Raw genomic sequence first — 144,179 nt, forward strand, 5'->3', positions numbered from 1 at the left:
AAATCCATTGAGAGGAATTAAATCGTTTTTAAGGCTCCTTAAACACCGTTCATGATTATTTTTATAAAACAAATCGGCAAATATGTAACGAACTCAATTTTTGTAACAATTGAAATATCTCAGTTTATAGTAGAACAATTAAAAAATATATATTAAACTATAGCTATGAGATAGTCCAAATATATTTTAAAACTAAGGAAAAAAATTGTTGAAATGTGAAAAATTATAAGCGAAAAAGTAGGTACTAAAAATCAGTTCTTAAGCCCCTGTGGTTATGCAGTTTTCGAAAAACTGTTGAAAAATTTACGCCAACGATTTTTTTTTTTCAAAGAACAAAAGTTGTTTTAAAGTTAAAACTGAACTTTTGTGAATTTTTCAGCGAAAAAAATCTGGCTTTTAGAAAGATCGCACAATTCTCGCACATTTTTATCTATGTTTGAATCTGTGTTTTCTACAGAACTGAAGCTAAACCAAATCCACTAAGGTTTTGGACGTCAAAATGCATCGCAGAGTTGATGATGTCAGACTTTCTTAACTTATCATTGGGTCTGAAGGAGATTTACGTTCAAAAAATTGATCCTAAAGATAAGCTAACTGACCAGTAATGAACACTGCAGAAAAAAAATTCGTCAAGATTTCCATGTGCTGTTGGAATTTTCAAAACATTTGAAATGCACTATTCAAGGAGGAGTTTTTCTGTTTTGATTTTGACTCTATTCTTATCGAAAATTACTGTTTTAAAGCTTGTATGAAAAATAACAGATGGTTGTAGTAAGAAATATTCAACAAACAAGTGTACCTATTTAGAGGCTAAGGAAAAGTTGAAGAAAGTCATTCCAGGAATGAATTAAAGTGAACAAACAAAACTTGACTACAAGAATAAGAAAAGTAAGATTAACTGAATTATTTGCATAATTGTTCATCAATTGCTGTCTTATTATAGAAAAATTTCCAAAAAAAAAAAATTGTTTAAGGGTAGTCCGAAATAGGTCCAGAGTGTGGTCCAAAACAGAAAACTGGTAGTCGAAAATACCGACCACAGTAATAATCAAAGAAAAGAGTTTTAGGCTTAAATCTTGTTACATTCCAATAAACGACGATATGTTTCGATAGAAAAAGCCTTGATTTTCGTAATGAACGGAAAATTGTAACATGTACTATTTTATTTCAGAAAATAGGATAGCCATTTTCCAAAGCGGTCCAAAATAGGTCCGTTACCCTATACAAACTAGAAAATTTTCTCAATTTATAGAAGTTCCGGCGTTTTCATGTATTTTGAACCGTTTTTTGCGCTTGGGGCGGTGATCAACACGATCACCGTGCATGTTATATACAAACCGTACAGTATATTGGCTGTTTGTAATCGAGGGAATAAAAATCATGAGTTTCAAAAAGTACCGCCGATGTGGTCTAGCGGAAAGGCTGGCGCGACTCTGGTGTTGGTATGCCAGGCATACTGGGTTCGATTCCCGATATCGGCAAGAAAACTTTTGGGGTCGAATCACATAAGTGGCCGAAAGGTAAGATGTGTTTCCTCTTATAACTGACTGTGATGTTCAATTAGTTGCCAGCTGGCCAGGTATATAAACAGATGCTGGAATATCTGTAAGTAAACTAGTCCACCTGATTGACTCGTTCATCCAAAATACACCTACATCAACACAATACATTCACTCCATAACAGTTCATACGAAGCCATGGGGTCCGGGTATGGTGGCGCGCTGCATTGAAGATTTGTCGAACTTAAAGAACTCTAAAGAATGCATGTGCGCTCATACTTAGGCAGGAACTGCGGTGAATCCTTGCACCCATGGTGGATAACAAACATACATACAATAAAAATCATGAGTTTCAAAAAAAACTGGCTGACAAGTTTAAGCTACTGGGTACGTTATTTGAGACGTTATTATGGTTTCAATGAGTGTTTCGTCTACTTATCTGTGTTACTAAATTTCACTAAGTCTACTAAAATCTAAAAAAATATATATCAACACAAACTCTTTTTTATAGAACCTTAACAGATTAGCTATCCAATTATCCCAAGCAAGAAAGCTTTTCCAACCCGCCTGGACCCAACTAGTTGGAGCCGCGATAAAGCAACGCCACCAAAAAGGAGGAAAGCTTTTCTTGCATCCGCTTTGGGGGGACAGCTTGGATTCGCTCTCTTCGATTCGTCTCCACCGCTGCTGTCGCTGTTTTTCTTTTTTTTCTCGTTTGTTGGCTTGAACGTAGCCCAACTAACTTGCCGCCTGTCGCATTTGCACATCGACTGCTTTTTTTCCTTCTTACATTAGATGAGCCCCCTCGGTATCGATGAAGTTATAAAAATTAACCAGCCTGCTGAGCTTCGCTCAGTTGGTGACGATCGGCTGGATCGTGCGGACGTGTGTTGGCTTTCTCGTGTTGGGTCGTGGTGTGATTCTCGATTTGGTGCCTGGTCTAGAAAGACATTTAAAATAATCTAAACGGGTTTTTTTCTGGACTTATGAGATTGTGGGATTTTTTTGTTTTTGTGCGAGCTGTCTTTCATCTTTTGCGCCATTCTGATAAGCCAAGATTATTCTGTCCCGGAACGCGATGTGTTTAGGTACCTACTAGTGAACAACTAATCGATCGTTAATCTGTTGAGTGAACCTGAAAGCTCATCTAACAGTGGCTTGTAATTGTTGAGATTATACTTTTGTGGAGATGATAAGAAGAGAAACCTGATCAGCAACTACCATAAACAACGACGAGTGGAATCTTGTTGGAGGGAAATCCCCCCGGATCAACAGAAATCAATAAGAAAGTGAGTGGTTGCCTTTTATAAATTGTTGTTAATATTTTCCTGTCGGTCTTTTTTCCGTCGGATTTCCTCCGAGGGTCAATGGAATCTCTCATTATTTGGAGAAACCTACCGTCTCGCCCCTCAGCATCCGTTTGTTGAACTTTTTCGCAAAAATATCGTACCAATTCACGCAAACGGCCGTGCTAATTTGCGTTTCAATCCAACCAAGTTCGAAGACTCCCGCGGACGGACACAAAGATGAGGGTCCCATATACATAAAAATATGACACTCGACAGCCGCCCAGCCGATTATAAACAACAGTTAACAGCCGGTTTACTTTCTACGGAACTGAACGGTTAATTTTTAGTGGAGCACGACATACTAACTGGCGTTCCTGCCGCCAGGTGCTGCTGCTGTTGCTGTTGTTGTTGTCATTGACTTTGTGCTGTTTTTGTTGTTTTGCTGAAGTTGTTGAAGGTGGGTTGTCGATGCAGATACCACCAGCAGACGTTCGATAGTCTTTCACCTTCCCGAAGGCTGGGCACGAACATCGACTGCGCCCGTCGTGCGTCGAGAAAGTGTCCCGCAAGTAGAGCTAAGCCGATCGTGGATCCCGAGTTCCCCGGAGGAATTTCAATTTATGCTTTGCATGTTGCATGCTTAGAAAGAGGTGAAAATTGGTTTCCTTTGCACCAATTGAACATACTGGAGCATACACAATGAGGCGTTCCGAAATTGCAATGATACCGGGATTCTTGGTTCAAAAAACTAAAAGGATAACTTTTCTTTGACGGGATATAGAAATAAATATTGGAAATGACACCTAAAATATAATGTTGAAAAATTTTAAGTACATCTCATTAGTACGATCCCGTTTAATCACAGTAAAGTGCACCAAACATGTGTTCAACAATATAAAAAAATATAGAAACAATAACAGGTGCGTCTATTTTTTACTAACTTCAGAAAACCATGAAAAAAACTGGACAGCAATCTAATTTATTTTTTTGAAATTTTTTTGTTCATTCAAATAAAATTAATCTTGATACTGAAATGTTGAGCTTCGATGTCTGTAGTGTCATTATTCCGGTATAAGGCAAAACTTTCCAGGATCCGCTGGAATACAAAAACTCAAGCCATTCAGCAAGCAACTAAACGCATGAAATTCCTTTTAAATTTTTATTCCGGGAACAAGTTTTTCCAGATCAACTGCTCAATGTTCGATCCAGACGACGATCTGCACTACCATTACTTTGATTGAAATTATTTATGCAAATTTACTCCTTGGTTTCAACAAACTTAATTCGACTTTTTTATCAGTCGTTTTCGTTTGGAATTAACCCTTGAAGTTTTTTTTTGGTTAGAGAAAACAATCACCAGCGTTATCCCTTCTTTTCGAGCGCTAATTGATTGAAACTTGATTGCCGATCTGTGTGCCTCCAGCAATTTACTCTTGAAAAAATGCATCCATTACTCACGATCTATTTACCTTAACAATATCAGAATGGAAAAAGGGCATGAAAAGAAATGGATTTGCTAAAATTTAAATTTAATTTGCTTGTTCAATGACGCAACGATACTACTGTTGCACATGTTCCGTTAAACAACCTAAATAGTACTTTTCCTTTGACATTTCTTTTCTTCTAAGCATTGAGGACCCTAGTCAATCCCAATTTTCTTATAATTACAAGTATAACTAAAGTTTAATTATTTTTTAGTCTCGGTTCTGTGACTACATTTAGCTCAAAATTATATTTTACGATTCCGGTAAAACCTTTCTATAGGTGGAAGACTGAAATTTGTAGCCTATCATATGGGAATGCCAATAGTCATGATTTTTAAGTTTTTGGAATAAACAAAACTATACTATAGCCTATATGGTACAACACTGGCAAAAGTATGCACTGATGACTTGAAAGAGATCTCCAGCGACAAAATAGTTATTTTCGTATCGAGTAGGATGTATTAAATATTAGACTGAGTCGATTCGGGATTTTTTTTTAATTTCTCAAACTCTGGGGCCTTAAAAGCTTCGTTTTGGTTAAAAACTAATCCATGATTTTTTCAGGAATTTGGAAGTTACTTTTACATGAGTAAATTCGAACTTTAATTTTTGTATGGAAAAATTCAATATTTGGTTCTGGAAAATCAACAGCATTTTTGTTTCTTCTGTGACTGAGTCTGCTTATGGTTTTTGTGCCAGTTTATAAATTCTCTAGAGGAAATTTAGCGCTGAACAACTTTGTATGTTTCGACTACAGCTGATAGAAGATAACAAAACTCTAGAAAAACGATCCAACCCCACAACAGTCCAAAAATAGTAAATAATGTTTTGGAAAAAGTATATAATTTCAAGTATTTGGGAATAACACTAGATGACAACCTATCGTGGAAATCGCATATTTATAACTTACACAAAAAGATATCGTCGTTTAGTGGCGTTTTATGGAGAGTGAAGCATTTTGTACCACGCCATGTAATGTTGCGTTTTTATTTTGCGTTTGTTCATTCACACTTGAATTATTTGATTGCGGCGTGTGGTAGAGCTTCCTTATCTCTCCTATCTCGTCTACAAACTTTACAAAATCGTTGTCGGAAAACTATCTTCTACCTTCCCTTTCGTCATCCATCCAATCTGTTGTACTCCAACCGCTCTCACAATGTTTTACCATTGGCTGAACTTTGTAATTTCCAAACTTGCACTTATGTCTTTGATAATTCGCATTCCTCTCATATATCTTGAAATCTCAGGTTTACTTCAGGAATTCGTAGTCATAACACAAGGCAGTCTCATCACCTTTTGAGAAGTAATTCGTCAACAAGCCAAGGTCAACATAGGACTTCTTCTGTCGGACCAACGAAGTCCAATAATCTACCCGAAGAGTTAAAGATAATTAATAACAGGAATATTTTCAAGACCAAACTGATGCAACACTTTAAGAACTTATTAAACTAATAAACAATGAATCACCAAACTAGGTTTTTTTTAAAATTTGTATAGAATATTTGATTTTAACTTGTTTGTCTGTATTTTAGTTTAATTTCACCTAATTTTAACTTAGTTTATTCTAGTTTAATTTATTTTATTTTTTTTAACTTGTTAATACTCTTGAATTTCTTCAATCGAGAAGTTGATCTCTTAAAAGGAAAACTTTTTTCCACTGAGATTCACTGTATTTGTTTACTTTTAATTACATTCTTCCGCGCTTAAAAGTTAGTATATTGTGTTCTCAGCATGCGTATAATTTTGTGTTTTTGCTCGCGTTTTTTAAATTAAATTTAACCTGATTGCTGCCAGACATGCTGAGAACTGAAGTGTCCATTACCAGGAGGCTATTTCGAGCTTTTTTGGTGTGGGGGAGTGTGGCGGGCCATAAAAAGAAACGGAAGTTCAAACGAAATATCAGGAAAATTTAAAAAAAATAATGCGATTTGTCTATGATCAGAAACCATATTGTTGTCTATGAACGGACAAGAAAACATTAGAAATTAAACATGATTTTAACTTAATTTTTCATTTTTTCTTCTCCATAACAACCTCAAGTGGTTAACAGAAGTAAGGATTCAAAAACGAAAATATTTAGGTCCTCTCAGAAACTTTTAATTTTGCTGTCCGGCATAGACAATTTTTTTCTAGTATTTTTCGAAACAAATGTTTATTTCTGGATTGTGAAAAAAAACTTTTATGAAAGGCAGTATTAAAAACCGTACTCACAAGACCTGTACAAGTGATTTGAGTCATTTTGCTACACTTTTGTGCCATTTTTTTTTTTTTACTTTTCTACAAATATGTTTATTTCTACCAGTTTAATATTACAATAAACAAGCAACAAGCATTTAAAGAAGGCACGTGATATAACCTAATACATAATATCAAAGGCAGATTTGAAATTCACAAATTATATTTTAAAAACGAAATTAAAACATTAAGGTCAACGTCAACTGTGTTTGTGGAGAGAATATACTGTAAGTATTGTGTGAAAAGCTGAAACATTAAACTTTTTTCATCGTTCACAAATGTCCGAAAAACGGGGAATTTGAAATCCGAGAACACAATATTTCTTGTTTTACGTGTGTTAACTAACTTGATCTTACTAAGCGTGTACCACCAGCAATTTCGAACTTGGGAACATTCCACCAACCTATGATTAATATCTTCAATTTCTTGAGGACAATATTCACAGTATGGCGAAATTCCTCTTCCATATCGAAATTGATTTTCTGCGCAAGCTATTTTCTCATTGACAAGAAGATACCACGAGGATTGATAATCAGATGAAATTGACTTATGAAATATATTCTTCCAAATATGTTTCCAAGTATGGTCTGGATATTTTTCAACTACATGTGGCTTCGGTAGAATTTGAATAAAATGGTTATAAATACTTGACGCCAAAGGATTTTCAATGCATGTTTGAGGAAGATAAGGTAGATTTAACCAAAGTGTTTTTAGAAATTGTGAATTAATAGGAATCTGTTTAATATTTGGAGGATTTCCAATATTTTGAGTCAAATTAATTAAAAAGGGGGATACTGTTCCTAGTTTCAAAAATCTTGCTATTAAAAGTGATTTACATTTGAACTCCGGTGATATCAAACCCAATCCTCCATCTCTTTTAGGTAAACACAACTGATTAAACGATATTCTTAGACTTTGATTAAACCATAAAAAATTCCCATATAAAGATTTTATTTTTGCTATAATTTTCTTATTTACCGAAACTGTTGAGGCAACAAACCATATTCTGGATGAGGCATATGTATTTAAATAGATTATTTTTTGAATTAAATTAAGTTTTCTATATCTATTGTTATTCAACATAAAATTAAGTTTTTGACAAATATCTACCCAGTTTTTGTTCACCATTTTTAATGTACTATTATTGTACCAAATTCCTAATATTTTTACATCCTCCTTAAACTCTACCCAGTTTGGTACATTATTCAGTTCTCGGTTAATACCTACTTTCATAGAGTACGTTTTGTTATAATTTACTTTCGCTCCAGCTGATTTTTCAAAATTATCAAAGATCAACTTGGCAACTTTTATTTTATTAGGGTCATTTAAAATCAAACTTATATCATCAGCATAACAATTTAATAAATCTTCATTTCCGATCAAATTATCTTTAAGTTTCGATATCAAAGGCTCTATATAAATACAGAACAATAACATCGATAAAGGATCTCCTTGTCTTACTGAACGCTCTATTTTTATTTCGTTAGATAAATTTCCGTTGAACAAAATTTTTGAAAATGAATTTTCTTGGCATGATTTAATGAAAGATATAAAATTGGTATTTAATCCCATTTTTGTTAAAGTATCAATTAAAAATGAATGGTTTACTCGATCAAAAGCTTTTTCTAAATCAAAAGAAATTAATATACCTGTTTTTTTAGTTATATTCAATTCGCAGATTTTGTCCCTTATTGAACAGGTTGCTTCATATATGTTTCTGTTGTGACATGCACATTTTTGTGCATCTGAGATTATTAAATGATTCAAAGTTGATAATCTGTTCTTTAAAATTCTCGCAATAAGCTTATAATCGAAGTTCAGAAGAGTAATTGGTCTGTAGTTTTCAATTTTGTTTTTATTACCTTTCTTTTTGGTTAGAATTACTACTCCTTCAAGAAATTTCTTAGAAATTTGTCCATTCATTACTTCATTCAAAACTAACAAAAACTCATTTTTAATGATATTCCAACAAAAAGTATAAAAAGATTTTGTCAAACCATCACAACCTGGAGATTTACGTGACTGACTTTGCTTAATTCCTATCCAAGCTTCTTCCTCTGTAATTCTATTCATTAAGTTTGTATTTGATGTCAAGTTTTCGGGAAGCACCTTTGATGGATGAAAAGGAGGGCCATCAACCCGATGCTCTTTAAAAAGATCAATGTAATAAGAGACTATTTCTTGTTCAATTTTCGTTGAATCATTTTCAATTGTGCCATTTATTTCTAGAGAGCATATAGAAGAACCTCCACGATTTCGAACATTTTCTGCAACTTGAAAAATAGAAACATCTTCTCCGGCTATATATGTTTTAGAGTTTTGATAGAAACTGTTTGATATCATTCTCTGATTGGCCAACATTTTGCCTTTGATTTTATTTATTTCTCCTAATAATAATGGATTTTCTAAGTAATCTTTATACAAATTATTCAAAGCACAATAGAAAAACTCCTCAGTATCTCTGAATCTTTTCTTAATAACGCTTTGTTTCCATTTAAAAAAAGCCACAATTTTTATCTTCGCGAAATCAGTCCACCACGATAACCACGAATTATAATATCTCCTCTGAGTTATCCAATAGTTCCATTTTTGTCGAAATTCTAGCAAATTTTCTTCATTAAGTACTATATCATTTAATCTCCAAACACCTCTTCCAGAACTTTTGCCCAAATAAGGTAAACTAATTTTAAGTATAACCGCTTTATGGTCAGAAAAAGAACACAAATTTGATTTAATCTGTAATACATGATTTTTAATGCCTTTACTCACATAAATTCTATCTAACCTTGCACCAGAACCATTTCTTACAAACGTGTAATCAATTTTAGTTTTATTCTTTATTTCCCATGAATCAACCAACTGTAAATTTTCAACAAAAAATTTCAACGAAGAACTGTAGTTTGATATATGACTGGCATCTTTTTCATTAATAACACTGTTGAAATCACCTCCTATTATTAAATCGCCAAGCCCATTATTTACATATAAAGGTAAAGTGCTTTTGAAGAAATTTTCTCTATTTATTTTGTGTGCACTCCCTGAAGGCGCATACACACTGCATATTGTTGTATTTTCGTTAATTTTAAGACTTATTACACGACTATCAAGACTTTTTCTAACATTAGATACTTTAACATATGATTTTACAAGAATTGCTGTACCTCTTTTATTATTATCAATATTAAAGAAACTTTCAAAACCATTTATAAAAAATTCTCTTGAAACCTCTTGCAATAACAAAATATCCAGATCCATCAAAAAAATAAAAGTTTTCAAGGCATTTATTTTATTTCCATTTGTTATTCCATTTAGATTAATTGTTCCAACATTGTAACACAAATTATTATTCATATTATTCATATTTTTCTTTCAAATCCTATTTTATTTTCAGTTATTATTTATTTTCAATAATCATTTTTCCCGCTTCATTCCCATTATCAAAATCATCATCAGAAAGAAGTGCCCTGTAAGAATTGCTTTGCAGTACATTCTCAATGTGATCAATACTGTTCGTAGAACCGGTTCGCCCATCGGTTTGTTTCCCCTTCCGCCCAACCGTTTCCCGCAGGTTTCGAACATTTGATCGCGATCGTGAGTTCCGTTGTGTGATTTTTGTGTTCGTGTCTGTGTTAGTATTGGTGTTGTTTCGTGGTGCTTTTGGTGTTCTGTGTGCGTTGCTGAGTTGACCTTCATCGCGAGCAATATTTTTTCGAAGCAAATCATTTAAATTTGTAAATTTCAAACCTACCTCGGATCTAGTATCATTATTGATTTTGCTGCCTTCCGTGTTCGCCTTGCTTGTAGTTGCCCTCTCTTCTTGAACACCAACCCTTTTAACAGCACCGGCATAGTTCACGCCTGTCGCAATAAGACAGTCGCTGATGCTTCCACCTTGCAGTTGCATCTCCATGTAGCTGGCTTCCATACACTTACGCCCCCAATGGACCGGTTTGTGGCAGTGACGACAAGTTTGCTGCTGATGCTTGTAGGTGACCAGTGAGACTTCGCCACAGATGTTGATGTAAGACGGAACTGCGGTGCGAAGTTTCACTCGAACCGCACGTATCCCATTCTTGATACCATTCAGCTGAGCAGGTTCCGTCCAGAATTCATCCTTGATCCACAATATTTCTCCAAACTCTTCCAAAGCTTTTGTGATAAACGTGTTATTGGTTTGTGGGGACACATCGTGGACACGTACTGTTGTAGCTCCATCTTCCATGAATACGCTGACCTTATATTTTATTTGCTCAACGGTTAGAAAATGGATCCCTCCGTTGATTTCTGTTGCCGCTATGGCTGATTCCTCGGAATCAACCTCAACAAATACCAATGCCTTGCCTGTGTTGTGTTGTAGTGATTTTACTTGCGAGTATTCCACCTTCAAACTTTCGTTGACAAATTTTGAGATGATGATCATGTTGACTTTTCTTGACGGAACGTTTCCCATATCGATGACCAAAGTGTTCAAACGTGGACCATTTGATGTTAAATGGTAAGCTGGGGCCGCCATCTTACCACGTGTTTGGTTGTTCTGTTATCTGGGACACTGTCCACAGACTATTGTTTAAAAGCGCTCGATACAATAGCACACCAGAGTTAAACGAAAGCGTCTTAACCACTCAACTGCCGAACACAGACTGTGCCATTGGTGACAACTTTGCTGAATTTGTTCGTAGTGTGCGGCCATAGACAACACTTTTTGAAATGAGTAAAAACTATCATAAAATATTTTTAATTACCACATGAATATGTTGCAATTTTTTTTCTAATGTAGTGTAGGTATTATAACATTAATTCTCTTCAAATCCGCAGAACAACCAATATTTAAAAAAAAAATTGAAGTTATTGCTAAATAACGTTAAATATCCGGTAGTTAACAAGTTCCCCCTACAACATTCTAGGAGCTTCTCTTGGTCTGCTAATGAAGTATGGCCGTAACCAATCTGACCAGTTCCGGAATTCCGAAAAAAAAGTTTAACTCATTAAATATCATTGAAATCCAATAACCATAAGTTAAGCCACAAGTAACAGATGCCAGAACTAAGGTTCTGTAACGAAAATTTTCTCAAACTTAGTATTGTTATTATTCTTTGGAGATTCCTGCAAAACTGTTTATAGGAGGAATAATAAAGTTTGAAGGGTACTTTTGAATGCGTTTCTAGATAACCTTTAAAATTCTTGTGTCCTAATTTTTTTAAAGAAGCCTGTTTTTTCACGAATTATAATACAATAATATGAATTCATATGATAGGCCATATGATGGCCATATGGAAGCGGCATTCGATACGATTGATCACGGAATCTTACTCGCTAAGCTAGCTAAGCTCGGTATTCATGACAACATGATCTCTTGGTTGAAATCATTCCTCACTGAGCGGTGTATTAGGATTAAATTTGGTGATAGCATATCATTTCCATTTACTAACCGATCTGGCGTGCCGCAAGGGAGCAATTTGGGACCTTTACTGTTTGTTCTGTTTTTCAACGACTTGATCCTTAGCTTGGAAATTGGAACCAAAATAGGATATACTGATGATCTGAAACTATTCGTTCCAGTTGAATCCACTGTTGATTGTGCACACCTTCAATCTTTACTAGATCACTTTGGTGAATGGTGTAGACTTAATAAGCTTTCAGTCAGCGTCTCCAAGTGCTCCGTTATAACATTCCATAGAAAGAAAACGCCAATTTTATATGATTATAACATCGATAACCAGCGCCTTGACAGGGTATTTGAAGTTGACGACCTTGGAGTTATCCTCGATGCTCAGCTTACGTTCGATAGTCAACGAACTTCAGTTATAAGAAAGGCGAATCGTCAGCTTGGCTTCATCTCCAAAGTAGCACGAGAGTTCAGAGACCCATTGTGCTTGAAGTCACTCTACTGCGCACTTGTCCGGTCAGTTACAGAACATGCTGCAATTGTTTGGGCTCCCTATCAGTTATGTTGGATTTTGCGAATCGAGCGTGTACAAAAGCGTTTTGTTAGATTCGCTCTACGACATCTACCCTGGCGTAATCCTGAAAACCTTCCCGCATATTCCGACCGGTGCCAGCTTCTGGGATTAGAAACATTGGAACGCCGCCGAAAAACTCAACAGGCATCATTCATCGCAAAAATACTGAATGGAGAAATTCAGTCGCCAAACCTGCTAGGTATGATCAACTTTAATGCTCCTTCGAGGACTTTACGTCATCACTCTTTGCTATCGAATCGAACCCACCGAACATCTTACGGACATAATGAACCAGTGAGTGCAATGATGCGTACGTTCCAGATTGCTGAGCATCTACATCAATTGGGGGAGCCATCTAGCCGATTCATCAACCGAGTACGCCAGTCTTCATTGTTTCGTGTTATCTAATTGTTTTGTATAGATCCTTAGTGTAGATAATTCATTAAAACAAAATGTTCGATGAATAAAACTTAATTATAATAATAATAATAATAATAATAATAATTTATTGTAGAGTATATGATAATGAGAACATACATTGTATGTCATTTGCGAAAAATTGCATCGATCACTTAAACAAAGATATCTACCGATTATTGTATCAGTTATATTTTTAAATGAATAAAATAAATATAATAAAATAAATAAATAAATAAATAAATAAATAAAATGTAGGTATGAATTAAATATGTTGCCTTTTAAAGTTTTAAAATGTTTAAAAACTATGTGTTAGTTTCAGTTTGACACAAGTGGAATGCATCTTTCCATAAACAATAAATCTAAAAAATTTAAGAAAGTGACAACAAAATGGACAAAGGCAGGAGGGGTTTTGGCAAAAAAACTGTTTTATAAGCGCATTGTTTGGATAACCGTATTGACTTATACAAAAATGCCAGAATTTTGTGTTTCACGCTTTAAACTTTGCGATCCTTAATGTGTTGATAGCAAATTGAAACTTGCAGTTTTCTATGGAATTTAAATTCAATAAACTCAATAAAATTCTGAACAGAATCGGAAGAACCTCAACGCTAAAAAGTATCAAATACTCAATAAGATACAGAGTATTACGTAATAATTAATTACTTTTCAATTTCAAAAATCAAGTAATTTTAAACAATTTTTCTATTTCATTCAGCATTTTTATGGTTGTTTATTAAATTGAAGTCATATTTTGATTCCATTCTGACATTTGTCTGACAATAAAGTTGGAATTCTGAACCTGTAAAAAGATCATGAGATTGTAAGCTGAACCCTTAAAAAGATTTTTTTTAATTACACTCTGATATTTTTCATCCTAGATTTATATTTTCAATCCATTTCATAACTAGTATTGTGTAATATACTATTCCATTTTAGAAACTGATTAATTTTTTTTTTCCAAACTATAATTGAATGTAGTTTAAAAGCGATTTTGAAAGGCTGTAAATTTTGGATTCAAAATAAGCGTCAACAACAAGAACAATAAGAAATTCTGAATGCAGAATTTCTAATGTGGATATTGAAATTTCAAGCTAACTCATCAAATTAAATCGAAAATCAGTTGAGACGCCATATTTCGTATAGTTGAATATTATCAGTATAAAAGTTTAGTCTTTAATTGTATCCCTTAAAATTCAAATGATTTACCTGCTTCGCTAAAAAATTTGCAATAAGTGAATTTATTCAAACAGATTTAAATTAAATTTTCTAAAAAAATTTGCCAAAAGGAACAAAACAACAGACCTGGTATCTCAAAAGTTTTTAAAAGTTTCACTTTTCAAACTATTACACTGTGATAGAAAAATCTATCAAAGTGTGACTATAAGATCTTTTTTTATCACATCACCCACACGGAATAATTAGAATAAAAATATTTATTCCAATATTTCAATCCTTAGAGTATAATATGAACTTTTATATATCATATTTTCAAAGTAATAGTTCACTCTCAATTTTTTTAGAAAAAGTTTTCCAAAATGTATGTTATGATGGGTTCGCTTAATCCCTCGAGTAGAAAAAGATATATTTGTGTTCTGAAAGAACGTTTATCATGGCTTAGAACGAAATAATTAATATTTATTTAATGACTTATATTTATTCAATAATTTCCTGATAAAAAGGACTCAAAAAAGTGCTTTTATCGGAAAATTATAAAATTGCGCCTCTAAGTATGCAATGACTTTAGTGTAGTAAACAAATTTTCAGAATTCTTATGGTCTGACACTTATAAACTGGTAAATGAAAACTAATATGGCCAAAAGGCAAAGGAACTTTTATCTTTAGATTTTTCTTGATTTTTGCCAAAGCTTAGGGCTTCCTGATTAAAGGATCAAGTTTCCTTTAATACAGGATCAAATCTCCTAACTTTAAAAATTTTACTTTTTTTCTAGTTCCATGAAAACGCTTCTAGTTTACCTACGGATTCATGAATCGATCGAACTTTTGCATCATAAAGTCTTGAAATTACACTCTGTCAGAAAATGCAAAAGACAACGATCTGCAAATTGTTTTCCAAAAAGATATGATGAAGAAAAGAAAAGTAGTAGTAGTAGTAAGGTAGTACACATCTTCTTCCGGCCTTGGACCCTCATATAGGGGAGTTAACCCCCAAATTATAAAATCGAAGAAAAAGAAACTTGCGTTATTAATCGAATAATAAATCGAAGGAGAAGATATTTGGGTGTGTAGGTAAACAGGTAATAAATAAGCCAAATGAGAAGAAAAACTTAAATTTTCAGCAGTGTAAGATGCTTACACTTTAGAGCAAGTTCACTGGTGTTGGGAAAAAGTGGTAGAAATTTTGTCACTTTAACACATTTTGAAAATTTTGCCATGCAAAAACATTTTTAAGATCTGTGGGCTTCAAGTTTTTTAACAACACCTGTTGTAGTTTCACATGCTGTGATGCAAAAATAGCTATATTTCTATCACATACGGCTGAAATAGAAACAGTGCTGTAAAAAATGCAACGCTCAAAGATCTTGAATACATATTTGCATGGCAAAATTTTCAAAATGTGCTAAAAGTGACAAAATTTCCACCACTTTTTACCAACACCAGTGAACTTACTCTTAGGAAAGCTATATGAACTTTGAAAACTTCGTGAACGGAATGGAACGTTCGGTTACTTGGATCGAGTCTTAAAATTATTTTTTTATACATTTCTATGCACTTCGAAACTTCAAGACTTCATCGTGAGGGACTCGAATGTTGTGGTCGAATCAAAGGTTCATGAGTTGAGAAGTTGAGTCACGCTTTTTGAGCCAATAGCAGTTTTCTGCGTTGAAATTGATCCTGTTATGCGATGATAAGCAAAAAGACCTCGGTATTTCTGTCAAAGAATACTTTTACATTATTTTTCATTCGGTATCGAATTCTGTTGTTGTGAAACATTTTGTATTCATCCAGGTCTCACCAGGATAAATGACTAATCGGACTGGGTTGCATCAAATCACCTTCACTTTCTCTAGCGAAAACAAAAATAAACATTCCGCGTACGCATTCTGTTTCGCTTTTTTTTCGTCTTCTCTCGAACCAACTGAGAGTTGTTTAGTCTACTGGACTGGCTGGAACAACACATGATGAATGGTTTACTCGGCGGAACCGGTAACGGCAGAATGTCCATACACTAACTAGCCCATTGTTGTGGGCCAACTCGTGAAAGGTGAAAGAGAAACTCCGAAATGGGTCATCAGCCGCACACTGAGGTATGGAGGAGCATCTCCCAGAGGAGATCGAAGAACCAGTTGTTGGAGCCAGTGGAGGACGGCCTCGATCCGGTTCTCTCCGGTAGCAAAATTGTGGGTTATCGCTATGACGTCGGGAGGCATTCCTTCATGTTTTTAAATGGAATAATATAAAAAATAAAGACCCACAACCAGAAGCGAAAGCATGCAACTATGCATATATTAATTGTATGTGAGTGAATAGTATAGTATAGTGTGTTACTAGTAGGTACGAACCTATAACAATGCGAGCTGACTGATAGTCGCTGCTGGAGTCAGCTGATGGATGCTGCCAAGAGAGAGTGAGAGAAAAAGTGCTTGGCCGTGACCTTAAATGGGGAGCAAGAGATGAGCTCCAACTCCCCTAACAAACTAACTAACTATGTATATGAGTTACTCGGCTGATAGTTCGTATATATTTATTTTTTTTTCGCTACGTTTTCCATGTATTTCTACTATTTCTGGTTGGTTTTCGTGTTTGGCATAGAAGTAGGTACACAGATTTTCACGGCCATTATCAGTCCAAGGCAAAGCTGAACGAACTGTCTCTTGCAGCTTCCTTTTACTCTGGAACGGTTTTGGAGGCCGTGGGATTTTCCCATTGACGTCATAGTTGGTGTGGCTTCGAGCCAGATTGGCACTCTTTCAACTGGATGGGAATGGCGGCAGGAGTGAAATTCAAGTTCAATGTGCATTCCATTCCCCATTGACAGAGAAGATTGATTTAAATTGAAGTATGTTCAAAATGAGTTCTTAAGGTACTGGTTTGAATATTGATTTTTATTTGGAAAAATGAGAAACAACTTAGGAAGTATCTTACCCCGAACGTTTCAAAATCATCGAATTTTTTTTGTTACGATTATAGTCGTTTTAACATCTTTATGTCATTCGCGACTTATATTAACAATACAAATGGCGGCCAGTCTTTGAAAAACTTATCCTGTACAATTGTGATCGATGTTTACTATTGGGCTCGAACTCACGGACATCGGCTCAGGAAGCAACTGACTTGCCAACTGAGCTATATCACAAGCCCGCATCATCGGATTTGTTTATGCTTCCTATATAGCTATATTCAAATTGTCAGTAGTTGGACTTAGTCCTTTTGCTCTCTATCAAATTTTCCAAGTGACTTGCAACCCACTATCGGCACTAAAGACTCATGGTTTTATTCAACTTCGATACCCTAACCCCACATAAGTTTCATTTTTCCTTCGTATTTTCCAAGATAAATTTTTATTGGTAAGCAAAGGTCTACAGTCCTATATATTTCTGTACAAAAAATAACTCTCTTGAAATACACAGAAATATATTTAAAATCCATCTTTGTGACGAAATCATTATAACTTTCGAGCTCTAGAAAATTAGCTTCTATGATTCATTAACCATATTGATCTCTAATGTGCACACTGCAATATGAAGTAGATATTGTATCTCAAGTATTGCTGTCACTAAAGTATACGGTTTTCTTTTTTTTTAATTTGAAAACGCGCTTTAACTTAAACATGATGATTAAAAATAAAAAACGCACATTAAGATGGGAACATTGGGTACCTTCTGCCGTGTAATCTATCAGCCAGGTTAATTAAGGCTAGTTTAAAGCGTAGTTTAAGTAACCAGTATGTATGATATTGAGTAAACAAAGGCCGTGAACAATAAATAAATTCAACTAAGTCATGTTGTTTTTTTTGTTCATTTCGTCAGTGCGATTTGTCGTGATATTGCTCAGAAGCAAGATTAAATCCGCGAAGCTAAAGTGGTAAAAATCGTTCTTGGTCAACAAGTTGCATCATCCAATGAACAAAGCACAAGAAAAATAATGTATGTGTTTGTAGAACACGTGTATGTGTGAATATAGGCATGTACAGTGTTGTGTATGTATGCGTATCTATATATGTGGGTATACTGTTCTTCTGTACACCTTAGAAGCATACATTCAAAATAATGCTCGCTCCACTGAACAAAATTGGGCTATAAGCTTTATGGTGAATTTCGTTATGAATTATTCAATTACTTATTAAAATGAGTTATGAGTTATTCAAAATCTAACTATTTTTAATTATCCTTAGCATAGAGTTCAGTCCACAACAAAGAAAATGAAAATTAGCGGAACAAAGTAGTGAAAATTATTGAATTTATTTATTGATTTTTATTGAATTTCATACTACTTCAACCTTGAAGATTCTGTTGAGGTTTTCGGTGTTTTTCACTGGTTATAGCATTCAATTTCAATAAATTTTTGAAACCTTTGTAATTTATTTAAAATTTTCTAAAGGCTTTATTGGGTTTATCAATAGCTTTTTATAAATCCTGTACATTAGAAATTATAAGGTCAATCTGATTAATTCAATAGCCCGATTTCGTTAAGTGTCATTTGGGTTTCCAGTTGGCTGTATACAGTACCTGGTTTTTAGCTTTTGACACACGATTTCAAAATGGTAAGGCTACAAAATATTTTTCCAGTTTTCAATAGGTTGCATAAAGATTTTGTTTAGTGTTTGAGCTCAAAACTATTATACCACTCACATATTATAGCTGTTTTGTATGGTTTAATAAGCGTCTTTCTTAACGCATTTCGGACCAAGTACGAGATATCTCATTTTTTCGCTCACCGCGAGTGTGTAACACCTAGAAGCATAAATCAAATGTTCTTTTTTCTATCATTAAAGTTACTCCGTTAAAATTGAACATAAAACTAGCCGATTTTTGCAACTTTTTTCAAAGATTTCTGAAATAGAGGGTGCCGAGTTTTGGTGTTTTTCGATTAAGATTTTTTGCGGTCCGTAAGATGTGAAAATGTTCCCCCACTGCCCCCAGGAAGATTTTTCCAAGTTACATTTTCACCGTAGTATCAGGAAGTAACTTGATCTTAAAAGGTATTAAAAATAAGTGTTAAAAAGCAAGTTAGAAATTTGGGGAATTTTGTCTAAAATCACCCAAGGCTTGAGACATTTCATTTTACGACACAATATGACGTTCACGGATTGAAACTTTTTTAATTGTCAACTTCGAATTGCATTTCAATAAACCTTTTATATTGAAACTCTAAACTTGACTACCAAACTACCAAACTTTACCTCGTCTTTAGAATGAGTTTTTATTAAGAAGTGTAGCTTGACAAGAATAAATTTTGAAACGAACCATTTTAACTTCGAAATTCGTTTATTGAATACTAATTTCATACCATTTATAAACCAACAGGCGTTTTCCTTTTACGATGGACAAAAGAATTAGCAGAAATATGTTAAATATAATACTCTCTATCTTTTCACTAAAAATTTGAATTTAAAACAATCGTTTATGACATCAAAATTGTTATGCTGATTGAACCATTCTTCAAGAAACTAATTTCAGTCTCAGTTTTATTTTGTGTTTCTTGTTCTTCTAAATGCGAAAGGGTTTGGTAAATTATTCAAGGTCACAAAATTTACATTTTCCGAGATTCAGTGAATTTAAAACGTATTATTGACTGATTTGAGTGCCATGAATCTAACTAAATGTGCAATTATTCTATCGGCTTTTGTTATTGAATAACTTTTCAAAACAAGTTGAAATTATTTAAGGAAGTTATGCACTATTTTGAATAAACTTAAAAAAAAATGCGTTATAAAGTTAAAATTTTGTATCAAATATCAACTTTTGTCAAGACTTCTAGTAATTTAGAGTTCTGCGAAAAAAGTTATGGTATTTTTCTATTTGTTAACTTTTCCTTATTTTACGAATTTTAAAAGAAGTTATAAACCAAACTGAATTTACGATACATTTTAAAGCATGAATCTAATCGTTTTGTAGGTTCCAAACATTCCTTGTATTACGCGAGTAGTATTCCTTATTTTAAGAAGAATAATAAACAGAATCAGAATTAGATTTCTTCTAAAATGTTGGTTTAAAAGTTAAATAGTCATCAATGCTGGATTTTACTTAAACCTGACACATTTTAAATCTCCATACAATCAAAACTAAATGAGATTAATACTCCAAATTTGGCAAAATATTCGAATTCAGGACACCAAAATCTTCCCAACTAATCATTAAAACAGCACCAAAATGCTGTTCCCTTAATTTTTTTATAATAGACGTTTTAATTGAAAAAAAATCCTTAGATCTGAAAAAAAAAACTTTTCTTTTTCATTTTAATATTTTGTTTTAATATTAAAATGAATATACCGAATTTTAAAGTACAGTTTTTTATTCCATTTTAGATAAATTTAGAAAATTTCAAGTCAAGCAATTAAGAAATATTTTTCTATGTTTTTCAATTCTGAATTTTTGTTTTCTAAACACATAAACCTTTACATTTTTCCAAATAAAAAAATCACATTTTAGATGGACGGGCCTGCATGAAATTCAAATACAAAATTCCAAAACTAAGAATTGAGACTCACAAATTGAAGGTTGACAACTTTTCAAACTCGAATCAGCATTGAGAATGGATGGAAATTTTTATCCTGAAAATCTATTTGAAAACTTAATCACAGCTAAATACTTGTAATCAATAAAATAATTGTTTTTTACACCTCGAAGTAGTTTTTAAAGATAATTAAATTGTATGTATTTAAAAAAAAAACTTTGAGAACACATTGAAAATTTCAAGTGTGATGCTTACAGCCAATATTTACCAAACGCATACACATTTTGAACGAAGTTTCCGGAACGGACATATTTTTTTATTTTCGATTGAGGATCAATCATCAATGATTTATTTTTATTTATGTTTTTTTTTTAACTTCAAAATTATCCTTGAACTAATATTTCCAGATACAATATCTACAATGTATTGAAAGTAATTCTTTTTTCAATTGGACGCGCAATACTGAAGAATCACATGTGACATAAAATTAGGTTTTAAATTTTCCAGATGTTTAAAATTCTGAAGTCATGAATCTCGAAAATTCTAAATTCGGAGTGACATATGTATGTAACCAGTTTCGGCTTTTCGGCATTTCGGCTACATTAATTTCTGTTGAATTTAACCTCATACTTCTGGATTTTAGAAAGGTTAAGTTAAATCTGGGAAGTAATTAAAAATATTCTGCTCAAAATAATATGTTGAAATCTTCAACATTAACATCACATCACACAAAGTATTTATTTAACTTGATAGGATTTTCAATTTTATTTACCGGATATTTTCCATTTAAAAAATTTAATTTCCGAATTATAATTGATATAGAATCAAATATTTAGAAGAGTTGGCGATCCAGAAGAAAATCCATGTACCTAATGGTAAAGAAATGTCTAAGAGCACAAAAATAACTCCTATGATTTTAAAGTAAAACTTATGTCATTGATCATTCAACTATTTTGTTTTACTATTAAAACAAAACAATAATTTTGATTTGGCTTTTTCGATCTCGGATGTAGATCAAACAACCGTGTTTTTTTTTTAAATACCGGTGAAATATTTCAAAAACCCCTGTTGTTTGATTTACATCCAAGACTGAAAAGCCAAATTTGAATTACTATATATCATTCCCGGTCGAAAACATAAATCTTTTTCAAACTCAGATATTGTGAATCGACTCAAAAGGTTGCCAACCACTGAGCTAGGGCACTACTTAATTTATTAATTGTTTTGTGAGACAAATCCGTATTTAAGTTATCAAGAAGATATTTCAATACAAACTATTTTTTCTACAACTCTATTCAAATTTTAGAAAAACTAAAATTTCAACAATGGATCAGAAGAATCACTTAACCATTTAAATTTCAAGATGAAAATAACCGGACTTTTGGCAAAATTGTTGAAATTGTGGAGCAAATCAATAAATAGATGCCAATTTCATTGGATTCGTTCCAAAAATGTATGAAAATCTGTCAATTTCATGTGAAAATGCTACGTGTTTAAAGGCGTCGAAGTATTCGTCATGATTTCATAATGGTTAACAAGATTTATAAAATAATAACTAGAAATTTTAGGGGGTCAATCAATTATTTTTAACCGGGAAAAACCGAGAAAAATCGGGAAAAAACTTTGAAATTTCAAAATAAAAAATAGCTAGTTACCCTATAGAATGTGATATCACAATAAAAAAAAAAGATTTTCTCATATGGATATCATGTCTTAAACACAACTAACTTAGCAAGGAATAATCTAGGTACCAGTGCCCTATAAACGCAGGGTTAAATTGGCCGATGAAATAATCGATCACATTTCCATTGGGAAAATGGATCACCTTGCGGTCTAGTACCTACCAGGGTGTCTGTCTGTAGTTTCCACGCCATTGCATCGACGACATAACATTCGTGCAATTTTTAATCAGCAGCAGGGCGCTCAAGTCGGATAAACATATGCCACCAATTTCGCGCTCAGCTGATCCGATTACGTTTGATCGAAACATCCGATGACGTGAAAGTGAAAACATGAATCATTTTGCTCATTTCTTCTGGCTCCGATGCCGGTAAACCAAATGAGGTTTACAACCATTTTGCGATTGTTTACCGGTAACCGAAAAATGTGTATGGAATGAAATAACACGCTCACTCTCGTTCGCCAATTGTAGCCGGTGTTTGTGAGTGAGTGTATGATCTAATTATGTGGTTCCAGAGTTGTGTAATCTGCTGGATCAAATGAGTTTTGGACAAAACTGCAGCCGGATTTTCCCGCCATCTATACTGAATGGGCTCCTCAGTGCTTGGAAAATTTGGCAGACAAACTTTACGCGCCGATGCATTTGAACAGTCATACATATTACCATAACCTGCAAATTTATGTGTTCTCTGGGTGTCAAACAGTTTCTACCTCACAATGAAGTTGCGTTAAATAATCGTCGAAGGCAGGCATGCTTCCGTCCTGGATGGAACGAAAGCAACTAGCTCAACTGACTCGACGTTGTATAAACAGTAGAACCCATGTTTACCGGGTGCGTCCATTCGTCATCGCATGAATGTTATTTTTGTGCGCCGCACTTCGTCGTAAACTCATCACATCAAAACTTAAACCATCCGAAGCCCACCGGGGTTTTATGTTTAGTTAGATGTAGGCTTACTAAAGCGTGGATGTTGAGCTTGGTGGAAATGTTTAGGTTCAAAATAGCGCAACTATCATCCAACATGATGGGCGGTTTCGTAATGGCGGACGCATGTGTGCGATGTGAAACGGGCACAGCGCAGCGCTCAGAGAGCTTCTAATGACGAATGCATCAGAACACTTCGTTAATGTCCATGTTCGGCTCAATTATCGGTACCATTTTTTTCTGGTACAACAACCACGCGGTCATGATGGATTAGTGAAGGCTAAAGTCAATTGGAGAAGTTGGCCGAACAATACCATCCAAAAATCATGAATCGAAATTGGAATAATTTTATTATTTTTATGAACTTTCTCGTATTATTTCAGAAAACTTTTTTTTTATTTTTGAGTAATTCAACGATGATTTTTTTGACAAACATCACGTTTCTGGGGATAATTTAGAAAAATAAAACTGCTTGTTTTCGGGCTTTGCTTTATAAAACTACTAAAGTTTTTTTTTTGTTATCTGACAATTTGCGCCAGGGGTCTTCAGATTTTCTCTAAAATTAAAAATTGGATTCATTTTTGTAACATAGAAACTAATGATTTTTTGCAGTTTAAAAAAATCCAGAGATATTTGAGAGGAGTTTTTTTCGCACGAAAACTTATTATTTTTTAACCCTCAACCATCCCTCAATTTGACCCCTTACACTGCACAGTGGTGCAGAACATCAATCTAGCTGTACGAAATTAATAGCGCCCAGGGATGAAGAGTTAGACATTTGATGTCTTCAGCAACATTGTTCAGTTTTACAAGGAGCATATTCTAATATCAAAATTTTTGCCGAGGGGTCCACCGATAGCGAGATAAAAATGCTAACTTTTTTGTTTTTCAAATTAGGGCTTTGATGTCTTCGACAAAGTTGTTTATCTGATCAAAATACATAAGTTTGTCGAATATGTCAAAGTCCTATCACATCACCCTCAGAAGTTACAGTCAAAGTAAAAAAAATCTCTTCAAAAAACAGTTTTTTGAACCTGACACGTTGTAGGTTGGATAAAATGGTTCGCTGTCTTTGAAACAAAGTTGTAAAAAGCCACGATCTACATTTGTCTCATACATTATGATGGGTATAGAAGTTTCTGAAGCTCTATAGAAAGCATTTAGTGTATTTTAATGGCAATTTTGTAAGGTTCGTCCATCGAAAAGTGCACATTTTCGCAACACCCCCTTTTTGTGATTATTTTTGAAGTTAAGCGGAACCATTTCCATTTAAAATTAGCGCGGAAATCGGTGGAACTAGTAGAGATTTGAATGATTGGAAATACACATTTTATGTAAAAATTACCTATTTTACTTATAGAAAAAACGTTATAACATTTAATTGATTAATAAAATGTTGCAGTTTTCTTTTATATATTTTGTTCTATTAAAAGGCATTTAAATTCGATAGAAACTTATGACTCAACGAAAAGACAAAAGCGAATTGCTTGTAAGATTGGTTACTTGGATACAGTTACTTGAAACCAGTTGAAACAGTTATATTGTAATGACAAAATTCTATTATTCAATCAAATGATATCAAATACTAATTTAGTGCACTACCAAATTTAACAGATAAGTTCCATTTGTTTTTTTGAGGTTTAAATGATTTGGAAAATCGAATTTAAATGTCTTTTAATCAAACAAGCTATATAAAAGAACACTGCAACATGTGTTTTGTTTTAACGTTTTTTTTATATAAGAAAAATTGGTAATTGGTAGGGTCTAACACTTTCAAAAAATCGATTTTTTATTTTTTTATTTTATTATTGTAAAACATTTCAAGAATGTTGTGTCAAATGTAGAGAAATGAATCCACCTTAGATGAAATTTCAGGGACTAGATAAGAGAAAATCGATGTTGAAAAACATGCGAAAAAAATTCGCCTTGCCTCCCGGTGAGACTTGAACCCACATCTTGCGCCTCTCCGGGGCCCATGTATTAACATTCTACTACAGGAGACCAACCTGGCGTATGAATATTATACCGGTTGAGTGTCGATGTCTATCGGAATGAAGGGAATAGTTCTCCCATGTGATCATAATCATTTTTCTTGCTCTATTTCTATTCCCATCATTTCAACTTGAAAAAAAAAAGAAAAAAAAAAGTTGTGTCAAATTTTCAAGTCAATTGAAGCAACACTGTAGAAATTATAGGCCTTTCTCTCCTCCTATCTAATACTGCAAGAAAGCAAGAGCAGAAACTTCAAACGCTTTTATCTCGAAAGCACATTTTTAAAGTCCGTGGGAATCGTCATTTGAAAACTACTTATCCGAGTCTTTTCAAATTTGGAACACATTTTCTGCATATAAAATGCCAGACCTCAACGGTTTTCTTTTTGTTTTTTTTTTACTTTGGGGAGATTTTACAGGTGAAAAATGGCGGAATTTTTCGTGAAAAATCGTAGTTTTTACTTCAAACAACCACAAAAATTTCATAAATTTTTTTTAAAGTTAAAAAAAACGTTGGGGCCCAGAAAAACATCTATTAAAAATATTCAACTCTGATTTTTTGACCACAGATGATTCTGTGCTGAGATACAGTGTCCACCGCAAATCTTGTTTTCTAAAAGGCATCCGTCACCGACCCATTGTTCGATATTTTTCTACGAAAAAATTACAAAATGTTCTTTTAACAATGCTTTGTATAATGCAAACAATTTAAATACATTTGTTCGAACAATAGCTCTAGAAAAAAATCGTGAAAATGGTGTTTTTTTAATCCCGTTAGACCCTACCACCCCCCCCCCCCCCCCCCTTAATTAAATTTCGATTTAGCTTCCGATTTCAGTTCGAATAGAAATTGTATAAATATCCAAGTTTGATACGCTCCTATCATAAAAAATGTGCATTCCCGCCATAAAAATTAAAATTGGAACAAAAATTGCATCGCAGTGGACAAGAAAAAAAAATGAACCATGTTTACGAAATATTTAAATAAATGAATCGAGATTTCACAAAATCCATGCGTGAAATAATTGTTGCTTTTTTGCTCATTGCTGTTCTTAAAAGTTATCCGATAACTGTATTGGCATTATCCGATGTAATATGTACATCTAAATAACATGTTATTTTGGAAAACAGTACTGGCTTGATTATGGGATGTTGTTGGGACCAGAGAAAATCCGATTTCCGGAAACTTCCGATTACTGAAGGTGTGTGGAAAACCTTCAAATTTCCGTCAAATATCATGTTTTTTAATCATCAAGTTGATACTTCAATCAAAGTTTAACATAATATAAGAAAATAAAATTGAATATGAATCAGTTATGAAAGGCTAAAAATGTTGAAAAAAAAACTCGTCTGCCTGACCGAATTGCTAATCGCCACAATCTTCGTGTTTAAATTAGAAACAATTAACTCAATGGAAAATACATTCGCTAACGGAAATTTTTTTTGAAAACAATTGATATTTAAGTGGATCATTTTTGAAGAAATTTATCCATTTATAGTGGAGCGAATCAGGCTTGACTTGGTCCAAAAAAACGTCCGATAACCGAGCTTGCTGGATTGAAAAACGTTCGATTTACAAGCGGGTACTGTATATTATAAATAATTTTTCGGTTTACGTTTTCATTGTTCAACAGTTAGTGGGTAGCGATTACCGCTTTAAGCTTAAAGCAATAAGCCAGTGGAGAAAACGAAAACGGCATTAGTAATATCCGTCGGAACTAAAGAGACTGTAAACAAAGATTCGCCATTTGATCCCTTTCAAAATAATGAGATTGCAACATTGTTGTTCTGTTCGATTAAAATGACACTGACAGAAAATGGAAAATTCCAATCGTTACATTTCGTCTCTTTAGTCGGAACTATTATACTTTGCATGTTAAAATCTTGGGGGTCTAATATACGGCTTTCCAACGGTTATTTCATGGAATATTCAATACAGATCTTGAAAAGTCTCTCTCAGAAACCAGAGGAATCTAAGAAAGCATCGATCGTTCAAAGATGCGTTTGACAGTCGTTCCCGAAAATATTTTACATCATCATGAAGATAAGGAAAAAAAATCTAAATAGTTTGAAGGAACGAGAGGTTCAGTGAAAATTGTGAAACATTTACTGAGAAGAACTGGAAAAGGTGAATGGTGGCAAAGATTGGATTACCTGTGGAATATGCTTATGCTTATGCTTATGATACATACACAGCCAGATCTTGTCAGCATCCCGGTGAGTAGTAAAAGTTCATTTACTACTCATCTTAACTAGGCCGGGCCCACTGTGTAGCATTGGACGCAAAGACAACTGGAACACAGGGAGGAAGAAATCAAAGATTGGATTACCTGTGGAATAAGCGTCAAACTGTTAAAATTTCGAGTAAGATCAATACCGTTTTATTTTAAGTTTTTTTTTGGTTTCCAACTTTGCAAATTTAACATTATTACTTCAAATCCGAATTCTATTGAATCAAGCGTTTGGCAAGGAAATCCATGTTTCGTTCCTCCCTCTTATTTCTGTATCTTTTGCGTTGCCTGGGCGTAGTAACCCGATCAGGAGAGCATATCAAAATAATTACTCAAACCTATCTCACCAAGATATTTACATCTGATACAGTTATGATTAAGAACTCAATATTTTCGGTTTTAAGTATCTCCAATCTGAATTATATCTTATTCTGATTGACAGACTTGAATGGGGTTGAGCTCATATTCATTGATCAAGATTTTTTTCGGATTGTGCTAAAATAAAATGATTATATCTTACTTTGATATACGTTCAACTTTTTCTGAAACACGGACATCGAAGTCAACGGCTCAAACCTTAAATTAACGAGTTTCGCTCAACAGATTCATAAAATTGAATCAAATTTTTGGGAAACCAAAAATGGGGCATGGTTTTTATCAAACAATGTGGTTTATTGACCTTCCACTAGAAAATTTTCTCGAAGCACTCATATCTTGATTAGTTATAATTTCGATATAATTTGTTCTGTCCAATATCAAACTATGCTATCTGAACGAGATATAATGTTGATAGGAGCATATCAAAAACTGATATAATTTAGCTATGATCGTATAGATTTTTTGATATAATTTGAGATATTTTAACATCCTACGAGTACTAAATTATAACTCATCCAGATAGGAAAAAATTTAATATCAAAATATCTCATCTTGATATAATTTAGTTTTTCTCTTCTGATCGGGAAATAGTATCTGCAATGCATGTTCTGAATGTGTATCAGATATCTACTGTTTTCATTTTCCAGGATGCCTACAAGTTTTGGCCAAGTTGGTGTTAGAAGAAGAAGATGAACAAAGATAGGAAAAGATATAAACCAATTAGAATCATGTTGAAGCTTACAAATTTGTATTCCCTAGAAAATTTGCATAACATCAAAAAAGCTGAGATTAAAAATGAAATGTTTCGAAAGAAAGGCAGGGAGCGTACCTCCCCCTCTCCTATGTCACAATTCGTAACGCTTGAGCTTACTCCCTCTCCCTTCTCCCTTGGAGCGTCACGTAATAAATGGATGCCCCCTAACAACAGTGCGTTATTCTTACACAATTATGTAGTTCAGATAACACAAGACAACAAAATTTACATTTTTCCGAAGTGCTTAAAACTTAAAAACTGATTTAGATTTTTTTTTAGCAGGTCTTGATTTCGAAATAAGTTTGAAAAATTTGGGAAAAATTCATTTAATCAATGTGTGCACTTCTTTGGCAAAACTGTAAAAGATTACAAACATTTGTTAATTAAAAGTATTAATTTAATGATAAACTTTCCTGAAGATCGCGAGTAGGTTTTATTATTGTTTATTCTTTTCCAATTTTGCTAAAAACGGCAATTTTGACGAAATTTTTAAGAAAATTGAACCCAAGTTGAACCCTAGATATTTCTTCAACAATAAGTCCAATCGTTTTTCAGTCCTCAACAAAGTTCTTAAATGAATTCAAATATTAAATATCAAATTCTCGTATTTAGAATAGTTTTTATCTATTTAAATTTTTAAAAAATGTAGAATTTATTTTTTTTTAAACTATCTCTGCATCTATAATATCTACAAAAATCTGTATCCTTGGTTGAATGGAGGATAATAAATAATTTCAAAATTAATTTTAGTTTTTCTTGTAGGTTTGTTGATTCATTAGTTATCAATTATCGATCACTTTTCAAATTTCCACACGCCATATCACTAATTCAACAGCTGATATACAATATCTGGGAAATGATTCGATTTCAGGACGCGAAAGTCTTCCAAAAACAGTTTTTAAAAAAAAGGCATCAAAAATGCTGTTTCCATGTGTAATAGATAGCAAATTTATTCAAAATCAATTTGAGAAAAGACAGAGTTTTTTTTTTGATAACGTTAAGTTCTTTTTTTGTGTAAGTGAAATTTTATATTCTAGCCATAACAGAAGCATACAGCACCGAATATTAGGTACGTTTAAAATTATCTTCAGTTGACTGAGTTTCAAAATGAGAACTAGTATGGTCAGTTAGATATAATTTAAATAGACATTTTTGATTAAATTAATTTTTTTAAGAGAATTTTCGCGACTTTTTAGTCGTGTTCCAATTTATGTCAATGTGGAAAAAGTTATATTGAAATCGTTTGAGGCCTTTCTCAATAAAACTCAGTTTTAAATTTAATAATTCCAATGAATTTTAAGTCATTTCAAAATGGTTAACGCTTTTATCTTATTTCGAGGTCATTTAGTTGTTCTTTAATTCAGCCGTTGTTACCCGTTTTGTTTGAGATAAAAGTAAAAAAAAATCAATACAAATATTTATATACGGCCATATATTTTTTTCGATTCTCATCCATTTCGAACATTTTAATTTGTTTCTTCTGGTAATGATGATTTTTTTCATGCCATACAGCTCTGAAAAACTAATTTAATGCTCAATTGTTATTCTGTTTAACTTAAATTTTAACTTATTTTTTTTTTGTCTTAAAAGCCATTTTTCGCGAAATATCGCAATCGTTTAGTTTACAACTATGATTAATTGACAGATTGCAGTAGATTTATTTGAAAATCTATCCTACAATTGTGAACTTCTTTAAAATCAAGGTTGTTTCTCTAATCTTAAAAATCGGTATATAGGTTTTTCTTTAGGTTATGATGTTTCTTCGAAATATTAAGGTGTTTTTCGATTTTTATGCCAAGTTAGTCTTTGGTTATGTGTCAATTTTTTTGATTAATATTTTTTATTTCAATTGGACAATTTTCATAATATTTCTTTAATTTTCGATTTATTTATCTATTTGTTTAATATTTTATTTCAAAAGCCAGCCAAATTTTTTTCGTAATGTTTAAGTTTCAATTCTTTACTATCTTCAATTTACTGAATTTATAATCCTTTCACGATTTTTTTCAATTGGCTTTTGTAGGTTCGACGCGTTTTTTTATTAACTCCGTGCTGTTTATTAAGTTTGTGAATCTTTCTAACAGCTGACAATATTTTTCAAATAATTTTACTAATTTTCAGTGAAATAAGTAAATAAACAAATAAACCCTTTTCCATGACTTTTACAGTCTTCGAATGCGAAAAAACGATTAAGAATTTTTTAGTCTCTTTTTTCATTAAACGCATAAAATAAAATTTCAACAACCTTATATTGTTATTTTGAAGCAATCAGAAGTCGATATACGTATTAGACAAATTAGATTTATTTAAATCAAAGCAACCTTAAAAATTTCGATAAAAAATTTCATGAAATTTTAAAATTAGAAAAAAAATTAAATTGTGCAAGGTAATTTCTTTGTTGAATCCTTTCAAATCTTGTATAATTTTCAAAGATTTCATTTTTGTCAATAGTTTTATAGGTATATGGGATATGAAAAAATAAGCAATCAGAAGATATGAATTGAACAAAACGCACTGTTAAAGTTGCAATAAAAAAAATCGAATTCCCACGTCAAGTCATGATTTTCAGTTTGGACTTTCTGTTATAATTATTTGAATCAATTTAACTTTAAAATGATTAAAAAAAATCTTGAAGAGTTTAAGAGGCTAATCAATAAAACTATGAAAAAAAATTGTGTTTCAAATAAATTAGTTGCCTTCGAATGATATCAACATTTGCTAGAATTGTTGGAAATATGTACCTATGTAGATTGAAACTGTTTGTAATTTCCAACTTGTCAAAACATTTTATTGTAATTGTCGTAGGTAAGGAATTTGAGCTCTTTGCATCCCATTTATTTTGACTAGGAACATCACCCTTAACAAAATATTTAAATTCCAAGAATAGATGCGTGCCTCAGCTAAGGTACAGTAAAGCTAATGATCCAGTAAAGATCGATCTTCTTGATTATCGTAAATTTGATATGCAAATTCGTCAGGGTTGCGCGATGTGTGCATGCAAATCGAATCGAATCGACTTGCGGAAGCATTTTTTTTACTCTATTTGCAATCATTAAAGTATTCATTGAGACGTTTTTGTTAGTTCAGTTCTGACAAATATGTAGTAAATTTCGTTTGAAGTTAACTGTGAAGGTTTTAGCATTAACCGGCCCATTTTTCGTTTGTTTTTATTTGCAGATTAACTGCCGGCAGCCATGATGCTGCTCTACAAATCGATGGCCATGATGGCCGTGGCGCTGTGTGCCGGTCTGACGCTGGCAATCACGGTTCCGGCTCCGGATCAGATCAGTATGGCCAGCCAGGATCGGGCGGATGTTGTCCCGGCGTATGCCCAGGCTCCTTCGAATTTCCGGGTGATCAGTGAACCACGGTCCTATAATCCGGATACAGCTTCGCTGGATTTCGTTTATCACAATCATGATGAAATGACCCGGTATTTGCGGGCGACTACGGCCCGTTATCCGAACTTGACGGCCTTGTATTCGATTGGAAAGTCAGTTCAGGGTAGAGATTTGTGGGTGATGGTTGTTTCGGCTTCGCCCTATGAGCATATGCTGGGAAAACCGGATGTTAAGTATATTGGAAACATCCACGGAAACGAAGCTGTTGGACGGGAGCTGCTGCTGCATCTGATCCAGTACTTGATCACTAGTTACACCACTGACCCGTACATCAAGTGGTTGCTGGACAACACCCGGATTCATATTCTGCCCTCGTTGAACCCTGATGGTTATGCGGCGTCGAAGGAAGGAACTTGCGATGGTGGTCAGGGACGGTATAACTCCAGAGGGTTTGATTTGAACCGTAACTTCCCGGATTACTTCAAGCAGAACAACAAGCGATCGCAGCCGGAGACAGAAGCTGTCAAGGAGTGGATCAACAAGATTCAGTTCGTTCTGAGTGGATCGTTGCATGGTGGAGCACTGGTTGTGAGCTACCCCTACGATAACACTCCCAATGCCAGTAAGTATCTGTGTTGTTTGGAGGTTTTGGGTTTTAATATTTGACGATGACTTTTTGACGCATGCTTACACGGAACCAATAGAAATATGTCGATCATCGTCGACCTGTGCCGGTGAGGTTTGATAACTGTTGAAATTGAATTATTGATCATATTCTATGTGGTACTCATACCTTTTATCACTTTTTTCTTCCCCTCCAACATGACCCCTTCTGAGCTCAGTGTTCCATAGTTACGTATCGCAGCCTTCGCTAACTCCGGATGATGACGTGTTCAAGCATCTATCGCTGACCTACGCCAACAACCATGGCAAGATGGCCCGAGGTGTTGCCTGCAAATCGGCTTCACCATCGTTCGAGAATGGTATCACCAATGGCGCTGCATGGTATCCGTTGACCGGAGGTATGCAGGACTTCAACTACGTTTGGCATGGATGTATGGAGGTTACGCTGGAAGTTTCCTGCTGCAAATTCCCTCCGGCGTATGAGCTGCGCAAATACTGGGATGATAATCAACTGTCAATGATCAAGTTCCTTGCCGAGGCTCATCGAGGGGTCCAAGGATTTGTCATGGATCCCAACGGCAGTCCGATTGAGCGTGCCCAGTTGAAGATCAAGGGTCGAGATGTGGGCTTCAGTACCACCAAGTATGGTGAATTCTGGAGAGTTCTCCTGCCGGGAGTCTACAAACTGGAAGTGTTTGCCGACGGGTTCGTTCCACGAGACGTAGATTTTATGGTTGTCGAACAACATCCCACATTACTTAATGTTACAATGCAGCCATCGAAGGTAAGCTTAGCCTCATAGAACACTCCCGATTCTGAACCGTGTAAATACAAATGCAAATTTTACTAGCGAATATAATGGAATAGTTCTCTAACCCAACAAAAAAACAACCCGGATTTGGTCGCCTCACTAACCCCCGCTGTACATCGTGTACAAAACGATTCTTTTTCTCTTCCTCACCAAACCCTCGGACAACCTCAGCCGTATTTATTTGTAAATAATTTAAAACCCTATAACCATCATCATTAACAGCCGGCTTCGTCCGTAACAATCGATCCGAATGCGACGATCACAAATTCTTCAGAGCACCAACCGAACACAACTACCAGCACAACACCCAGCAGCACTTCCACTAGCACCGTCAGCACTACCACTACAAGCTCCCAAACGAATATTGCCGCTCTTGAAACGTCTACGCCGAACGTCGCCGACCTAGTCTCGATCAATCCGGGCTTCGAATCTGTACCAGTAGATGAGCGTTTGGAAGAATCGGCTGATGAAATCACAACTACAGACAGTCCAATTGTTACTACATCAACGAGCACGAAGGCTTCAAGCAATTCGATACCTAGATCTACTACTTGGACGCCACCCCAGGCCAATTCCGGAGAGTTTGGGGATCGATTGATTTTCACTTCCTAAAAGGGGTCGCCGACCTAACGAGTTCGAATGGAATGCTGGATGGGGAGGATCGTTTTTTTGTTTCTGACCGGATGTGCCCGGTAGAGGTGCTTCACTGTAAATATGCAAATAATGATAAGTGTGTGTGAACTCGTAAGGTTTAAGGTTTTGTGGTAGTTGTAGTTTTTGGAGAAGTGGGAACCTAACCTATTGCAAATATTCAACACTCTCACCTTTTAAATGCAGGATACAACAACTAACCAAATGTTCTGTTCATGTCTTTGGTACATTTCGTAAGTACCTGAAACATTTCAAATTTTCACAGGTGATAATAACATTACTAAACAAAATCGCGAGAAATCAAACAAAGACAAGTTCGCAGCTCTTAACCCTAATCCGTTCTTGAGTGTCATTATGACGACACTATTGGAAATGTGCTGCTTATAACTTTATTCATGTGCACCAAAATAAACAAATTTCTTCGGGGACCCTCAATGAACTCTTGAAATCTTTAATTTTGCATAATTACTTTTTTATGAACGCACCCTGAAAGCCCAGGATTAATACCTTCCTAATCAGACCTTGAGTGTCGACTTGACACTCCTCGCTTAAAACTGCTTTATCTCTCTGAGTTTTCAACCGATTTTTACAAAATTTATATTTTTTGGAATCTTCACAATGTAACTCAAATATGTTTTTCAGATAATATTCACCTACAACACTTCAGATTTCCGTAATTTAAAGTCTAAAAAAATATCTTTCGGGATAAACTTAAAAATTAGTTTTCTTCCGGTTCACATTATATTCTTCATTTACAGAGGATCCGAGACACTGATATCTTCAGTTACTATCAACCCCAATTGCCCAAAAAATGTTTTGTTAAAATGTATCGTCATTTTAAACAGTTTTAATGAATTGTCTTCTCTATGCCGCAAATGTATATTCTATTTTTTTTTTTTCAAGAAAATCTCCATATTCCATTTTGGTTTTTGTTATCTCTTATGCATGTTATATTGTTATATGTACTCTGCATTAAAAACTCAAATTTTTTTGATGATGTTTTCCATAACAATTTTATACTATCATATTTATCAAGAAATGATTGCTTGAGTACTGAATAAAGAAAATTCAAAAATTAAATAAATTCATCGATTTTTTACTCACAGTAATTTCAAATCAAAGGGTTATGGTATCTAGTTTTTACATTTTGATTCTGAATTCAAAATTAGAGATGAAATTCAAAAAAATTCTTCGCAAAACTTAGTCATTTCTATTCTTTCTGTTTTGGATCTTGGATCGAGACTAAAATTTTTATTTTCCAAGCTTCTTGTGCTTGAAGATGTTATTGAATCAAATATCTGTTTCTGGCTTCTTATACTGAGTGTTGGATCAAATTATGAGCTTACGTTTTACAAAGTTGACCTTATTTATATTTTTGACTCTGTTTGGTTTCTCAGCATCTAAGCATGAAAGGAAAAAGTGGAGATTATCTAACGTTTCCTAATTTTCCAATTGGTTTTTAACATTGATGAAACCCTCATAAAATCACAAAGTTGATATCATTATATTCTCAAAATAACTAGATACATTCAAAACGTTTTTATAAAACCAAGCAAATCAATTCATGGTTGTCTTATACTAATTACTTAACAATAAGACGTTCTTATTGTTGTACCATAAATATAAACAGAAGATTTTGTAAAAGAAAGCGTTTTTTTGTTATGTCAACACTTTGACAGTCATATCATAGAATATTATTTTCCTTGGGTGATATGACATTCTTTTAAATGGCCGGAAAAATTACAAAACAGAATAACGGGGTTGAAAATTGAGGTTATCAAAATTCCCGTTCCCCGTACGTATCCAGGTCAGGAAAATCCGGGCTGTGTTATCTAAAAACCAAACAATATCCGGACATTTGATATCAAAAGTTTCAATCCAATATCCAGGCAATACCAAGCAAATCTATGCTAAGCTCACTAACTAATCAAAAAAATCAATAAGAAATGCACCCAATCATTCATCGAAACACATCAACAGATTTTAAATAGTTTTTAAGCATCCAAAAACCGTCATGATTACTATGTAAAACTTGCTCAAAATAATTCATAAAATATTCGAAATTTCAATAAAATATTGACTCAATTAGACATTTTTGTTTGATTTCAAATATAATGAAAAATCCGGAAAAATTCGAAACCAGGACAACTGGACTGAACGGCCGGATCGGGCCCTTTAATTTTTTTATCAAATATCTGGGCAATCTGGCAAGTTTTGGGTAAAGCTTTGAAATGCTAAAGTTGCCTTGATTTTGAAGCAAAAATGACTATTTTCGGATATATGTTTCTTAACGGCTTATTGCGTTTTTTTTAACTCCATAAGGAAGCTAAACAATCACATCCAAGTATCCATTTCAGTGGTGCGTGAAGAGTACATTGGCTTTGAAAATGGGTGCCAAAACTTCATACATACAGATTGATGAGCATCAGTAAGCCTTGATTGCTTTTGGCGCCTTTCTACTCTTGGTGGATTGAATGAAAAAAATGTAAAATTTGGTGCCATGACTTTATTTTATACGAATAAAAACTGAAAATCAATTATTAACCCTTCATTTCATGATTTTTTATTTTTTCTTGAAAAAATTCTCAATAGTGCGCAATGATGAGTACATGAAGGGAAAAATAATGAAAAAATAAAATTTTCATACATTTTGAGTATTTAGCCAAAATATTAATTGTTGCAAATTTGCAACAACATGAAATGGTTATACCTTTTTGTTCCTCACACAAGACAGCTCGATATAAATGTTTACTCTTAGTTTATCTTGCATTAACCATAGTTTTAGCTCAAAAACTTCGTAAACCTTGTGTCTGGACACCATTTAGCTGGGGGTAGAATCTATGTATGCTGGTTATCCACCATGGGTGCACGGATTCACCGCAGTTCCTACCTAAGTATGTGCTTACATGCATTATTGAGATTAATTAGATCGACAAATCTCCAGTTCTTTTTCAGTAACTTTATATTTTGTGAAAGATTTTATGTGTTTTTATGACCTTCGTGTTCATGGTTCTTAAGCGCAATATACAACAATCTAAAAAAAAAAGTTCATTCTCGGCTGACAACAACGAATTATAACAGAAAAAGTGATTGTAGTTCATGGTATACTTATTTGCAAAGAACCAAGTAACTTGAAAATCAGGGAATACAAATTGTTGAAGAAACAATTTTCATTGTTTATTGAAACACCAATAATAAAAAAAAATATTTTCAATATTCCCTAATAAAGAAAACCGATGGATAAAATACCTTCAAAATGCACTCATATAACTTTTGTTGATTATTTTTAATCATAGGTTTATTTATTTAGGCAATTTACTTATAAGTTTCATTTTGCCGAGTGGATCACTATTTAATCCATGTTAGTAGAGGAAGGAGCCGTTACAGCTGCGGTGACTCAACTGTTAGCTTTGATTCTAATTTGGAAGAAGGAAGAAGAACGTTTAGGGTTCAATATCGAAAGCGATTTTCCGACGGTACACATTCAGAAGAGTTAACGGAATTATAAGTAGGACAAAAATGAAACTGCTATTTTACCATCATGCACCGTTTCCTTATCACATTCGTTTTGAAAACATTAATACTGTAAACATTAATACTGTTTAAATGATAAAAAGTAATTGAAGCACATTATGGAACTCATGTTACAAACTAGGGTACTACATTGTATAATGTTGAGAACATATAATGCATTTGCATTTAAAAATTCAATATACTAGTATAGAAAAAAGTATGTTAGTAATTAATTTACTAAAAATGTGAAAATATTTATTTCGAACCCAGAAAATCTAAATGTGACCCTTTGGAAATATATTATCGAACTTAATAATCTGAGAATACATTTAAAAACATACTTAGGCAGAAACTGCAGTGAATCCGTGCACCCATGGTGGATAACCAACATACAACATACGTTCATATGTGTCCCTTTGGAAAAACAATTTTTCAACTTTTATGCAGGATTTCTAACGAGATTTCGTAATTAATGCCTTTTTTTTACTTTATGATACGAATGGTTGATGATCTATTCAAAGAGATTTTTTACTGTTTTTTCCCATATTTCTACACTTGGTAGCCATTTTGTTCAGTTAGAGGATAATGGATCTGCATTATTTTTAAAAATGTTTCGATAACATGACAATATAACATTCAAATAATAATACTTTCAACGGAAAACATATTCACTGTTTAAACGATGAAACATTCGAAAACACACTTCGTAGCCCATATACGTAACTAAAGGTGCTACCGTTGCATGATGTTGCAAATTTGCAACAATTAATAAAAGGCCATTATATCAGACAAAAATTTAAAAAAATCTTCAAATTGTATTCAATTGCGTTAATTGCATTACTGAAAATGCGAAAATATTTTTTCCAGTCAATTTTTTTTTCCTCGGTGCGAATTGGACTACGTCAAAATTATGAAAAATAAGCCTTAACATTTCATATTTTTCAGATTGAAGTTGGTCTAGTTTGTACATTTATACTCGGAATGAATGATTTTTTTTTTAATTGATCCGTATTTTGAAGTTAGAAACATGATTGCCATGAAGAAAAAAGTTGACTCATTGAATTTCTGCATAATTTACAACAGCTTTAATTAATTGTTGCAAATTTGTTAATTTATGAAACGAAGGGTTCATCAAAAACACTTTCGAAATTATCTTTCCGTTGTGTTCTGCTCAGCGCAAAAACGAACCCAACAAAAAAAAAATTGCAAGCAAATCGGATGAAGCCTGCAAGAGTAGTTCGTGTACGTACATATTTACACCTCCATTTTTATATATAAGATGAATGAATGTTTGTCTGTCTGTCTGTCTGTTCCCTATAGATAGACTCAGAATCTTCTTAACCGACTCACATGAAATTTGACATCTGATGGTTTTTGGTGCCAGAGTTGGTTTCTATAATAGTTACTAACCCCTTGGACCCTTACGTCGAAGAGGGCTCCCATGTAAAATCTGCACGAAATAATTTGAACGTAACGAGAATATTTATTGAATTGGTGCTCAAGTTTCGATATATTCACATATTTTTTTGTATTGAAAAATAAATGTTCGAAAGTGAAGGGAAGGTTCCATATGAATTCATGTTAAAGAATGACAGAACTCGGACAGTTTCTAAACAATTTAAATCTAATTTTGCTCACATTCAAGGTATGATGCAACAAAATGATTTAATGTTTGGCGACGTTTGGAGTTTTTGTAAAGGAAGGTTTAAAATTCACAAAATTATAATGAAACTTGAAAAAAATAATTTCATTAAATATTTATTCATGGGAGTAATGACATGATTAGATCTTTTATTGTCATTGCAAGAAGTTTTGATATGATCAGTGTTTGTTGTGTGGTAATATCTTCCCGATTTGGGGGAACTCTCAGTATAAATAACTGTAACCATAGAGAACAGACGTACAAGCTCGAACAAAAAATCTTCAAAAAACTGTGTAAAATTTTCAAATGTTGACATCCAAAAAATACGTTAAAAATTGACTTGAAACAGTGCCATTTATTGCGCCGTTCAAAAGTTACAAATCAGATTTTCAAATGCTCGGTTTTCGAAAAGGCGTACTCGTATATAAACTCATTAATAATTAAACTAATGCTGCTCTAAAATAGATGGGTTCAATTAATTGCTAGATAAATGCAAAAAGAGTTACTTTTGACTAGACAAAATTTCACTTCCTTTATTTAATACGGTTTTTACTTATTAACATTTTCGATGAGTGAAACAATTTTTAGTTTTAAATTTTTTTCGGGTTACTTTTCTTCACTCATTATCAGATGTCCCCCAGAGTAACCCGAAACGTTACGTGAATTTAAAAATTAAAAAAAACAAAGTTGTTTCACTCACCGAAAAAAGTCAAAAAGCAATACCGTATAAAAAGTACCGGTGGGCGGTGATAAACTTTTATTCATTCCTAAATTTTTGTACTACTGAGGCAGTTGAAATAACTAACGTTTTACAATAAGTTTTTGAACTTCTCGAACGGTTATCATCAGAGGACGAATCGGCTATATCCAGTCATTCTTGACGATCAGTCTTACCCATCAGAACTGATTCTAGACATCTTAAAGTGGGTTGCTTTCAAGTATAACTTTTGCATCCCATTGTCCACAATTTGGCACTTCTAGCTTGAAGGAAATAGCGATTAACTTTTAAGATGTTTTTCTGTTATGCAACAGGACGAAAGTGTTACGAAACTTTACCAGCAATTTTGTTTTAAACATGCTAAACAGTTCATGCGAACTCCTCTAAACTGACCAAAATTTTGTTTTTTTTTCTTAGTTTGCTTCCGACAGTTCTCTTTGGCGTGTTTGAAGACATCTGGTGGCCCAGCCAAAAAAAATTGGTTCAAAACGATTGTTGGAAATTTTACACAAGTTTCGTGGGCTAGCTTGCACGTCTGTTCTCTGTGCTGTAACTTATAATCGAAAAGAACAATGTCGAAATATTCATCATCAAGATTGGTTTACTGCCTGCCTGATTTGATGTTAAGAGATGATTATTTGAATTGAGAGACTCCTCTCACTTTTGAAGAAAGTTTTTATGTAACGAGACAAATCTTCCCATTTTTTTGCCAAAGGGTCCAAATTTTTGCAGAACGAGATTATTTATTATTTCGAACAATTTTTGAGAATTTTGTAAGAGCTAATATGCGTTAATTTTTTTGAATTTCAAATCATTTTCAAAATTTTAGTATTTTGTAAAATGTGGACCCATTTTATGCCTTTCTTAAAGGGTATACATGTAGCAGAGAACCTCGAAAATCAATTTTAATTCAAAATATAAGTTGAACAAAGGTTTTAGAGAGATAATAAGTATCCCCGTTTTTGGTAAAATTTCGGAAACAATAAACCCTCTTTTTATTAACAACAAAAATTTAAAATGGTTATGTTCGAACAAGTCGAAAGAATGAAATGCACTTAATAAGAAAATAATAAAAATGTTTGAAATTGAATTGTTTGCTAAAACTAATTTCAATGTCTTTTCCAATAATGAAAACCTAAACGATCATTTAAATTTAAATAATTTTAAATTTTGATGAGCCAAAAATTCATGTACTTCTTAAAAAGTTTTACGTTTCAAAAGACGAAGAGTTGTGATCGTCGGATTTAAGATTAAAAATATTATTTCCAAATTTATATTCTCATTGACATTTCAAAATCAAGCAGCAACTTACATTTTTAAGAATAAGCTTCTGAATAATGATATTTAAAAAAAATCAAATCAAAATTATTAAAAAAAAAAAAAATAATCATTTGTAGAAGGTGTTGCAAAGCACACCGGGTAAGTTAGTAATGATATTTTTTTTTTTTAACTTTTTTTAAGATCATGATCACAAAAAATATAAAAAAGTTCTGTGGAAACCGTACTTTTCAATCAATGAATCGCAGCATTTTCAACGAACTTTCAAAGACAGATGTTTGTTTTACTTTTTGGCAATATGCAATTTTCAGAGATTCTTGCACTAAAATTCAACTTTGCACTGAATTTTGAGAATATTTATATTCACCAAAAAGCCAATTTCATACCGATTCCAGTGATATAATTACATAAACGCTGCGATACTTTACAAAATTATGATACAGTTTTTAATTTCCGCGATCATGATCTTAAAAAATTCTTATGTGCAACGATAGCTTTCAACTTAAGCTTTTTTGGACACTAAGTGAAAAATTTTTGGAGCATTCTTAAGGTGACTGCAGTCATTTTTTCCAAAGCACGTTTTTCGGATTTTATTTTCTTAGACTTTGAATAACGGAAAACTGAAGTGTTGTATGTAGGTGATTAATGCTTGAGAAACATATTTGATTGACATTACGAGGTTTCCAAAAATATGAATTTTGTAAAAGTCGGTTGGGAATCAAGAGAGATGTACATACAGGCCCCGTTCGTTTTTGGCAACATGCCCGAACATTTTGTGTTGCCAAAATCGAATGATGCCAAAATCGAACGGTTTTTTCTGACATTTTTTTTCTTATTTTTACAAAACAACTATTTTTATTATCATAAACGTTATTTTAAGCCAATTCCGACCATTTTGAGAATTTTTAGAATTTTTTTTTCCACGTTTTTGATGTATTTTTCTCTGTTTTTGTTTTGTTTATAGTCTTTGTTTTTTTGTCATTTTTGTTGTTTTTGTCATTCTTCATCATTTTCAAGTTGATTTTGTCATTTTTAGTCTTTCGTTTATATTTTTTTAAAATTTTTTTGAAATATTCTCCTTTTTGTAATTTTTGAGTACTTTATGATTTTTTTAAAAAAACTTTTGTTTTTGTTGTTGTATTCTATCATCATTTTTGAACGTAAAATCGGTTTTTTGGTATTTGTCTGAATTATATTGGTCCTGTTATAGAGAAAACTAAAAGATAATGCCGCTTCTAAAAACCGTTCGATTTTGGCACATGTGCCAAAATCGGATGTTGCCAAAATCGAATGTTGCCAAAAACGAACGGGGCCTGTATATGTTTTAGTCAGGAGTGTCAAATTAACACTCCGGGGACTGTAACGGATAAAAATGTCTGGGGCGGACAGGGTTAATACCCATATTGTAGGAGTTTCATGCCCCTTGTGATTTCACCTTTTTCTTCGCCTGTCCTTACATCTCCTATTCTTCTTAATAAATTTTATTTTTATAGTTGTTCATTTGAAGTAATTAATAACAAGTTAATAACGTAATACTTGGCTACTTCAATATCTAATTGTAAAAATAAGTTTTTGAAATATTTCATGCCTGTTTTCAAGTGATTAGCATGTTTATGAAATCCTACTCCGAAATACAAAAAAAAAGTTTAAACGGTTGATGAAGGTATATGTTTTATGTTATGTCTTTTAAGTTATTTTAAAGGTGATGGTAATAAGAATTAGCTAACAAGCTAACATTTTTCGAAATACGTTTCATAACAAAATTTTGAATTATTACTCAATAAAGGTATGTGTGTTTGAAAGTGCGTATGTATATTTAGGCTTTAAAGTTTTTGTATTGTGTATGAGAGTTTATTTATTATCTTTTTATGGACCTTTCTTGAAATTCAGGTTTAGTATGACTATAAGACTGAGTCAATTTTGGTCATTTTTAAACTTATCAAACCCTGGGGTCTTAAAAGCTCCGTTTTGGTTCAAAACAAGTCCATGATTTTTTGCAAAATTTTTAAGTTAGGTTTTCATGAGTAAATTTGAAAGGTACAATTAAGAAGTAAATTTGAAAGTTAAATTTAAGTTAAAGGTTGTATGAAAAAATTGAATATTTTGGTCTGTAAATTGAACAAAATTTTACTTTCTTCTGTGGAACCAAGCCAATTATTGTTTTTTTTTTTGCCAATTTATAAATTCTCAAAAAATAAATCCGCTTAACATATTTGTCTAAAATTTCAAATACATATATAAATAACAAAAAAAAAAAAGTCAGTTACCTTAACTTAGTATCTTAGCAAGCAAAACAGTTATTAGCTTTTGAATAGAGGTATGTCTTTTGGCATCGAAAAACATTCAATTCAACTGACAGCACTGCTGGTGTCTGAAAAGGGATAGCATGTCTTTTTTCCAAGCAACACTTCGTTAGATATTAGAAGTGATGTCAGTTAAATTGATTGTTTTTCAATGCCAAAAGACATGCCCCATGTTCAACAGCCAATAACTTTTTTGTTTGCGATCTTCGACAAAGTTGTTTGGACAAAAATTTCTTTTAGAGAATTTATAAAACACACAAAAACTAATAACAGCCTTGATTCCACAGAAGGAAAAAAATTTTGTTCGTTTTCAGATGAAAATATTCAATTTATCCATACAAATTTGAATTTTCAAACTTACTCATGTAACCGTACTTAAAAATTTTGCAAAAAATCATGGACGAGTTTGAACCAAAACGGAACTTTTAAGATCCCAGAGTTCGAGAAATTCAAAAATCACCCATAATCGACTCCATTTAATGAACATGTGTGTCAATGATACTTAAATGCTAGTTATCTAGGTTTAAAAAATATCACATATTAATAAATCCACACTCCATTGCAGCGTAACGACGGTAGCTACTATCGACCGATTGCCGCTTCGCAGTCCCAGTACCGGCCACAGTTGGCGGCAGCTCCCCAAGGTCCTGGAAATCCTGGCGGACCGGCAGCCGACGAAGGCATTCTCTCGACGATCAGCAACGGCTTCAACAGTTTAGTTAACAACATTTTCGGATAGATTCTTCTACGCAGCCAATAGACTTACAGTATTAGACTGTTTTTGACAAAATTCCTCAAAGTACTATCAACGAAATTGAAAAAAATTATCGTTCAAGCTCCGTGAAAACTGTTCTACTTTTAAATCTCGACCCGTACAAACGAAAGACAGTACCTTAGCTGGTGAAAATTAAAAAAAAAACAAAACAAAACAAACAAATTAAAAGTTATAAATTTAATATGACGCGAAACGATGTGTTCCAGTGATATGACGATATAATAATTGTTATAGATTAGTAACATGTTTTGAGCGATAACTAAGTTCGATTAAAAAATAAAATAAACAAAAAAGTAACTAGAACAAAAACAACTATTCAAACACATTCCCTATGCTATAGAATTGTTTGCTGGAGTAGCAAACTTTTTAAGTTCACATTTTAGTGATTGATAAGGCGCGCGTTGGATCGTTAAAACGAACAAACAAACAAAAATGAACAACCTTCAACAAACTGCAAATTAGTGAAACTCAATCTCTTTATAGTATACCTAAGATCTATGATATATTTAAAACTACACCTACACACCGATAAAGACTTATTTATGAAACACGGTTTGATATCGTAATTGAAATAAACAAAATAATGGAATTCCGTTGTTGTCTGTGTTAAGTAATGTTTGATCCGAAACTTCCTTTACAAAAAAAATTTGAAAAACTTAAGGCATCAATACAATTCTTGAACTCAGCAAGGCATTTTAAAATTTTCAGAATCTCATGATCGAGAATCTAGATGAGGATTATTCTTTTTCATGCTTCGATTGTCATTTTTTGCCATATTTGTAATATTTGCCTTTTTGCCAAGTTTGCCATGTTTGCCGTGTTTGCCATTTTTGTCATTTTTGTCATTTTTGTCATTTTTGTAATTTTTGTCATTTTTGTCATTTTTGTCATTTTTGTCATTTTTGTCATTTTTGTCATTTTTGTCATTTTTGTCATTTTTGTCATTTTTGTCATTTTTGTCATTTTTGTCATTTTTGTCATTTTTGTCATTTTTGTCATTCTTGTCATTTTTGTCATTTTTGTCATTTTTGTCATTTTTGTCATTTTTGTCATTTTTGTCATTTTTGTCATTTTTGTCATTTTTGTCATTTTTGTCATTTTTGTCATTTTTGTCATTTTTGTCATTTTTGTCATTTTTGTCATTTTTGTCATTTTTGTCATTTTTGTCATTTTTGTCATTTTTGTCATTTTTGTCATTTTTGTCATTTTTGTCATTTTTGTCATTTTTGTCATTTTTGTCATTTTTGTCATTTTTGTCATTTTTGTCATTTTTGTCATTTTTGTCATTTTTGTCATTTTTGTCATTTTTGTCATTTTTGTCATTTTTGTCATTTTTGTCATTTTTGTCATTTTTGTCATTTTTGTCATTTTTGTCATTTTTGTCATTTTTGTCATTTTTGTCATTTTTGTCATTTTTGTCATTTTTGTCATTTTTGTCATTTTTGTCATTTTTGTCATTTTTGTCATTTTTGTCATTTTTGTCATTTTTGTCATTTTTGTCATTTTTGTCATTTTTGTCATTTTTGTCATTTTTGTCATTTTTGTCATTTTTGTCATTTTTGTCATTTTTGTCATTTTTGTCATTTTTGTAATTTTTGTCATTTTTGTCATTTTTGTCATTTTTGTCATTTTTGTCATTTTTGTCATTTTTGTCATTTTTGTAATTTTTGTCATTTTTGTCATTTTTGTCATTTTTGTCATTTTTGTCATTTTTGTCATTTTTGTCATTTTTGTCATTTTTGTCATTTTTGTCATTTTTGTCATTTTTGTCATTTTTGTCATTTTTGTCATTTTTGTCATTTTTGTCATTTTTGTCATTTTTGTCATTTTTGTCATTTTTGTCATTTTTGTCATTTTTGTCATTTTTGTCATTTTTGTCATTTTTGTCATTTTTGTCATTTTTGTCATTTTTGTCATTTTTGTCATTTTTGTCATTTTTGTCATTTTTGTCATTTTTGTCATTTTTGTCATTTTTGTCATTTTTGTCATTTTTGTCATTTTTGTCATTTTTGTCATTTTTGTCATTTTTGTCATTTTTGTCATTTTTGTCATTTTTGTCATTTTTGTCATTTTTGTCATTTTTGTCATTTTTGTCATTTTTGTCATTTTTGTCATTTTTGTCATTTTTGTCATTTTTGTCATTTTTGTCATTTTTGTCATTTTTGTCATTTTTGTCATTTTTGTCATTTTTGTCATTTTTGTCATTTTTGTCATTTTTGTCATTTTTGTCATTTTTGTCATTTTTGTCATTTTTGTCATTTTTGTCATTTTTGTCATTTTTGTCATTTTTGTCATTTTTGTCATTTTTGTCATTTTTGTCATTTTTGTCATTTTTGTCATTTTTGTCATTTTTGGCATTTTTGTCATTTTTGTCATTTTTGGCATTTTTGTTATTTTTTGTCATTTTTGTCGTTTTCGTCATTTTTGTTATTTTTGTCTTTTTTTTATATCGCCAATTTTTCTTAGAACCTTCCATGACACACCCTATTATTTCAAACGAACTTGCGCGTCTGGAAGCCTCCGAAACCTGCCATAAATATCATAAAGCTCTCTGGAAGCGAGAGTTTCTTTTCAAATTTTTATAGCATTTCAGGAAACAGAAGAATATCAGAGAAAGGGAGAGAAACCAAACCAAATGGTTGAACCGGTTTTAAAACTCTTGCTAGCATTTTCCATCGCCATAAAGAGCAACGTGTTTGTGCGGCGAGGCGTGAAAATTTCTCCCCCAACCCTAAGCCAGCAGGAATCGGAATCAGGTCGTTTTTGGTGGTTTCTTTTCGACAACTGTCCCAATGATTCCAATTTATCAAGGATCAAAATGTAGGTTGAAATTAGTCGCAATTCCAAATCGCCAATGAAAGACAATGAACCTTTTTCCGGCAATAAATTTCAAATTGTATCTCGTTTTAAAAATCAAAACTTCTCAATAAAATGGCTGAATTGATCAGAACAAATTTTATGATTTTATTCCTTTTCACTCATTACTTACCTCCTTTTGAAAGATATGTCTCTAGTTTTCCCAGGCAACACATTTGCGGGGACCAAAACAAAGCAACCGATGTTGGTGTTTTGGTGGCGTTTTTTGAACTCTTCTTCACTATCAGGAGCTGCGAAGGAAGTCAGTTGTCAGTTGGGCATTGCGATTTCCTGCTGTGCTGAATTTTGGTGCGTTTCGTGGCTCTAATCGGGAATGGATAGCGGCAAGTAAAAAAAGCCTACAAAGTAAACAATCTGCCGTGTGTGCATATTTGAAGTTAGAAGGAACCAGCCATGGATATAAACGTTGAAGAGTTTATGCAAAATTCCACCAAAGGGTACAACTTCCAGGTAAATATAAACAAACCGTAAGCACTCATTAAAATCCAAGGGGTTAATAACCCTGCCAGGAAATTTTGTGCAACTACACAATTTGATTTTGCTTTTTCACTCTAAATTAAGGGTTTTAACTCGAAATGATGATTTAACAGAATTTTTCATTTGATTTTGATCTGTAATAGTTAACCTTATTCATCTCATTTAGAATTTTAATTGTAAATCCTGTTTCTGAGATAAAAATATAAAATCTGATTTTGAATTCTCATCCTAAATCCTGATATCGAGTTTTGAATTTTTTTTTATTCTCAACTCTGAATTCTGCATTCAATTTAAGAATTCTCAATTTTCAATTCTAAATTCAGCGTTCTGAACTTTAAAATCCGAATTCTAGAATTTTAATTCTGATTTCCGATTACTAAATCATGAATTTTGAATTGAGTTTTTTTTAAATCTGGATTTTGAATCTGAACCTGTTTCTTATTGTGGATTTTAAGTTTTGTTTGTGTTCAGAACTCATTAAATTGAATTTAAATTATAAATTCGAAAACCGAACTCAGATTCTTTTTGAGAATTGTAATGAAATGCGTTTATCGAAATTTTAATTTAGGATTTCAGGATCCAAATTTTTGTATATTAAAATTTTGAGTTCAGAATTAACACGTAAAATGACTCTGATTGATTTCCAAATCAGATTTCTAAGCTCATCTTCTTTTATAAAAAAATGGAGGCATTTCTAATTCCTTACATGAGTTTATGTTTTCCCTTTGATTCTGAGTTAAGATTCAAAATGTATTAGGTAGCAATATTTTAAATTTTGTATCCGAAATACAAATAAATTTTGAATGCGTTTCATAAAATGGCGGAGAGCTCAAATTTATGTTATAAGCCGTTTCAAATAAATAAATAATAAACATTTTTTTATTATATGAATTTCGAGTTGCGCTCAAATGACATGATATTATAGTATATCATTTTAATTACGAATTGCAGTACTTTTTGGTTTAGATATATTCAATGCTTCCTGATTCATGTATATCAATTTTGTTAAGCTCAGGTTTGAACTTCAACTATTAAGTTGTATCCGAAATAAGATTTATCCAGATTAAGCTTACATAAAATTTACACGTTGATTTTCAATTGATTACCCAAAATTTGATTGTAACTTGTCTATTGCAAATCGTCTTATTTGTATATTTATTTTTTTAACAGCTTTTCCCAAAGTTCTAATTCTAATTCTAATTTTCTTTATTTATAGAGGATTTTAACCATTGCAGTCATTGCCCAAAGTTTATTTGTAGAGAATCCTCAGTGAAATGTTCGATTATAAAAATTGGATTAGTCTTAATGATTTTTTAAGTTTCATTTTGGCTTTGGAAAAGTTCAATTGATTTTTCATAGTTTTGATTGATAGGAGGCTTTGATAAATTATATTAAAACAAGATAGCTTGCAAAAGACTTCATCCAAATTAATGATCTCAAAAAGGACAAGTCTCCATTGATTTTAGAAAATAAAAATTAAAATCGAGTGTAAAAGCTGGCTTATAAGAGCAAACATTCTGATTCATTTATATTAGTTTTGTACAAAAGATGGCTTGCATGAGGAAATTATTCAATTCACTCTGTTTCTATTTTTAATTAAAAAAAATGGTTTGCTGGAGGATAGTCCTGATTGATTTTCTAAAGTTGTGATCGAAAAATGACTTACTAGAAAACAAACTTCAAGAGATATTTAATAGTTTTTACAATAACATTGCTTGAAAGTATAAGCACCTCATTCCAATTTGATAAAATTTAGTTTATGAAGGCTGGCTACAAGAGAACCAGTCCTAATGTAGAAACGCCACTCGGTTCTTTAGACCTTTAAGAAGTCGAGCCTTGGAAAGAGAAATAAATGTTTAAAAAATAATAATAACTAGTCGCAATTTGTTGGACTATTCTGGATTTAAAAACACGGTTTACTAGCGAGGTCGAACCACCAGGCCAATTTCCTGTGTAGGATTTGCCAAGCGAAGCACCACCGTTGCACGTCCAAGCAGCACCACCGAACGAGTTCTCATCCGAGGGATCACAAGCGAATCCAGGTCCCAGTAGATTGCTCAGACCACCAACAGTAAATCTTCCCGTGCATTCAGATTCAACCGTTCTCTTGGAGACAGTCTCTCTGTTAGTAGTCGACCGATACGGTAGAAAGATTCCTGCTAGAGCTTTGCTAGATTCTGCAGCGATGTCCAACTTCATCACCAAGAAGCTGGCGAACGAACTCGCCACCCGTCAAAGCCCCGTGGACATCGCAGTTGCCGGAATTGGAGAGTCAGTGAAGCGCATCAAGCACAAGTTAGCTTCCAAGATCGTATCCAGTAACAGCGACTTCTCCACCAAACTCGATTTCTTCGTAATGAAGAAACTCACATCATATCTCCCCACATCCCCGATCGATTCAACTGCCTGGAGAATGCCGAAGGTTCCATTGGCGGATCCTCAGTTCAACGTTCCAGCAACAATCGACATGCTCATCGGTGGAGAATGTTTCCATGAGTTTCACACAGGCGTATGCTACTGCCTTGGTAACGGTTTCCCGTTTTTGGTGGACCCCCTCTTTGGCTGGACATTTTCCTGCAAAGTGGATTCCAGCTCCACCACCGCACCGCAAGCGTGCTACTTCTCCACCGTTGATCAAACCCGAGAAACGATCCCTGGGGAGTTCCGGCCAATGGAAACCGCCGATAGGAGCCTGAGAATGGAAGCTGAACCCTCCACTACTTAAATCTACAAAGAAGGATGCGTCGCCCACTATTCCCGGTGAAATGATCCACAAACCACCCTTGGAGATTACGAAACAAATGCCACACATCGAAACTCCACCAGAGATACACACCACAAGATTCCTGGAAGTAACGATCAACTCGGAATGGCGCACCAGAACGATCCTGTTGAAGACTACAAACCACACTGCTATCTGCCAAATCACCCGGTGCTCAAGGAAGCCAGCAAAACCACCAATGAACGCATGGTATTCAACTCATCCTGTGGACCCAACTCAGGGTACGCGCTCAAAGATACGCTGCTCGTTGGTTCCGTCGTTCAACAAAATTTCAACCTCATTCCAATCAACGCGCTAATGGAGCGCTAACAGGTGATTAGCGTTCCTATCATTTCATCCATATCGTTCGATCTACCGGGTCTTTGTTGCTTCCAGATCCTTAGACGTCATGTCATTCCTCACCATCATCGAGATCCTTCTACAAAGACCGGCAGAGCACGCCGAATGTGACTCACTGCGCATATCGAGCGCTAATAGATCCTATCTTACAATATCACTATATCGTCACTACGTATTCATAGCCATTTACCAAGCCACAACGCAGAATCTTCTAAGACCGGTAGAGCACACTGAACGTACCTCAACGCTCTAATGGAGCACTAACAGGTGATTAGCGTTCCTATTACTTTCTCCATATCGTTTGGTCTACCGGGTCCTTTTCGATTCCAGATCTCCCGTTGTCGTACATCGTCGCAGAATCTCATCGTCCACCTCCTATAACGACCAAAACCATCTATAGCGACAGCAGAGTCTCCAAAGATATCGGTAGAGCACGCCGAACGTTGCTCAACGCGCCAAAGGGACGCTAATAGGTGATTAGCGTTCCTATAATCTTACCCTACGCCGTTCGTTCTACCGGGTGTCTTTTGTCGTCCACAGACTCTGAACCAGTTCCGACGCTGAGAAGAAGACGGTTCCTCGATATGCGACAAACCATCTGTGTCCTTGAATCCAGTCGAAGAAACATGCAGAAATTCTTCGGGAGTAGGGAGTGTTGAAACTGTAGTTTGAAGGTGGCCGGAATGATCGGTACTACACCGGTCATGAATAATGTTCTTGTTGTTTAAATATGTATGTGTCTCAATCTATGTTCACTTGACACTTTAATCCATTTGCTCGTAAACACCATTATTTGTGATCGTACCTTAGCATAAGATCAACTCTCTCTCTCTCTCGCAACAAAGCAAACATCGCGGAGAGAGTTCACAAAATAGTTTAGGTGAGCCATTTTAGAAGTTAGAAAAAAAAGTAAAGTTGAACGAATCGAACGGATTTTCACTTCATCGCAATAAATTAATCTAAAGTCCAACCAAGCGACTTACTTCTTAAATAGTTCCGAAAATTGAGAAAAGTATTTGGTGGCAACAACTATCGAGTGAATACTGTGTGGTGCTATCTCGCAAACAGACCCGAACAGTGCAAACAAAATCTCCCCCCGAACGGGTGATCAGCTGTTAGTGTGAATTGACGACGACTCACCATATATTCCTGCTGCTGGTGGATGCCGTCGATTGGAGATGGAAAGAAATTCCCCGAAATTCGAACCCCACCCCCCCCCCCCCCTTCGGTCGAGCCCGAACAGAATAGTATCTATTCTAGTCAACGATGCAGCCATCCTAAAAGCGACAGCTGAACTAAAAAAATCATCTTCTACGGCCCGGACGGTATACCAGCTACTTTTTTTAAGTGCCACCTCTGCTGACACCCATCAGACACATCTTACAACCATCGCTAGACTGCGCAATCTTTCTCTCATTGGTCCACAAAAAGGGAGATAAGAGAGATGTGAGCAACTACCGCGGAATCTCCGATCTATGCGCGATCGCCAAACTATTTGAACTGGTTGTTTTGGATCCAATTTTCTCATTTTCCAAGCATCATGCCTAAACGATCCACGCACGACTATAAACCCCTACTGATCGTTCTTGCAGGACAGCTTTGCCAAAAAACTCAAACTGATGCCATGTGCACAGATATTCAGTGGCGTTCGATAAGGTGAACCACGATATTGCAATCGCAAAGCTCGAACGATTAGGCTTCTGTGGTTCCATATTGGATAGGTTCCGGAGCTACTTAATGGGACGGAAGTTATCCTTTCGCACTGGAGAATCCTTTTCTAGGCAGTTTGTTGTCTTTTCATGAGTGCCCCAAGGAAGTCTTTTGGGACCAATCATTTTCGTGATCTATTTTAATGATGTATGTACTCTCCCCCTTAGCGGAACAAAGCTCTCATATACCGATGACCTGAAACTTTTTCACACCATAAACGGCCAAGACGATATCAACCTCCTACGACAGAAATTCACCGCTTTTGCTCACTGGTGCGACATTAATTGCTTGCCCTTGAACCGCAGTAAATGCTCGGTAATATCGTTTTCTCGTAAGCGGCACTCTCTTCACGCATATTACATCCTCGGAGACGGAACCATCATCCGGGTGGAGCACATCAACGATCTGGGCGTTATTCTCGATTGATGGCTGGAGTTCAAGACTCATACGAACTGTGTTGTCGACAAAGTTTCTGGGAGCCTTGACCAGTAAATATTCTTGTAGGTATATTTCTCATCATCTTCATATACATTATAGAATGATCGTATGAAACACGAAAAAACAGCATTTACCTACCAAAGTGGAGGCAATATACATACATATTTTCTATTTCTGGCTAAAGCGTTAAGAGTAAACGATTCGGGCGATATCAGACACCTTATAGATACATACTGAAAGAATGCAAGAGAGCACAAGTTTTTTCTCTCAATGCATGCGAACCGTTGCCAGCGACAATATTTGCTGCCTCTGACATTGGGCAATTCTTGCAAATACACCATCTGATTTTTTGCAATCTGGATGCACTGATGGTCGCAGAGAGATCAACAAAGCTGTTCTCTCATTTGACCCACGCGATAGAAAAAAATGGAACGAAATTGTCTTCAAAATCTGCAAACATGGCGGACTTTTGATCACGATTTAAACCATTTAATCCGACTTCGAGTAACGATTTTAACGACCTTTTATTTGCGGAAGTTGGAGTTACGATTCACAGTAACATTTTTAATGACTTGAGTTATTATTTTCAATACGATTTTATGTTTGCTGGGTTGGATTCTTGTTTCGTATGGCCAAAGACTTCAAAGACGTTTATTGCCTGAAAAGTCTTTATTGTTGCATAGTTCGTTCTATTACTGAGTACGCTTCAGCTGTTTGGTGCCCTTTCTACCAGAACGGAGCTGAAAGAATCGAGGCTATCCTGGCTATCAGTAACTTTTCAAATCTATGCTTTTCCAGCCACTTAAGGCAGAAACACAATACAGCGTCGGTCGTCGCGTCACGTCAGCGGTCAACGCTGTCGATAAGTACTAAAACGCGGACGCGACGCACCAGACGATTTTTGCATCACAATTCAGCATCAAGAGACATCTCTGCAACCTGAAACAATTTGGCCTTAAGTTGTCAAATCTAAATAACCTTAATGAACAAGCTAACATGACTGAATCGGACATTTCAAATTACAACGATGAACAGAACTTTATGATTCCAAACTGGTTCAAAAATCGACAAAATTTTGAATACTGTGATATGATAATAAATACACATGTTCTGAATATCGAATTGGGAAATTATTTCTTACCAAATAATGAAGTATATTTTTCACGTTTAACATTGATTTTTTTATAGACCTTTTCCGATAAAAATAAAACTATAAAAAGCCTTTTTTTCATTTCTCCAGTACCTTAACGTGAAGGACCTGAACCGAATAATTCGCAACGTGCAGCGAACCGTAGATGTTCAAAGTAGTAAACCGATAGCCAAACAACCCATTTCGGAACCGACTCCCAAATCAATAACGGAAAACTTTCTAACACGCACCGAAGTTGACTGCATCCTGAAGCAGGCCGAGGAAGATTTACTGGAACCGTCCGGGCAGCCCGATGTTTTGGAAATCGATCTTCAGCCAGCTACTACGGCTCCTGAACCGGCAAACGATAATCACAGCAGTAGCAGTTCCTCAACGTTGTCCGCAACTACCTCGACTTCGTCAATTATCTTCTCTCCCTCCCGGGAAGGAACCACCGACGATGTGGCTGACGTCGAAGATAACTTGTTCGTCGATGATGACTTTGATTTCGAAGATCAATTGATCACGACTTCTAGGGAAGAAAATCGTGCCACCAAACAAGAAATCGAGGATCTTCAATCGTTGGATACGTATTACGAGTTTTTGGATTCGGAATCGATCGCGGAGGAAGTGCTGCTCGCGCCGGAAGATCAGGACGGAGATTCCGAGGGATCATTGAATGTGGCTCCCGTAGTAATACGGGTGCGAACTCCAGTGCGACCACGATCGAATGTGCCTTTGACGGAGTCTTGCGATCACGATTTTTACGACGCGATGGATGTTGTTAAACCAGTTATTGATTTTGAGAAGATTGAACGAGAGAGTCGGCGAAGCAGAGGAAAGAGTAGCGTTTCGGTAGCGAGATCAGCTTCCCAATGCCGAAGTCGTCCAGCGTCCGAGAAATCTCTGATAGAAGAGTTCGATACATTTATTAAAATAACCGAGCTACAGAAGAAAATTTGTATGCTGATCGATGATGTGCGACTTGGAGTTGGTAAAATTGAGGAGATTGAGGACGTTTTAGAGGAAAAGAAGCGGGAGAAGCGAACGGCAGAGTTTTTAGTGCGCTTTCAACGGAATTATCTGTACCAAATCAATAGAATTGAAGAAGATGTTTGTGTGATTTCGAAGAGTTCCCCGGAACTTTCCCAGAAAGTGTATCAGTTGTACAAGTTCGTTTACGATGGGTTGAAGTTTTATTTAAAAAACATGAAGTACTTTGTGATAAATGTAAGCCCGGAGAAGTTGTGGTCCCTGGTTAAACAGATCATGAGTTCAACGAAGGTGTGCATCCAGAAGGGGATTTTTGACGAAGATGATCTGATTGTTGGGGAGATAAACGAAAAGTGTCACGCTTTAAGGCATCGCCTCAAAGAGGAAGCTAGTAGGTTGAAAACTAAAATGAAAGCATCAAGGGATTCCAAGAGATCCGGAAGTGTGCTGCGTAATTCCACTCAGCATACAACTAAACTCTCGATGTATGGAGCCGTAAGTGCTCCACCAAAACGACGGCCACCAGTTCGGAAGGTTCCAAAACCAGTTAAAAAGCCCACCGAGAAACCCAAAAACGATCTTCCTAAGGAACCTTCCAAAGATCTTTCCAAAAGACCAGGTCGAGGTAAAATAATTGCTGTTCCAATGAACAAATCTAGCTCATCTTCATTGGGTCAAAGCAAAAGTTCAACCCGACTTCGGTCGGCCAAATCGCCTCGAACCAAACCATTGGATGAGGACGTTGTTACACAGATCCAAACGCAGGCCGATCCTTTAATAAACTCCCGGCTCCTGAAGGAAGTCTCCAGTGCTTTGACGAAACTGTCTAGCAATCGAGATGCTGCCATCAGTCCCGAAGTGAACCAACAACTACACCAACTGATCATGGAAACCATCCAGAATATCACCAGACAGCAGCTCAAAGAATTTTTGGAGGTAAGTGTCTTCAAAACTCTCTTATCTTTGGTTGTAGTTCCTTAAATACTTTATTCAATACACTTAAAGCTTGGCTTATAAACACTCATTACAAAAAGGGGCTAACAATTCGTATAAAGCTAGATGAGTAACATACCGTGCTTGCTTCTGAAGCATCCGTCAAAAGAAGTAAAGAGAGAGGACAAATTCTTTCTAAATTATTCTACAACTTCACTCTGGTATTCTGCTCTGGTTGGTGAGAGACGTGAGTTGTTGACCATTTTGTACACCTGTGATGATAAAAGGTTTGCCAATTTAAACTTGGATAGAGAGAGATGGAAACAGTGTTCGTATCGTGTCGGGCAACCGCCTAGATGCCGCACTTCTCGCAGATCGGTTGCTTGTCCTTGTCGGAGCGGAACTTGGAGTCCACTCCGATGGGTTCTTTGCAGAGCTGAAAATATGAAAACCAAAGTTTTAAAACACACTCTCAATCGAAAGACACTACATTTAATCAATCACCTTGCACTTAAAGCACTCCTTGTGCCACTTAGCCTCGACAGCCGAGATCGCTTTCTCGACTATGGGTTTCTTGCAGCCGCCGCATTTCGGTGCGTACAGCCGCTCGTAGTCGGCGGTGCAGTACGGCTTTCCGTTGCGCTCGAAGAACGTTTGGCCCGAAAGCTGCTGCTTGCAGGGACCGCCGCAGATGAAGTGCTCCAGGTGCCAGGCTTTGCCCATCGCTTTGACCACTTTCTGTAAACAAGTAAGAAAACAGGTTTTGGGTTAGTCAATTTTCGTGCAAAATTTTCGGGAACAACTTGCTAATCTATATATATAAAAACTAGCAGACCCGGTGAACTTCGTCTTACCATGTTCAATTTGGCGTCTTTTTTCTATTTTTCCTAGTTTTCTTTACATTTCCCTTTTTTCCCTTTACTCGAATCGTCCCGCTCAATTCTATCAAAATTAAACCAAAGAATTTAAACTCAACGGGTCTTTTAAAATCAAAGTTTTGTAACTTGTTCAATAAGTAACTGTATGTTGATAATATGTGCGTTTCATTTGCTGTTTTCCATTCAGTTAATTCATTTCGTTTTGTTATACTGTTTTTAATATCGGGACAATTTTTGGAGTATTTTCCGAATATTTTTCCTAACGCAATACTTTCAGCTTCCAATTAGCTTTGGATGGTGTATTTTTTAGAGCTGAAGAAATAAAAAAACAAAATCATTTTCAAAAAGATTCGCCTGATACTTAAGTTATAGACTTTACACATTTCAACTTAAAGTGTTCCCAAACAGTGCTTGTCATGGCATTAAATCTGGCGATTTTGCGTATTGAAAATTCCCTTTTTTTATTCAAGCAAAAAATGCAAATAAATTCCTTTGAACTTTGAACAAAGAAACGATTAGTTTTGAAAAGAGGAAAACATATGTTTAGATATATTCACCCATTATTTTAAAGATTTTAGTTGAAGCAGTTCTGATTTCAAAATTTCCTGAACATTGTTGGTGGTGTTCTACGATTTCATTTAGGATTACGTTATATTTTTAAGATTTAATAACATTCAATTGAAAAGCAGATTTTTTTTAATTTAATAGATCGAAAAGAAATAATCTGTTCAGGCTTCGATGGTTTCATGAGTTCATTTTGATTCCTGGAAATTATCATATAAACAAAACCTTAATAAAAATTTTGTGTCTTTTTTACCGGTTCAATCCTAAAGAATATCACCACAGTTCAACTTTCATATTCTCTGAAAAAAGTAATATTTCCAAAAGAAAAAAAATAGTTATGTTGACAAAAAGAATATCGAAGTATACATTTGTCCCATTTATTGGGGCTAGTGAAAACACATAGGTTTTTTTCAGATGCGTAAGTGAAAAGACTTTAAAAATAATTTAATACTTGTTCTTGTTTGTCTGTTTTATCAACTTTCATTGCTATATCCCTAATAAGTTTTTTTCCGGAATAAATTAATGCTTGGTACTTCAATTTCACTGAATGCTGTTCAACCAAAAGATCTTGATTTACAAAGACCTTCATAATAATTTTGAATATCCGCTTAAGATTCAACATTCGGGATATCCTTTCTTGCCATTCTGGAGATAAAATTCTTAAATTGTAGATGTTTCATAGCTGAATGGCGCGTATTCACTTATTCCACCTAAGAAATAAAAGGATAATTATTATTATTAACACTTTTAGGTCATATTAAAAGTTCATCATAAAAATCTGCTGCCCCTGGAATATCAATCACAAAAAAACTTTTCAATAAAAATGTGAATCAAAAGTCTCTTCTATATAGCCAAAATATGTAAAACAAAAACACACTTTTCATACTAAGTTTGTGCTTGAATTGTGTGTAAACAAACAGTAAATGTGTAAACAGTTTTTTGGTGAATGATTTTAAAAAAAGAGTTCAGTGTTTTTAATTAAATTTTTTTTGGGCCCAACAATTTTTAGATGAAGAAATAATGTATACATTTTTTGTAAAAGTTGATAGTTTGCACTTACTCTAGTCTACTTTCTTATTTGAAAATTCTTCCAGAAAATGCATATCCTCACTATTTTTCATTAAAAAGTAGATTATTTTATTGATAATTTCAATTTACGTTTGCAAAAAATCAAATAGTTCATTCGGCCTTTTAATACTTCAATCCTATCTAATCTATTTCAAAGAACAGACTCTTGTTGAGAGGAAGAATGACCAAGTTGGTTAAAATCCTCTATAAATAAACAAAATAGAATAGAATAGACTGTTGTTCAGTTAATGTGTCTAGCGTTCTAGGCGTATTGGATTACACGAAATTGAATGTTAAGATTTCCAATTTCTTATTTTCAAACGTCCGCAAAGTGTCATCACATTATTTCATATTTATCTTAACCAAATTCATAATTTTTTGCAACAATTTACTACTTAAATTAACACGAATTAAAAATGGTTTTAATATTTAATATCGTTTATATGGTTTTGAATCGATCGATAAAATATCAATCTGTGTCACATCTAGGCGTCATTTATTACCATGTGCTGTGTACAAATAAGCAAGAAAAAAACACATCTAGGTTGCATATCGCCCCCACGTGCATAAGAAATATAGGTACTTGGTTGAGAAATAGGCGCCTAATTTTTAAATTTTTCCAGCGATCAATGAACTGTATGCTTTGGTTACTATTATCTTGCAACGACGTTTGCTAGTGACGCCTCGCCCATGGAGACAAAAAACAAACCCCTCGAAGAAATGAAAATCTCTAAAAATGGTTGCCTGACTTTTCAATTTCAGATTTTGGCAAAACAAATATTATATGTTTTATTCGATCAGCAAAATGTCAACCTGAGTCACATCTAGGCGTCATTCATAACCATGTGCTGTAGAAATGAGGTAGGAATCAAGAACAAAAAAATTACATCAAGGCTTCATATCGCCACCACTTGCATTGAAAATATGCTTGGTTGAGAAATACGCGCCAAAATATTCTCACTGATCAGTATGCTATGCATTGGTTACTATCTTCTAACGACGTCTGCTCGCGACGCCTCGACCTTGGAGACGAAAAACAAACCCCCCAAAGAAAAAACAATCTCGAAAAAATGGAAGCCATGACTTTTATTTCATTCAAAAAACTACAAATTTAATTATTACGGACAATTGGTGTGACTTTGTGTTATTTTTATTCAATATAAACCAATTCGCATGGCTACAGAATATTCTAAAAATAATTTCATTCGAATCGTTTGGGTAATTTCGGAGGAGTAGTACTACAAACACCGTTACAAGAGAATTTTATATAATAGATGAATGTTTGTCTGTCTGTCTGTTCCCTATAGACTCGGAAACTACTGAACCGATCATCGTCAAAATTGGAATCTGAGGGTTTTTGAGGCCGGGGATGGTTTCTGTAATAGTCAAAACTCCATCCGACTTGAGGAAGGGAGGGCTTCCATACAAAGTTTGTAGTTTTTCGGAACAAATTAAAGTCATGACATCCATTTTCTCGAGATTTTTTCTTCCTTTGGGCGGTTTGTTTTTCGTCTCCAAGGTCGAGGCGTCGAGCCAACGTCGCAAAAGGATAGTAACCCAGGCATAGCATACTGATCAGTGGGAATATTTTGGCGCGTATTTCTCAACCAAGCATATTTTCTTTGAGGGGTTAGTTTTTCGTCTCCATGGGCGAGCAAACGACGTTGCAAGAGGATAGTAACCAAAGCACACTGTTCATTGATTGCTGGAAAATTTAACAATAAGGCGCCTGTTTCTCAAACACGTGGGGGCGATATGCAACCTAGATGTGTATTTTTTTCTTGCTATATACAGCAAGTGGTAATAAATGACGGATTGGTTTTTTATCAATCGAATCAAAACCAATTGAAAGATTTACAAAAATACTTCCATATTTAGTTCGTGTTAATGTAGGTAACATTCGACTTTTCATTCAAGGAACATTAGAACATGTTCAAACGTTCAACTTTTCCTGTTAAAATTAAAAATTATGTTTTCTTCTAGATATTGTTACTTCGGCCCAAATACACAACTGAAACGAATTTAGAAATGAAAATGGGAGCTTTTTATTTTAAATAATTCTGAAAAAACCATCGTACTTTTTGCTTACATACCAATTTAAGTACGTACTTAACATGGAAAGTGTTTTTGTGTTACATGGCTGCATAAAAGAGACTTTTCTTCCGCTTCATTTTTGAAAAGCGAAACTTTAGAACTGATATTCAAATGGACGCAAAATTTTTAAGAGAAATTTTTAGTATACCCTTAAAGTGTTAAAAACAATATTCTTTTCTGTCAACTTACACGGTGGGGCAAGGGCAAACGTCGAACTTTTAAGAAATTCATCTTCAAAATGATTCAATATTTTGGAAAGACCAGGAGGGGTATTCCGAATGTTGAAACTGAAGCGGATATTGAAAATTCTTAAATGTTTTTGTAAATGAAGGTCATTCCCTTTGAACAGCATTCTTAAAAAGTGAAGTAAAAACATAAATTTTAGACTGCAGGAATACTGCAGATATATTAGTGAAACTTGATAGAACAAAAAACAGGAATACGTATATAATCCATTTTAAAGCCATTACTCTGACGCATCTGTAAATAAGCTTTGCATTGCCCCAATATACGGGACAAATGTAAACTTTGAAATTTGTTTTTGCCAACATTAATGAATATTTGACTTTCAAAGAGAAAATAAAAAAAATACGCTGAGAACTTATTTAGTGATGCAACTGAATTTTTTTTAAATATTTATATTTTTACCGTAGTAAATTTAAAAAAAAACAAAGAAATTTGCACTGTATTTAATACATAACTAATTTAATATATTTTTCATTACCTTTATAAGTGCTGTTTGGGTATCGAGCCGGTTAAATTTGCCTACCTTCTTCAAGCAGTGGGGGACAAAATTGAAAAAAGATGGGAGAGCTCCCATGTAAATTTAAGATAAAGAGCTTTTCAAAGAAGGGACCATATTAAAAAGGTTTTTTTGGGTACAGAATACAAATTTCATATCTTGAAAAACCAGTTTAGAGATCAAGTTTCAGTAAATAATATTTACCATCTTTGAATTGCAATTCAGAACTGCAGCTGCAGCTTCCACTTCAAAGATATTGGTTCTGAAGTATGATGAGGTTTGATTTAAAAAAATGCTCTCTAAAATCTAAATTTGAATAAATTTTTACAAATTACAATCATTTCCAGAAGGTGTAGCAAAGCACACCGGGTCAGCTAGTAGATTTCATATATGTAACATTAAAATCACTTCGAGCATTTCCAAGACGTGATTCTAAAGTAGACCGAGGCTGGCCGCGAACAGGCAGATTGATCGCCGGTCAGACGTGTGGAGACGAAAAAGTGGAAGGAGGAGAAGAACATTTTCTGACAACTTTGGCATTATTCCGTGAAGCAATAATTTTTGCCCTGACGGGACAGTCTATGGAATTGGAGGAATGATTACCTGCGCAATTCGCACACTTACCTTGGCACAATGGACGGTGCTACGAGGGAACCCCACTTTTTAGACACATCCCGAACTGAGGCAGTCTTCTTACTGGCGTAAGCTCACATGACTTTCCGGTTCAAAGTTTTGTCCATCGGACCCGGTTTTTTTGCCCAAATTTTCTTTAGTCCCCGGAACTGCTTTCCTCTCCATTTTGGGGTGGCTCAACTGCGTTCTCCACCAAATAGTTTCACAGGATGTTTCAGTCATATCCGAAGCAAAATATCTTCGAAAACAACGACATATCCGATGTTCAAAATACAATTTTGCATCTATTATGATCAATGTGCTTTGAAACTTTTTTCCTTAAAAATGACACATTTATAAAAATTACTTTTCTCCGACCACATTTCGCTAATCAAAAAAACATAAACAAATCTTCATCATATAGTAACATTCTAACAGGTGTTTCGCTACCATGAATAATGGCTCAGATTATTTCGGTGCAAAAACAAGCGGCGGCGTGGGACACGCTAGATCGCACCTCCCGGTCTTTTTTGATTTATTTTTACTAATTACGAAAGACACGAGTCATTGGAAATGATATGTGCCAAACAACAATCCAGCGTTTGAATGGTTTCTTTTATAATGTTGGTCGTTCCCTTCATTTTTCCATTTAACAATTTGACATTGAATGCTACGGTAAGAATTTCCTTGGAACGATAGAAATGCTGGATATTTGATTCGCTCTCTGGCGGCCCATGATTTCCTCTAGATACTCTGAGGGTTGACCATCTAGTCATTTCTATTTCTGGAATCCGGCGGAGGATGATGGCGATCGGCGTTGAGTTGGCAGCCAAAATAATTGGGGCAGGTTTTATATCTTCTCAATGATTCGCCGTCGTACCTTGCTTTAGCAGGAGCAACTGACCGGCTAGCAGCACGCGTCGGATGTTTCAATGGTTTTTTTTTTTGCTGAATTCAGAAGCAAAACCAGAACGGCACACGACGACGATGCTGCTTTGCGGGGTAAGATGCACACGGGTCTCCTTCGAAAAGAGCGACATAATGCAACTATCGCACCCTATCAGATTGGATCGCCTCCACCAAAAAACGTCAAACTTGCTTGGAGTGGCTGTCAGATGTGCGGTTTATTTAGATGTTCTTCTCCGTGGTAATGTGAAACCATATTTATTGGCAGCGTTAATTGCTCGCGACAGTGTTTTGCTTTTGCGGAGAACTAGGAAAACAAATTTTGCGAAAGCGATTTTTCTGCTTTCATCTTGTGCCAGAAGTCCCCTTTGATTTTTTATGATCAATTTTGAAATTACACATTTGAATATTTTTATCTTGTAAATTCAACTCACCTCAGTGATCATCTTCCGGCAGGCGGCGCAGATCGCCTGGAATTTGACCTCGTAGCACTTGGGGCAAACCGGACGTCCATCCGCTTCGTGGAATTTGTTCTCGATGATGCGCTTCTTGCACTCCTTGCAGGCGAAGTGTTCCGGATGCCAGTTTTTGTTCAGCGCCTCCAGCACCTTGTCCTTGATTTCCTCCTTGCAGCCGTAGCAGGTGGCCTGGTGGCAAAGTAGAGAGAAAAGTTGAATTTTTGTAAGTTATATTTTAAAATAGGTTGCATAATGGTCACTAGAATGCCCCAAATTTATATGGAAAATTCAAAACCTATGAAATGTAGTGCGCTGCAGGCCTACAGGGTGACAAAAAAGTCCGGTCACACAGGAAAACCTCAATATCTCAAAGAATAAGAAGAAAATCTTAATCTGGCTTTCATAGTTTTATTCAGTAACTCATAAAGATACTTCACAGACGATATTTCGGAATTACACCACCTTTACCTGATCGAACCAGCTTCAGACGTCTCGGAAAGTCGTCGCAAGCGGCGCGCACCTGCTCCATCGGCATCTCGTCCCAGATTTTCGTGATTACTCGTTTGAATTGCTCCAAATTTGCTGTTTTATAGTCGTTCAGCTAAGACATCATGTATCCCCACACGACATAATCCATTGGATTCAGATCCGGAGACGACGGAGGCCATTCATTCTTCGAAATGAAATCGGTCTAGTTTTCCTCACACCACGCCTGAACAACCTTCGCGGTGTGGGATGCTGCGCCATCTGTCAGGAAGCAAGACTGACGTCTTATTTTGGAACCGGGAAACGTCCAGCTTGTCCGCAGGAGCTTGCTGGAGGCTTACACTCCAAACTCGATCATTTTGGCGATTGACTGTTTGCTCCAAAACGAAGAACTTCTCGTCCGAAAAAATAAGCTCGTCATCTGCGCGCCAAACCGAGCAGCGATAACAGCTGCCCTAAACTCTGCCATGGCTCACAACTCAATGTAAACAAACTGCACAGGAACGAAACTCTGCCACTTTGGGCAGCAGAGTTAGCCCTTTCATTTGACATATAGAAGGCACCAGAGAGATGTAACGTGTAGGCTACAGGCGACCCCAAAAAAGTGTGACCGGACTTTTTTGTCACCCTGTAAATTGATTCTAGACCTAGTTCAAGATCTCATGCCAAATTTCGGCCATATTGGACCACGGGAAAGGGTCGCTCAACGAGCCTGAAGATTGTATGGGATTTTGAGACATTTTGTTTGGGAGAAACATGCAAAACCAGTTTTTCATCAATAACTTTGGTCCCCTTAGGTCGACTCTTTTGAATACAGGTTTTCTTAAAGCTCAAAATATGACCAATATTTTATACGAAGACTGTATTTCGATAAGAGTTGAGATAATAATGTTATTAGGCTTCAAAAATGGGCAAACTTTTTTAATTATATGTACATCATGCTGCAGTGTGTTATTGATCAAGATGATGCATCTATCCTATCAGTTTATTTCGAAAATTACCTTTAATATTTTCATCACATTAAAAAAGTTTTTTTTTAATTTATTTCGGTGTATTTGAATAGGTTATAATATATAATAAATATACCTAGAGATAGATACTCTATGATCTACAGATTATGTGTTACGCATTTTAAAATTGCCTACTTTCGTAAAGAAGAGTTGCTGATTTTCCTCGGGTGCTCGTTATGCTCTTATCTCCCCTACAATAAAATTAACTGTACAGTTCAATAAACTGTGCAGTACAGTAAGTGGCACATTTTTTTCACAAATAGAATAATCTGATAAAAAATAGAGTTAAGAAGCATCACACACGCTACTTTGCACAAAAAAAATAAATTAAAAAAATACAACCCAACGCAGCTGCAGAGAAATTTACGAATATCGTTAATTACACCATCGATCGCCATGTGCCAAAACGTAGCGTAGGTGCTAATCTACGGACTCCGTGGGTCACTAAAGAACTGCGGGAACTGAAGACAGCTAAAAAACGTGCCCTTCGTAACTATAACAAGCAAAAGTCGCTCTACGCTCAGAATGAATACCGCAAACTGAACTCGACTTATAAAAAGACCAGTAAGCGCTGCTACCAGAATTATCTTAATCGGCTCCAGCGAAACTTCAAGACCAGTCCGAAAAAATTTTGGAAGCACGTAAAAAATCAGCGGAAAGAAACAAAGCTTCCGTCCCACATGTTTCTGGACAACAACACAGCCGCTTCCGACCCCGAAATTTGTGAGCTCTTCGCCGGGAAATTCTCAAGCGTTTTTACCACCGAGGGCATTTCTTCAGAGCAACTAGCCAGGGCTGTCCGGAATATTTTACCTCCGGGTTCATCTTTGAATGGATTCCTAATTGAAGATGCAGCCATCTTGAAAGCAACAGCAAAGTTGAAAAATTCTACCTCAACGGGCCCGGACGGTATACCAGCAACTTTTTTGAAGCGTTTTATGCCACTTTTGCTGACTCCCATCAAATATATTTTTCAATCATCGCTGGATAACGCAATTTTTCCCTCACTGTGGAAGGAAGCTCATATGTTTCCTGTCCATAAAAAAGGGGACAAGAGAGATGTTAGCAACTACCGTGGGATATCAGCTCTATGCGCTATATCCAAACTCTTTGAACTGGTCGTTATGGATCCTGTTTTCTCGTTTTGCAAACCTTACATTTCCAACGACCAGCATGGATTCATGCCTAAACGATCCACAACTACCAACTTACTGAGCTTCACATCTTTCGTTCAAAACTGCTTTGCCAGGAAGACTCAAACTGACGCCATTTACACTGATCTCTCAGCTGCGTTTGACAAGGTGAACCATGATATTGCTATCGCAAAGCTCGGACGCTTAGGATTCTGTGGATCTCTACTGGATTGGTTCCGGAGTTATCTAACGGGACGGAAATTATCGGTTCGAACTGGTGGATCCTTTTCCAGGCAATTCCCTGCCCCCTCAGGAGTACCCCAAGGAAGCCATTTAGGACCGATAATTTTCGTAATCTACTTCAATGACGCACTCTCGCTCCTTGAAGGCACAAAACTTGCTTATGCTGATGACCTGAAACTTTTTCACGCCATAAACAACCAAGACGATATCGACTTTTTACAGCAGCAATTTTCCGTATTTGCTCACTGGTGCGACATTAACTGCCTGCCGTTGAACCGCAGCAAATGCTCGGTTATATCATTTTCCCGTAAGCGGCACACTCTTCGTGCGGAGTACATCCTTGGAAGCGAAACCATCACCCGAGTAGAACACATCAACGATCTAGGAGTCATCCTCGATCAACGGCTGGAGTTCAAGACTCACACTAACTATGTTGTTGACAAAGCTTCTAGAAACCTTGGATTACTGTTTCGCGTGGCCAAAGACTTCAAAGACGTGTACTGCCTTAAAAGTCTTTATTGCTGCATAGTTCGTTCCATTCTCGAGTACGCATCTGCTGTTTGGTGCCCCGTCTATCAGAACGGAGCTGAACGAATCGAGGCTATCCAGCGGCGCTTCCTGCGGTTTGCCCTACGTCACTTGAATTGGTACGATCCGTTTCGTCTGCCAAGCTACGAAAATCGTTGCCGCCTTATAGACTTGGACACGCTTCAAGTTCGTAGGAACGCTACTCGAGCTCTGGTTGTGGCTGACCTGCTGACATCGAGAATAGACTCACCCACGCTGCTGGAAGCTGTCCCTCTCAGTGTACGACCCCGAGGATTAAGAAACCAGCATTTGCAGCTCTACGTCCCCATTCGTCTGAACAACTATGGGGCCAACAGCGCTTTTGTCGGAATCTTAAAAACTTTAATCGTTTTTCTGCGCATTTCGACTTTGACGTTTCGAGAAATGTGTTCCGAAGGAAAATATTAGACGTGTTCAGAACTGTGTCGAGTGGATTTTAATTTTGATAAGTTATTTAGGATTAAGTTATCATTTGGATCAACATATGATCCGTTGATTTTTTATACAAATAAATAAACAAATAAACAACCAACCCCAATCTTTTTCGTCCGTAAACAATATGCAACTATCGAAGAGTTTCGGAAAAAATCTATTTTTTTTCAAATTGCATAACTCTTAAGAAATTGTAATCTTTTTCCGGGAAAAAGAATCTTTAATCTGCATCGAAGTGGTTAAATAATTTAAAATCACTAGTATTATAAATTTAGGGAAGTCCTCTAGAGATGGGTGATGTATTATTGTATTTTCATCAAACTGTGGCATTATATTTCTTCGAAGATTCAAATCTCTATACCAAAATTATTTCATTGAAATCTGAAATCCGATCTTAATTATCTCTCTACTGCATAAGAAAATATATAAGGCCCTTGGAGCCAAACAGATTTAGTGCACAAAATCTCATTTCGAGAAAACATGCTTTTAAGTTGTTGTGTTTGGCAATTCTTCATACATTTAAAAAAAATGTACCTTTGTTTTAAACGTAAAAGTAAATTAAATTAATAAAATCTGAACAAATCACGAAATATAGTTTGAAATATTAAAATTGTTTGGAATTTTTAATTCAAAATCGATTATTATTGCACTTACCAAATTTAATACAGTGTTGTGTAAAATCAAAATCAAAATTTAAAATTAAAGAATTTTTACTCTGTTAATACAATAAAAATATTGGAATGATTTGTTTTATTTTTGATGACCCAATCATGCAATTGGTACCATGTGAAGGTATTCGGATACAATAAATGATTCTATGATTATTTGAGACCCCTCTCTTCTTCCAGTGGGGAGATAGGAAGGGGAAGGAGGGCTCCCTTATAATTTTTCAGATAATTTCAAACTATTCAAGCAAATGGTACCAAATTTGGCATGTGTAGATATTCGGGTACGATAAATGATTCTATGATTATTTGAGACCCCTCTCTTCTTCCAGTGGGGAGAAAGGAATGGGGGTGGGGGGCTCCGTTACAATTTCAAATAATTCAAAAACTTATCATGCAAATGTAATCAAATTTGGCCTTGAAGGGTATCACAATACGAGAAATGCTTCTATGATTATTTGAAATCACTCACTTCTTCCAGTGCACAGTGGTCCGGAAATGAAATTTTGCGGGAAACAATTATTAGTATCTTTCCCTTAAGTTGGTGCATTTGATGTCTAAGACAAACTTTCACAACAACTAAAGGCGGTCATTTTGAATGAAATAGTTTTAAGGTGGTTCATAAAGCTTCTAAGATAGGAAAATTATTTTCCAACAAACATTGTTCTACAGTATTGTAGAACCTAATGATTTATGAAACTTTTTCGAAGACATTAACAATCTATCTATTGAAATAAAAGTTTTATGACAGTTTATTTCCAAAAAGCTAGGGTGGTCCTACAAGAAACAGTTTTTCCGTTATAACTTTTTAAGGGCGATATTTTATAAAAAAAATTTTTTCGCAAGATTTTAGATAATCATCATGCGCATCTTTTGTGGAAACGGATGACCAAAATTTAGCAGCCGCAGAACGTGGCCTAGAGGATAGCGTTTCAGTCTTCTAAGCCAGAGGTCATGAGAACGAATCTCAGCCACGGCATATTTACATAGTACTCTTTGTTGTGGGCTGGTGGTGTTAGCATTAGTAAGATGCTAGCCATCCTATTCTTAAAAGATGTACGCTTTAGTCTTAAGTAAAATTTAGATCTTTTCAAAGAAACGAAAAGTTTCACTGAGATCATGAATGCTTGTGTTTTAGTTTTTTTTAAATATGTTTCTGTTTCGATGTTAGTAAACAAATTCTGTTGAAAAATGACTCTTTTTGGGCTACCATAACTCCAAATGGAGCAGGTCGAAATTTTTATCGTTGAGTGCGTTTAAAACTTCATATTGCAGTCTTCACCATATCAAAAAAATTGAGATATTTTTTTATTGTTTAAAGCATTTAATCGTTGTTTGAAGTTTAGTTAAAATTGCAAAAAAATTGGAAAAAAATAAAATTTGTAGCTGTGTTCATCAAGAACTCAGAAACTTCTTGACCAATTGATGTGAAATTTTGCATGAAGTAGTTTTTCGAGTGAACAATTTTTCTAGTGAATTTTTGAGTCCCTCCCATCTAAGGAAGGCAGGGCTCACATACATAATAATCGGAAAATGCGACAAAGTTTATTCTAATTCAATGAATTGACAAGTGGATCTCATGAAGTTTTGTAAAAATGTATACATTTGTATTTAAGGATAACTTTTAGAACACAAAAGCCCCTTCCATCAAAGAAAAGGGGTACCTTTTCAATTTAAAGAAAACATGTAAGAAAATTTGCCAGAAATTTCCAAACCCCCTCCCCACCCCCTAAACGCGTTGCGTAATATTTGAATGGCCCCTTTAAAGAACTTGAGTTCCTGACATTTATCAGCAATCAATATATTAAGTAAGTTATATAAAAAATTATAGAGTGAAGAACCCCTCCCCTCAATAGTAAAGAGGGAAGGTTCATTATCTATATATATATAAAAACGAATGTTTGTCTATCTGTCTGTTCCCTATAGACTCGGAAACTACTGAACCGATCATCGTGAAACTTGGCATCTGAGATTTTTTGGGACCGGAGATGCTTTCTATAACAGTTACAAACCACTTCGGCTTAAGGGAGGGGGGCTCCCATACAATAAAAATAATAAAAATTTGACATAATTTTATCAATTTCCGGAATTTCCTGAACCGATCAACATGAAATTTGGTGTGAAGCCGTTTTCAAGACCGAGAATGGTTTCTATGATACCTTCAAATCCCTCCGAATTCAGAAGGGGGAGGCTTACATACAAAAGTCATAAAAATTCGAAGAATTTTAGTTAAAAGTTGAAAAACGCAAGCGTTTTGACGCAATGAGATGATTTACTGAATTAAATAATTTTAACAAAATAAGAGGATATGTTGTATCGATAGCTTCCCATTTTAATGAATAAAGACTCTCATACTCAATAAGTGTTACACTTATTCATTAGACATATTTTTACACAAAACTTATGATTTTATTAAATTTGGCACTCTTTTTGATTTTGATTTGTCTCTTTTTAAATACTACTCTGGCTTCAAAAAGGGGCGATTTTTTTTAATTAACGGGTTTATTTATTGAATCGAAGATCCCTCCTATTTTTTTAAAAGGGTGGCATCTTCAACCTTCAAACCTTAAAGTTACGTTGAGACTCAAGACAATTAGAAGCTCAGATGCCATGGAAAATAGATCGCTTCTGAATAATGTTGAAATTAAATTAAAAATAAAGTTTATTTTGATAAGATTTTTTATATAACGAACTTAATTTTTTCCAAGGAAAAGAAGAAAACCACCCGCCAGTTATTATGTCTGAGAGCACTCCCTTCCTTAGATAGGAGGGACTCAAAACTTCAATAGAACAATTGTTTACTCGAAAAACTACTTCGTGCAATATTTCACATCAATCGTTCAAGAAATTTCTAAGTTCTTGAAGAACACAGTTACAATTTTTTTAATATTTTTCAAAACTTTTTTACGATTTTTAATAATTTTCACACAACGACTAAATGCTTTAAACAAAAAATATACCCCTTTTTTATATGGTGAAGACTGTAATATGAAGTTTTAAACTCAACCAACGATAACATTTTCGACTTGCTCTATTTGGAGTTATGGTAGCTCAAGTATTCACGAAAGAGGCGCATGGTGATTATCCAAGATCTTTTGAAACAAATGTTTTTTTATAAAATATCACCCTGGACAGATATAACGAAAAAACTGTTTTTTGTAGGACCATTCTAACCTTTTGAAAACCAACTGCCATAATACTTTTATTTCAAGAGAAAGAGTTTGGATGTCTTGGGCAAAGTTTTATTAATTATTAGGTTCTACAATATCGTAGAACAACGTAGGCCTCTATTTTATCACAGTTAGAAACTAATTTTCATATCTTAGAAACTTTATGAACCACCCTAAAATTATTTCATCAAAAATGACCGGCTTCATTTGTTGTAAAAGCTTGTCCAAGACATCCAATGCACCAAACTTAAGGGAAAGACGCAAATAATTGTTCATTCCTGGACCACTGTGCAGTGAAGCGATTTTTATTGCATAACTTGAAAACTTATCATGTAAATGGAACCAAATTTGGCATAGCATGGTATTGGAATATGACAATTATTTTTATGATTATTTGACACCTCTGCTTTTTCCAGTGGTTTGAAAGGAAGAAGGGATTGAGGCAACAATTTTTTTTAAATAATTCGATAACTTATCGAGTAAACGAAACCTTATTTGACGTAGAAGGGCATTTTGGTACGATAAATTGTTTTTTGAGACTCATATACGGTGAGAGGAGTGTGTCTCCATTTTGCATAATCCGAGTACTTATCCAACAAATGAAACCAAATTTGACACAAAGAAGTATTTGGACCAGAGGAATGGTTCTATGAATGGTTGAAACTTCAATTTTCTTTTAGTTTATATATGCATATGAAGGAAAGAAGGAGAGAAGGAAGGAATTTCATATCAATTTTGTTGTATAGCTAAAGAACTTATCAACCAATGGAAAGAAATTTGATATGAGAGAGTTTATGAATACTAAAATGGTATGATGATTAGAGTCCCCTAACTTGTTCCAGCAGGAAGAGGAAAGCGGGGCTCTCATTTTTTCAGGACGGAGTTGGGATGAAGGAAGATGGTTTTTATTCATATTTAATTTGGAATGTGACGTTACTTAGATACATATTTAGGTCCTAAAATATTTCTATGAAAGTTCCCGCATTTTAATAGGGAGATGGTGGGGAACCAGTAAAACATACATTCAAGCATAATTAAAGAAGCCAGCAGATCATGGCCTAGAGGATAGCATCCTTGTCTTCAAGACCAACGGTCATGAGATCAAATCCCGGTCGGGAAATAACCTGGCACACATAGTATGATGAAGGTTTGGCGGTTGTAGCATTAGTCAAATGCTAGCCGGGTATTGTACGCCTTAATAATGCAGCACATGCATGTGGATGGATCTTTTCAAGGGAACTTAGATTGCATTTGGAGATCCTACATAGATATGTGTGAGCTCGCAGTGCTACCGGTAAACAACTGCAGCTGGAACCAATAGTGCAGGGGTGTCAAGTAGCATACCAAATTAAAAATAGTAACGCGGAGTTATACCACAAAAGATCAACTAAATGGTTGCAGTGGACTCTCTCCCCAACAAGAAAAAAAAATCATTGATGAACTCATGAAACTTATAAAAACGGAGGAAAAAATTCATATAGCTTAGCTTAGCTTGATTGACTACTCACATTCACCTGAATCATTGAACCCGAAATGCACCATTAAAATTTTTAACAAAATTATTTTCACAAAAGAAAAACTACATGGTTCTTTTACTACTCAGTTAGTGAAAAAAACGGAGGAAAAAATTCATATGTTGAAAAACAAATTTTAAGATTAAGTTTCAAAAAGTTCTATCAAAAACAGAAATAATTTTTACAAATTTCAACTTCAATTTTTTTTTTTTTTTGAATCTCTAGGATATTTTTTAGATAACTATTGGGGAGATAAGGGCATAACGAGCATCCGGGGAGTTGTATGCACCCTTTTTTTTCAAAAATCGACTTTAAAATATAAAAAATCACCAAACGGGGGACCAGATTAAGTTCAGAAATACGAAATTTTAATTTTGATGCCAAAAGACCCAGAACTGCCTGAAACGTTGAGATCTGGTGTTATCGCGGAAAAAAATTTGGCCGAAAATTGACTCTCTGGATTTTTTTCGACCGTTTTTCGGAAAACCGGTCGTTTTGAACCCCAACTCGTTTTAGGAGGGAAGATGTAAAACAAAATCAATATAAATTACAACCAAACTTAAACAATTATCAATTTTATAAAATTTGATAAAAAGGGAGCATTTTTAAATAAAAATATGGGCTATTAATTAAGAAGAACCACTCAACCTCAAAATGGGGGGTCGCACTAAAATTGTAATTGGACTAAAAGTTCTGTAACGCATAACGCAGTTTCAACATAACAAGATAAATCATTGCATTGAAACGACTAAGCTCACACATTTTCAAGTATTTTCATAAAAAAATGAAAGGTTTGGTTTTAAGAGGCGATTTATTTGTATTAAAAAATACCTCCCTATTTCAAAACGGTAGGGGTCCCATATAAAATCATAGTAAAATAAAAAGTCAAATGGTTGACAGAACGATATTATCTAAATTCATTTGATCAATAGAATTTATGGTAGAATTTAGTCTACCGGGTCATCAGTTACAATACAAAATAATCGCTACCAAATTTCTCGAAGAGGAAATTGTTAAAATAAATGAGAATCCCGATTGGTTTTGATCAACATCCTACTAATTTCATCCAACGTGAGTTCAACACACCCAACAGGTGTATGATCGTTGAAAGAAATATGGCACCAATCAACGAAGCGCCACCCCATAATTCGTCCACTATGACGTACAACCATTCAGGAAAATAAAATACATACCTACTAGCTAGCTCATAATTTGCCGATCCCACCTGTTCACGATGAAAATTTGTATGAATGAATGGTCATCGTTTGCCAAAATGCGTATTTCGTCCCATAATTTTGAACCAATCGGAGAGCATTAGCACGTCATAGTGTTCAACCTGATCGCGAGCCGGAGTCCCAGGCGATTATCATAAAATCCCTGACGTATTGCGACATTTCCTCAATGATCAATGGTGTCAACATAGATTTCCAAAACTTTAATGGTGCGTTAAAGTTCGTTAGTTTATTTATACTTTTTTGCATTCCAATCTTGGGAATGGCTTTGGAGATTCCAAACTTTGATCATTAGCAGGTTCGATTAATGTCTCAGATAATCTCCTGAATGTGTATCTCCGACTTGGAATCCCACTCTTAAACTAATCCAACTGCGCAACCTCTGACCCTCCGGCTGCTGAATTGATGGCCGACAAACCACGCGCTCTCTCATTGCTGGACATTTTTATTGCGAACCAAACTCGAAGTGGCAGTTTGTTTTGATTAATGGAAACACCCGCGCCCTCAAACGTCCATCCGGACGATTTTTGGTGGAAATTTTCACACGACCCTCTCGAAAAATCCGCGAAAACCAAATGCGCGCACACCGGCATCGGATGGCCGTTCGGGATGACTCGAATTTTGACTAAGTACTACGGTGGAAGATTATTTTCGTGCTCCGATTATCGGGCATATTTATTGGATACCTCAGATTGTGTGTGGCCATTGGATGTTTGTTGGTATATTGGGAAAAAATTTATTTCCACAAAACGCAAAAGGTTCAAAAGGAAATGTAACCCACGATGTCATAGTCGTCCGGTTTGTGTTTTTTTATCTGAAGCTGAAGTGTCCAAATTTGAAAACTTTCCAGATATTTTACACGCCAGAATGGCCCTTTTTCCGCGAGGAAATTGTTGTGTTTGTTTTCAAGTGGATGGCGTGCGCTTAACGGGCGTGTCAGATGATACACAATAACGATTCACTGGTAAGCACACTATTTACGAACTGATTTGCAAATTGTTTCAAGTGCTAGCGATTTCGAATGGGATGAATTATTGCTGTTTGCCATCTTGTTGTACATTGAGAGATTTGTTCCGGAGAAGTGGGTGTACAAATGCAACGAATTGGCATATGAGTTTGGTTATTGCATAGAAGATCCTCTTATTAGTCCTACCTACCTATATATATTGTATTTCCAATTTTCTGACGTTTCAAACCCGCAAAATGAAAAGTAAATAAAGCTGAAAATGTTATTAAGTATGACTGAATTCTTTTTCAATTTTTCATATTAACATGGACTTGGACAAGCTTAAACAAAATCATATCATAAATATTTTCAATAAAAAATACTCATTTAGCTTGGTGATGCTGATCGGAATTTAACGCTTTGGTTTGACAGTTGATGCTTTGAGGTTTCCAGCTAACGTGCCGTTGAACTGAAACAGAGATTGCGGATTCGAGTCCTGTCGGTTGGCCGTTGTAGGGGTAAAGTTCATATAACGCCCCATGTGGCTAATACGCGCCACTCGTGTTTTGAAGAATCTGTACCATTTTAAGCCTGCAAAATATTACCAATTTGTTTTCAATGCTGACAAATATAAATTTTCCTTAAAATACCCCTGAATCGTGAAAACTTCATAATTAGGTTTTTTACTTCATTTACCAAGATGTAAATTTCAAAACACTTTCAATAAGGTGTTACCAAGCAAAGAAAAATAATTATGACAATATTTTCTGACAAATCGATAGAGGAGAATCTAAAGTATGATTTTAAGCTAAAATATCATAGTGAACTAGCTAAAATCTGCATTTAATGGATAGGTATGTTTTATCACGGCCTTTGCGCTCGCTATAACGCGCCAATTGTAATATGCTGAGAATAGTATTAATTTTTCAAAACGGTCAATTTTCATTGAAAGTGAACAAAATGTCTAAAACCATATTTCGAGCTGTAATTCAGCCCAAAATATCTACTTTTCGTTTTATTTTTTAAATTTTTGATTAATCCATTATGATTTTCTTTTCAGTCAAAGTTTCTGTAAGTATTGGTGTGTTTTCGGTCTTCGGCTGTTTTCGGGTGTGTTCGGTTGCTAGGCGCGTATTGAATACACAGCGGCGCTTATTTGCAACGCAGTTTTGTTCTATGGCTTTGAATATGGTTTTAAAAAATCTAGTTTTTGAAGCAATCAAAGGAATTTGAGTAATAAAAAATCATAGGCATTCGTAGAAAACACTTTTCTTCTTCGATTACACTCGTTTTTTACACAAATTGTATGTGGAACACATAGCAAATCAGCGATTCGCTTAGGTGGCGCATAATAGAGCATGTTCCCCTATCTTTTTCGAGAAATTCATTATATTTACGGCTCAGCCACGCATGCGATTATGGTATTCGAAATATATAAATAATAATGATATTTATCAAGATATATTCGTAAATCACATTCGATTTAAAAAGTCAGCACCATGTACAAACCCAGGATTTAAAAAAATTTCAAATCTAATGATGAGGCATTTCGGATTCAATGATTAAAGATGGATGTGAGTAGTCAATCAAGCTAAGCTGAGCTTAATCCATGATATTTACGGCTCATGTCCTTCCTTTTGTTTGACACTCATGTTTCTACAAAATTTTTCATCACCTCGAAAACTTGAGAGATTACAACTTGCAACTTTCAATTTTTCATCTCTATAGAACACCTAAGTGATTCACAGAAGATAAGAATTAAAAAACGAAAATATTTTGGTCCTCTGAGAAACTTTAAATTTTGCTGTCCGGTCCTATACAAATTTTCTGTAGTTTTTTCGAAACAAATGTTTTATTCCTGTATACGCGGACGACCTGAAAATATTTTTAGTCATAAACAACCAAGCTGATTGATATGAATTGCAACGATTCTTGGACACAGTTGTGTACTGGTGCGCTAATAATTTACTTGTTTTGAGCGTAGCGAAGTGCTGTATTATCACATTTGGGCGTATGAAAAATCCATTCATGCATCACTACAATATTCTGGGCGAGCAGTTGCATCGTGTTGACGAGATTAAGGATCTTGGCGTTTTATTGGACAGCCGTATGACTTTTAAGCGTCACTATTCTGTGGTACTCGAGAAGGCAAATCGTATGCTGGGATTCATTATGCGTTTGAGCAAAGAATTCACTGATCCGATTTGCTTGCGAGCCTTGTATTGCTGTCTGGTGCGTTCAATATTGGAATCTGCGAACCTGATATGGTGGCCGTTTGAAGCTGCATGGACAGCGCGTTTTGAAGCAATTCAACGTCGGTTCGTTCGTTATGCTCTTCGTGAGCTACCTTGGGAGAATCCATTAAATTTACCTCCATACGCACATCGATGTGCCCTGCTTGGACTTCATACGCTGTCGGATCGTCGCTCCATCGGTCAATCGATGTTCGTGGCAAAGATTCTTCGGAACGAAATTGACTGCTCCTGGATACTCTCTCGCTGTAATATTTATGCTCCAGAAAGAACCCTGCGCAATAGGAATTGGCTCTCTCTGGAACCAAGAAGCACGCGATATGGCAGCAATGACCCTCTCCGTTCCGCGAAATTATGCTTTTTACGTTATTTTAATGTCTTCGACTTCAATGTATCCATTTCAACTTTTAGACGCCACATTGAATCTGACTTGAGTGACCAACTAAGAACTTAGGGATAGCATCATGTTATGTACAAATAATATTAAGTAGATCATTAAGACACCTACATGTGTCAGATGATTTTATATTAAATAAACAATAAACAATAAACAATAAACAATAAACAATATCGAAAAAACTTTTATGAAAAGCTTCATAGATTATTCAGTATTTATGAAGCCGTAATAACAAGAACTTTGCAAGTGATTTAAGTCATTTTGCTACGTTTGTGCGCCATTGATGACAACTTTGGTAAAGTTATTCGTAGTGTCCGGCCATAGACAACACTTTTAGAAATGAGAGGAAACTAACATGAAATGATTTCTCTTACCACATGAATATGTTTTTTTCTAATATAAGTAGTTTAATTATCAATAAATTGATATTCTTCAAATCAGTTTACACAGAAAAAAAATGACTATTGCGTGTCACTGAAAACTGCAATCTTTAAAATAAATCACCTGTAATTAACAAAACCTGTAATTTTAAATTTTTTTCCATGAAAGTTAACGAAGATTCATTTATTATTACAGCAAATGTTCTGTAAAAAAGTTGTACATTAAAAAAAAGGTGTCACGTAATCATGTTTTTGACCTGTAAAATTACGGTAAATGTCTTGCTCCTTTTTATTACAGGACATTTGCGTAAATTTACAGGAAATAATTTTTGCTGTGTAGGAACCAATATTTACAAAAAAAAAGTTATTGCTAAAATTCCTTGGGCGTAGGGGTTCCCCCTACTATTTAAAAAAAATCAAAGAATTCTGAATAACATCTTTCTTTGATTTACAAATTCTAGATACTGATATACCACATCGGAGTACTTCCCAGCAATAATTTTTGTTGATAAACTTTTCAACAAATATGTTATACGTTTCATATACACTATAGAATGATTGTATGACTCTCGAAAAAACAATATTTACCTACCAAAGTGGAGGCAATATACAAACATATTGAAGGGTTTAGCTTAGCTTAAAATAAGATCAAGTTAGCTCAAGGTTGCCAAATTGACCGGTTTTATCCGGGTTCGCCCGGATATTTAACACAAAATTTGATAAAAGTCTGGCCCGGCTCGGTTGCCCGGATTTCAGTAAAAAATGCCAGGATTTTGCCCGGATTTATTCACTTTATTTGCCAAAACAATAAAAAAACAAATTGTCTTGCAAAACTTTTTTTTTAACTTTTTTTTTTATTCAGGAGGCTACGGTTCATCTTTGTTATCGTGTGAGATAAGATTGAGACGTCAATAAGGAAGCTTATCTTAACAAGAAAACCTCTTTCATTAATTCCCACGCCATTCTGCAATCTGGCTAAAGCCATAAGAATAAAACGAATTGGACGATATTCGACTCCTTATTCATACAAACTTAAAGAATGATAGAGAGCACAAGTTTTGGATCTCAACGCCTGCGCAATATTTTAAAATAAAAAAAAGTCAGATTTTTATCAATTTGGTTGCACTGCTGGTTGCAGAGAGAAACACAAGGATGATCTCTCATCTCAAGCCAACGCGGTAGAACAAATTGAGCGAAATCGTCTTCAAAATCCTGCAACATGGCGAATGTTTTATCATATCCGATTCCATCCATTGAAACCGACTTAAAGTAACCATTTTTACGATCTTTTTCTTTTTTGGTAGGAATTGCGATACGCAGTAACGTTATTAACGACTTAAGTTATCATTTCTAATACGATGTTATGTATGTTGGGTTGTTGGTGTTGTTGGTGTTGTGTTATAGCTTCTACATTGTCTAAATTCAATTGTTTTTTTTTCTAAGACAGCTTTTTCTGCTTCCAAGGAAGTTAGTTATCGGAGTAGAGTCTTATTTATGGGTGCATGAAAATACGAATTGCTTAAAATCAAAACTGATCAAACACATAGATATATAAGATAACATTATTCTTCTGCTTCACAATAATGTATAGACAGAGATCCAACATAGATTCATTTTGACTCGTTTTATAAAAATGGAGTTGAAAACATTCCTAGCAATCATAAAATCGCATTATAAATTAGAGCTCAAATCGTTAACAATGTTAATCCCAATCGCAATTCCTACCAATTAAGTAAACGATCGTAAAAATGGCTGCTAAAAATCGGTAAATTGGATATGATAAAAAGTCTGCCATGTTTGCAAATTTGTTCTCCCGAGCGGGATTAAAGTGACAAAACAACCTTGTAACCTCTTTGCAATTAGCAGTGCAACCGAATTGCTAAAAATCGTTCATTTGGATAAAAAAAAAGTCCAATGAGAGAAGCAGCAAATATTGTTGCTAGTAACTGTTACATTGAAAGCAAAACTTTCGCTCTCTGGCATACTTCCAGGATATATGAATGAGGTGTTGAATATCGTCCAATTTGTAAAATTTTTATCGCTTAAGCCAGAAGTTAAAAATATGTATGTATATTACCTCCCCTTTGGTAGGTAAATGCTATTTTTTGAGTTCTATGCGATGATTCTATAATATTTATGAAACGTATAAAAACGTTTGTTGTGAAAAGTACAAACAATAATGTTTGCTGGGTTCCATCGGCGAGAGAAGTGAGGGATGTACAGGGTAAATGAAATGAAACCTGTGAAGTGCACATATTTTTATCTTTAAATTGCAATAAAGTGGAGCAACATCGCATGATAAGAGCTGGTGATACGTGATTTTCTAAATCCAATCCAATTACGACCCGTGACCAAGGTTAGATGGGGTCGAGAAGAATAAGCTTTGTACATATTTGATCGTCCAGCAGATATAAAAAAAATCGTATTTCATATCTACAAGGTAAGAAAGCTGTCTAGCCTGATCAATATAAGTTATACGATAGTCGAAGAAAATTTGATCGCAATATGTTCAAAATTCTAAAATGCTTCGTTATGGACGACGAAACGAAATATGAAGCGGGTGGCTATTTAGCAAATGTACGACCAGATTTTTTTTGTCTCGCCTTAATATTGCTGGAAAGTTCCAAAAGTAAAGTTGAAAAGATTGCAACGTATCACTTAATATGGCCGACGATCTGTGGGAGGGGCAATTTCAGTAACACATTCATAACAATTCCCCTGTACATGCTTGCCTTCCAGAAGTCTCACGAAGTTGATATTTTGTTCTTGTTACTTCTCGCATCGTGCTATTAAGCGAAAACTGTGATACAGAGATAAAAAGTAAAAGATGTTGTTTTTGTGCTGAAAGAGTATAATTATCCAAACCCTACCCAAACCCAAGACTACATTCAAAAGGAACATTCTGGGAAATTTTGAACGACAGAGTCTAGAAAATAGGAACAGTCTCCTAAAATTATTGAGATTTGAAAAAAAGCAACTCATAGAAAGTAAAAAGTAAAGTAACATTTACAAATTGTCACCAAGTTTTACACACGTTAACAATACCTTACTAACTACTTATTCTGAAAATTTAAAAGATTTCATCTACGCAATCAAATGTTATTCATAATAGAAAGTGATGTATTTGTGCTAGTACTGACCTTACATTTAATAAGTTTATGATCCAAAAACTTCAAAAAATTTGGACGGACTCGCTCAACGTACTATTAGTAAGGCTATTGTCGGGGACAAAAGTTAGTAACCAAGAACAATTGTCAGCATAAATTTGCTTATTTGCCTCAAAAATAATGTTTCATCAAATTATGTATGAAGACTGATCGTATGAAATTTTTTTAAAGACACATGAGTATAACTCCTTTTATTTCCTATCATCAGAATTAACAAGTGTTATGCTCTTGATTTAACTAAATACAAATTGTTGCCCATTCAGTAGAAGAGATTTTTATTTATTTACATAGTATTCCGTCTCACGGCATAACTTGACGAACATAATTCCTAAAAGTAGAAGAGAATGAGGGCTGTATCTCGTAACTGGAATCTTCAACAAAAATCTAAAATTATAAAAAAAATTACCAGATGGAGCACAACAACAATGCTTTTATTTTAGAAAATTGAAAAAAAAAACATGTTCTGAGCAATTGAACTTTCAATAAAACTTTTTAAGAAATGTGATATGAAGATCTTTTTTCATCATATTCAAATATTTTCAACGTGTATTGTTGAGGAATGGTATGAACTTCATAATACCTTAGATAAACTCCTAACTTTTTTAGATTTTTTACTGTAGTAAATTAAAATAAATTATAATTAAGTAAGTTAAATAAACTTATAGGTTCAAATGATCCTTGAGTTCAAAAAGTTGTTTTTTAACTAAACGAATCGTTATTACTATTTTTTAATCAATTAAACGTAAAAGATTGATTTTTCTAAAAAAAATACTCTCGCCAGAAAGTATGCTATGCTTATAGAGATATATAATGTAGTCCAACCTTTTTGAGTTCTGTATATCTAAGACTTAAAAACTGAAAAAAGTAAAATAGACAATCCACCTTTTATCGTTCGATTTGCTTGATTTTTGAGAGTTGAAGCGTCCCTGAATGAAGGGTCATGTATCCTTGAATAAAGGATCAAGTCTCCTTCAATTAAGAAAAAAACACACATTTTTCGCTCTGCGAAAATGTTTCTAATTTATTAACGGGATCAAATATCGTTCTGATATTTAGAGCATAAAAATTTGAAATATCATGCTTTCAGCATCTGTTAAAGACGGCATGCGGCTCCGGCAAACATGTAGGAGATTTTTTTTATTTACCCTTTTTTCTAGGTAAATTGCCCCTTTTTTTCTAAATGAGTTGGCGTTCACCTTTTTATCTCGGTAAATTCTATCTTTTTATTATTTTCCGTGTTTAATTCTTAGTGTGAGATAGGGGATATAAGGGCATAATGGCCACCTTTGAAAGGACGCTTATTTAGGAATAGAGAACAGTTATAATATATGAGTTACATCATTATTTCGTATTCAGACACTAACAAAGTCTACTTCCTAGCAGGCTGAAACTTGAATAGTAAATACAAACGTTTAAAAATGCATTTTAATTTTATTTTTGCCGAAAGCATAAAGAGAACCCCCCCCCCCCCCTGGGGCAGTATGAGCACCCTTAAATGGGGCACGATAAGCGTCTTCTGCCATAGAATCTAGTAGCGAATTCAACTCGATGAAGTCAACTGAATTATAGAGCTACAGATTAACTACAATCATCTGACGATTTGGCCTGTTGGTGAGGTGTCGATAAAGTAATCAGATGACTCGATTAGACAGCTCGATTCCTGGTCGAACCGTTTTTTTTAACTAAACAGTGAGGCGTAGATCCATCAACAAAAGCATGGATCAAGTATCGTTCTGATTTTTAGATCATAGAAATTTGAAACATCGTGTTCTAGAATCTGTAAAAGACGGCAAGCTTCTTAATTTTTCACCACCACAACCACAAACTGCCGCCTTGCCTCTTAGACATATTTGTCAGAAACCGCATTTAACTAACTTGTGACAGTGAATTCAGCGCTGGTGTAATCAAAAAAATATGTTATATTTCTGCTGATTTCCTTTTTATTCACGACACTTTTTTGGAAATTTTCACACTCAAATGTATCGAAGTTCTTTTGAAAACTTGTTCAATACATGTTTCTGTTCAGAACAAGGTAACTCTGATATTGCCAAAAATTCTTAAATAATTCTAAATTTCACCTACCATTTTAATCAAATTGTTGTTATATCCTGTTCCAAACAAAACACAAATCACTGTCTTTTTTTGGTAGAGCTAATCAGCTTTTCCACTTCGCTTTTCACTTCCAGCAACCAATCACTAACAACGGGCACAAGGTTCCAAATCAACCTCCGATTCGCACCAATCGAACTTGTCCTGGCGAGGAAACAGTAGAAGGGGCAGGTCCTATTGCCGGAGCAGAATTTCAACCGTCCGAAGCAACCGAAGTCCCGGGTGCAACTGGCCGGGACCAAGCCGTGGAAAAGTGTTTTTCCACTCAGGGCAAGCAAAAATTACAGCAACAACCTCCTCCTCAACAGTCAACAGCTGTGATGCCGGAGGTGGAAAATTCGCAACACGATCGTGGAGAGCGAAATGATGATGACGATTTCGACGGCCGTCGACCGTTTGCTGGCCCGGTGGGGGATTGTGAATCCGGAAAAACTTTCCCCTGTGGCAATGCCAACCAGATCTGGATTGGGAAAAGTGACGATCTGGAGATCACCGGAGGTGGTGGCGGGAAAATGATGGAACCTCTTGAAGGAGGTGCCGAAAATCAACCGCTCTCTAATGGGCGAGAATTTATCGCGCCAGGTCAAAGGGCTGGTTTTGCAGCCGGGAAATTTGAAAATCACTTGGTCGAAGATGGTCAGCATTGTCGGCAGCACCAGCAGCATAAGATGGAAGCCAATGGTCGGCAACGGGAAAATAGCTTGCTGGATAGTCGGAAGCGAGGGTAAGTAAATAGGTTACTTATTTGTAGAACACATTTAAATTTGTTTTATAGGTAATTTGTAATTTGTAATTTATTAACTTAAACGTAGCCTATCAGTTACAATGAACTATTAGTTCAGGTTAAGGTAAATATTTATATAGGTGTTCTTTAAAAATTCGAGTTTACTTTAAAATTTGGAAGCTTAACTCATAATGTTAGACAAAAATCGATTAATTAATTCCTTCACTAATTACGAAATTGATTGTTGTCTGATTGATTCTAGGGCGGCCGTAGCTCAGTAGGTAAAGGTCTCGCAATTTGGGCTGATAACTACATGTTCAAGTTCCAAAAGTAAACCTAAAAAACAAAACAGGATTGAAGAAAAATTCCTAAGTTGCAAACGACATAAAACTTTGGAATTGATTATAATCAGTAAAATTTTGCAGGGGTGATTTTTTTCCACCCATCTTTCGAGGTAAATTTTGCCTTTTTTTTATTCACGCTGCTAATGAGTAAATTTTACCTTTTTTTTCATTAACCTACGAAAAAGGTAAATTGTACCTTTCTTCGTTTAACCTAGAAAATAGATAAATTTTACATTTTCGAGATTCGCTAAGCGAAAAGGTAGATTGTTCCATTTCCCCATTCACTGACCAAAAAGGTGAATACTATGTTTTGGCTGGTTTCATAAATAAGAAATATACCTAACAAAAATAAAATAAGTTCATTATTTGATGTTTATTAAAGATAGACGGGGATTTTTACCTGTTTTGGAATCCATGACCATATCCAAAAAGTCATTATTGGAGCTAGACCAGTGCAGCTTCTATCCCTCAGGCTGATGGCAATCCAGTTCGGTGATCTACTTTTTGCTCCATTACCAGGTAAATACTCCTGGCTTTCTCTTGGTCACCTTCTTCGCATTCTACCGCCTCCCCATGGCCGCTGGAACCTACTATATAAGCACATTCTTGCATTGTACCATTTTTCCAGCTCAATTTTGGTAGAATTCAGCACGTTACTGTAAACTTTACCTCGAATGGGTAGAAGGTTCCTTTTTTGGATTTGCCTTCTCGCTTTTTGGGATTCACCTTTTTTTTCTCGGTGAATTGTACAATTTTTCTAGCTCGATTCAGATAAACTTTACCTCGCTGTGAGGTGAGTTTCACTTCAAAAAGGTAGAATCCAGCCAACAATTTGGTAGGTATATCATAAGATATCGTACATCTACAACGACAACAATCATCTTATATGACGTTAGAAAAAAAGGTTATATCTACCAAAAGTGGAGGCGATAAACAGTTGCGTTAAGGGGGGGGGGGGGGGGGGGTAGGGTCTAATGGGTATAAAAAAAACACCATTTTCACGATTTTTTTCTAGAGCTATCGTTCAAACAAATGTAGGGGGAAGTGTTCCTAAATGCGCATGTTGGGTAATATGCGCATACAGCCGATTGACGATATGGCTAAAGATTTAACATATCTAATCAGTGCAGTTTGAGGGTAATACGCTTTAAACACATGGCATGAAAAAATTAAATTGTTATATAAAGTCGAAAAAATTTAAAAATTCAAACAAGATTTTTGTCAGTTTTGATATAATATATTGAACTTTACTTATTGTGCGTACAGATTCTGTGAACAAAAATTTTAATTGTTTTTCTTTCTCATTCATCTGGAAATCGGAATTTCAACAAATTGAAGCTTTTGGCAAAGTTGTAAATGATAAGATATTGGAATAACAGACAGGTTCTGAATGCCCATATCAAGGCAGGTTAAATGCCTATATCAAGAAAAATAGATTGTTCTTATAAATTTTTTACTTTCTTCCATTTAAACATTAAATGTACGCTCAAATCACGATTTTAAACTGAAAAAAGAAGAACTTCATACTGATTTGATAGAAATACAATATGAACAAAATATTACCATGAAATATGGCCATATGGCATACTTAACTATGTTTCATGCAAAAGAACTAGTGATGTAAAAAATTTCACCAAAATTTCAGCCTTGACGTATGCTTAACATCCGTTTCTGCCATTTTCAATTAAATAATTTCAAAATATTGCAAGTGTAAATGAAATATAGCTTAAAACATAAATATGCGCATTTAGCCCGCCGGTTTCGGAAATCGGCTATTTTGACTTCTTTTATTATAAAATTTTTTCCACAAAAACTGTAGGAGATTTTAACAGAAAAAATGCTCTAACGTATAGAAAACAGATGTCCGCTCATGTGCATATAGTTTTCAGACTCCTATCTATCGGAATATGGGAGAAAATGAAGGTTTTCCTTAATATGCGCATATAGCCCGCCTCTCCCCTATTCAAATTTTTTGCATTATACAAAGCATTGTTAAAAGAACATTTAGTAATTTTTTCGTAGAAAAATATTGAAAAATGAGCCGGTGACGGAGCACGTTCGAGGATGCCTTTTAGAAAACAGGATTTGCGGTGGACACTGTATCTCAGCACAGAATCATCTGAAGTCAAAAAATCAGAGCAAAATATTTTTAATAGATGTTTTTCTGGACCCCAACGTTTTTATTTTAATTAAAATTTTTTTTATGAAGTTTTTGTGGCTGTTTGAAGTAAAAACTACGATTTTTCATGAAAAAATTCGCAATTTTTCACCTGTAGAATCTCCCCAAAGTAAAAAAAAGAAAAAAGAAAAACGTTGGGGTCTGGTATTTTATATGTAGAAAATATGTTCCAAATTTGAAAAGAATCGGATAAGTAGTTTTCAAATGACGATGTCCACGGACTTTAAAAATGTGGTTTCGAGAAAAACGCGTTTGAAGTTTCTGCTCTTGCTTTCTTGCAGTATTAGATAGGAGGAGATAAAGGCCTATAATTTCTACAGTTTTGCTTCAATTGACTTGAAAATTTGACACAACATTCTTGAAATGTTTTACAATAAGAAAATAAAAAAATAAAAAAAATCGATTTTTTTTAAGTGTAAGACCCTACCCCCCCCCCCTCTTAAAAAAAGAATGAAATCGCGTGAAGTAGCGCACTCTCTCCGAACTTTGACAAGCTGTCATTTCTCTCTCTGTTGATATTTTTTTTATGAAATTGTTACACAATTAAGATCATATATTCAACTAACGCTCCACTCAATTTGAAGTCTTTACAATGACTGCAAACAAAGATACAGCTATTCACGTATAAAAAGGGAAATTTCGAATTGCTTCATTAAATTCACTGTATCTTGGACGATTTTCATTGAAAAGTCTTGAAATTTGGTCCAAAGATGTAAAAATGTATGGTCTCACCAGGTAGTTTAATCAAATGATTCACACGACCAAAAAATGTGCCGGTTTGAAAATGCGGTGCATTATCGCCCAACAGACGATATCCTTCTTTTTCGAGTTTTCGATTAATTAATTAATGTCTAAAAAGATACGAAGTTATGATATTCGACAAAGTTGTTCAGTGGAAAATTTCCTGTAAGAAATTTATAAATTGGCACAAGAACCATAATCAGGCTTGGTTCCACAGAAAAACAAAAATGATGTTGATTTTTCAGTACAAAATATTCAATTTTCCCATACAAACCTAAAAGTTCAAATTTACTCATGTAAACGTTACTTTAAAATTCTGCAAAGAATCATGGATGACTTTTGGATCACAATGCAGAAATTCAAAAATTACCCCAATTCGACTCTGGTGGTGCAGTCTTATACGAGGTTAAAAAAATTGGACATCAATTGACAACTTAAGTCACATTCTATAGAATGTGTGTTGTACTCTTGTTCGATATGAAACAATTTCACATTCGATCAACTGTTTTAGCGATACATGATGTAGTCTTGTATGATTTGTACCAATAATCGATTTTGCATATCATACGATGCAATAAATAAATACAAACTTCCAATGATTCAAATTCATTTTTATTTTTAAAAAAAATCTACACATTTACGATTCCGATTTGAGAAGCATTTCGTGTTGGCTGGGAAGTTACCCTTATTTAGTAATTGGCTAAAACTAGAAAAGGTAGATAAAAACGTTTAAAAATGTATTTTAAATTTTTTGCCTAAAGCTGAATATCAGGCACTGTAAGGGCTTAATACCCCCAACATCCGACACCTTACCAATAGTTAGCCTTCGTTAGATGTAAACTAGTCAAGTTGTAGCTCTATAATTCAGTTGACTTCATCGCTGCTAGATTCTACGGCAAAAATGCTCATCGTACCCCGATCAATGGTGCTCTGTTCGCCTCGAATCAACAAGTTGAAGTAAAATCGCGTTTTAAAATTGATTAGAGTGAAAAATTAAAATTTAATGATGTTAAAAATTGAGAAACAATGTGTACATCATGTTGAAGTGCGTACATTATAGTTTAAGATCATTGTAATGATCATAAGAGCTAAGTTTGTGGTGCTCAAAAATTATAATATTTAAGTCACTTGAAAACCTAGTTGGTATTGGTGAAATATTTCTGTAAAGTTGATTTGGAAATTTCTTTTTTGCTGAAAATTTAATACTATAGAAACTGCATCACTTGGAGAAAATTATCAGAGCAATTTATTGGAGAAAATACGTATTTCTTCAGAAAAGAGTGGTGCCCAGTTCACCCCGCGTGCTCATTACGTTCTTATCTCCCCTAAACGAAGATTGATTTTTTGTTCAAAAATTACATTATAAAAACTACGAAAATTTAATTAAAAAAAACGTACTTCCGTAGAAAAGAGTGGTGCTCTTTACACATCGGGTGCTTGTTATGTCGTTATCTCCCCTGTTTTCTTGAAAACAAACATTTTTTTTAACTAGAATCATGCCAAAAAATTGAATAAAAAAATTTAAAAAAAACTTGGATTTTCCATTTTTGAGCGGGGGTTTGTTAACAAAAATGCTAAGATTTTCGATTTGGACAGACTATTGACATTGCCCAGTCTAAAAAAAGTCCGTCTGAAAAATTAAAACTGCTGTAACTCGCTTCCTTTGATCCGAATTTCACTAATTTGGCCTTTTTGAGTTATTTGAAGTTTCTATGTAGTTATAGTTTGTTGAACTATATTTGTAGAACTTTAAAAAAAAAGATTTAAGAGCAAATCCGAATTTTATTTCACTTTTATGTTCTCTATAGTCTTCCTATAGAGCACTCAGCACAGACTGATTTGGGATGATTTTGACCACTGTTTTCCAGTCTTTTGTAAAGTTTTCGATAGAATCTGCATTAGAGTGCCCCAAAGTTATGCGCTGCAGGCTTAAATTGATCCTTGGCCTAGTACAAGATCTCATGCCAAATTTGGGCCAAATCGGATCACGGGAAGGGGTCGCTCAACGAGCCTGAAGTTTGTATGAGATTTTGAGATATTTTGTTCGGGAGGAACATAAAAATACAGTTTTTCATGGATAACTTTGGTTTCCTTCATCCGATTTCTTTTGAAAATAGGTTTTATAAAAGCCCAATCTATGACAATTCTTTTATCCGAAGACTGCAAATCGATTCGAGTTAAAGTAAAAAAAGTTATTAGGCTTCAAAAATGGGCTAAATTTTTTAACGGTGGTATTCAACACTGCGTTTTGTAATAAAACTAGTAGTAGGTTTCGTCGTCGATGATAACGCGCACCGCTTTTCCACACAAAAGTTAATCATATAAATAATTTACGGTTTGGTAGAAGCAGCTTGTTTTCAACTCCACTTTGGCGAATCCACTTTTTGAACACATCCCGAACTGAGGCAGTCTTCTTACTGGCGTAAGCACGCATGACTTTCCGGTTCAAATTTTTGTCCACCGGACCCTGTTTTGCCTAGATTTTTTGTTGTCCTCCAAGCTGCTTTCCTCTCCATACTTTCGAATCGCGTTTCGAACCGCTCCAATGATTATTTCTTCAATTTTCGCTTATTGACTTAGTGAAATTTTGTGGAGGAACAACCTTTGTGCACAATATTTTTGGGCTGCTCCGGGAAAACTTCTCATTATCGCAAAAATTACATATGAAAACTAGAGCTTGCGATACTCAGAGTTTGAAGTTGAGCTGTTGAACATACAGCAGAAATCAACTGTTTAAACGTCATCCGGGATGAGCAGGGTTCCATCAAAATCGTGTTTTGGCATAATGGGACACCCTATACTCAAAATACTGAAACCTAATATATGTGTTTTGAATGACAAGGAATTTTTAAGACCTCAAGTAATTTAATGGTATAAAATTTGCAGAAATAGGTTTAGTAGTTCCTAAGATGAAAGATGTAAGTTCTAGCATTTCCACTTTTTTGAAACTGGGCCTATATGTAATAAAAATACTCGTTATGTCTTTGAGTGTTAATCAAGTCATCATTGACACACGATTATAAGTTGTTTTCCAATGAAAATTTTACGCTATGAAATTCTATTTTAAAGAGAAATCACCCAATAAGAAAATTTCTTAATTGGATTATCCGTGTATTTTTTTACATACACGTAGAATTTTTTATATAGGTACAATCAAATCGAATCAACCAAACAGTTGTATCATTCTTTGGAATCTTGGCTATCCACCTTCTGTAGACTTCCATACATTTTTTTTTTTAAGAAAGTGCAACATGCCCTCGACGCTGCTTGTTACTTCAACTCTTCACCGTGTTTTCTTTACCAACTGAGCAACTTCGCTGTAAATAAATGCTCAAGGAAAAAGTTAAGTCCTCAAAAATGTTCCGGCTTTTTCCAAAAAAGTGATCAAACCTGTGGCCCTGGAAGGACCCCTGAGCTATTTTTTGAGTTTAACTTTAAGAACATTACTGCTAACAACTCATCAACGGATCCTCTGTGACGTACTAAAGCCGTGCACAACTCAACACTTTGGTCTGGACGAATTCCGCAAAATCGACCATTGTCATTGTAAAATGCTGATTTTTTTTCTTTGGGGTCTTTGGGGTCATGAATACCAGCCTGTTAAGCTCACAGGTTTATACCTAGAGAAACATGCCATGTGATCCATCTGTTAGGAAACTCTCATCTTCACGATGGTACCGGAGATGACCTAAAACAGCAATGATAAGGTCCTGAACGACATTTACGGAAAACTGACTGACTGAAGGATTTTTTGAGGTCGTGGGACTGAATTTCGATCCAATCTTGATTTTTTTTTCATTTGATGTTGTTGCCAAGGTTCCATAGAAGGTGGCTTGTTATTCAGGTTTTTCGATTTGATAAATTACTAAGCAGGTTAAAGATTTTGAAGCATTTTTAAAAAGTACAGGAGCTCACCCTGTATTTAAAAGGAAAAAATGCTGGATCTTTAATTTTGGAAGTATTAAAACACTTTTATTTGTGCTTCATCCAACGTTTCAAATACTATGTATTCTTTTTCAAGGAACTAAAATTGAATAGGAAAGCATAAAACATATTTCTAATGATTAACAATTTATCATTAATCACTTACTCGGACATAAGTGTTATCGTCCAAAACAGATCTGCTCCTATAGCGTTCATCGATCGTCGATATTCTGGCTACAAATTTGAATTCAAATCTTTATTCCAGTTTTAAAAGTGAGGAGGAAACTGTGCGACTTACGTGCCCAATATGTGATGGTATTGGCCTGGGCTGCGGCGCCTATTCCGTCGTTAGAAAACCGTCCGTGGCAAAACTTGGTTCACTCCACTCACTGTTTGTTGTTGTTTGGGTTTGCATTGCGTTTCTATTGTAGCCAGAAATCGGCGCCGATGAGTGCTTGTGAGTTGTTTTCGATAGTGTGTGGAACACTCCGCCGTATGAAATTGCTCGTCCATCGGTGTCGCTCTGGATGTTGACAGTACTCGGAGTGCTTTGAATATAGCACATCTCGAGTACCTCTAGGTGCTTGCGGTGTTTGTTCGAGCTGTCGAGAACGGTGGCCTTATCAAAATCGAACATGTGTCCCTGGTCGAAACAGTGGTCTACGACGGCTGATTGTCGCAGTTCTTTTATGCTCGGGTCTGATGCTGTGGACCCCGTGGCTATGATGCGTTTTAGTTTGTTCACATCGCATTTATGTTTGGACATTCTAGTACGTAACTTGTAACTAGTTTGTCCTACATATCGTTTATTGCACTCTTCATTACGTTCGGGTGCGCCCGCACATGGTATATTGTAAACCACATTGGAGCGATCGATCGGTAGCATCGGATCTTTCACCACTGGCAGTAGGCTGCGTATTGTGTGCTGTTGTGTGGTGCCGATGCGTACATGCGGGTAATCCGTCCTAAGCGCACGGACTACATTTGCAGTTAGGCCGTCGATATGCAATATGGATCGGTAGTGTTGTGTGGGTGTTTCTTGTGTGCTTTGGAGGGGGATGTCGGTTTCGTTTGCTTTACGGATTAATCTATTGATCAGGGACGTTGGATAATCATTTTTCCTAAGGTTCTCGTGAATCAACTTGATTGCATCGTCGGGGGGAACGTTTGTTGAGAAGGTTTTCACTCGTTTAATAAAATTTAATGCCGTGTTGATTTTGAGGCGTGTGTTGTGGGCTGATCGGAAATTCAGAAAACGTCCCGACGCTATCGATTTCTGATACCACTCGGTTTTTATAGATTGGTCGGATTGTCTAATCAGTACCAAGTCCAAATACGGAAGGCGACGATTCGATTCGATTTCAACCGTAAATTGGATTTTTGGGTGGTACTGATTAAACTTTTCTCTTACCTTCTCAACTTGTTCGTGTGGCAGCGCTAGTAGTAGATCGTCGACGTATTTCCTTAGGATCGGTATCTGGAAATCAAGTGTCCGTGTCACGCTGTCCAGCAGTGATTCCATGACGAAATCGGCTATCGGGCTGGACACAGGATTGCCCATCGCCGTGCCGTATGTCTGTTGATAGTATTTATTTTTGAACCTAAAATAGCTGCAACTCATGCAAAAGTTGATGATTTCGAGAAACATGTCTAAGTTGATGTTGGTGTTCTTCTTGATTGCATCCCAGTTGTTGATAATGTTGCTTAGAACGAGGTCCCTGGGAATGCACGTGAACAAAGAGACGACGTCGAACGAAACAAGAACGTGATCTGGAGGTAATACAACTTCATTGATAAATTCGCAGAACTCGAATGAATCTTTGACGTTGTATCTGCTGTTGATCGACGCTTGCAATATTCGGCCCACATATTTAGACAGCTCGTATGATGGCGATGTCATGCACGGTACCACTGGTCTCAGTGGTAATCCCTCCTTGTGTGCCTTCGGTGTTCCGTACGGCCCACCGTTCCGGCCCTGTACGTTTTTAATTTCAATTCCGTGGCTCGGTTTATCAGTTTCAAATCTGCTAACCTTTTCGCGAAATTGTTATTTTTGGTTTGGAAACCGGTTGTTGGGTCACGTGTGAGGATCGTGTATGTGTTTTTGTCATCGATTAGTGTCTGCATCTTTTTATCGTAATCCTCGCGATTCATCATAACCGTTACGTTGCCTTTATCAGCTTCCAGTACGATGATATTCGGATGCGTTTTTAGAAACTGTTTTGTGGCTATTATTGCTGTTTTGTAAAAGTTTTCAGACGGATTGCATCGCGCGTTGTGCTTATGCGCATGGATGTGATTTACGATTTGATTAGCAGCTGTACTCCGATTTCGTATCTTGACTTCTTCGTCTTCAGATGTTTCTATCACACCTTCGATGTCTGCTATTAGGTGGTAGAACGTAGACGGATTTATATTTGTAGATGGCAAAGCAAACTTGGATCCCAGACTGAGCAAGAGCTGTACCGAGTGTGGTACCTCTAACATGGTGCTGTTGTGAAACGCCCGGTGGTTATGTGATGGCGTTTGTTGCTCAAGCGCTTTTATCGATCTGTCCATAATCTTTCGATATTTGCGATCTGTTCTGGCCGCGCGCTTTTGTTGGTGTACTTGTTGGAAAGCGACTTGTTTGGCAAAAAAGCGTTCGCTTTCATCATCTGGGATCAAACTCTTTATGTTGTTGCGTGTGTGTTTCATGTTTTCTGAGATCTGTTTTATTTTATAAAACGTCTGTCTTATTTCTAGACTCAATATTGCCTTTTTAAACCGTTGGACCTTCCTGTTGAGCTCATTCAGGTAAGGGCTGTTTTCTTCAAACAGCGTATAAACACATCGAAAGACGTCCGTGATGTGTGGGGGGAACATGCCCGTTTTGCGGCATTTTATCAGGAAATCTTTCCTGCTTGTCATGTTTCCCATTTTGCGATTTTGATTGGCGTATATTTTCAGTGAATGTTTTGCCTCGGTACCGTATTCATTGTCAATATGATTGTAAAAATGAGCCATAATTTCTATCAAATAATTTTTCCGACCGGGATGATTTTTGAGGTTATGTAATGGCTTTTCGGTCTTATCGATAAAGTATTAAAACACTTTTATTTGTGCTTCATCCAACGTTTCAAATACTATGTATTCTTTTTCAAGGAACTAAAATTGAATAGGAAAGCATCTCTTCGGAGTGGGCGCATATAAATCATCCGCTTAGCACCCAGATTACTCCCGCGCCCCAACTGCCTCCCGTTTCATACGGCGGAGTGTTCCACACACTATCGAAAACAACTCACAAGCACTCATCGGCGCCGATTTCTGGCTACAATAGAAACGCAATGCAAACCCAAACAACAACAAACAGTGAGTGGAGTGAACCAAGTTTTGCCACGGACGGTTTTCTAACGACGGAATAGGCGCCGCAGCCCAGGCCAATACCATCACATATTGGGCACGTAAGTCGCACAGTTTCCTCCTCACTTTTAAAACTGGAATAAAGATTTGAATTCAAATTTGTAGCCAGAATATCGACGATCGATGAACGCTATAGGAGCAGATCTGTTTTGGACGATAACACACCCATAGAAGAGGTTGCAAAAATCCAATGCCTATTTAGCACATCTCTGTGCCGATAATGCGCTGAAATGTGCACTGTGCCGAAGATGATATGTTTGAAAAACCGTAACTGGCATAAGGACTCGGCTCCCAACTAAAATGATGCATGACCACTACATTCAAGCAAAACAAGAAAAACATTTTATGGGATTTCGTTCCTATTGGATAATTCATCCCAGAAACAAGAAAATAAAAATATAAACCACAGCGCCCGTAGGGAGAATCGAACTCAAATCACTAACCAAATGGTCTTGCCAGGCCGACATCTTAACCAGTGTACTATTTGAGCTTCATGCAGGAAGAGGGATATTTGTCATAGGCATTCTGCCACCGATCAATCACAAAAGAAACGCACGACAGTGGCTTCCCGGCGTTTGGCCTCCTTTCAAGGTATTCATTTGTCTTTTGATGGAAACGGGAAAGGGAACGGGAGTGGAGGAAACGGGAAACCCATTGAATGAGAACTGTGCTTTGCTTACTGCCTGCTATTACATACACACGCTACATATACACAGCTGCTAAAGCCGGGCAGCTTGGCCGGTGCTTGTTTGCCGGTGAATTGAAGGAATATATTCTTGTTGCTTTTGCTACATACACACGCACAGCTTAGCCGTGGTTGTTTGCCGGCGAATTGAATTGAAGGAATGTTTTTTTTGTTGTTGCTTTTACTGCATACACACGCACAGCTCGGCCGTGGTTGTGGCTGGTGGATTGAAGGGATTGAATTAGAAGGATGTTTTTGTTGTTGCTTTTGCTACATTCACACGCACAGTGCTCGGTCCGCTGGCTGCCTGGTGTTGGCCGGTATTTATTTCCATCCTTCTTCGTCTTGTGATGCGATAGGGAGGGACGTGAAAGCGTTTTTATTTTGTTTCTTTCAGACATACGCAATTCGGTTAACTTGGGAGATTAATGCCGGTGGGAGCAAATCGAATCAGCACCGATCGCGTTATCTTCTTGTACCAATGATGCTATGTAATTGACTACACGCCATTGGCACAGAGGCTGAATTTTGGGTGCACTTATGTCCGAGTAAGTGATTAATGATAAATTGTTAATCATTAGAAATATGTTTTATGCTTTCCTATTCAATTTTAGTTCCTTGAAAAAGAATACATAGTATTTGAAACGTTGGATGAAGCACAAATAAAAGTGTTTTAATACTTTATCGATAAGACCGAAAAGCCATTACATAACCTCAAAAATCATCCCGGTCGGAAAAATTATTTAATTTTGGAAGAAATAGCTATACGAACAAAACGGTTTTTCTAGCACAATGTTTTTTGCATATCAGACAGATTTTCAAGAAGCACGACGGTACGCCACTTATTTAAAGATTTTTTTCTTCAATTTTTTTTATAATCCTGTAGGAGATCTGCTTCATTGTTGAGAGTCATCTCCCGAAAGAGTGACAAACATGTTGAACACGTGGGTGTTTATGTTACGTTTTTTTTCGCAAACGTTTTCGTCGGCCAAAGAATTTTCCCTTTGGCCAAAACTTCGCTGTCCGGAGGCCAAAAATGCATGGATGCATTTTGGTGCGTCAATGTCGGTTTCGGATGAAATATTGAAGCAGCTGACCGTTAATGGAAAACGCTTCATCACTTCGTCAGCTACCGGACTGCACTTTTTTTTTTAAATAATTAAAAATATAATTGCAACAGTTTCAAAACTGTTTTTGGTGAAGTTTTATTTGAGAAATATTTGTAATTTAATCTTAATTAAGATTTTTGCGCAACGAAATTCACAATTTCTTTCCACAGCTCTAAAACCTCCATATAATTATTATTAATTCCACTAACATATTCAGATAACGGCAAATAGGAACGATTACTCAGCACGACGGTTTCTCTAATTGCCTGCAAATTCTGAATGATGAGTGTTGCGGTACTTTTTTGTAAATTGCTTACACCAACCCGTCATTAGCAGTGGGATTTCATCCAAAAAACAAAACGATCGGAAAAAAGGGAAATCTTTTCGAAAATCTTGAATACTACTAATAATACAAAATCATTCCGAAACATCTAGAGACATTAACGACAACGTGCGACGCCACCGTGGTTTTGTTGGGTGAAATTCGGCACAAAAACGACGTTTAATTGACGCCGATGCATTCGCGCGGGGGCGTTAGATGTTTGGAGCTGACAAAATTTGCGGCTGCATTCACGGCAGCCCTTCGGCGGGTGCATTTGAAAAATGCATCCGTCGTCACTTCACCGGGGAGCTAATTTTATATGAAGAAAAAAAATTGTAACGTTAAGCGAATGCTTTTATTAATAGACTTAACGACAAAAAATCTTTAGACGGTAAACATGTTTAAGACTATATAGTTTAATTACGGTTAATAACCTGTTAGTGTGACTTGGAATAGAATGGATTTGCTTTCAATTATCTAGGTAGTATCGATATTTTAAAAGTTGAACATTAAACTTTTTTTTTTCAATTCAATATCCTTGGTACTATTCCAGATACTTATATGAATTTGAAAAAAAAAATCGAAATATGTTTTACAATTCCACGAAATTTATTTGAAATTTGATTTACTGTAAGATGTACGATAAAATGATTTTGTTATGTAATTAGAAAAACTTATCTTGATAGATATTTTGTTTTCTCATGATGTCGTCCTTCCAACTATACCGTATTACAATGCTAGATTGTTTTTTAAATGTATATACAGTTTCACGAACTTGAAAAGAGTTCACGAATTATATTCCTACCTTTTACTCAAAACTTAAACTGATGTTAACACCTATTAGACCGAATTATGAACGAATACTTATTTCGCAGTCCAGAAATCAGATTCGCTTGTTATTTTTTGTTGTTGTATGATTTAAGATGAGAAGATGAACCCAAAATTGTTCGTACGATTTTATGTCTTTTTTCCTAATAGACCTAGTTTTTCTATCTTTCTTCTAACTAGATAGTATATTTCAATGAAATAGTCCTGTAATTAAAAGCAGAAATCGGACATTCCAATGAATTCTTTTTCGTTAACCAATGCACAATGGCCCAGAACGGAACTTTATCGTGACAAAATTTATTACGAAGATACTAGAAGATATAGACAAACGGTGTCTCCAACAGAAATGCTCATCAAGGCATATGTTTTAATAATCTTAAATCAAATATTAAGGCGCGTCATTTTTGCATGATTTACTTATAAAAACTTTTTCCAGTAAAAAGATAGAGCCAAACTGTCTTCTACAAAATGAAAGACAAAGGTATTTCAGGCAACCTTCGACTTATGATCGAGCAATGGGGATGTTCTCTTTCACAGGGTCTTTAAATGTGTGAATTTTAAACAAATTTTGTCGAATTTAAAATAGAACCTATCTCCCATAATTTCACAATGTAATATTTGACATGTACTTGAACTAGATAATGCCGTCATAAAATATTTTTTGGCCTGCACCAATTCGAGATATGACACTTAAAAAATTACAAGATTTTGCTTAAAATTCTTCATAACTAATGAACGCCTCCAGATACAAGTTTGCGTTTGCTTAGAAGACATTTTTATTGTATGAATTCATTTACAAAAGTTAAAGCCAGAATATTGTTTTTTTTCGACACATCTTAAGATTTTTATAATTTGAAAAAAAACATAACTCGCTTTCAAAACTTCATAAGTATATGGAGTTTTTGGTAAAGCTGCCTCAAAAACCTTTGGCTACAATTTTGTAGAAGAAAGTTTTGGAAAAGTTTTATGTTTTAATCCAATAAAATTTTGGTTGAGATGATTGAAGCGCATGATTTGATGAGCAGTTTTGTTGAAGACACCATTTATCTATCTATAATAGTATCTTCGTAATTAATTTTGTCACGATAAAGTTAGGTCCTGGACCATTGTGCAGTGTTTGAATAAACTTGATTTATAATGTAATGAGAGCTTAGTGCTCAAATTGTACCGAATGACTGAAAGTTAAAAAAAGAACAACTGGAGTGACTTCTGGAAATTATCTAAAACCACATCATGTTTAAATTGCTTTAAAATTTAATATTTTTTTTTCAATCAACGTGTTTCAAATTTACACTGTTTTTGAATTTCAAAACGATTGTAACTTAACACCAACTACCTAGAACCTAACCTCTATCAACCATAATACACCAAGGTTTTTTTTACGAGGGTTTTTTATACGGTTTTTTTACACGGATTTTTTACACGGTTTTCGGGAATTAACACGTTTTTTTACACGGATTTCGCAAATTAACACGGTTTTTGAGTGAATCAAAAACAACAATTCCTTAACAAAGGAAAACACTTAAAATCTTTTTGAGGTTGGGAAAATCTTGGCTCTGAGACTAAGAACGTGATACATGAGACCAAGGACCTGATACCTTAGACCAGAGACCTGAGACATTATACCTGTGACATGAGACCTGAGACTTGAGAAATAATACCTGAGACCTGAGACCTTAGACCTGAGACCTGAGACCTGAGACCTGAGACCTGAGACCTGAGACCTGAGACTTGAGACCTGACACATGAGACATAAGACATAAGACATAAGACATGAGACCTGAGGCATGAACCAAGAGCCATGAAACATGAGACCTGAGACCTGGGACCTGAGACAAGCTACTAGTGTCAGTGACGCGAGAAATAAGTTCAGCTCCGATTTCAACCTGCGACCCCTCTATAAACGGGTTTGACTTGTAGGTGACGAAAAACAGTGTCGCGAGTTCGCTAGTAAAAGCTACTAGTGTGAATACCGCGAGAAATTAGTTAAGCTCCGATTTGAACTTGCGACCCCTTGAGTGAAAGGGTTTGATTGATAGGTGACGAAAAATAGTGTCGCGAGTTCGATAGTACAAGCTACTAGTGGTAGTATCGCGAGGAATTAGTTTAGATTCGATTTCAACTTTCAATTGGTCAAGTGAAAGGGTTTTACTTGTAGGTGACGAAAATAATCTCGCAAGTTGAAATTGAAGCTAAACTAATTTCTCAAGGTACTTACACTAGTAGCTTGCACTAGCGAAATCGCGACACTGTTTTTCGTCACCTACAAGTCAAACCCTTTCACTAGAGGGGTCGCAAGTTGAAATCTGAGCTAAACACATTTCTCGCGGTACTAACACTAGTAGCTCAGAACTCAGGTTTAAAGTCTCATGTCTCAGGTCTCAGGTCTATGGTTTTATGTCTCAGGTCTCTACTCTCAGGTCTCAGGTCTAATGTCCCATGTCTTAGGTCTCATTTCTCAGGTCACAGGTCTCATGTCTCAGGTTTCTGGTTTCATATCTCAAGTCTCAACTCTCAGGTTTCAGATCGCAGGTTTTAGGTCTCATGTGTCATGTCGAAAGTCTCAGGTCTCAAGTCCCATGTCTCAGGTCAAGATATCAGTTGTCTAAATCGTCAGGTCTTAAGTCTCAGGTACCAGTTCGCAGTCTCAGATCTCATGTCTCTAGTCTCAAGTCTCAGGTCTGAAGTCTCAAGTCTAAAGTCTCCGATCTCAGGTATCAGGTTTCAGGTCTCAGGTCTTAAGTGTCAAGTTACATGTCTTATCGTTTCAAGTTATAGAGCTGCAGAATTTTAATGGTCTTTTTTACACGGTTTTCCGAAATTAGCACGGTTTTTTAACACGGTTTTCGGGAATTAACGTGGTTTTTTAAAACGGTTTTTTAAGCGGTACGTATATCAGTGTAAAAAAAAACCCTACTGTACTTCGTCCTTTATTCATGGAGTAAAAAGACGACTGTTGACCAATTATGTCAGCTAGTTATACCAATTAAAGTGTAGTTGTTTTTTTCACATTAAACTTTAAATGTAATAGATTCAACTAAAAACTGCTGATTGATCTCGCGCAATCAACTATGAATATAATAGATTCAACTATAATGATGTACTTGATTCAACTGTAAATATGATAAGTTCAACTAATGTTGTATAATTGATTTTATACATTTTATGCATTTATCTATCAATATAATAAATTGAACTACCCACTGCTGATTGACCTTACGGTCTCAACTATAAATATGATAGATTCAAATGTAGTTGTATAATTGATTCAACTGTTAAATATAATAGATTCAACTACAATTGTATGGTTGATATTAGGCATTCAACTAAAAATATAATAGATTCAACTATAGATACCTTTCATCCGTGTTCATCAGCAAAAATTTAAAAAAAACTTAAATGTGCGACCAGTACGCGTTCTCTGCTGCGATCGAGGTGCTGTGTTTAGGACATAGCCAACAGTTTCTGATATCGATAGCAAAGCGCAAGCGCTCTCCGGCAATGGGAAAACATTTTCCTCTACCAGTTCCTGGCAGCGGTCGTGTAGTCAACCGACAACTCCTGGAATTGGGAAAGGTACACCCACTCTGGCTGCCCGCGAAGTCGACGTGGGTCTCCTGGCTGGATCCCACAGGAAACTAGTATTCGTAGTTCACTAAGGTCGGTTTAGCGAATGATAGATATTGAGTGAATTCTCCCCCAACAAGCTGAATCTTTGCCGGGTCACATGGTCAATTTTCGTGCTTCATGAAGAGTGTTCTGAAGGCTCATTTTATGATTTTTCGTTGGATCGGGAGGCCCAAAATGAAGAGTTTTTTGATGGTTCTTTTTAGGAATTTATGTTGGATCGGGAGGACCAACATGAAAAGTGTTCTGAAGACTCACTTTAGTATTTTAGTTGGATCTGGAGGACAATCATAAAGTGTGAAGAGTGTTCTGAAAGTTCACTTGATGACTTTCCGTTGGATCGGGAGGACCAACATGAAGAGTGTTCTGAAGGTTTACTTTATGAATTTACGTTGGATCGGGAAGACCAACATGAAGAGTTCTCAGAAGGTTCACTTTATAAACTTTCGTTGGATCGGGAGGACCATCATAAAGTGTGTTTTGAAGGTTCACTTGAAGAATTTGCGTCGGAACGGGAGGACCAACATGAATAATGTTGTGAATGTTCACTTTATGAATTTGCGTTGAATCGGGAGGACCATCATAAAGTGTGTTCAGAATGTTCACTTTATGAATTCCCGTTGGTTCGGGAGGACCGCCATGAAGAGCGTTCTGAAGGTTCACATTATGATTTCCCGTTGGATCGGAAAGACCAACTTGAAGAGTGTTCATGTTCATTTTATGAATTTGCGTTGGATCGGGAGGACCAACATGAAGATTGTTCTGAAGGTTCACTTTATGAATTTGCGTTGGATCGGGAGGACCATCATAAAGTGTGTTCAGAATGTTCACTTCGTGAATTTTCGATAGATCGGAAGGACCAACTTGAAGAGTGTTTTGAAAGTTCATTTTATGAATTTGCGTTGGATCGGAAAGACCGACATGTAGCGTGTTCTGAATTCTTCATGAATTTTCGTTGGATGGGGAGGACCATCATGAAGAGTGTTCAGAATGTTAACTTTATGAACTTTCGTTGGATCGGGAGGACCATCATGAAGAGTGATCTGAAGACTCACTTTATGATTTCCCGTTGGATCGGAAAGACCAACTTGAAGAGTGTTCTGAATGTTCACTTTATGAATTTTCGTTGGATCGGAAAGACCAACTTGGAGAGTGCTCTGAAGGTTCTCTTTAGGAATCTACGTTGGATCGAAAAGACCAACCTGAAGAATGTTCTGAAGGTTCTCTTTATGATTTTTCGTTGGATCGGGAGGATCAACTTGAAGAGTGGTCGGTGAATCGGAAAAACTAACTTGAAGAGTGTTCTGAATGTTCACTTTACGAATTTGCATCGGATCGAGAGGACCAACGTAAAAGTGCTCTGGAGGTTCTCTTTATGAATTTTAGTTGGATCGGGAGGAAAAACTTGAAGAGTGTTCTGAAGGTTCACTTTATGAATTTGAGTTGGTTTGTGTGTACCACATGAAGAGTGTTCTGAAAATTCACTTCAGGAATTTACGTTGGATCGGGAGGACGAACATGAAAAGTGTTCTGAAGGTTGGATCGGGAGGACCAACATGCAGAGTGCTCTGAAGGTTCATTTTATGAATTTTCGTTGGATTGGGAGGACCAACATGAAAAGTGTTCTAAGAGTTCACTTTATGATTTTTCGTTGGATCGGGAAAACCAACTTGAACAGTGTTCTGAAGGTTTACTTCACGAATTTACGTTGGATCGAGAGCACCAACATGAAGAGTGTTCTGAAAGTTCACTTTATGAAATCGCGTTAGATCGGGTGGACCAACATGAAGAGTGTTGTGAAGGTTTACTTTAGGAACCCAGCAAACATTTAAAAGGGTATATCACAGGAACAACAGCTTTATTCAAACAAATACACCAGATGAAAAGATTGTATTAAACGTACCAAAATAACATATAGCTACAAAATTGGAGGCGATATATCTACAATGACAAGATTTTAACGATTCGATTTCCCCACAAAAAGCAAAATATACGATTTTAACTAATTTGAGTAAAACGAAAGATAAAACTTCCCCGACCGAGAATTGAACTCAAGTCCTTCGAGTTGGGTATCTTACCACGATGCCATTTCATCAGTTGATATGAATCGCGCTACAGCTCTATATGTAAGATTTTCTGTTCACGAACCGGTCAAAGGAAGAAAAAAGGAAGGACTGCCCATTTATCGTAAATCAGTTCACTTAAATCGTAAATGTCGAACTAGCATATTCTCAACTATTTGGAGACATATTTAGGAAATTGACTAAACTGCTATCCGATTCAACTTTTTTTGGGCAAGGCTTGTCGTAAATGAATGATAGAAAATCACTCAATACCAACGTGCTTACGATGGTTATTGAAAATGTCTTAATATTCGATTTGGATTATCATTTCTATTACGATTTCATGTTAGCTGGGAATCTACGTTGAATAGGGAGGTCCAACATGAAGGTTCACTTTATGCGAGTTTCCGTTTTTCAATGACTGTCCGCCAACTTCATCGTTGATAAAAGTCGCGAATGACATTAAATCGAAACAAAGAAAGATTCTAAATATATTCAACCCGCTCATTTTTCACCATCTTTCATTTACATAATCTTAAGGTGTCCTTACTAAAAAGTACACTTTTTACCGATAAAGTCGATAAATTAAGTTGATTTAAAATTTCATAGGATATAAACGTTTTCGTCAAACATTCATTTATTCATGCTGGGTTCTGGCGATAGAAATAAAAATTTTAAACAAATTAAATCCAGGAATGTTAATCACTTAATTAATCACCGTGTAATTATGTTGGCCGCGTATTCTAACCGTATTTTAAAGACGAATGCCGTTTCGACTTGACGTCTCGATGCACCCAGTTAATTTAGATGTCCAACTGCGATAGCGCCAAATTTACATTCCTTCATTGTAGATTCGGTGCATGTCTTGTTAACACCTTCCCTCAGCAAGGGTTGGGGTGGTATCGCTCGCATCACTTTCGTTTCTTTTTCTTTCAGCAAGGTAAAAGTCTCACGCCAAATTAAGACTCAATCGATCAAACAGCGTTGCTGGCAATCGGTTTCAGTTCTATCTGCGAAAACGTGCCAATCCTTCCGACGGCTTTGTCACGGTTATTTTATTCCACATATTGTACGATTGAACGCCCCTTCAGGTTGAAAATCTACTGAACGGTTCCACCCACCCACAGCGGTTTACAAAACGACGACGAAGAAAGTGTTAATTTGCACTTTTCAGGTGATGCTCGTTGTCCACAAATCTGAGCAGTAATTGGTCGTTACCCTACATCAGTTTGACAAAATGTGAAACACCCCGAACTTTCTAAACAAATGTGTTGTGAGAGAAAAATGTGTATATTGAAACATCCCCCTTCTCGAAGTTTTCTGGCACCGGTTCAGAACAGATTAGATACATTTTTCGTCTTGAGGAAACAGGTGTGTCATCATAATTGAAAAAAAAAAAGAAAAAACTAAACCGAATTTGCCACACTAAACAGTAGTGTTTGGTTGAATCGAACGTTTGTTTTATCCTTCCTTCCACAAAAGATGTTCTGAAACGAAAAGTTCAAATCAACGAAACTGGACCTATCTTCACCATGGAATGCTGTCCAGTCTTGGAACGATTGATCGACTAACTGAACTACCGCGTAGTTAAATGTGATGCATTCGTACCTCAGCTACTTGCAGCTTGCACGACGACAGGAAACAAATTAGAAGAAACCTTGCACAATGTTGCGTCGGAGAGCTAAAATTAACTGCTACAAGCAATATAGAAAAATCCCGCATAGATTCCGCAGATTGAATCCAATAACTATCGTGTTTTTGTAGGCGATCGAAAATTGACATTGAGGCGATATGGAAGATCATATCCATAACCGTTTGTCAAAACAATTCGGGGGATTTTGTTACTTCGTGTCGTGATTTTACGATTCTTATGAATCTCAGCTCATAGATTCCCTCAGACACGTCTATCACTCACAATAATATCCTCCATTTTTATTCCATATTCCACAACTTTATTCTTCACCCTACAAATTCTATTTCATACCTGCATATCCTTCATCTTTTCTCTACATTCCATTTCACCTCTGTTCTCAATAGAATGTTTTATTCATTGAATTTTGTTTTTCTCTAATACAAAATTTTATTTTTCAAATATTCTTAATATCATTTCTACATCGGTGAAAACTGTGCGCTTTCTAAGCCAATTCCGTCTTTTCCACCAGAAGCATAAACCAAAACAAACAATCAGCAGAAGTTGCCTTAAAAATCTGCGCTTGTCTGCACCAATCCATACTTTTCCACCGAAAGCGTAATTCAACCAAAACCAACAATTAGCAGCAGCAGCCTTAAAAATCTGCACTTCCTGAGCCAATTTCGTTTTTTTTTTCTCTGGAAAGCCAAATCAAACCAAACAATCAGCAGCAGCAGCAGTTATTAAAATCTGCGCTTCCTGAGCCAATTCCTTCTTTTTCACCGGGAGGCCAAATCAAAACAAACAATCAGCAGAAGCAGCCTTAAAAATCTGCGCTTCCCAAACCAAATCCTCCTTTTTTCACCGGAAGGTCAAATCAAAGCAAACTGAACTGCGCTTCCTAAGCCAATTCTTTCTATTCCACCGGAAGGCAAAATCTAACCAAACAACCACCAGCTACAGCAGCCTTAAAAATCTGTGCTTCCTAAGCCCATTCCTCCTTTTTTCCTTGGGAGGACAAATCAAAGCAAACAACCACCAGCAGCAGCAGCAGCCTTAAAAATCTGTGCTTCCTTAGCCAATCCGTATTTTTCCATAGGAAATCCAAGTCAAAACAAACAATCAGCAACAGCAGCCTTCAAAATCTGCGCTTACTAATCCAGTTTCGTTTTTTCCACCGGAAGACCAAACCAAAACAATCCGCAGCAGCAGCCTTATAAATCTGCGCTTCCTTAGCCAATTCCGTCTTTGTCCCCCGGAAGACCAAATTAAACAAACAATCATAGCAGCAGTCTTAACTATCTACGCTTTCAAATCTCTCCGTCTTATTTACGGCACGATCAAACAATAAGCAACAGCAGCTTTAACAATCTGCGCTTTCCCATCTCCGTCTTATTCACCGGAGCCGGAACCATTTTTAAGCGATCTAAGCATCAATTGCTTGCAAATATGTGCTTATCTTACCAGCTACGCCATTGTCGAGATTTTACGATTCTTATGAATCTCAACGCAGAGATTTACTCAGTCACGCCCATCACTCGCAAGAATAGATCAATGACTGACTTTGTTTCGTTTGTTTTGCCAAAATAACAATCGTCGTCATGGAAATCATCTCATCTCTACACTTCGATAAAAAGTTTTAATTTTATGTTTTTAATTAAATCATCTGGAATGGTTTCTTCCAATGCAATGAAAATAAAATTTGAAAATATGAACCTTTTAGATTTTTTAGGCTATTAATTTTGCTAAGACTTAACGTAACTATCTATAGGCAATAAAATTCTTTTTTTTTCGGTTTACTTTGCAGCATCCAACCAACGCAACAACGACAGCAAAAGATCAACTACTCGCACAACCTCCAATATCTGGAGATCGTCTCTCCACCGGATGGAGACCCTCCCAAGCAACCATCCAACGCAGGAATCAACCGCACCGCAATTCCGGAAGCCCGCTCTCATCTGAACTTGGTCAACGAGACCGCCGTCCGGGAGCGGAAACAGCAACGCAAACAGTTGTACGCCCAGCTCAAGCGCCAAATCTTCCGGGACCGGCTGGAGGCCGTCCGCCGAATGTCCCAGAACCCAATCTACGTGAATGGGAACTTTGATCGACCGTGGCAGACGGTGTCCCGGATATCGGACCAGCTGGTCGATGAACTGGTACAGGAAACGACCGAACAGGGACTGGACTTTGGGGAACGTTCATTCGTGGAGGATTTCATTAGGTTGCAGCTCGGCGAAGGATGATGATAAGTTATTTCTTATGAGAAGGTATATTTCAATAAAGGGCAACATTTGTGATATAGTACAGAAAAAGTGGTTGTGTTGTAATTTTGTTGAAAGAACATTCCGAAATTTTACGATGACACCAGCCACCCAAAAAAATAAGACGTTTTCAACAGCCTAAACTAGTTCAATGAAGAAAGAATACGTGGGGTAGGTTTTTTCTGCCGCGATATCTATTAACGATTTGTTCAAAACTAAACCTATTTCTTCAGCATTGCAAATCAACTTATCGATATAAATATGTAGATTCAGCTATGTGGTGATTTATTGATGCCAGGCTGGCAGCAACAAAACTTTCCCGCCTGCGTTTTTAACGAGTCTAGTTTGACAATTAATGGGATTAAATGAGAAATGGATGAACTGAGTTGAGAATCCAAAAAAGGTGGAACGAAGTTTTTACAAGCAGCTACTTTAACTAATAGTTCATGATATCATTTAGCCCGAATAAAGGTGGTACAATGAAAATATTTGGGTCTCACTTTTCATATAAGGATAACTCGATAATGCCAAGTGTACACACAAAGATTGCAATTATTCGTTTCGGGATAATGACGGGACGGTTCCTTTTTCCTGAAATCTGGGACAAAATTTTTACAAGTGCACAGGTACTCGAACAATTCAAACAGTATCACGGGGGATACTTCTGGAAGCCTGGATGGAGGAACCACTTATTCAAAGCATCGAACACAGCCGGGATGAAATATCAACATGTCGATGAATTGGCCTGAAGATCTGAAGAACAAAGCTGTTTCAGCATCATTCGTGGTAATAAAGCAGGTTATTTTTTTCAGATGATTTTATGGTGACTTAAAAATTAACACCTTGTTGTTTTTTTTTTTCAGATCCCGGGCCAACCAAAATATACTCCAGGACCGGCAGCATATTTATATTTGTATGCAACTCATCCAGTTAATAAATGTACTTTTCAAAAGTTCAGATTTTTGTAATTTTTTGCTAAATAAATCCCTAATTTTCATTCAAATCTTGAAAGAAAGCAGTCTCGAGCCTACATGAGAATTTCGAAACTTCCTGCATACGACAGGAGGAAGCTGTTTTGAACCTGAACCTGAACCTGATTTTGACAGTCGTTTTCCTGTAGTGTTTTTCTGTCCTGAGATCTTCCTGTAATTTTCAGCTGTTGAAAATACAGGACAAAATCGTCCCAACCACAGGAGAAAAGATAAGGCGTGTACACACTAAGAACACTGACCATACTGACTGGACACTCGATTTCGTCTGTTGGATAATTTTTCCAACAGTACGCAACATCGATTCCAGAGTGCGCATCGATCGATTTGAAGAAATGCTATTCCAGTTAAAAAGTGCCACCCAACTTTCGAAAAAATGAGCAATTCAGACCCGATTATTAAGCCCGATTTTATCGGGCTTAAAATGTACATTTTTCCTACAGGGCATTTGTATCGGAAAAATGGTAGGTACGCCACCTATCGTCGGTATTGCGAACCAGCTAAATTTGACGAAAAAATTAGCCAGAAAATGATCGAATTTTTGTTTTAAGTGTCCTGTCAGTATGATCAGTGCTAAGAATGCAGTTTTCTCCACGGGATAGTGAATCTCCAAACCACAAGGGAATTGCTGAATTTAAACGAAGTTCGAACGGAAACTCCTTCGAATCTAGGGACGCTTCATTTCTCCTGAAATTTTCTACGAGTGCTCAGGTACTTGAACAATAGTTCTGTATCACGGGTGAACTTCATTGTTTTTCCTTTTTCCTCTTGTGCGTTATGTCATGTTTAGTTTCTGCTTGTGTGATAGAGATTCAAGCAGCAAGCTGTGACGACTTAGGCACGCGAGACAAAGGAAGACTTGTATCAGTGCTTTTAGTAAATGAGCTGTGAATGTTGCTATAAACGATTCCGAAATCACAATCCATTAATCAATAGCTCCGTGTAGATAACAGGGATAAATATTAGTCGTGAGTTGTGTTGTTTTTTAAAAAACAAACTTTCACTGCGAGTGATTCATTTAATACCGTAATAAATTCCAATTTGTCCTTTTTCATAGAAATCATAGATACAATAAACCGCGGCAGGAGGAGTCGTTCTGCTGAAACAGCTAGAATTGTTTGTTCAACGGATATGCTGGCGGAGTGAGGATTAAAATCCGACAGGAACAAACCGATGGAATCACTACTGACTGCAAAACAAAAATACTTCGTTTTTTTCGGAGAAAATATTGGGCAATCACAAACAAAAATCAAACCCAGCAGTGAATTAAAAATTCAAATGATTCATCTTGTATTAAATAAAAAAATGAACATTTGATTAAAAAAGTGTTATTATTGGAAAACAAATCCTCAATTTCCATGTATATATCGAAAGGAAACCGTCTCGAGCCTATATGAAAATTTCCTGCAAACTACAGGAGAAAACTGTTTCGAATCTACAGGTGAATTTGCCAGTTGTTTTCCTGAGCTGTTTTGCTTTCCTGAGATTTTCAGCTATTGAATATACAGGGCTAAATCGTCCCGAACACAGGCTTATTGGGGCTTATTCTGCGACTCGAGTGACGTGACTTACGGAACTTCTTATCGTTTTGTTGACTGAATAGCCTTTCTAGCGTCGAAATATTTGTTCGGATGAGATGTTATTTGACTTCAGAGCTCATCAATACACAAATTTCTTTTCTGAAGCATTTTCTGGAGGCAGGACGAAGTAGTGAAATTTCGTGAGTCACGTCACTCGAGTCGCAGAATAAGCCCCAAAGTGTGTACAGACACCAATGAGGATCAGGATAATGACTTTTCGAGCCAAAGGGCGAACGATTAAATTTCACGAAGTTCGAATGGAAACCCACCCGAATCTCGTGACGACTCATCAATCCTGAAATCAAAAATGATTTTTTACGAGCCCACAGGAGCACGAACGAATCTCCCATCCCATATTCAGAACAGCATTTTCCCGTTAGACACATGAACATTGTCATTTTTTTTCTCTGTCTGTCGACAAGGTTCTCTCTTTTTCACCAGTGCAATGAAAAACCGCGAATAATAGAATCTTCTCGACTGATTTTGATGCCACGGCCCTGGAACGCCAGGTTCGCGCGGTATTAACATTCATTCGGCGTTGTAGTAAATCTAATAAAAATATTGTTTTCTCTATTTACAGAGGAACTGACCAGTGATCAGTTGAAAACAGTCGGTCCTTCTCTCGCAGTACATCATCACCCGGGGAAAATGCCTATGCGGCCTATGCGAAACAAATGTGACAAAATGTGAAATTTAATTCTTATCATGTTGTGATTGTGATATTATGAGAGATCTACAGGAAAAAATCTGAACTCCACGCACATCTCGCGAAAAAACCGTTTCGAACATACAGGTTGCATTGATTTGACAGTTTTTTTCTAAGCTCTTTTTCTGTCCCGAAATCTTTTCTCCTGTGGGCGTGACGATTTTGTCCTGTAATTTCAACAGCTGAAATTACAGGAGATTTCAGGACAGAGAAACAGCTCAGGAAAAAAACTGTCAAATTCAGCCGAAGGTTCGAAACGGTTTCCTCCTGTGAATTCGAAATGGTTTTCTCCTGTGAATTCGAAATGGTTTTCTATTTATTGAATTTTAAAAATCAATCCCAATGCCCTGAGCAGTAAAGAATGTTTGAGAATTATTTTACCGAAACAAATTAATTTATTTCCAAACACTTTTGTTTGAATTTTCACTTTTTTTTGGTAAAATGGACATGGGACACACATCAACAATCAGAACACACAGGCAAGCAATAATGTCTGAAAAAAAAATTTAATCAAACGCCGGATGGCAGTGGTACATACCGGTGTGTCGTGCGAAACTAGGATTTAAAACTTTGAGCTGCGTGGTAACCATGTCAGCTAAATAAGGTTAATTCAAAGCGGTGGAGGAATCATGGGGCCGAATCAACAAATCAGGCTTACAGTTTCTCCACAAAGTTCTGATTCGCTGATATGAAACTGGCCTCCAAGGTTAACCGGAACCTTATTTTCACTTTTTGCCCCAATGGGGAACTAACGCGGATTCAACCAAACGAATGGTACTCGCTCGAATACCGGCCACCAAAATACAACATCGAACGGCAACCGCAAAGTGCGGTCTACAAATTTTGGCACTGGTAAAAAAGAGACAAAAAAGTTTTTGAAAAAACACAGTTGCTTGTATATGAGGTGACAAGAGATGTGTCTAACGTGATTCAGAAAAACACTGACCTGAATTTAAAGGATTCGTTCGAGCTCCTGTGAACTCGTAGATGTTTCATCCTAGATTTCAGAAGAAATTAAGCGTCACGATATTCAGGAGGATTCCCATTCGAATTTCGTGAAATGTAGCCAATTTCCCTGTGATTAGACGGATCAAGGTTCTGAGCGGAAAAATGGAATCTTAGTTGTATGGAAAAAAAATGATACGCTGTAGAGTCATTATAGCAGTTAATTTTACTCTCGAATTTAATTTTTATAAATTCTTACCATTAATTTTTCTAAACTGATGATAGAAACATGATGCTGAAGTTTCGCATGAAGAACAGAATCTATGAGGCACACCGGGAATTGAGGAGTTTTTTTACGCGAACAATTTGTTTTCGGGACGAATATGTACTTTTCACCCAAGGAATATTAAAAGGAGGTAGTGCCGAGGCAGCCTTGCTTTAGTATTAGTACCGCCTGTGACGTCACTGTTGCCAATAATCTGTGAATTTATATGGAAATTTTTCCTTTTTTGTTAGCAGTTAAAAAATTTTGAAGATTTTTTCTACTTTGAAGGCACACAACTCTAGAAATATTATTGTTCTTCAAGACTGATACTAAAAACGTTGAATGTAGTAGTTGTTTTGCTTTAATTCAGACGATTGAAGTTGCTGAGGTATCCTAACTCAAATTGACAAAACTTGATAATTAGTTCAAAATTTTGCTTATTATTATGCTTGTTTTTTGCTTATTGCTTGTTGAAATTAGTTAGGTTTGTATCGTTGATAAAATAAAATAACCAAAAATAGTATTTTTCGAATCCAACCACAATCTTTAATTGGAATTTAGTAAACCAAAGTTGCTATGGTTTTATTGGGATTGATTGTTCTAAATTAAAAATTCATATGGTACACCATGTTAGATTCAAATCATGACCATGAGGTGCACTGACATAAACTATCAATCAGACCTTTTGAAAGGGGAAAATTATTATTTTTGCTCGTTTCACATAGAGCATGACTGTGCCTTCAATAACAAATTCAAGAATAATACACACTGCAGTCTATTAAACACAAAGAAACCTCATAGCACAATCAACAAGTGGCCTTACAACACAATCCGAATCAAATTGGATTTTAATTTGTTCTTTTATGTGTTTAACTTTGAAATTTGAGTTTTACCAGTATAAACCTTCTTTCAATATTCCTTGCTTTTCACCAAAAAAAAAATTGAAATACATTGTGTAAACCCAGGGCTGAAAACAGAAAAAAATATAAATAAATAGCTCAAACGTCAAATTGGTTTGATTAAATCACCGATCAGTAGTGTGTAGGTAACAATTTTTTTTTTTCTTGAAAATTACCGTTATAAAACTTTTTTTTTAAGTCTCAAGATAGTTTTAAATTGAACAGGTTTGCAAATTTCATCAAACTGAGCAAGCCTCATACATAAAACAAAAGTTTTGTTGATTTTGTTTGGTTCCGGTATACATTTTTATCTTAAACGTTTACAACTCTTTTCAAAAACTGCTCAGTTTTTTGTCGAAAAGTTAAAAAATGCTGAATCGAATTTATTTCTGCCTCACCCAGGTGTAAAAATCAAGTATATATGTACATGTTTACACCGTCTCAACTTGTCTTAGATAAATTCTGGATCTATAATTTCCTTTTTTTAAGAATCTACTTTTTTTCTCTTTTGAAAGCGTCGTTTCATGTACCTAATGATTGTCTTAACGAAGATTGTGTCGCCAGCGACAGCATAGCATAATGAGAAATTTGCTATTAATATAATTGGACATCAACTCAACATCGTCGTGAAAAATAAAAAATTTAAAAAAAAAACAAGTCAAACAAAATTTCGCTGTAAACATCCGGTATTGCCAAAATCGTATCTTTTTAACCTTCCAAAGCCGTTCGCTAAATATCCTTTTCCTGGAAATATGCGTTGTAATTTGATTTCGTTCTCCTGGCTGTAAATGTTAACCGATTTTGATGATATTATATTCATTGTGTAGGTAATTTATTCTAATTACTCAACATTTCAAAATAAAGTCGATATGTATTACCAGGATTTCAGAAACTGGTTCAGAAAGTTAAAAGTCCGAAAAATCAATTTTATTTTTAAAATACGCATAACTTCTGACAGCTTTTCTGTATTTAATTATTTCATTGATGTTTGAAATTGTCAAGAATCCATCTATCCGACAATGTTTAAATATGTTGGGGTCCAATGAAAGTTTTTACCGCTATGACAGATCTTCCGGTAGAAAAAAGTCTTACTTTAAAAAAACAACATCCAGTTTTTGCTTTGCTTAGCTGTATTTCATTTCTCAATGAACCGATTTTGAAAACTCAAATTTTAGTTTTTTGGCGTAAATTTGATCATTATTTTCATAGAACATACTTGGTCTGTCAAAACTACCAGTTCATCAGTATATTGGAATGATGATTAAGATGTTTGAAATGTGCGCTTCGGGTCATATCGACCCGAACGGCTTTGGAGGGTTAAAATAATTTATTGAATAACACTTAAACTTAGCATATTTAAGTAGAAAAAAGTACACAGTATTGTTAAAATAGCTATCATCTCCACTTATCCCGGTGTACCTCTACAATAACGGCTTCATGTACACAACGCGACGATTGAAGATAAGAATGACACGTTCGATTACTGGAGCTCTCAGCAACAAAAACATTACTTTGGTCGAAATTTGTGTCTAAAAACTCTATTTTTCATCACAATGATCGATATGTTTTTTTTATTGAAGATTGTTTTGAAAGAAGTGAGAGAAACAGAACAGTAATGCCTGATAACTTAGCCCGGCACAAAACTTCCAACTACTAATTAACAGGAAAACGTCCGATTAGTGAAATATAAAAAAAAATAATTTTTGAAATAATTTCAACAAAACATCCCATAATAAAGTAAAACTTGCTTTGAACTCAACTCTAAAAACTTCCGATTAAAAAGCGTGTTATTCAAAAATATCCGATTAACAAGAGCGTACTGTAATAACAATACAGACAAAACTGAAAACAATGAAAAATATTACAAAAACTATCAGAATTATAAAAAAATATCAAAATGACCAAAATGACTAAAATTAAAAAAATAACAAGATAAACAAAAATTTCAAAAATGATCAATATTACAGAAATGAAATATCGGCTAATAAGAAAAAAAATTAAATTAAAGAAATAATAAAATTACAAAATTAACAAAACAAAAATTGATAAATTACGGAATTCACATAAATGAGAAAAAAGATTTGATTAACTAAATTTAATAAAAACTAAAATTTAATAAATTGACAAAATTGACCAAAATAACAATTTTTTTTTGTATATTTTGGCGTTTTTGTAAATTTAGTATGTTTTGCTATTTTTGTGATTTGTGTCAATGTCAGTTATGTAGTTCAATTCGTGTAATTTTTGTCGTTTATTGCCAATTAAGTCAATCACGCCTATTCGGCCGAATACTTAACTCAACTATTCGGTGAGCCGAATATTCGGTCTAACGGTTTTTGGGCGGTATTCGGCCGACCAAATATTCGGTACATGTCTACTAGAAATCAACTATCAGTTCTTAACTCCATCTTCGATTTTTCATTTTGCTTCAATAGCTTTTCAATTTAGCCTGTGACAAAAATGATCCGAAATGATTATCAAGAAATCCAATATGGATACAGAATCGGAAACATGGAACCTGGGCTTGATTTTTTGTCTATTGGAATTTATGAGTTCAAATCAGACAGATTTCAAATTCAGATTCGAATTTGAAATGCATATTTCAAATTCAGGATTGAAATACAAATTGAAAATTTCAGATTCAGATTTTAGATTTCAAAATCCAAATAAAGATTTCAGATTCCAGATTTATATTTTGAATTTCAGACTTCAGAATCACATATCAAATTATAGATTCAGATTCAGAATCCAGAAGGTATGTTACGAAAACAGCTCTCAAAAAATTCTACTCGCTTGTTTTTACCATTTTTATTTATTCCAACGTTCTATCCGTATATAAAAATCTTAAATCTTAAGATGTTCTTATTTAAAAGGGCATCACTTCTCACCGATAAGAACGATAAATCAAACAACAAACATAAGTAACGATGATCAATTTCTTCGTAAAATTAAGTATTCAGATTCAGATTTCAGATCTCAGGTTCATGTTTCAGATTCTGATTTCAGTTTCAGATAGAATATTTCAGATTCAGATTTCAGGCTGAAAATTTATTCTTCAGATTTATATTTCAAACTGCAGATCAAGATTTCAGAGTTCAGAGCTACTATGAATTCAGAATCAAAATAACGATTAGAATTCAGAGTGTGGACTTATCGTGCTGAAGCACGCGTTAGAAGAAATCGCTTCAATCGTTTATCCGGCCCCCCATTGCGTTTATAGAAATTAAATTCAATTATCTCCCGCAAACCACATTTGTAAACCGCAATCGCTCACCCGGAGAAAGAAAATATCCTTGGAAACCACATGTCCATAACATTGATGAAACTCACTATCTGTATCGGTATCAATTTGATTGCCTCACTCGTGCAAAGCTTCACTATCTGACGTGTCACATCATTGACCCGAGGTTGTTCGGAAGCATTTGTTGGGCGACCTTCTTAAAAGAAATAAGTTTTACATAATTTTAAGACCGAAATTCGCAATGAAAAATCAACAGGTGATCCCTGATTACGCCGCCATGGTCAAAACTTCCGGCACCGTTCTTTGTCTGGTCCTTTCCGGATGGGTTTTGTTCAGGTAAGGATAAATTAAAATGTTAATTTTACATGTTTTTAAGAAAATTTCTTTCTAAAAGATTGGTCCAAGCCGTTTTCTGGCTGCCGGGACATTTGGAGAAAACAGGTGGAAAACTTTACGAACGGTTGGATAAAGGTGCCAAGGTGAATGTCACATCCGGGGATCAGAAGCAGAAAAAGAAGAAGGATAAGGACTCGGACGATGACGAGAAAGATATCGATGATGACGCATCTAGCATTGCCGAAGAAGCCAAACAAGACGAGGATCAAGAGTCCGAAAATGACGAAACCAGCGGCCTTATTTCGGATAGCAAAAAGAAAAAATAAGTAGCAAAAGTTTTTGGATTTGTAAATCGTCTTTTCCGGTACACTGTTTTATTTTCTTTTGTTAAATACACAAACATATAGTACCTACTTTCTAAATTGTATTACGATGCGAACTTTCGCACTCAGGCTTTCATCTTTTAACTAGATTTCACTTCCCTTTTGTGTATTATTAGATTACCGTTTTTTGTTACTTATTTGTCTGTATCTACACTACGCGATATTTTGTTTTTATTTTAAGAACAACTTGTGGTCAATCACAAATAAGAAATTAGAACTAAACTCTATCAACTAACTACATACTTGTAGGGGTAGTGCTTTAGAATAGATAACGTTATTTTTGTTTCATTCTCCGAGAGAGAAGAAAAACCCTACAATACATAAACTACCTACTATTTGAACTAATACGCACAAAACTAAAACGAAGGTAACGAAGGTGGATTAAACTATACACACCATAACTATGCTCTAAAACCGTCATAAATGCCTACTCAAATCTGAAGCAGGTAGTAGAATTAGAAGTCGACATAAAAGAACTAAATGTGCCTTTCCAAAAAAAAAAAAAAAATTAATCGAAAACCAAATGTTTGAAGAAAATTTAAATAAAAATTCGAAACGTAACTTCTACAGCAACAAAAAACTATTCGATCCGAATTATAAATCATTTTTATACGTACGAATGTATTTGGACTACTCTAAAGTACACATTCGACACTTTTTTGGAAAGAAAATATCCAACGGACAGGGAAAATTAGTTTTAAGCACATGGAACATGTCGTCCCCGTTCATCTGTCTGCTGTCCGCTTTAGAAGGATGAGAATTTTTTCAGTTTTGCGTGCAACATGTCGGCCACGTTCATGCGAGGAGCAGTGCTGGAACTAGGGCTCGGTTGATGAGTTGACGTTGAAGGAGCGGAAGCCATCTGAGATGGTCCTGCTGTTGGAGTCTTTGATGTGGAAGGCATTGGACCATTTTGTTCCTGGAAAGAAGAAGGAAAGTCTGATACGTCTGCGACAAATACTACTTGCTAAATCTCAAAAGCTTAATCAAGATCTTAGCTCTAAGCTGATCTTTACCAACAATTGAGAAATCATTAAAATACGCAACAATCTAAATCAACCCACCTGCAATCGTTTGTTCCGGTTCTCCTCCAATCGCTGCATCATCGTGATCCTCTTCTTAGGTTCCGCTTTGAGCTCACTCAAATCTTCCGCAGTCGTCCCGTTGAGATTAACCTGATCCATGGCAGCACGGTGGTCCTTCAGGTGGGCCTCGATAAACTGCCGGAAATCTAGATTGTGGGATTCTCCAATACTACTACTACTACTACTGGTAGGAGTTGGCACAACATTGGCCGCTACCGGATGTTTGAGTCGGCTCAGAATTTCCGAAGAAACCGAAAGGCGCATCCGCGGTAAAGCTCCGACACTATTTCTCCGGGGAATGGCTCGCCGTTGATCTTTGTTTGTGAGGCCTGATAGAAGATCATTGTCGATGAGTGTGGAGGCACGTTTCGTATACTTGCGCTTGAGCTGAATGTCGGCCGTGGGTTTAGTGATGGAACCGAATTTGCGCTCTTTTTTGACAACTGGCCAGTCGTGAATGGTGGTTATTCGACGTTTCAGGGGGAGGTGCCATTTGTGGGGTGATCGCTCTTGAGAGTAATCGGGAAGGCGGTGGAAGGACGCCAGGCCATGTTCGACTTTCCGTTTGGCCATCGCGTAGGCAGCCCCTTTTACTAGCTCCGGCGGTAAAAGGGTTTTAATTTTAGCCGCATGGGAACGAAGGGATTCCTTTTTGGTTTCCCGTTTTTCGGAAGTTACGGCTTGGGTAGTTTGAACTCGACTAGATTCGATAGGTTTGACAAGTTTAGTTGTAACAGGAAGCAGTTCCGGAATTGGTTTGTCCAGAACTAAGGCCGGCAGAGCAAAATCGTCTAGATCTTCGTCCTTATTCAACAGATCTGTTAGGTCGTAGACGAAGTCTTTGTCAACGGGCTTTACCCGATTACGAATGGGTCGCTTCGAGGTAGCATTCAGGTTTTCGTCATCACAATCGCTTGGCTTGCTCTTTTTACAAAGCTCTTCCGGTGGTGTAAGGGAACAGATTGAATCCCGCAATCCTCTGGGTCGGCCCCGCTTTTTCGGGGATCCAGGTTCGGGTGTTGGCACACGAAGACTAGCTTCTGGTGTAGTTTCGGAAGCGTTTTTCGGAACAGAACTACTACTCAGATATGATTTGTCCCCAGACGTCTCTAGGATGCTGGGCTCCGTTTGGTCCGAGGTGCCATTTCGACTCACAGCCTCGATAATCGATTTGATCGCTTCGTCAGTGTTATCGATAGGTCCACACTGAAACTTTTCCACCGGTTGCACATTTATGAGAGAGCTAGCATCTTCTGGACCACCTTTGTAACCATGTTCCTGCGAAAAGAAAACAAAATAAAACGATTTTTATGGTTCATGAAGTGGAGACGCTCTCTGGTATCATTTTCTCACCTGAATCAAGTGGTTTACAGTGTCCGATTTGCGATAGCCTTTGAATTCGCAAACCGCGCACCAAAACCGTCTCTGCCGGATGTGAGTCAACCGTAGATGCCTTTTGTACGTTTCAAGACCACTGAATTTTTTAGAACATCGACACACTATTTCGTCAGCCGCCGCGTCTCGTCGTTCACTCACACTTTTTTCCACGTTTTCAGTCGATTCATCAGCTTTTCTACTCTTCCGAGCACGTGGTCCTTTTTTGCCCTGCGCTGCCGATAGATCCGCACTTTCAGACTCTTCAATGATTTCCTTCTTGATTTGTACATTCGATAAATTTTTCACATTCTCATCCGTCACCGCACAGTCTTCAATCTCCCAGCTGATATCGTCCGTCGCATTCCTTAACATAATTAAAGGCTTTTTCCGCTTCCGTCTACTGCACGACTCGCTCTCCTGTAAAGCTATCAATTCTTCCGGCTTCACCGTAACGGCCCCATTCACCAAAGCTACCCCGTCCTGATTGATCCGCGCCTGTAAAGCTGCCAGCGGAACGTCATAAGAATTAGAATCATCACTGTTTGCCACCTCCTGAGGTTCCTGTTTGATTTTCACTTCTTCCTTAACCTTACTCCGTCTACCGGAAGGTGCCGTTGTAGTTGTTGCAGCAGCACCTTCCGAGAGTTTCGTCTTCTGAGCACACGTTTGCATGTGTGTCGTCAAAACAGCCTTCCGTTCGAAAGTTTTCCCACAGTGCGAGCACATGGGACCTTCAACCGAGTGACCCAGGTTTTCCATCCACGCTCGCATCGCTGCAGCTTCGTCCCGTTCTTCCGGTGCGTTGGCATCCGTCGTAGACGTCCGACCACTGTTGGCGGTGGAGTTTGTCCCTGAGGACCCGTCTTTCGAGGATCCCTTGACCACCACTTCGTCGGCACGGATCCGCTTCTTGAGGATCGAATCGCGGATCATTTTTATTCGCCGTAAGGATTTTCTGCAAAAAAGAACATCGAAAATTGAAATTTATTATTACGAACACAATTTTATCAACTTCATCACTTAAACTTCACAATAATTATGAATACAAAAAGAAAATATCAGGGTTAAGTTTCGGATTGTTTGCCTGATTCTGTTCTAGTACCTGATACCGATCCTGATTATATTCTCGATTTTAAAGGTACACGTGACTCTGATCTAAAATAAGGACAATATTCAACGCTAGAACGCGGTCCTGGTCCCGATATCAATCTTGAAATTGATTCTGGATTAGGATCACGGATCCTTGTTCAGGATCACGATTCTCATCCTGAACGTTCACCGAGGATTCTGACGCTTATTTTGGTTCCTGATCCCAGGATCTATTCTTGGCCCAGGATTCCAGACCATAATTCCAAATTATCGATCCGGGAACCTAATCCTGATTTCGGATTACGAAATCTTGAATCGGAGTCTAATCATGATCCCTGATGTTGGATCCTGTATCCTTCTGAACCTAATTTCGGATTCTTGCTGATCAGATATCTTGATTCCGGAATTCACCGCATGTGTAAGATCCTGATCTTTATCCCCGGTATTTCATTTTTGATCCCGGTCCTGAAATCCCACTTTCTGATCGTAGATCGTGATCATGGATTCTGATCTTGGGCCCTAATCTCTGATCCTGGATCCAGATTCCGGATTGTGATCCTGATCCAGACCCAGGATTTTGAATGTTTCATCCTGATCGTGATCCCGATCTCGGATTTTGATCCAAACTCTGATCCCGGATTCGAACCATGATTCAGGATCCCAACTTGGATCTTTATTGATCCTGCACCTTGCTCTTGGATTCTAATCGCGGGCCCTAAATACTGAGTCTTGCATCCTGGGTCCTAATCGCAGATTAAGATACTGGTTCTTATCTCGGATATTCACATATCTTGATCCTATAATAATTGTTGTCATTTTTGCAATTTTTGTTACTTTAATCATTCTAGTCGTTTTTTTTGTCAATTTTGTGTGAATACTGATCCTGGATCCCTAGTTCCTGATGCATATTCTAGATTAGATCCTGATCCTGAACTCTGATCCCAGATTATGATTCTTATTCCAGATTTTGAGTCCTGGTTCTGATCCTGGAATTTGAATACTGATACCGCATTCTGATCCTGGGTGCTTAACCTGGTTACTGATCTTGAATTCTCATTCTAGACCCTGAACTGGGATCCTGATGCCCATTTTGGATCGAGATTCCAGATTCTGATGTTGATCCTGGATCTTGAATCCTGATGCGGAATTCTGGTCCCCTATCATGATCCTGAACCATGATCCTGTACTCTGATTTTAAATCCTGATACTGAAGCTGGATTTCGATTCCGACTTGTTCACCTTGATCCTGGATATTATTTCTGGAGCCGGATCATAATCCTAGATAACGATACAATTGGTATCAGTTTGCCTGAAAAATAGTGGTGCAGTCCCAAAAATTTTGTCTCATTTTCCAAATGCAAATGGCACAGTTCTGCGAAATAATGCGTTCAATAAAAGCTTGTAGATGTCTCGTTTAGGTAGCCTTTTCAAAAAAATTTTCATAGCACAACGATACCAATTTTTTTGGGAAGTCAACACCGGACATTATTATGCTCTCAAAACACGTTTTAAAACGATGGCTAAACGAGGTATTATTAAGGTTTCATTGAAACCTACACCTGCTATAAATGTGGAATCCGTATTAGAAAAATTGAGAACCAAATTTTGGCATTGTACCTGCTTTTCTGGGTCATATTTTACAAGCAAGACTTGATAGCTAAACTTAGTATTATTTAGCTAAAAATCATCTAAAAGTTATAGTTTTCGAGATACCTTTTGAAATAAGGTAAAAAATCTATTAAAAAACTGCACACTTTATTTTATTCAAGAATTAAAGGTTTAAAGGTGAGTTTACTTTTTTTTTTCAAAAATCGACCAATAAATGAAACTTTAATATCGAGTGAAAAGCCGTTTATTTTGAAAGAATGAGGGAGGGTGCTGTACACCGATTTTCTCTTCCAAATTGATCTCATCGAACCAAATCAAAATTAAAGAAGAAATTGAAACTTTTTTAACCCATTTTCTATAGAAACTTATATCGATATCCTTTGATACAACTTCAATCTATAAATCTTTCCTTTTCCTTGCGAAAAATGTTGATAAGTATTTTGTACATCAAGAAATAAAAAAAATCGACTTATGAGCTCATTGGGAAATCTCTCTTTATAAATGTCGTTTTATACATAAAAATAATAAACTTGTAGTTGAATAGCAGAAAATTTTAAAAAAGTGTGGCAATTATCATTTATTCAGATCTTTTTCACATCATCACAAGGTTACCACAACGAAATTTTAATCATTCAATTTTACAATTAACTGCTAACCATACGTAAGTAAAGGCAAATATTAGAGTCAAATTTTTGATGAAAATTGCTATAAATTTAAAACTGATCATTATTTTATTATTCTGAAACATTTTTAAGAAAAGTGACTCAGAAATACAGCGTTGTTTTCATCAATTCTGCTATCAATTCTCATTGTAAATTGTCGCCGAAGATTTTTTTTTCTAAATTAAATTCTGAAATAAAATAATGATAGGTATATGATTCAGAAATATTTGAGACTCAAATTCATTGACTTGTTCTTTAATTTCAAGTTCTTATTCTAAATTTTTAACTTTTTTTTTCATATGAAACGAATTAAATGTCATTTAAACCCTTCGTTTCAAATTTGCAACAACAAAAAAAATGAATAGAGTGGATTTATTTTTTATTTTTTAAACGATTTTGAGAATAACAAAGGGGAACAGCATTTTTTTGTGCCTAAGCTTAAAAAAATCCAATATTTTGATTATCACCCCGAGCAGACTTTGATGCCTGAATCGATAGCAAAGAGTTACCAAAATGAGCTATCAATGCCAAAATGATGGCATAATTTAGTATCGCATTTCTTCCGATGGCAAATTTAGGTTTCATTAAAGCATCAATATATCAAAAGATGATGCCCAACCAATACCTAAATAAGGCATTAAGACCAAAATGAAAGCACTTTTTGGTTATGTTTTTTTCCAGATAACAAAACGAGGCATCATTAAGGTTTCATTTATCATGATAGAGCAGAAAAGTGAGATCAAAATGATGGCATGATTTGGTATTCAGTATTATGTGATGAAAAATCAGATTTATTTAGATGTTAAAATTTAAATCGAATTCAAAACAAATAGCAAATTTGTTCGTTACCGGCATAGTGTGCATTTCCGAGTAGACTTGTATGTCAAAATAATACCTAATTTTGTTATCAAGACCTAAAAGTAAAATGAGGGTATAATGATACCACTTTTAGGTATTATTTACTACCAAAATTTGGCATCGTTGTGCTTTAAAATACTTTTTCAAAATGCTAGCCAAACGAGGCATCGTTAGGCTGTCAATGATACTAAAACTAGGCATTACTGTAGGTTTATTCCATTTTTGAAGAATAAAAAATGAGTACATAATGATAGCATTTTGAGTGGTCAATTTTCTGCAAGGGCAGGTTCATCAAAGTATTAATAAAATTCATCAAATAAGATGAACATAAATTCATATAGTGATAATTTTTCAGCTATAACTAAAATACCGGGAAAAAATGATTCAAACACATTGTCTTCAGTGATACTCGCAATTTTTAAAATCAAAAATGATTTTAGTTTAAAAAAATCATCCTTCTGTCTTACATATTTTTTTTAACATTAATGAAAAAAGGAATGTTTTGTTTGTTTGCATGAACCTAACGTTCTTTGCGTTTGGGAAAAGTTGAAGTGACTTTCACTTTTTTGTTGTTATATTTCAGTTTGTTTTTTGTTAGGAAATGACAATACTTGTTGTCTGGAAAAAATATATCAGATATGTTGAAAAAGAGTAGCTTCTACGATGTTTGATGTTAAAAGTTGTGGTAGAACTTTTTATTTTATTTTTGGAAAGTGGTTTCCCTAATCCGCAAACAATAAGAAATTTAATTAAAAATCAAAAACAAAGGTACTCATAAAGAAAATGTGTGTACATACGAAAAACAGATTCAAATTATTTCTGTTCTTAATTTTAAATACAAAGACATAGAGTTCAAAAAATTCTGTTATACAATATCAATTATGCTGTCTTCTAACTTATGTATGTTACCGTGATTTGAGAATTCTATACGGAAAATAAGTGATGGTCATGAATCAAAACTCTCACCACTTAAACTTATGAAGTTGTTTATTATATGTGTTTATTATCAGGTATGTTCCATTGATTTAAATATGAAATTCGTAATAGTTACAATAATTTTTTTTGTAATGAAACATCTGCTAAGGTTATAAGAATCAACTGGAATTACTCCATTCATCTCATTAATTATATTTTCTTATCATTCTGCCTGACCACCACTACACAAAAGACGTTTTTCCATAATTGGACACAGTTTAATATTAGGTACCGTCAAACGGGGCATCATGCAACAGCGGGGTTCGATGCAACATTTATATAACCCTACATTGAATCAACTTTTAATTTAATGTATTGTAATAAAGTAATCTTTCAATGATAACAAAATGATGATGACATAATTTCTCGCATCTTAAGCTAGTTGTCTTAAGTTTTTTATTTTTAAGTAAAAATTGAAAAATCGAGCAATAAATGTACAAAATTTAACATTTTTTGATGCCGAAAAAAACTTTACCCAGTATGACGGATCGGCTTGATAAAATTACCTACAAACTTTTTACAGGTTTCCTCATGTTATACCAACATTGTTGGTGTAAAATTATTTTTCGAACAATCACCCAATTTTTTTAAATGAATATTTTTAATATTCAGTTACGTGTCTGGGGTTAAATGCAACAAAATGCAAATCAAAGAAATATCTTGTAAATCTCGTTTCCATGTGTTGGAATATGAATGTTTTGAATCACGCGTTTGTAAACATTTAAATTTTTTTCATCCCAACATTTATTTTTATGATTTCAGCTTTTAGAATTTTTCGTAGTATTATTTAACCCCTAAATGTATGCAGCATCCTCAATTTCAGAAAAAATGTGAAAATTTGTTTTTACAGATCCAAAAACTACTGCAATTAGTGTTGTCATGCGTAATGGTCTTTAAGACATCGCAAATATATTAAAAACTATGAATTTTCGTACGTGTTCATAAGATTTTTCATTAAAAACAAAGTTTGTTGCAAGTTACCCCATTTTCTAAGGAGGGTGAAAATCGCATATTTTTTGAAAATTAAAAATAACTGAAGAAACCAATATTTTTTTAACTACGCCAATTTGGTGTCCCAGCATTCTTAAAACTTTTGATGCATAAAGGATACGATTAACTGTGAAGATAAGCTTTTAAGAAGCTATTGAAGTTGAAAATTGTTGCATGTTGCCCCAGTTGACGGTATTCAACATTTAACTCTAGCTAAAGCTACAATCGAAAAAAAACAGAAATAGACATATGGCCACGGTTACCAGTCCACACTTGAATGCAAATGAAAACCAAGATCTTTTGAAACATGAGGTTCTCCGACTTTCACAGTAAGTAGGCGAGGAGTGAACGGGACTCTCAATGAGTTTGTTTATAAACATAAGATTATTTGCTCAGCTTTTCTGGTGGTTTTTTTGGCAAACAAACTCCATGAGTTCCGCAGTTGCATAGCCTAAATAGCCAAAATGGTTGAATCGGGAATTTGATATACGGTAACACCTCTGCTATATACACACCTTGATGAAAACAATGTTTTTGTTTTGAAAAAGCTCTCCCGCAAGTTGGAAAACAGCTGGCCATAAAGAGGAGGAGGAAAGAACACTGACTAGTATACGGTACCGTTTGTTTCGTTGCTTCGATTGCATCGTCGTTTTTAATCGGAAAAAGTGGTTTTAAGTGATATATTATTATTTGCATTATATGACAAATTACAGGTGAGTTTTTAACTGTTTACATCCCAATCTTTTATTTCTTCTTTGAAGTTGTTCCTGTTGATGGGACCACTAGGGCCAGTGTTGGCCCAACTTGCTCATCCCAGTCTTAAAACTCCAATTCCAATACATTTTTATTTTAGGAAACAGTGTTTACTAACAAGAGCGGTTCCGGTTAGTATCAAAAGTTTTGGCTGCCCAAAGAATTAGCCACAGAGCGCAAAAAGAAATATGGAGCAGCAACGAGGAGACCCTCTTGGTGTTGGCTTCATTCCTGCAGATTGTCAACAGCAACAGTCTGAAAACCCACATCGGTATCAAAATCCTACGCAACTTATCGAACAACACGCGGGAGAGGAGGCTCACGGATCAGCAACAGAGTGATTTCTGAGTGTGCCAAATTCATTGCAGGGCCCCTTTAAATATTCATTATTTTCTTAGTGGACAGGGCACTTCCAGTCGGTTTCATGGTCGAATGTGTTCGGTGCGAAAAACCAAGACAAAAGCGGGCCAACTGAACGAGGATTGAAACCACCATCAAAGAATCCAAGACGGTGCTCAGGCAGTAGAAAGGAAAGCTGAAAATTTCTAAAGCTTCAAATGCTCAAGGAAAACCATCAAAGATGTGGGGATTCAATTTGGGAGTTATCGGTAAGTTTAATTTTATCAGTTTTCCCGAGCATTTAACAATCGCTTTGTGCGCCGGACATCGTGTTATCATACTTCGGGGCTACTTTGTACCTGTTACATTTTTTTTTGATGACTTGAATAGAAGACCCGATAAATTGAAAACTTCATTTATGGTGATGAAATTGATGACTAGTCAAGAACTTATAATTTTATAAGACCATATTGAAAGCATCGCATCATTGATCGAGTTTTGGAAATTTTAGAAGATTAAAAAAAAACATTAACAAAGTTTTCGAGTGAGTGAATTGAAACATACTAGAATCGAAACTAATGTTTTATGTACTTTAACATCCTATCTTGTATATGTTTGAGTAGGTTTGAAAAATATTTTAAGATATGAAATTCAACTGTAAATTTAAGCGTTTCCATATCCAGAACAAATTTTATTTTTAATCTATCTTTTCTGTGTTCTGATTTATTATTACTACTATCCACTCGCCTTTTATTATTTCGGGATTCATATTAAATTCTTAAATTGCTGATTTTCCGAACAACTTATATTATAAAATTCTTTTTCTAACAAAACTAGAACAATAATAAATTTTTATTGAAATCATTAGAATTTAGAACACTGAAATGTACCTGCAACTGTCAAAAATACTTCAAGATTCAGTAACCCTCTAAATTTAATTTCTTACAATTATTTCTTACAATTATAATTTTTTTTTACAATTATCCTAGATCTTCAAAAACGTTCATTAATCATTTCATGTTGCCTCTCAATATCAGATTTTGTCAATCATTAAGCAAATTTTAAACGCCTTTGGGTATGCAACAAATATTGTGGGATAGCTTATTTCACCTTTTCAAGCATTATCAATGCGTTACATGTTTAAAGGAGCTTTTCTCAATGCGTTTTTGATTTAATGCGAAATTCTGTAGAATGAATTCGTTAAAGTTTAGTTGAATGAGATTGGGTTTTAGTCTAAAATTGTGTCGCAAATCGACAATAATATCGTGATGATTTATTCAGGCACAAAATTTGAATAGGTTTCGAATTCAGGTTCTGCACTTAAATTTTGTATTTTTCTATTTCCTAAACAAACCAAAACAACTTTTTTGTAATAACATCTTCATGTTAAACAAAAATTTAGGCGTTCAGAAGCATGAAAATTCAAAAAGCTTTTATATTTTAGGTAATATAGAATATTTGAAATGCAAATCAAATGCCAACTTTTTCAGATTGGATTACGGTCCTAAAAATATTGGTCACTCGAGAGCAAACAGGTTAAATTATACAAATTTTTGCTATCATGCCTTGTTAACAAAATTTAGCATTATTTCATTTGAATAAAAGTGGAGCAATAACAAAATTTGGTCCTTAAATTTCATATAAGAATAGCACAGATACGACTAGTTTTAATATTATTGAAAGCCTAATGATACCTCGTTTAGCCTACTTTTTCCGTGCAGTTTTGAGGGCAGGATGATACCAAAATTTGGCTGTCGATTATACCTAAAAGTGGCATCATTATGCCCTCGGAACTGGTTCTGAAACGTTGGCTAAACGAGGTATCATTAAGGTTTCAGTGAAACCTACAGCTGGTATGATTGTGCTATCGGTATATGAAAAGTGAGACCCAAATTTTGGCATTGTACCACCTTTATTCGGGCAAAATGATACCAAATTTTATTATCAAGGCATGATAGCAAAATTAGGTATAAATTTGCCATAAAAGTCTGCTCGGGTACCCTCTTGTTTTGAAGATAAGGCGTGTAGAAATTTTTAAAATTAGTCGGGTTTGGGAAGAATGGATCGTCTTTGATAATTGATAAACTTAAAAAAAACCTACACGAAAACTGAAAGCTGATTTTAAATCAATTCACTATCCCCCATTCAATCAAGGATTCAGATTTGTCGAGATAATTTTGTGTCAAAATACAAATAAAGCAAAATTTTGCAATTTTATAAAATTTAAATAGATTTGGTTACAACTTTTTCTGACATAATTCAAGAAAGCTTTTGAGTATTTTAGATGGAAGATTTTAATTCATTCAACAGCTTGGTTGAAAACAGCGAAAATATTTTACTTATCGTTTTAAAAATAACAGATTTGGAAAAAAATAACGAGAATAAACTTCACTAAATTATTCGCGGTCTTCAGAAAAGTTGATTGAAAAATGATCTTCAAAATATTTGTCATTTTCGACAGTTTTTTTTTTTTCAGAAAAGTGCTTGAATTAAGTTTGCCAGAATTTTTTCAGCACGTATCCGAGCCGAGCAAATGTTTGCAATTTTATATAAAAACCAAGTAAAAACCGGGCATTTTTGATTTCAAATTGTTGACCATAAATTCGAGCAAAAATGTGGCAAAATTTTTCAACATCCAGAAATTAATAAAAAAAAATCAAGAAAAAAAATGAATAAAAAAATTTTCACCAAAACTTATCAACAGATTTTAAATCGTATTTAAGAATTCCAAAAAACCTTTTAATGATTATTTTAATAAAACTTGCTCAAAAAATGCGTTTTAGAGGCATAAATAAGTAAAATTTTACATCACAATTGGTTTTTTGTTTGATTTGCCAAAAAAAATGAACAAATCCGGGCTTTTTTCAATAAAATCCGGGCAACCGGGCCGAGCCGGACTCTTCCCAAATTTTGTACTAAATATCTGGGCAAACCCGGATAAAACCGAACAATCTGGTAACCTTAGCTTAAATTCATTTAATAAATTTATACCTTTTTTAAAATTTATCCTAAAACAAGAGCTGATAGGAAAAACTTTTAAAAAGTATTTGGATTCAGCGCCCCAAAATTTTTCAAAATTAACTCTTTGCGCCTCAGAAAAATTTGAACTGTGTTGTCTTGTGTAAGTAAAAAATCAAAAAACGAAGCATCAATTCCTGATAGCACGAGACAAAAAAAAATTAACATTTCTCCAATGTGCAAAAAAAATTACGAGCTTTTTTTGACTGATTCGGGAGCGCTGAATCGAAATATGCATTTAATTTCATTTTCTCAGCTATCGTTTCAGAGATTCAAGGCTAACATTTGGAAAATGGAAAAAAATCATTCAATAAATTTTTTCACTTTTTATAACAAATAAAACATAAATTGTTACAAAGATATGGAAAATAAAGGTTTCAAGAGAATCAAATCAATGGTCAAATTTTTCGATGACTGCGAGTAATTATGAATTCTGAAAAAAAATACATAAGATTTTATTTTGAATTTTTCCAGTTCTACGAAAATCTAGGAATTTCATGAAATTTCAAAGAAAATTGAAACAGAAATTATGTTAACTTTGAAACGCCCTCTTTTGATGTCAGAAATAGTTATATCTATACTATTAAATTTTCTAAAAAATTGTAGGGTTTAATTTATTTTCTAAAGTTTCTCTTAAACCAGAAAATTTAGACAAAATCTATATCCTTCATAAAATAACAGATAATAAAAAGATTAAAAATCAGTTTTTAATTTCTTGGGTAGGTTTATAAGTTTATCAGCAATGAATGAGTGATTTCAGGTAAAACAGGTAAAATTTAAAATTTTCACTAGCCAAAGCACCAAAAGCTGACAGAATATTCGGTTTTTTTACGCCAAAATCTTTCTACGTCATATATTTAAAAAAAAATACAGCGAAAATGCTGTTTTTTTGTGTTGCTAATACTAGTCTTTTGATGCAATTGAATTTAACTTTTAATTTTTGATATCTCTGTGTGTATGATCTGTAAACAATAATATTGTTTATTTAATCTTGCAACGACGATATTGACAATAGGATTGGCGTGAATCTTGAAACCTAGCCAAGTTAGCCAAAAATCACTCCAAGATCATTAGAGCGATTGTCTAGAAAATAGTCGAATAATAACGGGATAGTTTAAATTACTATTGTGAGTTGGTTTTTTTGAATTCTGGAACTGAATTTAAATGTCTATCGCCATAGCACTAATTTCATAATATTAAAAACCCGATTTAATACACTTAACAGTGGATTGGAGCCTTTCTAACAGAGTTTAAATTATATTTGGAAATATATAAAATAATATAGAATATACATGATAGATTCCTTCCCTCTGAATCATATAAGTATGATTTCAGATATTCAAACACGAAAAATTCCAATCTCAATATAAAAAAATGATGCCTGATACGTTTTTTTGGGGAAAAGCGAACTGGTATGTAAGGAGCTCATTTTATGTATGGAAAGAATGGTATTTAAACAGTAGAATTTCCAAGATTTATAACACGCTGAAATGGTGCCGTGGTAGCAACCAGAACTTTCACGTTGCTGGTCACGGTTCGAATCTTACTGTTTTTTTATGCTTTTTTTTACTGAATAAGTAAAACCAACTACAATATTGATGGATAGCCGTGACGCGTGCCCTAGCATGATACCTTTTTTAGAGCTCAACCATGCATAGAGGAAAAATTCCCACAAAAGGAGGGGAAAGTAATATGACTATTAAATGATTAATCTCATTCTGTAAACTAAATCTGAAATCTTATTCTGATTCTAAAGTTTGAATTTTGAGTTACAACACTTAGTCTAATATTTGAATATAAGTTCCAATTTCAAATTCCAGGTTGATCTTTAATCCAAATTCTTAATCAGAATTCTAAATCTGAATTCTCAATCTGAATTCTGAATCTGAACTCTGAATTTGAATTCTAAATCTGTATTCTGAATCTGAATTCTGAATCTGAATTCTGAATCTGAATTCTGAATCTGAGTTCTGAATCTGAATTCTGAATCTGAATTCTGAATCTGAATTCTGAATTCTGAATCTGAATTCTGAATCTTAATTCTGAATCTGAATTCTGAATCTGAATTCTGAATCTGAATTCTGAATCTGAATTCTGAATCTGAATTCTGAATCTAAATTCTGAATCTGAATTCTGAATCTGAATTCTGAATCTGAATTCTGAATCTGAATTCTGAATCTGAATTCTGAATCTGAATTCTGAATCTGAATTCTGAATCTGAATTCTGAATCTGAATTCTGAATCTGAATTCTGAATCTGAATTCTGAATCTGAATTCTGAATCGGAATTCTGAATCTGAATTCTGAATCTGAATTCTGAATATGAATTCTGAATCTGAATTCTGGATCTGAATTCTGAATCTGAATTCTGAATCTGAATTCTGAATCTGAATTCTGAATCTGAATTCTGAATCTGAATTCTGAATCTGAATTCTGAATCTGAATTCTGAATCTGAATTCTGAATCTGAATTCTGAATCTGAATTCTGAATCTGAATTCTGAATCTGAATTCTGAATTCTGAATCTGAATTCTGAATCTGAATTCTTAATCTTGTAAATCTCATTTTGATTGTTTTGCATCACACGGTTTTCAACATTGAAATTTCTTTCATCCAAATTTTTTTTTATGATTTCGGATTTTACAACTTTTAATAGTATGGTTTTACCCCTAAAAGTATGCAGCAAACTTAATTTCAGAAAAATTGTGAAAAAAAGTTTTCACAAAACAAAATCGTGTTTTCATGCGTAATGATCTTTAAGTCATCGCAAATTTATCAAAAACTGTGCAAATTGGTATTCTTGGAGAAACAATTCCAGAATTGAAAATTGATAAAGTGAGGAGAAATTTTACGGATGATGAAAAGAGCGAAAGAACATTTTTGCAAGGAAAATTTATTAACGTACACCATACTTTACCTCGCAACATCCAGCTTCATCAATTTTTAATTCTGATATTCTTTCTCCATGAATCTAAATTTTTCACCGATATGCCGAAAATAAATTTACAAAAATTCTGAATCTGAATTCTGAATCTGAATTCTGATTCTGAATTCTGAATCTGAATTCTGAATCTGAATTCTGAATCTGAATTCTGAATCTGAATTCTGAATCTGAATTCTGAATCTGAATTCTGAATCTGAATTCTGAATCTGAATTCTGAATCTGAATTCTGAATCTGAATTCTGAATCTGAATTCTGAATCTGAATTCTGAATCTGAATTCTGAATCTGAATTCTGAATCTGAATTCTGAATCTGAATTCTGAATCTGAATTCTGAATCTGAATTCTGAATCTGAATTCTGAATCTGAATTCTGAATCTGAATTCTGAATCTGAATTCTGAATCTGAATTCTGAATCTGAATTCTGAATCTGAATTCTGAATCTGAATTCTGAATCTGAATTCTGAATCTGAATTCTGAATCTGAATTCTGAATCTGAATTCTGAATCTGAATTCTGAATCTGAATTCTGAATCTGAATTCTGAATCTGAATTCTGAATCTGAATTCTTAATCTGAATTCTGAATCTGAATTCTGTAAATTTATTTTTCGGCATATCGGTGAAAAGTAGTTATGAAATTGATAAAGATGGATAGAGAAGTGAGAAGAAAATTTACAGATGTTGAAAAGAGCGAAAGAGCATTTTTGCGAGGAAACTTATTAACGTACACCATACTTTACCCTGCAACATTTCATTATTTAGGAGAAGTAGTACCGGGATAGAGGTGGCACTACCTTAACCTATACAATGAAATCTGGTTGGTCCGAAGTCTACATGTGGTAACACGTATAGCCCGTCCGGAGTATACGTGTTCACCACATGTAGACTTCGGACCAACCAGATTTCATTGTATAGGTTAAGGTAGTGCCACCTCTATCCCGGTACTACTTCTCCTAAATAATGAAATGTTGCAGGGTAAAGTATGGTGTACGTTAATAAGTTTCCTCGCAAAAATGCTCTTTCGCTCTTTTCAACATCTGTAAATTTTCTTCTCACTTCTCTATCCATCTTTATCAATTTCATAACTACTTTTCACCGATATGCCGAAAAATAAATTTACAAAATTAATTAACGGTGGTTAACTTATCTTAAGAATCTGAATTCTGAATCTAAATTCTGAATCTGAATATGAGTTCTGAATCTGAATTTTGAATTCTGAATTTTGAATCCTGAATTCTGATTCCTAAACCTGTATCCTGAATTTGAAAACTGAATCTGAATTCTGCATCTGAAATTGAATCTAAATTATGTATGAGTATGTAGAAATGAAAAAAAAAACATAAATTCATTCTTCAACACGAGTAAAAAAAAACGAGGGTCATAAGATCTTCATATAAATTCCCCCCCAACGCAGTTTCCTGTACGGCTCTGCATTTTGTTGACACCCGGCATGGCTTTAGACACTATAATTTCATAAATGAAATTATAATGTCTATAGGCATGGCGGACTCTGAAGGAAACGCCCATCCGCCATTTGCTGCATTGAAAAGCAAGAAGTGTAAGATATAAACACTGTTGCCGTATTTGCCCCAGCAGACTGAGAAACTGCCCAGACCACGGTGCGTCTTAGTAATGCCTTTTACCTATTTGAGTTTGAGCCGCTTTCAATCAAGCGTGCCGATGGTTTATTGGATAGCGCTTGCAACTTTGGATCTGAAGGGTTTTGGTTCAATTCTCGAGTTAATAAAAATATTGTTTTTTTATTTTGATTATCTTCAATTTATAAATGATTGCTGGTGCTGCTGCTTCGAGGCGCCACTAGCAACTTTTTTTTATGCCATAATAAGTATGATATGTATTTGGTAAAGAAAACGGTTTCAACTATTTTGTTTTTTTCCCGTTTTTGAAAGGGTTGTGTAGAAAAAAAAATGCATTCTTTTGAGACTAAAATCATTTTAATTGTGCAGCCCAGTTTCGCAAAAACGTTCTTGACATTTTTAAAATGGCACATACAAATCCACGGACATCAACAGAACTCGTCGAGCTGAGTCGATAGGTACCTATAAAGGTATGTCTAAGACCCATAATTAATGATCTCTCAAATCGACCGATAACCAAACCTTTCTGTTAGAAAGGCAAAAAGCTTTAGCATTTAATACTAACTGTCCCTGCTTGACTCTGAAAACTCTAAAACTCTAAACTCTTCTTTCTAGCAACAGCTGATGTTTTTTTTTTCATTTGTATGATCGTTAGATGAAAAAATGTGGTAGATTTAAAACGGAATAGTGTGGAATGTGATTCTAAACATAAAATGCATCTTCTTAGTTTATTTGGTCTAGCGAGTTTGATTGTCTTTTATTAAGAAAAATAGTGGGTTTTAGAGATGCTTTCTGGCAAAATCGGGACCTAAAGGTTATCACGAAAAAAAAAACAAATTGAATCCTTTAATTTAAGAGTTTAGAAATTTTCTATTAAAATTATGTTTAACAGGCAATGATTCACATTAACGGAGAAATAGTTTAAGAAAAATGTTGTTGCCTTTCTATGTTATATACATATCTGTCTAAAATTTGTTACTCCAAGAGAAAAAAAAAATGAATATTAATAATCCTCTAAAAACGAACCCCGTCATTAGACGGTGTTTACCTAAATAAGCATAAAATCAACGCAAATCATTTTTTTAAACTTTTTTAAAGAAGAATGTTTCAAATTATATAAAATTAACTGTTGGCACAGGCGTTTTCGATCCAAAACAGCTAATGACAGCTAGATCTAAAATTAACCACCATTATGGATTATCTTGTTGACAAAAAATGATCGTAGGTTAGGTTAAAAAAGAAGAAATACGAAAGCCGTCTAAAGGCGGAATTGTCCAAACTGACAACAAATCGACAAATAATTTCAATATTTGCAACCAAAAAATACTGAAATTAAGTTATTTAGCCCATGTACTAACGCAATTTTCGAAAAAATAAATGTAAAAAAATGATTCCTTCACGATAACGTTTTTTGTAGAATAAAAACAATGTGAAAAAAGAAAATAAAGTTCTCGCTTCTGAAACGCCCTTTTTGGAGAATTGGTCACCCCAATGGAACATAAATTTTGAAAATTCAAGTATATACAGGGTCCGGCAATTGAACTGCTTCAAAACTTTAGGAGTGATTATTTCGAAGTATACAAAACTGAGTTAGATGACACCCTGTTAACATTATGTCTAAGATGTCAGAGGATATTTTTGTTAATTTTGTAATCAAGTGTTTTTTTGTTTTGTGAAATTCTGTAAAAATAGTCCTCGAACCTTAACGTAGTGCTTTGATTGCCTAGTTCCAGGCTGTGAAACGGTAGAAAGACATATTTCGTGAGTTGTCTAATGAGTGCATGTATTTTTTTTTATTTTGGCTCGCACTTGGAAGATACCTGGAGATCAGAAGTACCCAAGTATAGTATGGTGGGGATCGTCAAGCTACAGTGGCGACACCTACTATGGTGAAGATCATCAAGATGCACCCTGAGAGAATTTCTTGACGTAGTAACACTAAATTAGCAATAGATTTTAAAACACCGGATCAAAATTGCCGTCGGATCTTGGAAGATGATCTTAAAAAAAATATCTTTAGGCCCAGCCTTACAAGATCCTAAGATTTCAAGACCTCTCGTTTAAATAGTAGCAAGAGCGGGTAGAAAGGGCAAAGGCGCAGCTTACGCGGTCCGCGCATGAAAAATTTGGAGAATATCGTGTTTTCTGAGGATGAATTCGTCGCTGTACAGCGGTTCGTGAAAAAAACAGAGTTACAGATTTTGGTTACCAGAAAGATCCAGACGACAGAAATCTGTCTTATTAAAGGCCCGTACTTTCCTGGTGAAGATCAACCGAACACCCTGAAGAGGTGTAAATCAATCAATTGATGTATCGAAAATAGTTCTACGGCATGTCCTCGCACTGCGGACACGTCCTAATTTTGGTTTTGGTTGGCAGTTTTTCGGTAGAACTTCGCATTGGCTTACGAAGAAAAGAGGTCCCAATTTCTGTGTGCAAATTTTTTTCAAGGGTTAATTTCGAGTACGGAGTGGTCGGGGAGTTCGCCGGACCTAAACCCTATAGACTTGGCTGTCTAGTGTATACAGAAGCCCGAAGTCTGCTCTACAAAACATGACGGGTTGGAAGTTCTGAAGCGCCATCTAGTTGAAACCTGGGATAAAATACCACAAAAGCCACCTGCGGGCTTTTTAGAATATGTGCCTTGAGCTTCTGCCGCGAGTGGTTAAGCTCAAGGACAAAAAAATCGAAAGGCGAAAGGTGAAAGGCGTAATCAGAATTTTTGATTTTGGAGAATTTGGATTTGTACCTCTATAATCTTGCCGTAAGACCGAAAAATTTAACCGTGTCTCATCGTGGGTCAACATACTCACTTGTGATCGTTACTGAGGTGCCGTATCACCGAGGCCGGCTGCATAAACGTCCGGGAACAGTAGGGGCAGCTGTAGACGTAGGTCGAGGGGGTATGTTTCATCTCCACGTGCACTTTAAGCGTTTTCTCTGTGTCGAATTGGAGATTACCTTTGAAAGTGGGAGGAAAACAAAAATTTTACAATCGACTCTTTTTTTAGGTTTCACAGAAAAACAGTCAACTTACAGTCATCACAGCTATGGATTTGTTGTTGTGGGTTGTTGTTGTTGTTGTTGGTCGTTGGTGGAATACTGTCCTTGGTTTCGTCTATTGGCTTGAAGTACCGATTGGAGGGGTCGCAAATAACCGGCAGAGTATTTTTTGATGATTTTGTCTGAGGTGTGGTTTTTTGTACGAGTCCATCTCGATCGAGAACGGCATTCCGCACCGTTGTCATGCTGTTGAGCTCGTGCAGCTCCGTTCGCATATTTTGCGAGGCACGAATCGTCTGATAAACGGCAGCCTGCGAACTGGGAACCCGATCCAACTGCAGCACGTGCTGCTGCCGGTTGAGATCATCCTGAGTGATTTTGTGGTTTGCTCGGTTGTAGAATTCGGTTGCACTCAGCTCTTCGCTAACTTTGTGCTGCTTCCTCCGCAACCGCTCTATAATACTGGACAAATCCTTGTTCAGAATGTCTACATGCACCTTCTTGGCCTTGCGTTGACTGTCTTGCTCCGCCTGCAGTATCGTGGACAGATCTTGATCCAGGAAGCCATCGTTTTGGAAGTGGAAGTGTTGCGCCGCATTGAACAGCTTCCTGCAGTAGACCCGTTTGTGGGATATGAAGTTGGTGAGACTTCGGAAGATATTCCTACAAACTCGGCACTCGTAAAGGATGTCACATTCGCTGGTCAGCAGCTTCCGGATCTCGTCGGTGCCGGCCTCGTAAGCCTTGTGCGCCTCCAGGAAGCCCGTGATGGCGGTGAAGATTGGCTTGCGCAGAAGGCTGAGATCCAACTGGCGCTGGTGCTGTTGTTGGTGCTGCTGGTTGGCCGTTGTCGTTGCAGCACTAGAGCCACCACCCGTTGACGAGCGCGTTGCATCGTCATCCGATTCGGCTGCAATCGATTTGCGCATCTCGTCCTGAACGACTGCCTTGGCACGCATTTCAGTTACTTTGCTGCTGGCGAGGTGTCTACCGGTTCCTGACTATCTGTGGGGCACTGAGGTTTGCGTCCAGTTCGTTGGGTTTCTGGAATGCTATCTTCGAGGTTCTAGCATCTTGGAATTCTTGCACGGGTTATCTGAAATTGAAAGGAAACATTGAAAACAGAGTTATTTTCGTTTTATCCATGAACCAAAGTTATCAGAGAAAAAAAATTGGAATTGAGAAATAATAAGTAAGTTTATAGAAAATTGAAAAAAAAAACAAAAAAAAAATTAAAAAAAAAGAAGTTTAAATATTAGTCAATTTCCTCAAAATTAAAGTGACACGATTCGTAGATTGAAACATCAATCCCCATACTCGTCACGCTCTAACATACTCTACACAACGTGCTTTATTAAATTTACAGTTTTACAGGGTGGTCACAACTTTCTCATTTTTAAATTCCCGGTCTTACCGGTCAAAAATTCAAGGTTTTCCAGCCTGGTTGTCCATTTTCGTCAGCATAAAGCAAAATTTAAAACTTATTTTTTTTTTAGAACACTCAAATCATTGAACACTTTGACGAATTTGATTCTTTTTTAAGCTTTTGATCACATTTTGTAAAAATGATAAAAAAAAATCATTCTACACAAAATCGTTACGATATGGGTTTTTAAATAATGTTTAAATAAAAAAAATTGAAATGGGGTGTTAAACAGGACTTTTCAATCAATCATTCGTCATGTGAAACTATATTAAGATAAGTTACATATATCAAATGTGAAAATACCAATCAAGATCTTGAAAATAAACAATTATAACTTTATCAGTTTCTAAAAATCTGAATACAAAAATTCCCCATGAGTAATTAAGGGTAAATTTTAAAGAACCACAAATCGTATCTAGACGCAATTTTTAGATACCTCTAGACATATTGTCAACACTTAATTTTTTTACGTAATTTTAACAGTGTTCATTATTGCCCCATATTAACGTGGCTAGTTATAAGCAGATATAAGAATAAAAATCAATGATTTTTGTTCATGATAACTTGAGTTGACCCTACCATTTTCCGAAAAACTTGACTAGTGATAAAAACTTTTGTGCAACTTGATGCAAGAATAACTAATGGTTTCACCAAACATTGATTTTGCATCTTGAATTCTGACTTCAAAAGCTTAAAAAAAAAATGGGCAACAAGTTTCATAGTCTTTATTGAACAGTTTTGAGGATCATTGAACAGCATATCAAAGATTGAGGAACAGAAAAATTTTTGAAAAAAATATTTAACTCAGATTCATACAATGTTTTTTTTAACTAAGGATTTCAGTTTCGAAATGAATATTGAAAAACAAAATGGAAATGGAATTCAAAATAATGATATCTAAATTTATTATAATAAAATCAGAAGTAGCGTAAATCAATTAAAATTAGAAACATTGTTATTGAAAAATTTACAGTTTGATTGATATTCGAATTAAATTACCTTCACTTTAAAAAAAATCTGAACTTCAAAACCCATGAAGTTCAAGATTAAATTTTGATACATGTAAATATGTAGCAGCCATAAAAAGTTTTTAAGAAAACATTTCTTAATCTTATACTGCATACGACCTCGTATATTGTAAAACATTTCAAATTAGGCCGGAATAAATTTCAAATCCTTCTTTTGTCACTCGGAGTTGGAACATCACGAGTGGGGGGACAATAAAAATAATGCGAAAAACAAATATATTGGAATAAATTGCACGGAAGCTTGTATGCAAAAAAATTGCATACTATATATCGTTGGACAAAACTTGTAAATCAAGTAATTTTGTACCGAATAATTCAACCAAATCAAGAAAACAAAAGGTGAAATAACATCCATCTTCTTAAATTTGTTTTTTAGTCTTTTAATCTTTTAGATATTGGAATTTTTAATCGAAATTTACATAAATTACTTCAAACTTTATTTATTTCCCCCTTCGGGTTGTTTCTAAATTTCGAAGGTGGGGGGTGACAAAAGAAGAAATTGATATTTGTTCCAGCCTTATACTTGTAATTGAAAAAATTGCTTTCATATATTTAAACATGAAAATTATTGAAAAACAGATCTATTGTTTGGCTGTTAGGTACAGATCAATAATAATATTTCCATGAAATAAAAAATCTCAACATTTTCATTTTTCATTCAGTACAAGATTAGTTTTGTTATGCAGAAAAATGTGAATTTGATTTTAGTGGAAAAGTAACAAATTATTTTATTTTTATATATGCAGTCTGTTTCTTGGGTTAAAATTATGAAAACTATCTGTTCCAGTTAATGATAGAGTCAAAACATATTCTAGATTCAAAGAATCGATGCTTGAAAAAAAATCCTCGTGTTTTAAAAAAGCAATAGAAAAAAATATTTTTGACATCATTGAAGTACATTTATGAACTTTTGATATCAAAGATTTAAATTCCATTTACAACTTTGTTGAAAACTTCAAATTTTTAAGACTCAAGCTATTAAAAAGAAAATCATTTTGATTGAAAAAATGTTCTAAAATATCCCTAAATTCTCATATTCTACCAAACTGTGATAAAAGTACGCCTCAGTTTTCTCGGAAGTTATAACTACTCGCGGATTTCGAAAAAATTGCATATAGACCCCGTTCGTTTTTGGCAACATTCGATTTTGGCAACATCCAATTTTGGCACATGTGCCAAAATCGAACGGTTTTTAGAAACAACTTCACCTTTTAGTTTTCGCTATAGCAGGACCAATATTATTTAGATATACACAAAAAATACGTTCTTACGTTCTGAAATGGTGATAAAATACAGCAACAAAAAACCAAGTTTTTTTAATTATTAAGTACTAAAAAACTACAAAAAGATGAAATAAAAAATTTAAAAATAAATTAAAAAAATACAAAAAAAGACTTAAAATGACAAAAAACAACTGAAAAACGATGAAGAATGACGAAACAGTGAATAAAACAAAAAAACAAAAATATTATTAACAAAACTAGAATAGTGCGAAATGCATAAAAAACACGAGAAAAAATAATAATAATTACTAAAAATGGTCGAAAATTGACTAAAAATAACGGTTATGATCATAAAAATAGTTATTTTGTAAAAATATAAGGAAAAAAACCATTCGATTTTGGCAACACAAAATGTTCGGACATGTTTCCAAAAACGAACGGGGTCTGTATTTGGATATGTCGCCCTCAAATTAGTCAAATTAGTTCTCAAGGTTCTCAACTCCCAGGGCAAACAGAAGAACGTAAATATTTTTTCCTTGTAATATCAAAAAAAAACTTTTTTTTTTGTCTTTATTTGTGAGGTTTTCAGCCACAGGCTGGTTCGCCACTTAAAAAAAATTAAAAAAATTATAATAAAAAAAGAAAAAATAACAAAAATAAAATAATAATAAAAAAACAAAAAAAAATTAAAAAGAAATAAAAATTAAAACAAAAAAAAATTCAAAAAAAATTAACTAAATAATCGATAAAATTGCAATAGTGCAAATCGCAAATGCAAATTGCAAAAAAAAATTAAAAAAATAAAAATTAAAATTAAAAAAAAAATTCAAAAAAAATTAACTAAATAATCGATAAAATTGCAATAGTTTGGTTACGTTGTATGTAAACATGTTTTTAAAATATAAGCATATTTTTACATTTCAAAATTTGCAATAAAGAGTTCTGGATTCGAAATTTACATTAATTGGCATGTTTTTAAGTGATTGATAGTCTTTTTTTTAAATTATTGTAATGATGTGCGATACTTAAACAAATTGAAAGAGACTTTTTGAATTTCTCATCTAATTTTTCAAGGCATTTTTAAACTCTACGTTTAGGTAAAAAAAAATCAATTTAGTGGTAATTGAAGAGAAATCAGAGTAGTTTATAAATTTCAACCTTATGATATTCTTTTTATTAATTTTTTGAACTGTTAAATTTTGACTTGAAAATTGAATTTTGGGTTAAATCCTTGATCTTGGAATCAAAACTACATTTCGGTTCCTTTGGTTAATTTTCCCGGTTTTGAGTCTGAATTCCAATTTTTTCCCGGTGCGATTTTCAATTCCCGGGTTTCCCGGTTCTGTGGCCATCCTGAGTTTTATCACTACTGAAGTCTGTAGCCTTTGTGCAACAATTTTTCACAGAATAACCTTAAATTTTCAATAAATGAATATGATACTTATCTGTCTCTTATAACTAACACCGATTTGGCAGAATATCCGACTTCAGTCGATACCACCCATAATAAAAATTACTCGCAGTTTTCAAGAAAATGAATCTTTATATGTGTTACACAAAAAAAAACTGGACTCGTTTCATATTACAATCGTTGCAAAATTCAAGAAGGAAAGGAAGGCATTTCGCAATGACAATTCAGTTTGGAGAGTGCGGGAAGGGGTAGAAAACATCAAAATTTCTAATACTCTTCACAGTAAATGGAAGCTTACTGAAGAGGTGAGAATAGAAGAAGGGAAAAATGACCCAAAATTATAGATCTCTCCTTATTATTTGAATTCTCAAGAAGTATAAAGATAATTTCAACGTGTTAGTAGTTTTTTTTTTTGTAAAAATTAGTAGTAATAAAAAGTGTTTAACGTTATTCAAAAACATTGTCGATAACTCGTAGTTCCGTTTCATTGAGTTGTTAAGGAATCCATCTAGCCTGTAAACTTTGGAAGACTCATTCTGGAGTAGGCGAAGAAGGATAAAAAGTGCAAAATATACTATTTACTCCAAATTTGAAGAATTTCAGAAAATACGCAAATAAGCTTAGCATCATGACATATAACACCCTAATGCTTTTAGCACGTTTCGAAAATTTCAGAATGTTCTGCAATGAAAACCCCTTTCAAAACAAGTTAACTCCTTTTTATTTAATTTATTAGTAAAACAGAAAATTTCCAACTGTTCTCTCAACTCGTCTTCCAATATCAAGCTGTCCTTTCAATCCACATGAAATTTTTATTGACATGTTCAGACTGTCTTCTCAACTCGCCTTCTAATTTCAGGCTGTCCTCTCAATTCGCCTTCCAATTTTTAGTTGTCCTCTCAAATTACTTAAAATTTCTATCGATACGTTCAGGCTGTCCTCTCAACTCGCCCTTAAATTTTAAGCTGTCCTCTCAACTCACTTGAAATTTCTATCGATACGTTCAGTGGGTTGAGAGGACAGCCTAAACTGTCTCAACTCGACTTTTAATTTTAAGCTGTCCTCTCAAGTCCTTTGAAATTCTTATCGATACGTTCAGGCTGTCCTCTCAACTCACCTTCCAATTTTAAACTAGACTCTCAACTCGCTTAAAATTTCTATCGATACGTTCAGACTGTCCTCTCAACTCGCCTTCCAATTTCAAGCTGTCCTCTCAACTCACTTGAAATTTCTATCTATACGTTCAGGCTGTCCTCTCAACTTACTTTAAATTTCTATCCATACGTTCAGGCTGTCCTCTCAACTCGCTTGAAATTTCTTTTGATACGTTCAGGCTGTCCTCTCGACTCACCTTTAAATTTCAAACTGTCCTCACAACCCACTCATAATTTCTATCGATACGTTCAGGCTGTCCTCTCAACTCGCTTGAAATTTCTTTTGATACGTTCAGGCTGTCCTCTCGACTCACTTTCCAATTTCAAACTGTCCTCATAACCCACTCGAAATTTCTATCGATACGTTCAGGCTGTCCTTTCAACCCACTTGAAATTTCTATCGATGTGATCAGGCTGTCCTCTCAACTCACTTGAAATTTCTGTGGATACGTTCAGACTGTCCTCGAAACTCGCTTTCCAATTTCAAGCTGTCTTTTACAACTCACTTAAAATTTCTATCGATACGTTCAGACTGTCCTCACAAATCGCCTTCTTATTTCAAGCTGTCCTCTCAACTCGCCCTTCAATTTCAAGCTGTCCTCTCAACTCACTTGAAATTTCAATTGATACATTCAGGCTGTCCTCTCAACTCGCCTTCCAATTTCAAGCTGTCCTCTCATCTCACTTGAAATTTCTATCGATACGTTCAGGCTGTCTTTTCAACCCTTTTGAAATTTCTATCGATATGATCAGGCTGTCCTCTCAACTCGCTTGAAATATCTATGGATACGTTCAGACTGTTCTCTCAACTCACCTTCCAATTTCAAGCTATATTCTACAACTCACTTGAAATTGCTATAGATACGTTCAGACTGTCCTCACAATTCGCCTTCTAATTTCAAGCTGTCCTCTCAAATCACCCTTAAATTTCAAGCTGTCCTCTCAATTTGCTTGAAATTTTTATCGATACGCTCAGGCTGTCCTCTTGAATCACCTTTCAAACTGTCCTCACAACCCACTCGAAATTTCAATCGATACGTTCAGGCTGTCTTTTCAACCCACTTGAAATTTCTATCGATGTGATCAGGCTGTCCTCTCAACTCACTTGAAATTTCTGTGGATACGTTCAGACTGTCCTCGAAACTCGCCTTCCAACTTCAAGCTGCCTTCTACAACTCACTTGAAATTGCTATCGATACGTTCAGACTGTCCTCACATTTCGCCTTCTAATTTCAAGCTGCCCTCTTAATTTGCTTGAAATTTCTATCGATACGTTCAGGCTGTCCTCTCGACTCACCTTCCAATTTCAAACTGTCCTCACAACCCATTCGAAATTTCTATCGATACGTTCAGGCTGTCCTCTCAACTCGTCTTCCAATTTCATGCTGTCCTCTCAACTCACTTGAAATTTCTATAGATACGTTCAAGCTGTCCTCTCAACTCACCTTCGAATTTCAAACTGTCCTCTCAACTCGCTTAAAATTTCTATCGATACGTTCAGGCTCTAAACACGCCCTTGAATTTCATGCTGTCCTCTCAGCTTGTTTGAAATTTCTATCGATACACTCAGGCAGTCCTCTCAAATTGCCTTTAAATTTCAAGCCATCCTTTCAACTC

The 144,179-nt window shown here is 35.2% G+C and overlaps 5 protein-coding genes across 11 annotated transcripts in view; 3 read left to right on the plus strand and 2 right to left on the minus strand.

The window, feature by feature from the left end:
* The first annotated feature begins 2,330 nt into the window (after positions 1 to 2,330).
* LOC129752671 (carboxypeptidase D) lies at positions 2,331 to 44,726 on the plus strand. Of its 6 annotated transcripts, none has more exons than XM_055748440.1 (6): positions 2,331 to 2,788; positions 31,659 to 32,444; positions 32,527 to 32,556; positions 32,665 to 33,230; positions 33,480 to 33,965; positions 43,928 to 44,069. In XM_055748440.1, exons 2-5 carry the CDS (start codon positions 31,676 to 31,678, stop codon positions 33,867 to 33,869), a joined length of 1,755 nt encoding a protein of 584 aa, XP_055604415.1. In that variant the 5' UTR covers positions 2,331 to 2,788; positions 31,659 to 31,675; the 3' UTR covers positions 33,870 to 33,965; positions 43,928 to 44,069. The 6 variants fall into 6 exon arrangements, with proteins under 6 accessions (XP_055604415.1, XP_055604422.1, XP_055604428.1 ...); XM_055748447.1 differs by having other exon boundaries at positions 33,480 to 33,955; positions 43,928 to 44,066; XM_055748453.1 differs by lacking the exon at positions 32,527 to 32,556 and having other exon boundaries at positions 32,647 to 33,230.
* Positions 44,727 to 47,223: 2,497 nt separating this feature from the next.
* On the plus strand, positions 47,224 to 106,720 carry LOC129739075 (uncharacterized). Its single transcript, XM_055730459.1, has 4 exons — positions 47,224 to 47,464; positions 54,001 to 55,818; positions 82,918 to 83,564; positions 106,226 to 106,720. The coding sequence occupies exons 1-4, from the start codon at positions 47,408 to 47,410 to the stop codon at positions 106,662 to 106,664; spliced, it is 2,961 nt and encodes a 986-aa protein (XP_055586434.1). The 5' UTR covers positions 47,224 to 47,407; the 3' UTR covers positions 106,665 to 106,720.
* On the minus strand, positions 55,840 to 83,080 carry LOC129739077 (transforming growth factor beta-1-induced transcript 1 protein). Its single transcript, XM_055730460.1, has 4 exons — positions 82,814 to 83,080; positions 63,114 to 63,326; positions 56,320 to 56,553; positions 55,840 to 56,251 (listed from the first exon to the last, which is right to left on the minus strand). Exons 1-4 carry the CDS (start codon positions 82,814 to 82,816, stop codon positions 56,168 to 56,170), a joined length of 534 nt encoding a protein of 177 aa, XP_055586435.1. The 5' UTR covers positions 82,817 to 83,080; the 3' UTR covers positions 55,840 to 56,167.
* An 8,620-nt stretch (positions 106,721 to 115,340) lies between the features above and the next one.
* LOC129753610 (uncharacterized) lies at positions 115,341 to 116,665 on the plus strand. The gene is made up of 2 exons (XM_055749448.1): positions 115,341 to 115,643; positions 115,702 to 116,665. The coding sequence occupies exons 1-2, from the start codon at positions 115,549 to 115,551 to the stop codon at positions 115,967 to 115,969; spliced, it is 363 nt and encodes a 120-aa protein (XP_055605423.1). The 5' UTR covers positions 115,341 to 115,548; the 3' UTR covers positions 115,970 to 116,665.
* The window catches only part of LOC129753595 (uncharacterized), an 86,121-nt gene continuing 57,929 nt past the window's right edge, over positions 115,988 to 144,179 (minus strand). For both annotated transcript variants that reach the window (XM_055749440.1, XM_055749431.1), the window contains exons 2-6: positions 136,355 to 137,416; positions 136,131 to 136,278; positions 118,465 to 119,443; positions 117,091 to 118,389; positions 115,988 to 116,945 (exon numbers count right to left, since the gene is read on the minus strand). In XM_055749440.1, the coding sequence (XP_055605415.1) occupies positions 116,772 to 116,945; positions 117,091 to 118,389; positions 118,465 to 119,443; positions 136,131 to 136,278; positions 136,355 to 137,279 (3,525 nt within the window). In that variant the 5' untranslated portion in view covers positions 137,280 to 137,416 and the 3' untranslated portion in view covers positions 115,988 to 116,771. The remainder of the gene's footprint in view (positions 116,946 to 117,090; positions 118,390 to 118,464; positions 119,444 to 136,130; positions 136,279 to 136,354; positions 137,417 to 144,179) is intronic.

The sequence above is a fragment of the Uranotaenia lowii genome, chromosome 1 (genome assembly GCF_029784155.1).
Source record: "Uranotaenia lowii strain MFRU-FL chromosome 1, ASM2978415v1, whole genome shotgun sequence".
NCBI classification, from domain to species: Eukaryota; Metazoa; Arthropoda; class Insecta; order Diptera; family Culicidae; genus Uranotaenia; species Uranotaenia lowii.

Excerpts from the sequence above, each read along its gene's own strand:
- LOC129752671 (XM_055748440.1), top strand. The coding sequence starts at position 31,676 with ATGATGCTGCTCTACAAATCGATGGCCATGATGGCCGTGGCGCTGTGT. Across the intron at positions 32,445-32,526 it reads CGATAACACTCCCAATGCCA|AAATATGTCGATCATCGTCG; the intron begins GTAAGTATCTGT and ends CGGAACCAATAG. Across the intron at positions 33,231-33,479 it reads TTACAATGCAGCCATCGAAG|CCGGCTTCGTCCGTAACAAT; the intron begins GTAAGCTTAGCC and ends CATCATTAACAG.
- LOC129739075 (XM_055730459.1), top strand. The coding sequence starts at position 47,408 with ATGGATATAAACGTTGAAGAGTTTATGCAAAATTCCACCAAAGGGTAC. Across the intron at positions 47,465-54,000 it reads CCAAAGGGTACAACTTCCAG|TACCTTAACGTGAAGGACCT; the intron begins GTAAATATAAAC and ends TCATTTCTCCAG. Across the intron at positions 83,565-106,225 it reads CTGGATAGTCGGAAGCGAGG|CATCCAACCAACGCAACAAC; the intron begins GTAAGTAAATAG and ends TTTACTTTGCAG.
- LOC129739077 (XM_055730460.1), bottom strand. Across the intron at positions 56,554-63,113 it reads GCCGGAAGATGATCACTGAG|AAAGTGGTCAAAGCGATGGG; the intron begins GTGAGTTGAATT and ends ACTTGTTTACAG. Across the intron at positions 56,252-56,319 it reads AGGAGTGCTTTAAGTGCAAG|CTCTGCAAAGAACCCATCGG; the intron begins GTGATTGATTAA and ends TCATATTTTCAG.
- LOC129753610 (XM_055749448.1), top strand. The coding sequence starts at position 115,549 with ATGAAAAATCAACAGGTGATCCCTGATTACGCCGCCATGGTCAAAACT. Across the intron at positions 115,644-115,701 it reads TCCGGATGGGTTTTGTTCAG|ATTGGTCCAAGCCGTTTTCT; the intron begins GTAAGGATAAAT and ends TCTTTCTAAAAG.